Source organism: Amblyomma americanum, chromosome 10 (genome assembly GCF_052857255.1).
Source record: "Amblyomma americanum isolate KBUSLIRL-KWMA chromosome 10, ASM5285725v1, whole genome shotgun sequence".
In the NCBI taxonomy this organism is placed as follows: Eukaryota; Metazoa; Arthropoda; class Arachnida; order Ixodida; family Ixodidae; genus Amblyomma; species Amblyomma americanum.
The window spans coordinates 43,768,121-43,895,816 of NC_135506.1; the positions used below are offsets into that span (position 1 = coordinate 43,768,121).

Genomic DNA, 127,696 nt, shown 5'->3' on the forward strand with positions numbered 1-127,696 from the left:
TTAATGGCACCAGGTATGAGTTTTCAAGGCGTAGTGAGCCGTTGCTGCTTTCAGAAGCAGCCTCTGTTCGTGTACGATAACATGCATAGACCAGCCCACAGATGGCTAAATGGCATCGTTGCTAGTGGGGGGCTGCATTCGAAAGTGACAGGTTTTTTGCTGAAGACGAAATTCCGAGGTTTTATTTCCATGTAAAACTCAATGAAACAGCCACAAAGGAGGAAGTTTATGCGTAAACGTAACATTTATTTATTTATTTATTACATACTGTTGGCCTCAGTCTCAGGTCGTAACAGGATCGGTTTCACATACATATGAAAAAAGTGCAAAACAGTAGGACGTCAGTGAACGTGAATAATGCGAACAGTTTCGTTGCTGTCACTGGAACCTTATTTCGCGTAACTGTATCGTTTTTGTTTTCGATGATGGTACATGTACCGATGATTACAGCGTTGCGAAATCGAAGCTTGTCTACATAGAGTATCTAATAGGAGGCTATGCGAATATCAATCGGTCACATAGTAAGCTGTTTACCGCTGTCTTCGTTACCTTGATGTGCCGCCTAAGCCACAACTTTAACTAACGGCCAACAGATATTTCACCGCAGCGGAAGGAAATCACGCAGTCGGAAAAACTCTAAAGATGGAGGTAAACTGGTAGAAACCTAAATTGCCGATAAGTCAAGAAAAAGTCTGAGTAAGCTGATGTCCTCCCGCCTCAGATGATGAGGATAAAGTTTCTGCGTAGCAGTTTTTGTGCTACAGTGTGTTGAAACAGGCTTAATGAGCACATTGATTCACACTGATTATAAAATCAAACTTATTAATGTCACCTATAACAGTTGGCCTATGAGAGCTTAAGGAAGCCATGTACCGCAAAGTAAGCGGGGGACCTTGTGGTTTTGAATTTTGCCAACGGCTTTTATGCCAATAGGACGGCGACGTTTGCGAGTCACAAGTGAAGGGCTTCACGGACACCACGACGCACTCATTTGGTCGTGTTGACTCTGCGTACACAATAAGGAAATCGGTACGGTAAGAATGCTCGCACATCAGGTTAAGACGAGCGCACGTACCATCAAGTGCTACCTGAGAGCACGCGAAACAGTTTTCCCGATAATGGTAGTTGGAGGAGTGTGGGAATAATACGGTCCAGACAATATGCTGCTCATTGGCAGCACTGGTGTTGCCCCCACGAGATTCCACCAAAGTACTCCCTTCGAGTGATGCAGCTGCCACAGGCGCACTGGCATGGACACTTTGCGCAGCTCTAAGTGAACTGCAATGTGTCCCCAGCAGTGTCTCTATTCTACTCAGCTCAACGGAGGTCTCAGTCACAGCCGACACCGTTTCGCGCAGTGACGCAGAGATGACACCCCATTCCGACAGCACTTCTTGCCTGAACTCGGTGCTGAGGCCTCTCAGTGCCTCGGCTAGTTCATTAGCACGGCTCTGTACTGATGCCAGGACGTCGTGGCAACAGTCGACTGGCAAGTCCAGCCGCCTTGAAGCCGACTGCTGAGCCGCCGCAGGCTCCTGGAGATTCGCCTCTGGCGAAGCGACTGCAATGCATCCAGCGCTGTAGTGTCTCGGCAGGTCCTTCCGAGGCATGGTGTCCCTGCACCTGGGGCACGAGGCTGCGTGGAAGTCGCACCGTTGTTCGAAGTGCTCCAGCAGCTTTCCAAGGGGACCCACGAAGTCACAGCCGTGCTCACTGTTCCAGCAGCTCACCTTCATTTTTTTTATCGGAAAGATACAAAGAGACTTCGTCAAGTGCTTTCAGCGCTTAAATATGCATTCAAGATCGACGACTAAGACCCACCACACGTAAGGTCACCACACATGAAGCCACTGGACCCGGGGATGCAGTACAAGCCCCCACTGTCCCATGCTAACAAGTACAAGACCTCGTCTTTGCTAGACAGTATGCATGCGCGTTTCACACTGCTGTTGATAGCAGTATGGACATATCTGTGGACGATTACCATTTTAAGCTCGTTGACATCATTTAAGGTCATGTTTTTAGATTAACGACTCGCGGACAAAGAAGACAGGCAGAAGAGAGAGCAGAAAGGACCAGACAGCGCCACAAGCATAAAACTATATTGTAGCATAATTACACTAAGCGCCATGCGCTACACTGTCATCACCTTGACGCAGTTAATAAATGGGGGTCAGACTGGCTAATGGCAGTGCATTGCTTTAGAATTTGTCATGTTGTTCACGCGTGCCATATTTTTGAAATCATGGGTGTTAATACCTATATAGTTAGGCCTATTGGCACCTAACCCATACAGCCACTAGCAAAAAAATTACCGCACTGTTCCCTTTTATACACTATAGTCGGGCTTTCAGAAACCCATCACAATCCTAAGCTAGAATGATGTTGGTTATCGCCTTCGAGATACTTGGTGTTCCGTAAGTAAAAAGGACGCAGGGCTTGGCCCACAATCAAACGCATTGACTGTGCATTTTAATGTAGATTCATTTTCTGTCTGACATAATTTAAAGAGTGCTCACTAGCACCGCACCCATCAGTAGAGGCGAATGTGGCAGTTGATTTTTTAACAGAGACAGCGGTTAAAGGACCATTCCCTGGGCTTCGCGTCTTACTTGACCAGAAGGTGGCTGCCACGGGAACGACACGGAGGGTGCCTACCATGGGAAGAGGAGGGTATGGCGACAGCGGTGCAATGTCTAACTAGAGGTATAGTTACTTGCAAGTAGGACGGCATGGCAAGTGGGAGGAATTCGTCACCGGAGGGGGGCGAATTCGCACACCCTTTTACAAAAGGGTGAGGATGACGTTGGCCCTTGCCTTCGAGAGACTTGGTGTTCCACAATAGTGTGTGCGATAGAGGACAGCTTAATGCTTTTTTTTTCAGGGTTTCTACCAAGTTGACGTTTCCAAATTCCCCGAGTTTTCCAGGTTTTCCCTGATTGCATTTGTAAAATTCCCTGAGTGACACATTACTTTGTTTTATGCAAGAACAAGCTGACACAAAGCCGCTAACCCCGTGTGCTGTGCGATGTCAGTGCACGTTAAAGATCCCCAGGTGGTCGAAATTATTCCGGAGCCCTCCACTACGGCACTTCCCTCTTCCTTTCTTCTTTCACTCCCTCCTTTATCCCTTCCCTTAAGGCGCCGTTCAGGTGTCCAACGATATATGAGACAGATACTGCGCCATTTCCTTTCCCCAAAAACCAATTATTTATTAAGCCGCCTGATGGTATCACTCTCCAGTAAGCATGTTAAAAAATAAAAACAACGATTTAATCCTATTTGAATAGCAAGGAGCAATGTTTATTTCATTAAAAAAGGGAAGAGATTAGAAAAATGCATAAGAAATCGAATATCTTCGAAAAAATGCTGAAACAAACTGGCAGTCGAATTGAATATTTTCAAATACGAACTAAAAGGAAGATGCGTGCGGAAACAAATATTTTCAAATGTGAGATATTTCTATGTACTGATAGTAAATGCGATAGTGTGGTACCTGAACTTTAGCGTCACAAGTGCGATTCTCTCTCAGCAAGTCTATTCAGACAAACTGCAGATTATAGAAACCTTAGTTTGTAGAAGTGAAAGAGCTACGAAGGGAGAAACTTCATTGGGTAAATGCTGCTCCCGGTTATGCGTGAGTATTCACCGTCACGCTTGATACGTCGCACACGTCTTGCCTGCGGCACCACAGTAGTCAATAAAACTAAGTCGGTTCAAAATGGCGCAACAAAGTACGGACAGAATTCGTCGCTTTGCTAGCGTAGGCAGATCACGAAAAGGCGCGAAACTATTTCCCTTTCTCCCAAAGCTGCGCCGCCTGCATCGCGCGCATGCACCCCCTGCGGGCAGAAATGGACGCTTCCATCAAGGAGATGCGCAGGGAGGACGAGTTCATTTGGGGCCATCGCAAGTTCTCACAACGTTTACTGCCGTCTTGTTGGAGCTGTCCACTCGGAAACACAGGGAAACAAGGGGAGGCCGCTGGCCGTCGAAGAGCGCACGTGCGAACCGTAGGAAGCGCGCGCTCTGCCGTTGGCCACAGCGTCGGGGAAGCGCGGGAAAGTGTCCGCTTTCGACGTAGTACGCTTCGAAATTGCAAGCGCCGCCGGCGCGGCAAAGATTTTAAAAGCGCTAGCTCTTACTCGTCACGTTTCTCGATTTCTTGGGGTCTGGTACCACATCCCTTCGGCGTGCAATTTTCCAAGCCCGAGGAATTCAAGATTGTGGCCCCCAAAGTAAATCGATATAGCAACCCAATTGGCGATTAACTGGTGACGTCATTAGTATATAGAATTTTGGTTGATTGGTGGCATCACTTATAAACCCAATATGTCAAATTGGTATTACCTCACTTTAATCTCATTCATATCAATTCTAGTAAACAGACAGCTAACGCTCGTTGCTTCAACGTCTTCCAGATGGCGGCGGCATCTCTTCTGCCGCCTTGCTGGGATGCTTCACTTGACAGCACAACGTTGGAGGCCAGCGGTCGCACTGGACAATCCGTGCAACGCCAGTCCGCTTTGTTTACACGAGGCAGCATTATCGCGGTTATAGTTCCTTTTATGTAGAACTGCAGCTAATTTCCCTGAGTTTTCTCTGTGTTTTTCCAGATTATCCACATTCCCTGAGAATTCCCGGTTTTCACGCTTTTTCCCATTCGTAGACACCCTGTTTTCACTCTCACATAGGCGTATTTTTGTTTAGAGCATGGTATGTGCGTTGTGGTAACTAAGCAATCGTCGATTTCAGTTCACTGCTGCCAAAGCTACACTCGATCCCTAGTTTCATTCGCTGTAACTTGTCACTTACTCCCTACAGTCGCCGATATCGCACGCAAACCCCATGTACTCGCTAAGCCTACTCGGCGAGGAAAGGGACTGGCATCGACTAAAATTTAATGATTCTGCTGGTAAGGGTTCACCACTAATGAGGATCTACGTGCGAACGCTGGAGATAAAGTTCCTCGTTTGGCTTAACTGGCATTGGGATAAGGCAGAGGTATACGCAGCTATCCAGGTTGTCTCATTGGTGTGAATTTTCGCTCGCCAGCCGATATTCTGAGGTGTGGTTGGGTGACCGTCCAGTCCACCGAGTATTTCATCGGCGCAGATCGCTAAAAAGCCTTTCACAGTGCGGGAATAATTGGCCAGCTATAGTGCTCTGTGTGACCACGGTGATCTCTGTGTGACAAACCGGTGGGGGCTAGTTGATGCGGCATTGTTTAAGCATAAAAGTACACAACGAACGGGACACAGAAAAGAAACACACTGGGCGAGCGCAGCCTGACAACTGGCTGACTGTGCCATTGTCTCCTTTCTTCGTCAACAAAGCGTATGCGCTCCAAACCAAAAACGCCATCAAACGCAAAACCACCTTCTCAAACCAAGAAAATCAAGTTCCTTGCTGTACCAGTGGATGGAAGCCTCATTGACATATTTGTCAGGGGCATATCTCGCTATGTGCCAGGCTTCAAGAATATCTCGCTCCTTTCGTTCCTAAAACATAAAACGTACATAAAGAATCTAGGACAGAGGATCTTTGGGAGACTCTAATGCACAGCTCAGTCTCTGAGACTCAGCTGAGAATCGTCCGACTGGCCGAAAACGCCTCCGGGGTCCAAGGACTCCAAGCCGTCGTCTAGGAGTATACGGGCTAAAGCCAATCCTGTATCTGTCGGAAAAATATAGTGTCCTACTACTTCTATTACTATTACTACTACTGCTACTACTACTACTACTACTACTACTCCTCTTCCTTTCGTTCCCTCGCATCGCAGATAATCTATATTTGGCCGAAAAGCGGCGTGCATTCTTCATCGTCATGCCTGCAGGACTTGCATTGTTTAGGTAGATGCTGTACACGTGCCGCATCTAAGGTGTTGGCATGCTTTAGTAATAGTTTGCTTATGCAGCGGCCCGTCTGGCCTACATACACCTTGCCACAGGTGATTGGTTTATGGGGGTTTAATGTCCCAAAGCTACTCAGGCTATGAGGAACGCCGTAGTGAAGGGCTCCGGAAATTTCGACCACATGTGGTTATTTAACGTGCACTGACATCGCACAGTACACGGGCCTCTAAAATTTCGCCTCCATCGAAACACGACTGCCCCGGCCGGGATCGAACCCGCATTTTTCGTCGGGTCAGCAGCCGAGCGCTTTAACTACTGAGCCACAGTGACGGCTGCCACAGGTGAGCGGCTGCCACAGGTGAGCGGGAGCTTAAGGTGAGGTTCGTTCTGCAAGGAATGAATTTGTTTCTGTGGTTGGCGCCAAACCCAACCTTTTTTTTTTGCCTATGTTTCTTGGTTAATGAGCACAAACGGGACAGCTTGAAAGGAGCAGAAAAAGGGACCTGAACACCCAATTTTCCGGAAACCCCCTTCAGGTTGAGCGAGACCTTTTGAGCATAAGGTGTCACCTCGAACTTAAGCCTCTCGCACATGTCATCCCTTAGAGCCTTAGAGTTTGGGCGTAAGGCTAGACAAGGCTTTCAACAAGGTCTTAGCGACAGCCTGAAGAAGAGCATGCGGTAAACAGGCAGGCTGTAGGAGACCGACTTGAGCAGCAAAACTAACCTGAACTTTATGGGAACAGCAGGGGCGTAGCAAGGGCGGGAGGGGGTTATGGGGCTTCAAGACCCCCCCTCCCCCCCCCCCCCCCCCAACGGAAATTTTTTAGAACTGTCACGCACCTCTGACCAAAAACAACCACCGGCGCCGGAAGTCATTCTGATTTTGTCACCTACAGTGTCTTTTTCAGACTAGAAAAGTCATTTTGGCGCGAACATTGTTAACTCAGGTTGGATTTCGTGGCAACGCCCATGCACCTGGAGTCATGTAACTCAAGAGGCCCCGTCCTAGAACCAACGTTCAAGGGCCTACCGATGGCTCGCTGTTGCGACTAAACTTTCGGTGCAATTCCTCGCAATACATGACCGGTGACAGCTGCTGCTGCGCAGTACACTGGAACGAAGGACAGCGTCATTGAGATTTTTCCCTGCCGGCTGCAAATGTACAGAAATGTAAATGTTCTTGAACGACAAACATTCGTTAAAATATTTGTCCTCTGCTTGGTAATTTCATGGCCTTTACGTTTTTCATATCAGCGGCATGCACTGTTTTGATGGTTCTGGACCGACATAGTTCTAGACAGCGCTGTGGTGTCTTGTCTCGTTTCGTCCCCGTCTTTATTCGCGCTGTATCGCATTATGGAAAATTACCAACTAGCCCGATCTGCCACTCTTGATAGTTCTAGACTTCGTGTGAAACTTTCTTTACTTATTAAATACGCAAAAAACATGGAAGCATTGGTATCAGTTATGTCTGCCACGAGTGAACGATAAGGGGATAGTTGGTATGACATGATTACAAGACATAAAACTGAGCAGGGGACAAGACACAGAAGAGAATCAAACAGGACGAGCTGTTCCTGTTTGCTTCTCTCCTGTGTCTTGTCCCCTGCTCAGTATTATGTTTTGTAATCATGTATGCCACGATTTTTAAGACATACGAATACATTATTTTATTTAAAAAAATACATATTTCACTTCTATAGAGAGTGCGTAGCGTTATCTAATACACAATGGCGTTGTCAATGGCAATGGAAATGCAGTTATTGTTGCGTTTGAACCTTCCACAAATTCTATCACGAAGACGCGCCGCAACATGAGCCCCCCCCCCCCCCCCCACCCCAAACAAAATTTCCGGCTACGCCACTGGCGAACAGGATTACAAGTGAATACCTAAATAACAAAACTCTTCCATTTCTGCTGGCAGCCACCGTAGCTTGGCATGAAGGTGAATGGGGTATTGTTACTAGCGGTGAGCCTGCCTTCTAGCATATTCTGTCACCGAGTTTGCAGAAGGCAAACATATATTCCGTCTCTCTGGCAAACAACGAACGTAGGAAGAAAGACGACTGACCGGGCTAAGGGCATTGGCATCGTCTCCCCCTATTTCTTCCCTTTGTTCATTGCGCTACCACCTGAGCCAGCGCTGGCGGCCCAAAGTCTGACTCACAGCATCCTCGAGATCTGCGGCACACTTTTTTTTTTACTATCCAGGGACTTTAAAATACAGTACGCATTAAAATGTGTGTATTGGTACCGACAGTCCCATAGTTTCGTTCTGTCAAGCTATGCCTAATACCGATACACAAAATGTACAGAAGAATAGTATCCAAGACACATGTATCTTCGATACTGCCAATGGCTGATGTCAGCCCTCATGCTCACACATACCTGCAGTTTGTCGAAATGGCCGCGAGGATCCGGAATCCAGCATATATCCACATCCATTGAAAACGTTTTCTTGTCCAGAGGACAGATAGAGCGGCCGTCGTCTGTGATGCACTCATTGAGGCAAGCCGAGCACAAAACGCTCCCACAGTGCAGGATGGCCAATTTCATGCTAACGTAGGCGCACAGGTCGCACACCCACACCGACGGAAGTGACTCTTTGAAGGTGACGGGCTTCCAGTCGATGCCGGTAGCGAAGCCGCAGAGGCGATACGTTCTGTCCGCCATGTTTGGTTGAGTGTAAGGCGTGATGCGCCGAACAGAAGGAAGGAAATTGCTTTCACGCCTGGTTAATTCGCTGACGCTAGAAACAGCGGACACCTGCCGATGCGCCGTGGTCTCACAGAGCACGACAGAACATCAACGGTGGTGTGCGCGCTTACGACCTGAAAAGAACGGTGAACTAACGAGCGCCCGAAGCACCTGCAAGCCACAACCAGTACGTCCCACTCCTACGCACACCCCTCGTGCATATGGACTCGTCCGTCTGCTGTCATTCGAGCCCCTGTCTGTGCGAGTTTCGAAACTCTCCGCCGCGCCCATTGGCAGGAGCCGGCCCGCCGCGGTTCCTGCCACCGTGGCGCTGCGGTCGAAGGTTGCACTATGGAAGCAAGCGTTGTCTGCTAGCGCCCAATGTTTTGCCTGTGCAGGGCGCTCCTAGATCGCTTGTACAACTGACTTTTATTCGCTAACAATTTCGGTTTGCGGAAATTTTATCATGCGGCGAAAAGTTCGAACTTTTCTGTCTTTCACATTCACGCGTTCCAGCCTTCGTCGTAGTGGAGCGCGCTCGGTGCGTTTGCCAGCGCGGTGGCTATTGAAAGAGCGGTTATGTACGAACATGTGACAGTACGAATAGTCGCCTGTTGCAGAACAACTGTCCTGTGACTTCAAAGCCGCGGTAGGTTACAGTTTCATCGTCGCTAAAAGCCGTGCCGCTCATTGAGCGCGTCGCGCCAGCGTAGGATGGCGGACTTGACTGCGTCCGTTTTCTTTCCTACAATCTTTAAAGTTACGCTCTTGTGGCTAGTAGTGAGCCTCAAATTATTGTCTTTCCAAATGCAGCGCTTGTTGCATCCATTCCCGCTTACCTGAAGAAATGCGCAATGAAAATTTCATACTGATACCGAGCACCATTCGCCTTCCCTTTGCACTGACCGCAAGCGCGCGCAACTTCAAGGCGCTCAAGGCGAGGTGCAAGTCGGCGAAATGGAATGTTTTGCAGCTGACGACCTCCGCAGCCCACCTTCGTGCTGTAGTCTATACTGTGCAGCCTTATCCACAGTTTACAACACCCATGTACATAATGTACGCAATGTACCAAGAAACACGACAACAAGAACTGGGTGAATGACATTAAAAAAAAAACACTTTATTAACACATTTGCTGAAAAGAACAGGCTTTGAGCATTCTTAGACAAGCTTTGCCTTTTTCCTCTCCCTTCGTGCCTTCACTGCAGAGTCATTCTCTTGGCACTTGCAAAGAAGTGCATACGAGTGGCTAAATAAAAATGGATCACTTCAGCAGTAAATTCGTCACAGTGCTGTGAGCAGCCAACCGTGTTGGTGCCATTTTTCATTGAGGCTGTCTAAAACCTTCCAAAAAAGGTCGCCAAATGCAGCTAGTTTGCTGGCTTTGTTTATAGCGTTCTCTACAGTGCTTACACACGAAATATTTTTTTGATGGGTACACCAGACAACCTGACACGTGTGCACGCTCAATTACTAGGAGTGCTTCAGGAGGAAGGCAATCCTGTGAGCACACATCATCTTTTTTGCAGTCCATACAACGTGCAGTTTTGTTTACCTTGAAAGCAACATAACCAGATAAATAGTACAGTGCTGTCGTTTCTGGTGCTGGCACACAGTAGACATGATCGTTGGGCAGATCGCACAAGTCCTTAAACGGTATGGATGTGAGTCGCTTCCACACCTCTTCTTTAACCAAGCTTTTTTGAGTAAGCGCCTCACGACGCTTTGCGCTAAGGCTTGCAAATGCACTTAGCAAAACACGATCATCGCCTCCTTCACAGTTACCCTTTACAGCCAACTTCCCCGGAGTGTACAGAGAAAGCAGGCGGAACAGTTGACCGAAGTTCGTTACTGTCGGGTGATCCTCGTCACCCCCAAACGACCTCACGAGCCCAAAGAACCTCTGAAAAAAAATAAATAAACAGGTGTCAACACTGCCCAGAAAGAACACTGGAAATAGTTCAATTACCTCAAGTGGATCTTGGTTTAAGCTTGCTGTAAGGACATAGCTGACACCACGGCTGTGCAAGAACTCGATCAAGGACAGAACCGACATTAATGTGACACGCAAAGACTCCATGGTCTGGTTGGATGCAAAAAGCCTCAAATTTGGGATTGATTCCGAGTAATTCATCATTTTCAGGAAGTCTTTCAAGACCTGCAAGCATACAAAACATCATGGCAAAACGGTTCATGAGACAACTTGCAATATTACATTTGCAGTGCATAAAAAGAAAATAGAAGCATTTTTTTTCACACCTTACTCCACACACAAAGGTTCAGAAAGCTTACCTTAATTTTGCTGCAGGAATTTTAGCGTTCAAAATGTCAAAAATATCATTCAGAAGTTTTGTCAATGTCTCTGTTCCAGCACTGTCACTGAAGCCAGGAACTTTCAGTTGCCTGTATACCTTAAGGCCAACAGCAACACTTCGGCTGAAAAGAAGGCATAACCAAGAAATGAATAACTCAATGAAAACTGAATTTAACAATGATGAATCAAGCTGAAAAACAATAGGACATCTTTCACTGTCAGAGTTGTCGACCCTGATAACTTCGCAAAAGTAAGCGACTGCAGAAAAATACTTTGGGCAGAGCTTTCAATGGAAAGTCAGTGACATGGAACTAACGTTATTTTTGCCACGTTGGCGAAGGGAGGAGATAGGCAAGTGATAGGAAAATTTGTAAACGATCTACATGCAGGAGGACTACTTATAAATGAAAAAAGTTTTCCTTTGCAGGAGATTAGGCTGCATGGATGAAAAAAAAAAAACGCTGCTCAAAACTGAGTACCTGAGTGGCCAGACGAACGTTCATTTTCTGAAGTGCCTGTGGGTTCACGTGGTATGCAGTCAGTTCTGGAACTACTTTTATGAACACTTTCTTTTCAGCCTCGAACAGCCGCACATAGTACTCATAATTTACTTTGTAGTCTCCTATCTGAAATTAAATAATTGCATAGTGCCTTAGAAAACAAAGTACAGCAACATAGTGCAGTTTTAAGAAGACCGAGATGCTGAGCAAAAAGCTTTGTACCTGACCATATTTGTGTTTCATCAGATGATTCCTAATGGATTTCATTATGTGAGGAACATCACATATGAAGTGAAGTGATGCATCTGGAAGGCAAGGATGCTCCATTTTGCTGCTGGCACCCGTCAGTTTGCCACTTACTCCAAGATGTGTCCACATGGATTTGTTGCTTCCCGCACCATCACTGATAACTGCCAACACATTGGCGCCATACTGAAATAGCTGTAAAACTGAGCTCACCACTATCTTCGCCAAAATCCATCCTGGCCCGGCCCCTTTCGTTGCATATGTTGCTATTGGTTGAATCCAGGGCTCAAACATAGGGTTAAACATCAACACCAATGCATGGTCTGCTAGCACGTTGGAGTCTTCATTGCAAATGTCCCCATAGTTGACGAAGCCATCAAAATTGTAAGAAGCTCTGTTGAACTCTATCGTTTCCCTTAACTTGATTTCGTCGATGATAATTGAGCCATACGTATGATGCTCCAGCTTTCCATTCATTTGCAGCTTAGTGCTTTCCAATGCAAATTTATTCATACCATACTCGCATGGCAGACCCTTGAGCGATTGGCGCTGGGCAGGGGTAGAATCTTCATATCAGAGTGAGTCCTATAACATTTCGGGCTTGTTAGCCTCAGGAGCAGGCACACCATGAGCCACTCTGTTATGTACCTGCGTCCACGAGGCGACTTCGCTGCTTGCTGCATTACAGCGGCACGAATGGCCACCTTCTGTGGCCCAGGCAAATCTTTTACAATGTCGTCTATGGCTGTCGTGAAAGCGTTTTTTAGCTTAGCACTCAGCCGACTTCTGCCTTTTTGCACTCTCTTGCAGCAGTGGCACGGATCAGACGCTTCCTAAGCACACTGGCTGCCACAGGCACTTTCTTCCTAGGCTGTTTTGATGCAGCCTTTCTCTTCAACATTTTTGCCATGCTAACACACATGGCACACACACACCTCTGTCTGCATCTGTTAGAACTGTACAATCCTTGTGGTACACAGTTCCAGTTTTGTTTGAAGAGTTTTCGGAGCCACTCACAGCACTGTGGCTACATCCAAGGCAGAATTTCATGTTGTGCACAATTGGCACTATCGCTTCCACGTCTTTTAGCGAGCGCATCTGCACATCGACAAGCGATCTTTGTAGTAGTTTTCCATTCCCTGAAATAATGTATGTAAGATCCTCCCTTACCACAAGGCTTTTGAGGATGGAGAACACACCTGTTTTCATTCCTGCTTCGTAGAAAACTGCTTGCTGACGATCACCAGGCTCCTCCACCACAACTGAAAATTGCCAGTTTCGAGGCAGTTGCAGCGACGCACCATTCTCGATGATGTTTGCAATGTCAGTGCTATCGAAATCACCCGGCAGCTCTTGTGATTCTTTGTGAGTGACATGACAAGCCAGCTGTGCACTCCGAGCAGTTCCGCCTCTCTTCTTCGGTGATCGCGCCTTTTGGTTGCAGAAGACAGGTAACTGGGCAAATTGGGAAACAGCGTGGGAATGGCACCATTTTTCAGTGCCCACGAACCCCGTTCTATCTCCACAACTTCACCGTTGATGTTGTGCTCGAATGTTTTGACGATGTCTGACGGCTGGAATTGAACGTCGTACACTTTGCATGTTTTGCTGAGTAGCTTGTCAGCGCGGGGGATCGCTCTAACCCACCTCTCACGAAGCAGCGGGTCCGATGGTGGAGCAAAAAAGTGCCTCTTTTCTGGGTTGTTTCGGTACCCGCTCGTGCAACCAGGCACGAAGCAGGTCGGCATGCTGGCTGAATTTCAACGCAGTTGAAGTTAAAAGGCAAAACAGGTCGATGAGTGCAGCTCTTGGTGGAAAAACACGGCTGGCCGGCAGCAGCAGGCCGTGGAAATCGACGACTTCTTGCAGCGTCCAAATCACTCGCTTCTCACTCCGTTACGGCAAACGGCTGACTTTTAACGAAATTCACGAAGCAGTCGTACATTCACAAACACGAAACCAAATTAAATGAAAACTAAAGCCACACAAACACGCAAAAAAAAACACGTGGCAACAGGAAAAAACAGCCAGCGACGCACACGCCGCAAGCCAAACGTTGGCGCAACTAGCGACCGCAGCGCCCTCACACTCCCTAGGGGCAAGTCGCGCCCGGCTCCAGCAGGGGAGTTTCGAAACTCAAGTGTATCTATAAACGTTGGTCTGTGCCGTATCGGCGCACCGCGCCGTCGTCGGTATGGTAGCCTGCTTGCGACGGTTGTTCGGATGCTCATACCAGAGCGAATGCTGCTTCGAGGGAGAGCAGTCATATCTTTCGCGAGGCTACCTTTCGACCCAGCCGTTTAAAGCGAATCCCGCTCAAAAGAATTCTACTTGCGTTTAGAGTTCCGCGAAACGCAGAGGAAGCGTTTATGATATGACACCGACAAAAAAATATACGTTTGTACTATCGCGCCGAAATTGAACGCGGACGGCACTTGTAGCTTATGGTGTAAAACACTCTCTAGCGGCTCAAGAGCTGGGGGCATTGTTTTCGAATGTTCTGATTCTACTCTGACGCGTTAACTGCTGAAGGTCAGAAATACTCTGGTTTCTCAAAAGCGACCAATTTACGTGCCGCCGTAATGTGGAGGAGGAGGAGGAGGAAAAACTTTTATTACGTATTATATGCTTGTCCTCATGAGTGAAGCCCTCAGTCCACGGCTCAATGTGCCGCCGCGATCTTGCAGGCCCGCTAGAGGAGCTGTCGCTAGTCTGGCGGATTTGTGCTGGTCAGAGCGGTCTCAAGAAGAAGGGTTCTTAGTCCATAGCTCCGTTGGCCACCGCTATCGTCCCGGCACGCTCGATGAGCCGGCGCTGGTCGGTCGGCTTCGTGCTTGACAGGGCATCTTCCCAAGAAGAAGGGAAGGGGACGGTTATAGGTGGGATGTCGCCGGGTGTTGTTGTGCAGGCCCAAACGGAATGGTACAGTGTAGGTCGGTGGTGTCCGCAGCTCGAGCAATTGTCCGGGTAGAGAGTGGGGAGGAACAAGTGTTTGTGATATAGGTTAGGATACGCGTGAGTCTCAAGGTGACGTCATGCCACAGCTTCGGCCTTCGTCAGTTTTGGAAGGAGGTAAAAGATGGGACCACTCTCGCGCTGTGTATTTATTGCACGCTGTCGTCTTCATCAACGTCATCTACGCCGTGAACAGATCAGATCAGGTTAACCTCGATCAGAGCTTAAGCTTAGTCTAATATCGTCGCCAGACGTGCCGACGAACGAGTCAAGCAAAACCGTGAGCCAACGAGACTAAACACATGCTTTCACACGTCTACTAGGTTTAACTACGTTAGAGCCTTTCCAATTGTTTTTATGCATATATGTATGATACGAGCCTAGCGGCAAATAACAGTCCTCAACATGTTCATGCAATAAGCATCAGTCTTTGGAGATTCTAGCAGTATCAAACACGATAGAAGATGAAAAGGAAGAAGCCGTGGCTATTTTCGAGCGACGTCTCTGTGGTCGTGTCTTCGTATTTCCGCGGTTGTGTCGCGGCCCGCATACCTGCCATGATACTCATCGTCATGGTCACTGCCACCTGGATCAACTCCTGTGTGTGCGTGGTCCCGCGGACCGGTGAAGGTGACAACGCCGGTGGCTTGGACATCGGCCACCCTAACTTACAAGAGCAGAGTTCTGCAGAGGTGGTCCAAACATCCGTTCCGGCTGGAGTCCAGGAGACAAACGTTGTAGATGTGAGTGTGCAGGGAGAAGGAATTCGTTAATTACCAGGGCAGTCGAAAAAGAGCAAAGGGAAGGACCCATGGGTGGCCGGGGGCGGGGGGGGGGGTCACTATAGACTCCTGCACCTTTCTCAAGCCTGCATGCTTAGATCTTTTTGTGTACTTCTATTTACGTTCTCTTATTGATGACGTAGTTCTTAGTTGGTCTACACCATGACGCTTTCAGTTCCCCTCTAACAAATCACGCGATGAAAGGGGCAAATACTTGTCGCTCTTTTCCAGGCTCAATATTCGACTACGTTAAGCATCCTGCTGGCAGTTGTGAGCGCTCTCTGCCTAACCATATGCGCCGCACCACGGCGGAGACGACCTCAGCACGCTGTCTTCGCGGCAGACGACGGCGCTGACGTACCCCGAATCGGCATGCCTAAAGCGAATTCTTCTGAAAACGGCGTTCAATTACACTCTTCAGAGCCTGTCGAGGACAAGAAGCACATATCATCCAGCGCAGCCTACACCCGATTGTTCTACGCGGATGCCGGAGACGCCGGATTTCTCGCAGGTAAGTGCTGACGCCAGTTGCGTGACCACGTTCCGAACGCACCTAGGCTTGTGGGCGAGTTGGTTGACGGCGGTCCTGGGGTTAGTTCACGGATGTCGTTTCAAGAACCTAGAAAACTAGTGACGCTGCAACGGAATGACGCCTGCCTCACTGCTGTCGTCTGTGCCGCCTCGTTCATTTTCTTCTACCTCTGAACACTGCGGCAGGCTCTGCAGCAGCAGTGAAAGGAAGTTTCTGCGAGTCGGCGTTAAAACTGGGAATCATTACCGCATGTGCGTTCAACTGAGAAAAATAAACCATTCCTGCAACAACCTCGCACTGCATAAAACGCACGGCCCAGTTAACTACAAGCAACTCTTGCTAGGCCTATATTGTAAGTGCCAGGCACTGTTGTGCGTTCGGCTACAAGAAAACTCCAAGAGCTGTGCTTAGCTGTGCAGCGCCACCGCAGCAACAAGTTTTATGGTAGCATTCCACCAGGACTGTGAAGCAGTGGTTCGTGCTATTGGCTTAACCATGGGCACTGAAATTCCATTAGGCGTACGCAGGACGTCGAAAACGTCCACAGGACGTCTTAGGGAGTTGCAGTGCCCACTGGGATAATATAAGGCAAACTGAAGGTTTGCCGGGCTCGTGGTATGCCTCCGCTGTTACGACGAGGCGCACCATAAAGGTCGACACAGGATGGTTTTTTTAATATCTGGGTCCGACTAACGCCACCACTACCTTAGCTCTTTGCGTGAACGCGTGGTTCTTTCTCCAGGCGGCAAAATGTGGGACTCTGAAGACGTAACCTCTGCTGCCGAAAGGAGTTCGAGTTGCACTCGGGATGCGCCATCTGTGGCCATAGGGTCGGTGAGTGTAGAAAAGGGTTTTTAACTGTGAGCATCGCTCTCTCTATAGCGGGATCAGTTTCTCTGCTAAGGAATTAATCGTGAACATAGACCTTGCAGCCGCACCGCACCGCAAGAAAAGGGATTTCTTTTAGACGTCACATTCTGCTATTGATTTCCGCTTTCGTTTTCTTTCGTTTGCCGTGTTCTGTTTTCTGGTATATTCCAAAATGTTCGATTCATATTGAAACACAAGGTACGAAGGTTGAACGCATTCCGTTGTAAAGAACGCAGCCTACGAGGACAAGTTCTATCCTGTGCCAGAATTAGAAGACCTCGGTCGTCTCTGGGGAGCAGCATTCAGATGGCTTTTGTTCGCGATTTAGGCTTTTTTGTCCTGCTTGGGGTGTCTTACTATTTGAACAACGTTGCGCGACTTACGTTAAGAGATCGGAAGCGGGCAGAGTGGGTGAGGGAACAAACGCGGGTTAATGACATCCTAGTTGAAATCAAGAGGAAGAAATCGACTTGGGCAGGGCATGTAATGCTTAGGCAAGATAACCGCTGGTGCTTAAGGGTAACGGAATGGATTCTAAGAGAAGGCAAGTGCAGCAGGAGGCGGCAGAAAGTCTGCTGCACGGATGAGATTAAGAAGTTTGCGGGGATACGGTGGTCGTAGCTGGCAAAAGACAGGGTTGATTGGGAGATGCCTTTGCCCTGAAGTGGGCGTAGTAAGCTGATTACGACGATGACGCGATTTACACTTTGTTTTTTCAGGTCGTTCGTCCAATCAAATTAAAGAACAGTGAGAGGCACTATTCATTAGGAGGGGATCACTGTGGTACAAATGTTTTTGTTTCTTTGTCCCCTTCAAAGAATTCAGGTACCAGCAACTGCATAGACAATTTCGGTGTGAGGAACAAGCTCGCCTATTAAAAGGCCACAGAGATATGCCTCTAAACTGAAGAAATGTCGTATATGTTTTTTAATGCTAATACAAAGTCTTTGTAGGGTAGTGCACCTCTCAAAAGGGGCCATAGTAACATAACACTTCCCTTTTGATTTCATTCTTTAAATTTTTTCTTCTCTCCTTGTGACTGACCCATCGCATGCTACTCCTTTCGTTCTGCATTCGTCATTGGCTCAAGAGCAGCCATGGCAGAGGGCGGGGCGTCGCTTGAGCCAACCCCGAGGAGCAAGAAACAAATTAAATTGGAATCAACGTGGAATTGTTATGAATCACTGGCCTTCCTTCGGATGGAATTGTTCTCAGGTCATGCGAGAAAGGGAACTGCAAGGATATATCTACCGTACTTCAAGAGCGCGAGCTCCTGGGCGCATGTTCCGCCGGTTCCAAGGTCCCAGAGCCAAACTATTATTCTATTGTCCCGGCCTGCGTTCGTTTCCTGCGCAGAGCATTCACCTCGCACAGCTACTCCGACACGTGCCGGTGGAGGCCGCCACTGTCTTCTCACCCACGTACTCGACACCAGGTGGAGGGACAGTGTTCGGCGACCTCCTCACTGCCTGCCACCAACGCCTGCCAACCACGTTCGCCCAGCTCTTCGACCACATGTGCGTTACTGGCGTGACGACGTACTCGTCTTTGCGAGAGCAGAGGACGAATATACGACAAATCGCAGCTCAGCTCGTATTCTTGGTTGGTTTGACCAGCCATCCTGTCACCCAAAGGGGCCCAATGGCTTATAAAGCTGGTGGAGTCAATGTGTGAAAGACTCACACACCTGGGTGTTTCAAGCAAAGCACTATTGAAACACAGGCTTGAAATTACATTTAGGCCAGGATAGCGAGCTGTAGAAGGAAGAATGATAGGGGCAACGTCAAAACACGAGAAGTGGGCAGTGTCTGTTTACATTCAAAGACGAGCTAATGATACCCTAGCTGAAGCAAACAAGGAAATACACGTGGGCACAACATGTAACGCCGAAAGGAAGTAAAGAATGGTAGCTTAGAGCAACAGAATGGATTCCAAGAGAAGGAAGGGATAGTAGTAGTTGGTAGAGACTAAGGCGGGAGAATTAAATTTTAAAGTTTTCAAGACGATGTGGCTCTAGCTGTCGCAGGACAGAACTGATAGTAGGTGCATGGAAGAAGGCTTTCTCTTCTAGGGGGCTTAATTAGTATAATCATAATAAGATGAGTTAACAGAAGAGTGTTCAGCGAAATGTGGAACAGAGGAGCATTGCTCTTTGTAAACACATAAGAAGTTGCAGGGAAAAGCGCATGTCACCAGCGAGGACCACAGCAACCGCCTCTGCAAGCCACCGTCGGGAGTTTGTAGCAACAGGACAAAGGCTGCGACTGCTGTCTTCCAGTTCTGGGTGCATCAGTATAGATGCTCGACACTGTTACGACTTTAACGAGGGCGGCATTCGCAGTGGCGACTAACTCAGACATCGATATCCATTGACGCCTGCAACGGACCTTTATCCGGTTGTTGCTTTTCAGTGTACGTTAGAGGGTAACTCGAAATGAGCCGTGCTTTCGATGAAGCCAAGGGCTGTGTGATTCGTTCTGAAGCAGTCATTTCAAATATCAACTGGAAGTTTTATTACCAACCAAGAAACTGCTCCCATGTGGTCACTATCAACTCGTTAATTGGCAGCTTAAGAGATCTCTTAACTCAGAAATAAGCAAAACTGGCGCTGAAACATCATGGAGCACTGCGAGGATGAAACAATGGAAACAGTTATCCAGTTACCCGTTGGCTACCCACCAGTGATGCAATGGGTAAAAGCTTTCCCTTTGCCTGGTGGTTGGCTTCGCCGAAATGCTTGGAAAATGGGTCTATGACCCCGTCTGAGTATTCAAGGCATTGTTGAAGAATAAGGGGCTGGCCGTGACCTAAGCAGAAACTTTATATATAAGTCTAAACATCGCTCACTTAGTACCCAGGAGTCAACTCAGGCGTGTCGCACTAGCAAGAGCGGAAATAACAAGCGAGTAGCCCACCTAGTACCACGAAGAGTAGCAACTTTAGGGACGAGTCGCGTATTATATTGGGAGCGCAGAACTTTGGAGAATCCATCTATTTTCTTCTTCTTTTTGGGTTCAAAGGAAAGCGGATCGCTTCACCAAGATCGCCCACGGAAAGCATTCGGAAACTTTTCGCGTGCACAGCTATGAGGGCGACAGCGCATTCAAGGTGGTGAAGATTGACTCTGTGATCAAGTCTTGGGATGCTGTCTTCAGAAAAATGCTGATAGCATCGTAAGTAGCGTTTGCTTCACTTCATTAGGCCTTCACAGGATTTCGCAGTTGATGCAATCCATAATTAATCACGACAAAAATGCAGTAGACCTGCAGGCAAAAAGCCCCTTCAAATGACGGCATACATTTATCCCACCAAGAAGCGAATATCTCTAGCTTTCCTTACGTATTTCCTGGCATAAGTAAATTTTCTTTCTTATTTATTTACGCTAAAGGCCTATGTGGTCATTACATGGGGGAAGGATATCACGCAAAAAATACAATCAACAATATACATAGCACTCTAACGAGACTTAAAGGACATCGAGGAACATATAACAAAGGTTTAAGCAGCCAACAATAAGAAATGCAATATGCCTGAATTTAAACATGCAAAAATAGAATACAACTTACTCAAAGACTTTTGAAGTAAAAAAACCACAAAAGCGCCTAGAATGCAAAATAAACCGGTCAACAGATCAATCTTGCACACCTACTCTATCGGACTTTCTTTGACTACTGAAATTTATCGCAATCAACAGTGCTAACTAACTCTCCTTCAAAAGAAAGAGACGCAATTTCTTGCCTGCTACTGAAGCCGACTCCTAAAATCGTGATTCATGAATGAGAGAAATCGGTTGCGTACACCTGAAACCAATTTCGCTCTAACAACTCCGCTCCGTTCCTTCCAATACTTCCCAGTTCTTGATTGAGCGCGTTTAAAGATCTTTAATTACAAGAATACCACAGTCTATGCAGTGGGTGTACACATGGGTGAGGGTGTTTAATTCGCCTGAAAACAAGGATCTAAATACTTATCACAATCTCTTCACACATGCTGGCAACCACAAACGTAGTGTGGCCTTAGTTTTTGCTGTGCCGTTACATTTCAGTCCGACTTCTGATTCTGGCATTTCTACCCTAACATTACACTCAAACTGAATGCTAACTACTGATTTTTACAGACATTCTTTTTTCCTTCATGTGTGTGCAGGAAACTTTCTGGATTTAGATCGGCGTCGGAGAAGTACACAGCGGGTTTCGTGGCAATCAAGAGGTAAGCAAGGCGCCAAAACTTCCTCGCTTTGAGCGGTCTACCTCACGCTATACGTGCTCAGAAATCTACAACAGTCTACGACTGGCAGCATCTACTTTGTCCTGTGGTGGTACTAATTTTTACAACATTAATAATTGTAATATTTTATTCGTATTAAATGACAATTTTCTTTTTCTGCCACCTAAACTACTCTCCATCCCTTATCCACAAATCATTTGTCGCCTCTTACTTGCTTCTACTTTTTAAAAGTTCACCATGGCCTGGCTGTTCCTAAACCCCAGTGCTTCCCTGATCTCTGTGGCAGTCGCGTGCACCGAGGGTTGTAAACTGAATAGTTGTTGTTGTTGTTGACCTCACACAATGGCACGTTCTATCGCTTCTTTCTCTTCCATGCAGCAACAACAAATTTCAATCGTGCTGTAAATTTATCTCGGTGACACTTCGTCCTCAAGTACCCAGCCCTATAGACTCTAAAGATAAAGCGATTCCTGTGGAACTGTCGCAAACTTTTTCCCTTTTAAATTTTACTTAACCGTCCTATACCACTTCAACGTCCTCTTGTCCCGCGTATTGTTTTTCCTGACCGCATTGTCAGAGATTTGCATTTTCTCTTTCACTATTGTCTACAATGTTTTCCTTCCCATCGCCCTTGGTGTTTATTTGCAAGCTATCGAGTTGTTCTCCATGTAGTATCGATACTGCTGAGGTATCATCATTAGCCTGACTACACCCACTGCTGGACAAAAGCCTGCTGCTGTATAAGTACCTGAAAACGTTTTCCACCCATCTATTGTCCTCTCATTTGCCTCAGATTTTCTTCATATTCACTTTTTCTTTCCATCTCATACGCTTCGAATGTTCACCACCTCATACCTCCTTCTACTGCTTTTCCAGTTGTATTCGAATGTGCATCCAATGCCAGCCTACGGACTGACATCTGCTTTATTTCATGTACCTAATTGGTGCCAGACCCCAAGCACACAACAGTGTTGCTCAACACCGCCAACTGGAGCTCCCTATAGTTGTAGCCCCTGTGAAACTCTCAGAGAAACTTAGTTCATAATTTTGAAACAAAATACTGTTAAATTCGCTCGAGATACGAATTTTACAATTTGTCGCAGTGGCCGTAGCTTCCTCTGCGCAAGATCTCAAAAGGATGTATTGGCTGTGATGTGGTACATGGGAGGCCTCAAGCAGGTTCATGTACCAGGGAACTAGAATGCATTTGTAGTGTTTCGGTTTCACGGCGTTTATTTTTACTAAATGCTTAATACAGTCGGCTTAATACATGAAGCTTTGCAGCACATTTTGATTCATTTTAGCTTCTTGAGGCATATGGTTAAAGTGGTCAGAAATAAATCATTTACCCAGTGTTCTCCACGTCGGCTAGTTGGTTAGCAGAACGGCTCGTACTATAACGTGTTCGTCACAAGAACATCGTTTGAAAATGGATTCATTCCAAGTGCCGACGGTTACCCACTGCTTTCCAGTGGGTACAAGTTCCCGTGTCCTGGCTTTTTTAGCCTGCAACACTTAGAAAATGGGTCTCCGACCCCACTTGTGTCGAAGAAAACACCCCGTGCTTCATGGCGTTAATTAGCCAAGCTACCCTTGTGCCATTAAAGTTCATCACACTGGTGAAAATATATCGATTACAGTGAAACGAATCGAACAAAACTTATGTTACGATGCTGATGACGACGAAGGCGAAATCAGTTTGTAGTAGTCTAAGGCGCGGAGATGCTGTGGTACCGCGTTCCCGGAACACCATGGGTAATTGTCGCTACTCCCTGGGGAAGTTTACAGCGACAACATTTACAGACCGCCCTGGGGTACGCAGCCATGTTGTCGCGAAAAAAGATAAACCTGGCTGGTTGAAACTGTGTGGGCGCCATTTTTTAAATCTCGTTTCTGCAAGGACAGCTATGTCAGTAACAACTTCCGACGTTTGTGGAGTTGGGGTCATCACATGATGTCGTCGTAGGTCCCACCCGAAAGGAGAGTGCCGTGACCAGTCTAGCCTGATGTTATTGAGGCGCGCCTGAGCCGTCATGGGGGACAATTCTACCACTGATGTGTTGCTTCGTCAAAAGTTCCATCTTTAAGACTAGCCGCCATCGAGATGTTCGAGTGAAATCGAAAAAAACTACCTGGCCCCTTTCCGGAAAGAGTTGAAATCGGGAACCTGCGCACAGAACTTTTTCTGCCACACGTCTGACCATCTAGGAAGAATAAGAAATCTTTTTTCCATGAATACAAATTTCCCTCGCTCATTTCGCAGCGTCACGTGTGTCTTCGGCTCCTACCCTGAAGAACTTGGAGGTCACCGGAGCGACCCTACCTCTAACCATCAAACCGCCAAGCGTTTTGATGAAGGTAACTAGCAGTACTTTCTCTTGTTTTATATTCCATTTTTTCCCTCTTTCTTAGCCTGCTTGCAAAACACTGCTCATATTCATTAGTGTGTATCCTTTCATGCTAATATTTTGCTTGGCGGCTTTATTTTATTTAATGCCCCTACGACGTTGATGCAGCCGAATTGCGCTACAAAAAAGTGATTGTAGTGGTATTTAGCGCAAAATTTGTGTGCTTTTTAGGCTAACAAATTCTATCATATTATTATTCTTATTGACACGAAATGTGTTCCAAAAACAAACGTCAATAATGGAGGTTTCGGAACTGCAATTATCGTGAGATGCAACTAAGCGTCCTTAAATACTGAATTTGACCACCCCAAACGGCTTGCAGTCAATCACCCTTCATTAGTAGACCTCGCCAGTGTCGAATGAGAACGATAGATTGGGCATCCAGTGACAGGCGCTCTTACACTGTTTATTTCGCAGCCAATCCTGAACGCGCCTACCTGGCCGTGCACATGACGTACGCTGGTGTGCCGCTATACCGCGTTGAAGTGAGTCAGTAGCTTGAATTTGAATTTATACCCAGGAAGGAAAAGAACATGGGGTAGCAGTTTTATTCGTTCCTAACCACTTCCCTGAACGTTAGTTAAGTTAAACAATTGGCCTTCTTTATTTGTTCGCAACGAAAGACATAGGCTGGTGTAAAAGAACTGAAAACTGCATTTGCAGTTAACACGCAACAGGAAAAGAACATGAGGTGGTAGCTTTCTTCATTCCTAACGACTTCCTTCAACAATAGTTAAGCTCTGCGCTCCTTGATTTTTTGATGCCAAACTAATTGTCTAATGACAGCTGGCTGTCGTCATAGGCGACCGTATTTTTTTAGAGGTGTAAGTCACATCGGACTTTCATTTGTAGATTAAACATGTACAAGGAGTTAAACAATCCTCCTACTTTATTTGTTCACAAGGGAAGACACAGTCTAGTGAAATAGAACTGAAAAGTGCATCTGGAGAGAGAAATTCAGCCGGTTTGTTTTCGTTGCCTCAATATACAGAGTGTTGAAGAAATAAATGGTTCATGCCGTTTTTCGTCTGCACCTTATGGCTATCATTTAAAATAAGGTTTTGTGGTGTAAAAAGTTTCGACACAATATTGTAAGAAAGCAGCTGAGCCGTGTCAGTAAGCTATTTCAATAAATGTAATAATGCGTTACTAACAAAGCTTGATACCCTAATCGTAATTACAAATTTCAGCTTTCGGTTGTAGTAATCTCTATGTGCAATGTTAATATTTATATATTAATTTCCTCTGTGCTACCACATAAACACATGCCTTTGTGGGCATGAAATAATAGTCGAGCGATATAAGAAGCCTTCATTGTTCGCTAGGCCCGGCTAACGCCCATAACATAAAAATTATGCCTTTGTACTAATGGGAAATGATTTTTAATATCATCTCTAACCTCAGCTGCAGCAAATACATTGCTTAGAGCGATAGCTATTCCTAATACATTTTATTTATAAAATAGTGCCAACTTAAACAACGAACAGGATGAACAGTCTTTTTCAATTGAGGTGCGCATGCCGTTTGCATCAGGTAGGGTTATGGGTGAAATAAATTATTCATTGCCTCAAAGACAGAATTTTGGCTTAGTGGCGAAAGTGGTAGAGTAGCGTACAAGAAGGCTCTAAATCAACATTAGGGTTAACCCGGATACAGAATTTACAACTTGAATTTGTCACCTACTACTATAGAACTACAAAAAGCGCATCCTGAATCTTCACCTTCTTGTTACGCGTAGAACGTTTGCTCGGTTGTTATTTTTCCACACGTTATACCATAGCGACGAACCATTCTCCCGAAATCATATGTTTTATGCGCTCCATCACTCAGCTCGCCTGGATCATGCGCATAAAGTCCGCCCGATCTTCGCTCGCACACTAATATATCAGAAGTCACCGCTGGTATTGGAAATAAATGAATGGAACGCACTGCCATCCAGCATAGTCAGCCATACCGAATCATCGTCTTTTCAAGTAGCTCTACTAACACCTTTGAACGCAGAAAATGCGTCACACAGTGCTTAATTACTGTGTGTGTTATGAATGCCGTTTTGCCGGTACCATTTTGCTTTGCTTATGTTCTGTTATTCCTGTGCTCTGCTGAAGAATGCCTGAGCTTTTTTCGCGTACCAACGCGTTTTCACCAGTTCTTGAATCTTCTCTTATGCCAAAGTGTCAGCTCAGCTTTGCCTTGTGTACATTTTCTATCATTTGTTATCGGTTGCTGCTTTCTTTGACACATTCACCCATATGTAATGTCCAGTTCTGGGCTTTTACGGTAAATAAATAAATAAATAAATAAATAAATAAATAAATTGAAATTATCTATCACAGCACCAATATATGTCCAATGAACGCCACAGCCCGCTGGGCCATTTCAAGTAGCAAGGACTCGTGTCTTTCTCTCGTGCTCGTAAAACTACGCCGGTGCAGACGCCAGCTGTGGCCCCTGGTTCTTGCTTTCTGAGCCCTCCCACGTCCGATGTAGGCGGGTGGCATCGAAGTGCTCACGCAGTAACTACGTGCTTTTTGCTCGTCGCCAGAAGCACCCTTGCAAAATGCCAATGTCTATGCCGTGGAAATGAAACGCGGTACGGCTCCGCGGCACGGTGGGAATCTGTTTCTTTTCCTTCCGCGTTGAGAAAAGTTCTTCGATCCAATAACTTTACGCAGGCTTCGTCATACAAATATCATACAATTTGCATGGCCTTGTATGACATTCGTATGACAAATGTATGATTTTGCAAAAATAAATGACATCTGTATGACATCTGCATGATAATTGTATGACGTGAACTACAAACCGTATGAGGTTATTGCTTCATACAACTTTTTTCAGTACGGTTGCCTGTCATGATGGGCAAACTTTTTTCGATGCGTTATTTGTACGATCGCTCATTCAAGACAAGCGCCCCGCGGCGGTGGCTCAGTGCGTGGTTATGGCCCTCGGCTACTGACCCTAAAGACGTGGGTTCGATCCCAGCCGCGGTGGTTGAATTTCGATGGAGGCGAAATTCTAGAGGCCCATGTACTGTGCGATATCAGTGCACGTTAAATTAGAACCCCAGGTGGTGGAAATTTCTGGAGACCTTCACTACGGCGTCTCTCATAGCCTGAGTCACTTTGGGACGTTAAACCCGCACAAACCAAACCAAACCGTTCAAGACAGGCGAGTGATTTTCAGTCTCCAGCCTGAATCTTCTGGCGCGCTCTGTCGCTTTCAGCTAGACAGCGTGCTTCAGCTCTGGAGCATCCTGCAGCAGATGGCGCTGTCGTTGGCCGTTGCCGAGGAAGCGCTGGAGTTCGAGCATCGCGACCTGCACCTCGGTCACGTCCTGGTCAAGAGGACGACCGAAGAAATGTTCTGGTTCCGCGTCGGTGGCCGCAGCTTCGTCATCAAGACGTGCGGCCTTGAGGCGAACGTGTCGGGCTACTCCTGGGCTCGCATCACCGACGGTGAGCTTTCGTCATGGCCACTCTTTTTGCCTGACAATAGACATGTGCCTGTTTTTCTGGTAACGAAAGTACAGTCACGCTTAGTATGACCTGCAACACCAAAGATATTCTTGGGACCTCCTTTAGCAACGGTAGACCAGTCTTAGCGAACCGTTATGCACCTTGTTGCCAAACTAAAGGGTATGGTTTCTGGCTACATATGCTATAAAAAGCTCCGATATATCATATCCTTCGTGAAAAATTTCAGCCTTCCTGCGTACATTACACACCTGGACTCCAACTTTCCCTTCACTAAGTTCCTTTTCATTTCTCTTCCTAACGCTTTCTACGTTCGCAGGTGGCAAGTCTGTGTTTACGGCACCGACAAACTTGTACGGGACATCGAGGGACCACAATCTCCTATTCGTGTACAAGAAAATGGCGGCCATAGTGAGGTGCTGTCTCGCTGCTTTACGGCGCTTCATTTGTAGAAGAGACGCCTATTCAGTTCATGGAAGGCTGAGTTTGAGCAATGTCATCATTCTGTCTTAGCCTTCGGTCTTAGTTCTTGAAGAATGATAGTGCGTCTTACTAGGACACTTTTGCCAGTACTGAAAACAATCATAGCGATGGTTAATTCAATGCAAATTATGCAAAATTATTCTTTGTCCTCGATTCTTCAATGAGTGAATGGTTGGTTGTACAACAATACTTTCTGGTGCATATTCGCACCGTTCTGGGGAATACGTTACCTCTTATTATAAAAGGTGAACCGCTGACGCTGGGAAGTTAATTTCAAAGTGACACTGCGGAAAATTGCACGCAATTTATTTTATGAGTAAAAATTGGCCGTTCTTTGCTTCTGGCTAAGATTATGTTTGTTCGGCAACAAGAGCGTATTTAATCTTTAAAAATGTGTGTATGGAAACGAGACGTTTTCTTCCTCCGCTTGGTTCAGACTCGCGAGTGAATGGCGCTGTGTTCTGTCCGTAGTTATGCCTAGCCAGAAAACCGTGGTGACAAAGATTTTAATTATTAAAAAGGCCGATGGCGACGTAACCCATGTTTAATTTTTTAGCCACTTCTTGCTTAAAAAGTATCCGGTTTAAGTGAAACCTTCTCGTTATTAAAATGCGATAATCTGTTCCTACAGGCCAACTTAACTGGGTCTCAGTGTGCCCAGTTGGTGGGAGCGCTTTGAAAGAGTGTCACATAAGAGAATTAGATAGGCCCCGGTTACCCAACGTAAACTTCTTAACTTTCTTAACCTCCCACGAAATCGCTCTGCTGGGTCTGAATAGGTAAAGAGGTTTTGTTGCACTTTTATTTCTATTCATCTTTCCCAAAGACCTCAGGAACTGCCACGCTGTCGATTCTGTGACCGGTATCAGCCAGTCGGTGTTGCGGATGTCAACAGGGAAATAGAACTGAGCAGAAAATTTTTTTTGCCTCATACCGACACTGACACTTATGACACTGAAACAGCAATTTTAATAAAGACCTTAAACGTTGCTCATTCGGTTCTTGCTAGCCCGTTTGAGAATAATATTGCGATATTTTTGGAGCGTTTCAATTCTTGGAACCGCTGTAACAGATTAGTTTATCAACCAAAACTGGGGTAGAAGAAACATCCACATAGGTAACGGTGAATTCCTCTTATGAAGCAGTGATTAGGTTTGTGGGCACAGAGCGGATGGCAGAGAGAGCCTGTTATGACACTATGGTCATCACTGTTGCGAATTCATCGCAGTCATTACTTCTGTGCGTCTGAGCTTTCAGCAGTTTGCCTCGACCCTTCTACACAGGGTATGGCAGCCAGAGATAGATAAATGCTGAGTAAACGAGAGCAGTTTCATGTACACTTTTTACTGCAGCGTAGTACAAGAGTTTGGCGTGAGGCCGATAACATTGCGCTTCCTTCTCGAGTCGACATTAGGCTGTCTTGAGACGAGGATCGCTCGGCGACGGTTGGCGACCGCCCATTCATGGCGTCTCTTTTGCGTCACCGTGCCTAGCTACCGCTGCAGTTCGTTTTCTGGAAGGCTGACTCAGCGGCTCTTTCGGACTGCGTCACCTGCATCTACGCAGGTTCGCGCCTTGTGGCACCGCTAGGCGTCTTTTCCACGCTCGTAGGGTGGCGAGATGAGAGGCGCTGCGCTGGTTACCACGGCGCTTGCCTTCAACAGGCGACAAGACGAGGAAAATTTCTTTGCAGACCTTGTGGCTCAATAAGCCCTGTATAGCTTTGTGCAGCAGCGCCGCGCATGCCAGTTGACCCTGCATACAAACGTTCAAAAATTGGTCGCAAATATTTTACTATTAAGGCTACAGCAGCCATTAAAAACGCAATAACCATGGTCCACGTATTCCTGACCGTCAAGGTACAGCAACATAACTTTCTACCATTATCCACCAGAATCCGTGTGTTTGCTCATTTCTTTTACATCATGTCTGAACAGATACCGCAAAAAAATTCTTTGTAACTTCACGCCTTTCGAGTCGTGTAAACCATTAGGCGTCTCTTGGCGATATTTCGGTCTAACAAGTTCTTCACTGGCCTCTGAACCACAGGCGTTTATATACCGACTAGCCCACCAAAACTATTTTTGTTCGTCTCTGCCCGGTATCATAAGTTACCCGTTGCTGTGCTACGCTAATCTTTCAAATTTCATCTGATCTTTTTTTTTTTGCATTTTGTCGCAGAGATAACTGGCACGCCTTTTATCCTCTGACCAACCTCCTCTTCTTGAGGCACGTGACGAAGGAACTGCACCGTCGTTACAAGCACAAGTTTCAACGCCAGACAGACCGTTACGAGGCTTCGGTTTGGAGCAAGATAGGAAGCTGGAGGGACTGCCTCCTTGACTACGAATCGCTTGGGGACTTTGTGCAGGATAACATCAAGGACTTACCCTGAAACCTCGGGATTATGCGAACTGATCAAGGGCAGAGCTATTAGCATACTTGGCATACTCGTATGTAGTGGGCCTGAACTGTTCAATAAATGTTGAAAACTTGGCGTTACAAATACTTGCATAGTAGGCTATCTGACCACCTATATTGTTCGGCTACTGTTAAATTCTACTGATACATTTCTGACGCTTGTCGGTCCCCGAGCGACCTAGCAATCCAATCATGTCTCCCGTAGTTGCTGTCCTGTTGTGCCTTTACTTGCATTTGTGCCCAAATAGCTTGGAATCAAATGTACTTCAAAGCAGGTGGGCTTCATACCAGCTGTAATTGCTTGCTGTGCGACTCTTACGTGGAATTAACTTTATGGTTTATGGTGTTTAACGTCTCAAAGCGACTCAGGCTATGAGCGACGCCGCAGTGAAGGGCTCCGGAAATTCAGACCACCTGGGGTTCTTTAACGTGCACCGAGATCGCACACTGCGCGGACCTTTAAAATTTCGCCTGCATCAAAATTCGACCGCCGCGGCCGGGTTCGAACCCTCGTCTTTCGGGTCAGCAGCCGAGCGCCATAACCACTGTGCCACCGCGGCGGCTGGAATTAACTTTAGATTATATAAACTACACTTCATGTTGAGTGTGATCATTCTTTACCCGGGACGGCGCAGCATCCAGTTGCGGCCACATTAACGTCACATTCATTGCGTATGATTTTGGTACGTACAGGTACGAGCAAGCTAAAAATAAACATTTATTTTTCACTGTAAAAGACCACATTTTTCCTTACTAACGAACTCTTTCCAAAGGTATTCTTTTCAAACTATTCCTGTAACTGTTAACCGCACCATCGCAGATTTTCTCGTTAGTTCTTCGCCTATAGGCAGAAATTAGTGAAGGGGACTATGTTCCTAATGCGTTTGTAGGGTCTCGTGAGATTCTGAATCACGTGTCATAGAATAAGTTCACCGGAATTTCTTTATTTGCGCGAACATCTATGCATGTGAATTTTTAATGTACCCAGCTGAAGCAAGTTTTACACATTGTCCTGTTTGAGAGGTCATTTTGAAGACACTATTTGAAAAGAGAACTGCTTTGCTGCTCGCAATAAAACTGTCAGACAACAACCAATATAAAAACCTTACATGCTTCTTGTACGGTGCGCAATCTCATATTCAATGGCCTTTTATGGTTCTCTTTCTGGCCACAGGACAAAAGCTCTTACTTGTCAATGGCACTCTTTAGCTTCCAAGGAACTATGTTTATCTTTTGCAGCCCCTAAAGAGTATTTTGCGCATTTTAACATTTTTATTTTGTATCCTTTGTGCATCGTATATATATATATATATATATATAAATATATATATATATATATATATATATATATATATATATATATATATATATATATATATATATATATATATATATATATATATATTTATTTATTTATTTATTTTATGTATGCTATCTCTTACGCTACACCCTAGTTGACAGCCTCAGTCGCCGCCATGACGAGTGTCAGCAGTATCGGCCGCGTTTACGCAACCGCCCCTCAGAGTTGTGATTCACAAGTGGGACAAAAATTATTGTGGGAATATAAAGAAATGAAAAATAAAGTGTCCCTGCCATTGTCATCACAGCTGAGACAGCCTCCGCCTCCGAAATCAGTGAAGTGAAGAGTCAATACAATCTTTTCATGCATCCAGGCGTCCTCTGCCGACTGCGAACTCTACGCCGAGACTAACCCAATCTGCGACTCGAGAAACACCGCAACGTCATTCGTCCACAAGAGACCGGCCTACAAGCAGGCGCAGGATCCATGGTTTTAAAGACGATGTCCAGTGATTTGCGGCAAAGCTAGATGTGGTAAGGCCATATTCCTGGAAACTGTCCGAGGACCGCACAACTCTTATTTATGTTATACATATTTTTTTTTTCACACGTACAAGCGCATTTTTAAGGTTAAGTTCTCTGTATGCAATGCTAGGGTAATATCTAAGAATCTTCAGCATGTGCAGGTGGAAGCAATGACGCACATAGCAGTTATCCCCCCCCCCCCCCCACATTGCATATTCGCATATTTGTTGAATACATTCCCCCTCCTTAGAAGTTGACTTGCTCTTTTACTTAAGGGGTAACCACCTATTGAGATCTTGCTGACCTGAGTTGAGGTTTAGGTGTTGAATGCTACAGGTGGGGTTAGCCTTGCTTTGTCTGCCGGCAATTGCTCCACCGCAGCGTCCCTTCGATATTAACAATGCCGCATCTACCCCGCTAAGCGCACAGTCTCTTATAATAGCACACATTCTCTCCCGCAGTCACCATCTATGCACACAATCAATCCACACAGTTCACATCACAGTCCACTCCAGAAGTCACCATCTATGCACATATTCAGTCACAGTAGAACATAGGTCATTGTAGTGCCACACTCCATACACACATTCACTCACAGTATAAAGTAGTCCACTCCGGAAGACACCATCTACGCACACATTCAATCACAGTAGGCCATAGCCCGTTCCTGCTGTCACCATTTAAAAACAAGATCCGTGTTCTCCAGAAATGTTAAAAGAAGGCGTGCAGCCTCCCTGGGCACACTAGTCCAAGCCAAGGTAACATTGGGTATTGTAGTTGAGGAAATTGTTTGAAATATTTACAGAAAAAATGGCTTCAAGGTATGTCTTTGAGAAATATCATTCGATGTTCTTCTGGCTTTTGTAGCGTGAGGACGCATACGAACAAGTGTCTTGATTCATCACTGTTCTGGGGCGCCGAGAAACAGCATCCTGGTAGATGCCCTGGGGGATCAAAAAGTGTGCGCGTTCGTGTGTACCTTATTTTCCTATGTGCCGTTACAACTCATGTTACGGCGTAGCTAATTTCTTTTGTAACGCGCTTTTCAGTTCATCTTGCCATAGGCACGATTGTGTATATTCAGTTTTGAATGTCATGCATGTATGTGTGTCCATGTTACTTGTTCATGTGTTGGTCATTCGGTTTCATGCATGGTTTCGTCTTTCCCAAGGAAGGAAGTGTGTGTTGCATTGCAGATTTTGGTTTCTGTTTCAGTTATTGGACTCTCTTGTATATGGGTACTTCATAACTGGCAGTTCAGTGTCACATGATTCAAGGTTATAAATAACAGTGTCCACGTCCAATAAAAAGGTTGTTCTTCACCACCACTCGACCAGTGAGCTGCGATTTCCTTCTCTGAGGTCCGTTCTGGGCCCCACACTACAAATTGGAATTTAATAAAGAGCGTACTTGAATCAATCACAGATGGCACATTCCCGACAGCTGTTAATCTTCACACTACATGCATAATATTCTCAGAGAGCACGAGCATGACGTGCAAATTTCCGATGGTGGCGTAACGCGATGCTGACACCAGATTCCGTAAACCGAGGAGAAGGCCGCTCATGCAACTACACTTATGAGGAGGAAGATTGTCCGTTATATCAGCCAGATTACGTGATTCCTTACTGAATACCACTGATTATCAGCACTTAGCATATAATTGGAATGTCCGTTCACGTAAAACCGGGCTGTGTGAGGTATCAATGACGCGGTTGCGGTGCAGGATTCCCGGTTTGAATTTATATCTACGCATCTACGCAGATGTGGGTGGACACCGACAAACCTATGTGACTCACGCGGGAAAGCTGCATGTCTAAAGTTCCTCTCCTGTCCTCTACTGTCCAAAGTTCGCCCTTCAGTGAAAAATTTACGTGGAGGTCCCTCTCTCCAGGTTTGGGCTCCCGTTATCTCTGCCAGTTTTACTATCGTTCGGTGCGAGCGCCAAAGGATCGGCATTGGGTTCAGTTTGTGGGATTCTCTATGATTAGATGTTTGCAACTGGTAGGTTGATTTGCTGTCTCTTTTAAAATTCTTCGAGCTCTTCTTTTTTCACCGAAATGCTGTTTGCTATTTTACTTTGTATATTCTTCTGTCGTTTTTTCATCGATGCATTTTTCAGAATTCACGCTTGGCGCTAATATTTTGTCGTAATCGCCTATTGAAATTTCCATGTTTATGCCACTTTACCTTGGCCAATCCCCCCACGTGGTTATGTGCCATGTTTTAAGAGGAAGAAAAGAAGTAGAATTCGAAATTCACGTTCTGAAAAAGAAGCAGAAGAAGCAATGCACGTTCCTCGCGCACCACGTTCCTACTCCGTTCGTGGCTGAGATCGCTTCCTCTGGTAAGCGCACTTTGTTTCATCACAAACTGGGCTTAATTCCCCGGCTCTACAGCTAGCAGGGGGCGGAGTCGGCGTCTCGAAACACGTTTAAAGGTTGCTCAGGGCTCGGTATCGACCAGCTCGGTTTCGTTCGAGGGGACGGCGCCATCTTGGGTACGCTTGGCTTCTCATAAATATGTTGCACAGGGTGACCTTCAAAACGAGTTTTCTTCAGGCACTGTAATGTTTATTGTCGACATTGCCAGGGAGACATGCCAACCTAAGCTACACTCACAAAAACCTTACTGTTTGACAGCGAGTGTCTTAGAGTGGACGCCGTAGAAAACGTGCTCTTTCTTACCGCGTAATTCATTTAGGCGTTGTAGAAGGCGCCTTCGTGGTGGCTATAAGCCGTGTTTCTATGGGCGGTTTCGATACGAGCATCTGCGGCTGTGCAGCAGAAGGTTTGAGCACGATGCGGTAGGCTCCTGCTGAGCTGCCTATCTCGTTTTAGATGTCGTTTGGTTAGGTTTTTTGCGCTCACGCCTTCGGCTGTATAGGGCCGCAAAGCTAACGAAAATTGTTGAGGTCAGGATCTTTCAGCTAGTACAGAAGGCAGATTATCTGTGTCGCCTGATAAAGTATGTCCTTTGTCTCTGTGAAGGCAGTGCCATCTTTTGCACAATGGCCGGACAAGTACGGCCGTGTTCTACGGAATGGCAATCTTCTCACGGTTCTTTTGAGCCCATATCACATTTTTTTTTGTTGGTAACTTTTGGCCACTGGCTGTCTCTTCCCTTGATTCATTCTATCTTCAAAAGAGCTCTTTTTCTTCACTTAACCTGGGCAAACAAACGTTCTATTCTTTCTTTTACAGTAATAAGTGCATCACTTCTCGTTCCTGCATGACTGTACACCTGCCTTTAACCTACCTAAATGCATTTGCATTGCGACAAAGTGTGCGGAATTCCTAACCTTTCTGCCGGAATGCAAAACGTAATGTACGAGGAATTGAAAAAAAAACATAGTTTTAGAGCTTGTTAATGAGCCGTTATCATTTCCTAACTTTCGGGCAATGCATTAATAAATTCGCTGGTTGCATTGTGATCACTAGGTGCCCGCACCACAACCGGTCGGGAATGCCATTTTTACCCGCTCCGCCAGACTGAGAAACGGTTCAATCACGTGATCAGAAACGTGGAGTGAGGGCAAGAGCCTGTGTCTCAATTCGTGATCGCGAGGTGGGGTTTAAAGTACCCGTGGAGTAATAATAATAATTGTTTGTTGGGGAAGGGAAGTGGCGCAGTATCTGTCTAACATCTCGGTGGACACCCGAACCGCGCCGTAAGGGAAGGGATAAAGGAGGGAGTGAAAGAGGGAAGGAAGAGGTGCCGTAGTGGAGGGCTCCGGAATAATTTCGGCCACCTGGGGATCTTTAACGTGCACTGACATTGCACAGCACACGGGCGCCTTAGCGTTTCGCCTCCATCGAAATGCGACCACCGCATTTGGGTTCGAACCGGGGTACTCCGGATCAGTAGCCGAGCGCCCTAATCACTGAGCCCCCCCCCCCCCCCCCCGGGGGGGGGGGGGGGGTTACTCCGCCATTTAATGGATATAACATCAGACTTCACGCTTTACAATTAAGAGTCATTCCTGTGCTGTTTGTTTGCTGTTGCTTTTTCCTGACAGTCCGCAATTCCCGCGTCCTTCCCGTGACCGAGGCTACCTCCGCTGGACAAGGGCACTGACCAAAAGTCGATAGGCTGCAGCGCCATGGCCGCCGTAGAGGCGCAACGCTTTGCAGCCGCACCAAAAGCACCAGAGGCTGGTGAGGGCGACCAGGAGGACAACGAGGGAGACGCAAAAGCAGCAGCGGCGGCAGCACGGGAGACGCGCGCCACATGGGGTACCCAGGCGCAGCTGTTCCTCGCCTGCCTTGGCCTGTCCATGGGACTGGCCAACTTCTGGCGAATCCCAACACTCCTGTACGACAACGGAGGCAGTGAGTACTAGCAGCGGTGCATGCCTTCATCGCACAGTTTCAGCCTCCGTCAATGTTTCCAAAAGAGCAGTTACGACTGGAATGCACCTCGTCGCTCAAGTCTAGGAAATGGCTCTGTGCCGAAACAGCTGTACCCATCTGGTGAACCTCGATGGATTTCCGCGAGTTTCGGCATTCGGCAAAGTGAGCAATTTCTGCGACAATAAAGACTCCGTAGTACCTAATACTTGCTACTGATGCATGGTCAGCATGTGTCTTCTTGGTACAATTTTTTTCCAGTTGGTAAACTGCCTGTCACATCGTATCTCTAGAGCAGCATAACCAGTCATGTCAATGAACATAACAGCAAAGTTGCATAGCTTTAGCTTTTCATGTCCAATATTTTCGGAGAAAAATTGTACAATTGTAAGAAACTATTATGGAAATATTGAAGGTAATGGTGCATCCTTCTGATGTGTAGCAAAATCTTTCTTTTACACTGTTTCCATCGATCGAATTAAACAGTTAAGACTGCCATAGACAACCAATGGGGAATGCTTTTGACGATAGCAAAAACACTACTCGAAAAAGAATACAAAACTGCCGTCGGCTGATCTGCGAATAGATTGATTGTTATAGTGAAATTTTGCATTATGAAATAAATGCGCTCATAAACGGGTTTTCTCTCGAAAATGCTTTTGTCCAGAATTGTTGGATATCATTAGTCCCAATACCATCCCCTTAGGAAACCTTCGATTGTCTTCCCTAATCTAGCATTCTACCATCAGTCATCTGTCACTTTGCAGAACCACTTATGCTATTAAGACTTTCTCTCGACGTTTCCTAGCTGCGGCGTGCAGGTGTATTGCCTACGTAGGGTCACCCGGCGTCTTGTATTATCGTCTCTGCACAGTCGCCTTCCTGGTGCCTTACGTGCTGTTCTCCCTCACCGTGGCCAAGCCGGTGCTCTTCATGGAGCTTTTCCTGGGTCAGTTCTCCAGCCAGGGGTCCGTTGGCATCTGGCGCTGTGTGCCAATAGGCAAAGGTATGCAAGTACTCGCCTCATCCGGGCTGCCCGCATATCAGCTTGGTCGTGCCATCGAACTATGTTCCTTTCGACCGCCGAACACAAGCCGCGTCGGCAACCATAGATTTATCGCAGACTGTTAAACCACCGAGCGTAAAGTAAAGCAGTGACAGCTTTCCAAAGCCTTTCTTGGATAAGGCTTTGGCTTATTTGAACAATGAATGCGCCGTTAGTGCGATAAGAATTGCACTGGTTACGTCATCAAATTGTACCTCACACTAAGCCATGCATAGATGTAGCGCAGGCTTGGTAGTCGCCACGAAGTATATGGTACAAGGTGTTATGGGGAATCTGCGCTGCCAAGGTGGCACTGCAACTGTTCCATCCGGTGACTCAAAACTGCTTTTGTCAGCCGCTTGGGCCGCTGCAAACGCAATAACACATTTTGCGCGATTAGGTACCCGCGTTTGGCTGACAGCATCCATTGCCTAGCTTCTCTCGGCGTAGCCCAGATAGCTGACGCACGGCACGTGCTCCTTCGACAGAGCGTGGAGGCTCACTTCAATAAGCGCCTGAAGGCGGCGCGGAAAAGTACTAATAGTACTACCCAAAACTGCTTACTCTTCTCGCTAGGCAGTGTGTTATGGCGCTGCAATCGGCACCGAAAACTTCAGCTCAAGTTCCCCATTGGTAGCCCTTGGTGCAATTGTGTCAGTCGCATCACCTTTCATGCCCAAACTGAAGACGCCGTGATGAATAGGTGCGGGGTCCAGGGTAAATCACTTCAACTATCTTAAATGAATTCCAGTTCTAAGTATAGGCCTTTTAAACTCGATTTCACATTTATGGCAAGTAGTTAGGACCATATTGCTAACGTGCTTGGACCCCTACTACTAATCGGACTGATACGGATGTCGTTTGCTTCTCGGTTGGCTTCGTGCTGTCTAGTCGCTTCCTGCAGCCGGCTCCTGGCGCACGACTCTGTGTCCCGCAGGCATCGGCTTGTGCATGTGCATCGTCAGTGTGCTGATGAGCGTGTACTTCATGTGCTTCATGGCGCACGCGATGATGTTCGCCTGGAACTCGCTCACCACGGAACTTCCCTGGGCCGTGTGCAGCGATCGCTGGGGCGCCGACGCGGGATGCTACATTCCCCGACCAGGAGTGGTCAGTACACCGCGGTCCTCCATTCATAGAGTAAGGGCAAGTGCACACAGACAGCCACAGATATGGCAAAGGTATCACGAGCGCCAGCACTGGATTGTATTTCCTACATCTGCCCTTGCCTGCGTGCACGTCTTGATGGTCTGAAAGAAAGCAACACCAACTACCCGAACATTCAGCGCTGCTGTGTGAAAGTTTAACACGCGATAATGCTTACATGTATTTTTGACCAGGACAGAGTGCATTAAATGAAAACTGCAGCAGAATCAGCGTGAGTTCGTAGGAACTCAAGGGGATCAACATAAATTGTGTTGTTTTGACGGCTGCTTTATGAATGCATCAGCTTTAGGTTCTTTAAACTAGTTCACATAAATACGAAAAGCCTTTGTCCAGGGTACAGTAGAGAGGCGCATCTTGTTTTCACAAACTCGAGTAGAATAATGTATTTAAAGCCTATTTCACTTCACTCAATAGGTTATTGGTAAACGTAGGATGTAGAACAGCTTCTTCAAACGGAGGACAGGAAGAAACGGTTTTGAAGGATTATACTTATATGTCCGCAATTCGGACACCGCCTTATGCCTCGCCGACAAGGGCTACACTGGAGACAGTATAGGAGGACGGCAGGCCATCAACTTTGTAGAATCTGAGTACCGCAATATGCAGTGATTAAGGGCCAAGAATGTAAGATCAGGTAGCTTGTTGCCGTGCCAGTCGCCAAGTTATTACGCAGCATAGCTCTGGGTGTCAAAATATATCGAGCGCCGGCTAGTATTTAATACCCCAGAACCAAGAGGATTCTCTTCAGCTCCTAAGCTATGTACGCCTTTGCAGCAGTGTGGATATACGCACAAGTGAGTACTAATGACTAAGTTGCGCTTTGGTTAAACTTTACTCTGGCAGGTAGACTTACCCAGGACACATACGGGCATCATTAGTAATCGTTAAGAGTTCGGTGGATACGGCGTGTTCTCGGCTTATAAATCTTGACTCGCGCTGCGCTCAGCTGAGTGCGTTGACTTTTGCCTCGTTTAAGTTTGGCGCCCAGTTCACCGCTCCGAACCGCTACTCCGCTGATGCAGCGTCCTCGCCCGTTAACCGCAGAGGAGTTCCTGCTTGAGATAACAATGGGAGAGTGAAAAACGTGATAACTCATATGCTATTTATTATATCTTGAAAATAATACATACAGCGGGCCAGCCAGCTAAGAGAAACGCTAAGCAATTCTTTAGAAGCTGATGATGACCGTGGTCGGCCGCGTCGAAACGAAAGGTCAAAAACGTTGTCTACAAAGCGATTCTTAGAGTTTGCGGGTTCCGCGAGTGCTGAGTCGTCTCCTGCCTAACCCAGTTGCCGTGCAAAGACGTCACCCAGTGGCTTGCAGAGCATTATGGGCGTGCCAACCTGACGAAGGGCCGTGAGGTGTCGTACGAAGGGCGCATCTTTTACGTGCCGGCACGCGTCTTTGACAACGTCACCGACAACTGCCAGCACGGGACCTACACCGCCGCCGAGCTCTTCTATTTGTGAGTTGGCCTCCAGTTTTTTTTTTCATTCTTTGACACTTCAGTCATTCGCCTGATAGAATGCGTACTTAGCTGCCCGCCCTGCGACTTCCGGCATGCAGCATAGATTTATCTATCACTTCTATTCACCTAGGAATGGAATATGTTAGGGAGCTTCTTGACAACCAAGCTCGCTTCTCCCACCTAGTTAAGCAGACCCGATACGCCACACTTTGACGGGCGACATGTGACTGCTATCCATCATGCCTTTTCTACAAAAGCTACCTGAGGAAATCGGCTGCCAAGTGGCGGTTTGCGCTCATACAGATCAACCGGTGGTAAAACGCCGTCGCACATAAAATTAGTCTGCTCCTATAACTAACGTTATTGATTTAAGAGGCACGATTTGAGAAACACATCTGCACATTTCTAAGCAACTGTAAAAAAATCTCAAGCATGTTGACAAGGTCGAAACAACCTCCGCACATTTCCCCCTCTTTGCAGCAGGCACGTTCTGGCGTTGAGTGACGATGTCACTGCGACTGGAAACTTCCGCATCGATGTCCTGGTGTGCATCGGCGTCTGCTGGGTCCTCCTCTATCCACTGGCCTCTAAGGGCGTCCGGCTGGCTGGAAGAGTATGGTTATTTCTGTTGCATTCTCCAGATATTCCCCAGGAATAATAATAGCTTTCCCAGGAATAAGTATAGCATTCCCCAGGAATAGGTGCAGCAGTCCCCAGGAATAAGCGGGCTATAAACACCGGACGTACAATGTTCCGCATCTTCTTCACTGTAATCTGTTGAATTCTCGATAACTGCTAGGAAATCGCGTTTTAAATTATGGTCATCACAGCGCACAGTTATGGTAGCGGCAGAATCTTTGATGCAAGTGTCCGTCCTCTCGACATATAGGTCTCGTGGCCGTCACCGGCGAGAAATAATGCTTTAAAATAACAAGGCCACGTGACCTGTGATCATTCACTGCATGGGTCATGTTTTGCATTAGTCATATTAATGGGTTGTGTTACCCATCGTCATGTGATCCGTTGATATAATAAACCCCCAAACTCATTCCATTCTCCAATTCTCTTGCTCATCACCCTTAAGAATATAGTGGAGGCAAAAGCGGGTGTCATATTACGTGAACGATTTTTTCAAATTTTATTCCCCTTGCTCGACTCTCTTTCGCTAAACCAGGCGCCAGCAAACCTGTAAATGAACCAGATACGACACACCCTCCACGCACCGTTTGGAAGGCGAAGTTCGAACTGTTAAAGGCAGAGAATTTGTAGCAGCCCAATGAGAGCTGTATCTAAAGAAGATATGCCAAATTTTTTATCGATTCGTTACCAAGGTGGAAGTTTAAGAACAGTCTTAGGGTGCGAAGTGGTCAACTCTCAAGTAATTCGCAGAAATAATGTTAAAGAAAACGCTACTGTTAACCTGTCTTTATACAGCATGCTATTCCTGTAGAGCTATGGAATACATAAACCTCCCGGGAAATGAACAATCGCTTGTGTTTTCACGAACTAAAACGGAAGACCCGACTATAAGACGCGCCCTTTTGTGAGGCTGTGGGTTCTTTCCAACCACCTCAGATTTTACATATGCATAGGAGTTTCAGTAAATGAGTAAATTAAAATTGTGCATTTGTCCCTCATGATTCGGCCGCTACTTCCGGAAATGGAACCAATAACCTCGTCCTCAGTAGCATATCCGATGTCGTGTTTAATGTTTGTAACAATTATTGTAGCGCAGAAAGATGACTTCGTTCCGCGACTTGTGCACTCAAGAAATAGCAACAGGGATCGGTAAACGATCTCGAGTGAACTGTACTGTTGAATATCAGAAGACGGGTGCTTTGTTCTTGGCGTACAGAGGAGTTTGCTTAATAGCAGTGTTGTGGACGCGCTACCTTCCAATGGCCAAATTCTCTTCTGAAAAAGTGTACCGAGGAATCGGGAAGTAAGAAGAACGAAACTACACGGAAGCCGTTTTCTTTTGTGAACAGGTCTTGTACGTGACTTCCGGGGTGCCTTATACTCTCCTGACTTTGCTGCTGATGCATGGAATGAGCATGCGCAACGCTGATGTAGGCATCCTGCGCCTGCTGTCGCCCAACTGGCAGAAGCTACTGGACTACAGGGTAAGCGCTCATCACGCCTCTTAGAGTTCGCCGCACTTATTTTGAACAGCATTTAATAGGCCTCTATTACCAAGAAGTTTTCTGAACCTCCTCGTTTAGAATAGTAACCCAGTAGCACGAAAGAAGTCTACTGTACACCCATTTGTAGTATTTAAATAGCGCTTATATTAATGAACGCCAAATGCTGCCAGTGCTTTCAGCCTCATAAAATAACTCATTATTCGCTTCAAACCTGCCGCAGGTGGCAGAGCGTAGAGGTAATCTGAAAACATCGGCAGCAGAATTTTATGTTTAAATATTCAACACAAATGCAATAACGTTTATGCAGAAAATATATGTCAACATAGTCAATATTACCTGGACGTCCATTTTCTGCTCATCCTACAATAGCCTCTTACTGGCAAGTAAGTGTAGCAGTAGAGAAAGGCGCACTTGCGAACGAAGGTAACAGACACGCAGAAGAGTGCACCAGGCGCCACTGACTACTTTCATGAGACGTGTAATGCGAGGCTTGGGAAAGAAAAGAACTGATGTAATGTGTCCTAAGCCAGCAGTTCATTGTAGCGCTTGGAGACCAGATATCCGCGCAACTATACGTAAACGTGTTCAGTGCAATACTCGCCTGTACTACAATTCATGTCCAACCTCACCTCCATAATGGTCGCCCATGTCTTCGTAAGCCGTATACATGTTCACGTTCAGCGTACACTGTGCACATGGCCTCGCTGGTGAGAGGAGGGAGATAGTTAACATTTTACAGAGGAGATTACAGAAATAGGGAGAATAAGGCGAGACGCTACCAGCCTTGCAACAAGAGAAGCCTCGATGGAATACGGGGTCTTATTTGAGCAACAGGTGAGAACACACCTCTGTAGTACCTTCAACCAACGTTTACTGTGCCGATCTGCAACACCTTTACTTTGAACGACGTTGAGGCCAAAGCCAAATAGTGTATGAGAAGGACACAAGGCGCTCCACATATTTTATTGTCAACATTAATTTGGCCGGAGGCCTGTCTTCTCGAATTTACAGCACGCAGTTAGGCTTGCTATATTGGCTGATATAATTAGCCATAGATCTTTCAGTCAGGTGAGGTGGCTTCATGTTCTTGCTTCATGTGCGTCCCTTGCGGGAAAGCTTTCCCCCTCCGAGATGAAACACATGTGGTCTTCGCGCCTAATGCTGTGCTTCTGGTTACGCTCGAAACAACACAAAGACCTTGCCTACTTCGAAGCAGTGTTTGATTCAGAAAGAAGAAACAGTCGTAAGAATGCCCAAAAGAATACATGATCGCTGGTTCTGCCCTCGTTTCCTATCTATTCAGCGGTAGTGTGTTCACTTTGATCCACTGACAGCACTAACTTGTGAGGAACCTCCGGTTTGTAAAGATTACCCCTGAAAAAAACTTTGTGGTGGTCCCGCAGGTGTGGTTCGAGGCCATGCAGTTGAGCCTGCTGAGTGCTGGAATATCCACGGGGGTCGCAATCAACATGGGCAGCTTCAACCAGTTCTCCGATGACAACTACTTGTGAGCGCGCACTGCTAATCCGTGTGGAGGGTATTCTGTTTATTTTTGTTTTTTGGTTTTTCACGAGGAGCTGCGCACAATGCACGTGTAATGTGTAAGATGCATTACAGTGTCCTTGCATTGCACAAGGCCATTTGCAAGACCGACGGAGACTTTTCACATGAACAGCCATAGAGTATGTCCTGGCGGACCTTGATATCGATAACAGTGGAAAGACTGCACAGGCGCTCTTTGGCATAGCGCACGCTAGCCGCTGGGTTTCATCGTCGAAAAGCCCTTTAATCGTTCTTCGTGAGACGTGTCAGCCTCTTCCGCAAACCTTTGCTTATGACAAACACTCTGAAAAGTGCCCTCTCATTTCCTGTGAGACTGAAACAACTTCGAAAGCAGCTGATGTTGTATTTAAGATACATCGTGCAAAATATATAATGCGGGCGCCTTCCACACGGTGCTAGATTTAATACTGTAGAAGCTTGGGCAAGTTGATGTGACATGGTTTTTCAGCAGCGCAAGGGATAAAGGACGCGACATGTGCTGTCACATAATAGAACAAAAATCACTCGAGAAATCATTGAAGCTCATGAAATCCATAAATTCAAAGATGAATGCGTAAGCGTTGCCTCAATAGCTCTGTCTGATAAAGAACTACGTTTCCTTGATGAGAATAGAAAAACGTGCGCAGCTGGTCTTGTGCCACTATAGACCTGTGCTCAGGAATTGTCATTTTCGTCAATCTGTTTTGTGTATCTGTCTTTTCATTTGAGATTGGTTGCCATTGTGTTTAGGTAGTGAAAATCACCTCAATAAACCAGTTGTAAGTTCAGCGCCGTGTCTGTGCACTTGTCACGTCCTTTGTCCCCTGCGCTGCTGAAAAACCTAGATTTAACTAATGGCGCCTCCAGCTATCCTGTTAGAAAAAGCACTATTTCGGTGCGAAGGAAACATCGGCCCCGATTTTTTGTAGAGAGAAGTTCCAGAAACGCATAGCGGAAAGAAAACGTCGCCTTCAAAAGCCTGCTGAAATGCGGTCTATATAGGCATCCCTGATTTCGTGACTTTAATAGACTCTATTCTGTGGGTTCCCATCAAAACACAGGAACCAATAGGGAGACTGAACACAATGCTGCATTTGTGTATCAATGGCTTAACGATATTTTATCCCTCTTTGTGCATGCATCAATAAATTTGTATCCAAACGACTCCCATTCCCTCTTGACAAACTTTCTTCAAATACTATTGTTCATAAAATGTGTCCTGTCAACATCTGCAGTGCTATTGCAAGGAAACAAAGAAGTAACGGCATGAAGAGGAAATTAAATTTTTCCGACCATAGGGCCTGTCACCAAGATGCTGCGTTATCGATGTTTCGCGCGACCCTCCCGCATAAAGTTGGCTGTATCTTAAAGAACAGTCTTCACTTATCCGCTATGGTTAACAATTTCTTGGGGCTACTGAGCCGTGTTTTTAAATACTACTGACCACATTACGTTAAGGTTGATCTTAAAGTGTGAAATATTTAAAACTTGATGCTTAACAGAAAATGTTTTGTAAAATGTTGAGGCCCCCTCAACCCCATTCTTAAAGAAGAACATGCGATTGCATTTCGAAGTCGGCCCATCCCTAAATATTCCAATGGACCCCCAAATTTCGTAAGTAGGCCCGCCTCAGAAAATGGATTAATGGGGATTAGTGGGTGGATAAAGGTGTGTTACTGTGCATTAGTCGGTCGATTGAAGTGCTTAATTAGGAATTAACTGGGATTTGAAGAGGGATGAGGATTAATGCTCTATGAATGTGGAAGACTCAGTCGGGTTGTACAATTTTACAAGATAATTTAATGGAAGGTACTCGAGCATTATGGTCCTCATTTTTTTTTTCAAATCTCACGACCCGTGCCGACCAATCAAGGAACTTTTTTACAGAGAAACCCGCTGGCTTTTGCAACGCGACAACCTAAAGGCTGACTAATTAATACCACCAACCACTGCCCCACTTTAAAGATCACGTCCTTACCACCCATCTATTTTAAGCACGCACGTTTGCTGTGGAGGCACTTAAAAGAGCCTCCTCTTCGGCCTTCCTTGCTTTTTATTCAGTCACTATGTCATGGCTTGGCTTTTAACCTAAAGGCTCTAGTGACGCTGTAAAAAAAAAAAATAAACGTGCGATTTCTTCCCACGTTCAGGGTGGTGATAGGTGTGGCTTTCGGTGAGCTGTTCTTCGGCCTGGCCGGTGCAGTCGGCGTCTTTTCCATTATCGGCTACCAGTCCAGGCGGCTGGGCCTTTTGATGGAGGATCTCGTGAGACCCGGTCAGTATTGCACGGTGCTTTAAAATTCTTGAAGTGAAGAAATGGTCACCCTTATAATTGTCACTCGCAGAGCAACATGGTGGGATAAAGGCTGCACTGATTTTGTGGCTGGTTGTTTATTTCGAAAAAAGAAGAGGTAGTACAGTCGGCTCAAGATAGCTGAAATTTGAAGCTGACTGAGAATGTGTTCGAATATCCTGGCGTTTGAAATCAAGATGGTCAAACCGGCTACTGTTAAAGGAAATCTTTACTAAATTTACGCTGTCTTCGTCCTCGTTTCTGTGTAAGAGAATGTTGTGCATGAATCGCCATGTAAAACTTGCCCATTTCCCGTTAATAATGCACAATATGTTTCATCCCCATTTTCATTTAGTTTCACCCAGACGGTGGCGTTTTCGTTCAAGACCAGTTGAGGCCGCGTGAGGCCTACAAAAAAGCGCGGTAAAACATCTGGTTGTTCCTTTGTTTTTACTCTCGATCCCCCTATTGAAACACTCCATATGAGCCGCTCATGTGGAGTTATGGGAATACGTGTCCATATGATATAGAATATTTAGAGATTGTATGTTCTCTGTATGTTCTCCATATGGTGTTTTAAACCTCTCCATATAATGTCTATAAAAGTTCTATATGGCGACCACGACGTCATATAGAGTCCGTAATTTCTTCCCAAATAGTTGATACTAGGTCCACACCTCCATATAGACTCCATGTTATCTATTTGGAAAAATATGGAGTTATCGGACTCCTCATATGAAAACTTCCAGTAGTATCCTGTGGAATGTGGTCTTGGAGAAGGATAATGTAGGATTAGTCACAGCCACTCTTCGTTTTTTGTGACCGAAACAAGAAAACCGGTGCAAAAGAATTGACAGACGATTGCGATAGTTGGTAATGGAAAATGTAAGCGCAGCACGTCACGTGTTTTAGATTTGCGATAGACTGAGGTAAACAATTTCAGAGCGCCAGTTGTCCATTCCTCTGCTCTCGCCCTGGCAGGTGCCGCTTCACTTTGCTAGTACCTGCCGCAGCCGGCAGATGGCGTGTTAGGCCGTCTACGACGCGGAATCCAGGAACGGTAGCCTTAGAGCTTCGCTCTAAAAACAAAAAAATCTTATAATTTGTTCACCGACCGAAGGTGCATTCCACCTGGTGGTCTTTCTTTACTAATGCCCTGTGCGTGATACTAAACAAATATCACGCGATCAAGATTTCGTATCCGTATTTGTTTCGTTCTCGTGATGTCGCGGGTCGTCAGGTCAAGTAAACTACATTTTCGTTTAAGGCAACTGTTATCGAGACTGTATAGTCAAACTATTAAAATTGGTACCCCTACCAATTAGTTAACGTAGTTAACCCCAATAATTAGTTAACGTAGTTAAACCGAGTGACATGCGAAAGCAGGTGTTATTTCTTGAATTGGAGGGGGTACTTCAGCTCCTCCTTAAGGGTGTGACGAGATATTTTTATTTACTTATTATTTATTTATACAAGTACCTACAGCACCATAAGGGCGATATTGCAGGGGGGGGGGACAATTGGCGGAAAATGAACATGTGACAAAAACTTAAATCAGCTAAGCACAGTAGGTAAAAACAAGAAACAAAATACCTAGCATCGATAAATCATCTCGACGGCAAACAAAAGGTCTTCATTGTACCGCGGTGCAAAAATCATAACCCAGAAATGGTAACGGTACACTATCGCCTGAAGCGTAATGCAAGCGAAAATATATGAAATAAACTGGATGATATTAATCTACTGGTTTATTGTCTATACCTGCAGAATTGGTCATTCTCTACTTAACTTTCATAGATGGCGGCGAGTCCTCATACCACAACCAGGGCAGTGGTGCAGCGGTTAAGAGATGCGCCACTGCGCCACTGTGCTGTTCCTATCACAGCCTCCGGCCGGGATTGTGCGATCCATTTTGCTCTTCTCGAGCAACCTCGCGCATCTGGCGCGACGCTCCTCTGAACTAACCCGAACTTACCGGAGCTCCTATACAAGCCTACTCGAGTAACTCTGCTAAGTTCGGATAGTAAGTCGGGTTGCTAGACAACAGCATAAGATCGTGCGTCCGGTGACAAGATTCTTGGTTGGTGTTGGTATAAGTGATATTCTGCTATTAGTGCCCTCGCACTAATATCATAAGTGGTCATAAGGTTGACGTGCGAACGCATGGAGATGTTTGTACTTGTTTGCGATTTAATGGTCAGCAGTTACTGGCTTCGTATGCCTTCACACCAATGTCGACGTTTTATCTTTGACATCCCTCTCAGTGTTACTCGATCGCTAATTTTTTTCCTTGAAGTACAATGCTTTGCGTGAAGGTAACCTGTGCCTGGCTCTGTTTCGTATGCATCAATAAGCCATTTCTGCTGCGTTGCGAGTTTAAACCTTCCGCATATGGATAGCGACTGCTATTATGTCTTTCTTTGAGTTGCTTAGAGTGCAACAGCTCTTTGTCGGCAACACTAACACATTCCCGAAACAAAGCCCCTTGGGCTCTCCTTCTCTGATTCCTCTTATTCCTCTTTGTGTCCTCGTGCTTTTCTGTCCCAATCAGGGCTTGGACTTTACTATCTGTCCTTCACTGGGGCCATCGGCGACGTGGAATACGCGAACGTCTCGAGTGCAGCGCTGTTCACGGCGCTTCTTCTCTGCACATTGAATTCGAACGTGAGTAAGATACCCAGCCCTCTTGAACATTGCTCTTTAAGAGCCACCCTGCTTGCCTAAGTAGATTCGTACTGTACGCAAGTCGGAACGTGCCGTCTTTGCCAGGAGTAACCAGGCAACTGGGTATGCTTGTTAGCCTTACAGTACAGCCCTAACGTCACCCCTAAGGACAAAAAAGTCTCGAAAGGTGAGGGCAGTTCATATCTTTATCTTGGAGAGATTTAGATCTCAAGCGGTGACATAAGTGCTCTACTGCACGGCTAAGAAACAAGCCTCGTTTCTTGGCAGCTTTGGCAGAGACGGTAAGTCAGTACATACGCAAGTTGTAACTATCACACTCAAATAGCAACTACGTAATCGCAGTGTGCGCTGCTGTAGGACTGAACATTTGTTTCCACCAGGCTGTTCTTATCATGCGCCCAATTAGGCCATTGAGTTGTGTCCATAAGGTCTGTGCCCTCTTGTGTTGATTTTGTTGAGCCTTGCACCAGAATATTTGCCCCAAATGTTCTGCGTACGTTCATAGTAACCCGCCGCAGTGGTTGAGTGCTTAAGACGTTCAGCTGCAGAGCCACAGGTCGCGGGATTCGCGATCACTGCCCCGGCACCCGCGTTTCACTCGCGATGCAGGCGAAGTGCAAAACCGCCCATGTGCTACGCAATGCCAACGCATCTTTAAGAACCCAAGATGGTCGCAATTAATCCACACCTTTCCTCCATGGCATCGCTCAAACCCATGTGCAGCTTATGGACATAAATTCCCATTCACCCCACCACACCACACACCCCGCATTGCACACTGCAAACCACACACCACACACCACACATCGCGCGTCACACGCCCGTGTTTTGCCATGCCGTGCCGTGCCGTACCATACCATACCTTACCACACTACAACATACCGTACCGCACCGCAGCGTGCCGTACCATACCATGCCATACCATGTCATACCATGCCATACCGCACCATACCATGCCATACCATACCATACCATACCATACCATACCATACCATACCATACCATCTAGGAAGCGAACCTGTAACTTGTGAATGCTCTCTGAGATCTCCAAGTTGTTCGGGAAAGGAAATGGGGCAGTATTTGTCTCACATCTAGGCGGACACCTGAACCGCGCCGTAAGGGAGGGGATCAAGGAGGGACTGAGAGAAGAAAGGAAGAAAGGGGTGCCGTAGTAGAGGGCCTCGGAGTGATTTCGACCACCTAGGTATCTTTAACGTGCACTGACATCGCACAGCACACGGGTGCTTTTGCGTTTCGCCTCCATCCAAACGCGGCCGCCGCGTTCGGGTTCGAACCCGTGTACTCCGGATCGGTAGCCGAGCGCCCTAACCACTGAGCCACCGCGGCGGGTCTCGAAGCTGTCCCCTTTCAAGCGCCTAAGGTATAGTGTGAAGATAGATACTATACTCGCGTCATCGATGACTGCGTGACGGAACTTGCAGGCAATCTTGACACACGCAAAGAACCTTGCAATATTCTAGTTGTCTGCAGGGATAGCACGTGTCCAATGCTTTCTCGCCTCTGTTTGGCACCGCAGTACCTGCTGCTAGAGTCCGTGCTGACGCCGCTGAATGATGAGTTTCCCTGGCTTCGCGGCCAGAGGCCCCGGGTAGCGTTCATCGTCTGCTTGACTGCTTTCGTCGCCTCCATGCCAATGGCCACGCAGGCAAGAACCGGTCACCTGTATGTATACGACGTTAAAGAGCTGCATTAGTGCCCAGGAGGGCAGAGACTGAGAGCTAAAGGCTGCTGCTACTGGCGGTGAAGCAGCTGCTGCAATTTTAATTGGCTACGTTTCGCAATGGCTCATCATGCCCGACTTGATTAGGGGGAGGGGTAGTATTCTGCACTACACTGGCGCTATTGAATGTGTTTCACTTTGGCTTGTAATGGTGCGTGTGTTACCTAAAGAGTATGCGAGATCGGTGCATTTTTACACAAGATGAGGGATCATTATGGGCACAGTTACGAACTTGACACATTAAATCCTCGATTAATAAAATACAGCGAGGCTAAAAAAAACTACAATTTTATACTCTCTACGAAATAGACTGACAACACTTGATGTGGCCTCGAAACAAATTGCGGTCAGCCCACAGCTGAGGCAGGCACGCGAACCATCACACTCTTTGGGTGATTCTGAGTTATGTAATGGTTCCCCCTCGCGAGCCTCGTGCAGAACCTTTTTACATAATTATGTTATCTGGCTACAACTTTGATAAACCAGGTTTTTCGTGAGCTCTAGCAAAATTAGTGGTCGCAAACGAACAAATATTTTCTTGACGTGTGGGTCATCGTTCGTGGCATAAATCACTCCATCCAAAATTGCTTTAGTTTCATTGCACGAAAGTGAGACATCAGTCTTAATTTTTCGTGGCCCGGGAGTAGTACTCGCGCATGAATGTTTTCGGTGTGTTTAGCGTTAATATTATGGTAACATTTCTACAGGAATGACAGAAGATGAAAGAGAAAGCTACTACAATAAGGCAACATCCTGCGCGCAAGCTGCCCCGCATTACATGGTGACTTTGCATCTTTGTTAACTTGTTTTCCCTTCATTTATATGCAGAGCGGAATGTACGTGGCGTTCCTGCTGGACTCCTACGTGTTGGGAACGCTGGTACCCATAGTCGCCTTCGTCGAAGTCGCATTTGTTGTGGGATTTTACGGTACGCACAAGTATTCAGTACCCGCGATGAACGTGCTTTGCAACATTTCCCACTTCGTCTTCAGTCTGAACAAACTTGCAAGTATACCTAATTCTCATTTTAGTTAGCATCACTACAACTAATATAATTTCATCATCACTACAACTAATTGTGCATATTTCTGTTCAGGAATAAACAGTTTTTAACAGTTTAGACGTTTTGTGCGTGTTGCTGTCGGGGCTATTTATTACAGCCAAGATCAATATCCACTTTACTGAGCCCTCAGTTTCACCAACATTTTTTTTAGGTTTCCTGGAAAAGTACGGTGTGCTACACGCACTAACGGCTACAAAGAAGCAATTCCCCCCCCCCCCCCCCCCCCTCCTCCTCTTAAAAAATAGATCGCTCTCGAGCAGAAACAAATCAGAGAAGAGTGGGGTTTATGGGTGATTCGAAACATGTTTGTGTACCGGTTATCAGATATAAGGTTTGGGTTCAGTCCAGCATTTTGGCAAAGTCCCAGACGGAATCTTGGAATTGTTTTGTGTAACAAAGACAGGTTTTTGTGAAAGTGCATACCAATTGGAAGCCTTATTTTTCATTTTTTGCAGTATATCTTTATAGGCTTTGCATGTATATTATTGGTTTCTCTATGTAATTTATTCTTTATTATCACCACTGTCTGTGCGTTCACGTGCCAACGAGATTTTGTGATTCCTTTTTTTTTCCAACTGAAAATGCACGTGATATCTACCGTTAGGGGTCGCATCTGTCTTCTTTTTCGTCACTTGCCTTTCATAAGCACCACAAAGAAAGCGTTTTCAGTGTGCTGCTTTTGCCTCCACATTGAAAAGATGCGAACATAAATATGCAATCTCCTGCTTTAAGAAAAATATCTATTGTGTACGCTCTTTTACCTTTCTTTTCCTTTCGTAGGTGTGACAAGACTGGGGCTGGACTTCAAGTTCGCAACACACCAGCGGCTGAACCCGTACATTCAACTGTGCCTCCGGGTCGTGGCGCCTTGCGCACTTAGCGTGCGTTCACCATCTCTTGCCTTTCTCCTCGAAAAAAGTCTAGTAGAAAATGTGCATGGCGCATAACTTTCACATGCCTGCTTGTCATCTGTTCGCGCTAACGCCTTTATTTTGCTCAGACTGAATTGCCTTCTTTTTATGTTGGTCACTGCTGCGCTGTTAGTAGTCTTTACAGAACGAATCGGCATCCCAGCCGATCAGATCGCGACGTTACAAGTGAAAATCACGGACAAAAAACATTGCCTTCAGAACCTTCTTGCCACAAAAGGTGATAGCTAGCCACATGCACACCTTTGGCCAATAAGTAATCTTCCTTTTCAATCATAATGAAGTTTCTTAATGGGTTTTCACAACGTACAGAGTCGGTCAAAAGTTCCCAGGCCAAAGGGTCTGCTTTCGAGCGCTAGGGTCGGGCAGTTCCGACACCCCCGAAGCACAAAGCCTATATGGAGGATAGAGGAAGTATCATTGTCACCTCTGAGAAACTTGATGCCTTTATTCCTGCAATAAGTGGCAGAATGTGCCGCTGAAAAGCAGAACCTGTGACCTGGGAACTTTTGACCAACCCTGTACGTGTGTCACTGACTGGCGCTTATTGAAGAATTGAAAATTGGTTGTTAGGGAAAGAAAATGGCGCAATGATCTGTGTCATATCTCTGCGGACACCTGAACCCTTATGCCATCGCTAGATTCAGAAATTATTTTTGAGGAAAGGAAACCAGCATTAACTGTCACTTCTCTATACACCCTCAACCGCACCGCGCATGCCCAGAAATCTGGGACGTCGGCAGTTTGCTCTAGCTTTCCGGCGCTTGCATATGATGGCATCGCATTTCAGTAGACGTTAAAGATCCCCAGGTGGTCGAAGTTATTCCGGAGCCATCCACTACGGCACCTCTTTCTTCCTTCCTTCTTTCACTCCTTCCTTTATCCCTTCCCTTACGGCGCGGTTCAGGTGTCCAACGATATATACAACAAAGCTTAATTAAAGCTTAATATACTACAAAGCTTTAATTCGTCCACTTTTGGAGTATGGGTCAATAATCTGGAATCCTCATAAACAGTCCGATATCAGTAAGCTGGAATCCGTCCAAAGGAAAGCAGTACGGTTTCTTTGCCGACGGTATGACAGAACTTTTTCACCTTCATCCACTCTTCCTGCCATAGGCCTTTCCCTCCTTTGTACCCGCCGCGACAATGAGTGTTTAAATTATTTTCATGGTATTGTTAATTCATCCCTCTTTGCTTCACTGTCTGAGTATTTGCATTTTTCAGCATCTTCATCTACAAGGAGCTACCACCCATTGAATGTAACACCCATTCACGCGCGCACTGATGTGTTCAAATTTAGTTTTTTTCCTCGTGTTATCGAACGATGGAATTCTTTACCCGGTGATATACGCTCCCTGGAACCAAACCTATTTTTCAATGTTGTTTCAAATCTGTGATTAGTCTGTTGCACTTCTGTTCTGTATTTTAATGGTGTTCACTTCTGAATATGTTGTCCCTCTCTGCCTTTTTTTTTCTCTCCTCTTCCTCCCACTCCATCGGGGCTGCAGTATATGTAAATAAATAAATAAATAAATATGAGAGACAGATACTGCGCCATTTCCTTTCCCCAAAAACAAATTATTATTATTATTTTAATGTACTAGCTAATCTTAAGAGGGTCTTGAAGGCAAACACTGTCTGGCAGCGTTGGCGTCTGTGTGAAGTCTCCAGCTGGAAACCATGGCCCGACCAGCCCACTTCTGCGCGTGCGCAGCTGACGCTCTTGTTGGACGCTTTGGGCAACCAGCCGGATCTCTACTTCGAGAGCTACCGGTACCCGGCAGTGAGCAAGCTCATCGGCTGGTGCTTCGCTGCGTTCGGCCTGCTCCAGATACCGCTGTTTGCCTACGCCGAGCTGTACGGCGCGGAATTTGTGAGCCCCATCTTCCCTCTCTCTCAGCGCGCACCGTTTCTCTAATACTCTCCAAAACAGCGTGGCTATGCAAACGCTGTCGCTGTCTACAGATCGACACAAAGTTCAGCCGGGAGGCTATTCTGGTCTGAGAAATGCTGACTCCTAGTGCGGTGCCTGATCCTAGTGAGTGAACTTGGCGAATGTCGATACACTTGCGCTTCTCACGCGCCGTACCGGTTCTCGAACATCGCGGTGGGTCAAACCCAGTTTCGTGCCTCCACCTGCAGTGCATAGTGTATGCATAGTGTATTATTTTCTCCCGTTAGTACTATTTATACTGTAGCAAACAATGCAGGCTTCACGCATAAGGCTATCGCACAATCGCCGTTGCAAAATGCGCCCGAAAAGTTTAGACGATAAAAACAACAGCACAAACAACTCACGCCTATTCGTAATGCAACAGAGATAGGCGTGTCTAGTAGTGTTACATAAGTGAGAAGTAATGTTTAATGTAACAGCTGCTCAATCACCACTGCAGCTATTGTTCAAAACGTGTTCAGGTGAGACACTCTTAGCTTCTTGTATGCTGTTCTTGGTATTTACTACAGAAATGAGAAAACGCTTTCATACGCCTTCCCGGGCACTATATTCAGGTTTCTGCGACTTTTGTATTCATATTCTATGAGCCTGCAGCAATTATTCTGCCATTGTTGCTATAACGACTGTTGGTATGACGAGGTTCTGCTTCCCTAATAAGAACAGCTCATAAGTCTCACTCTTCTTTGCAAAATGACCCAGAAGATTCGCATTTAAAATACGTTACTGCTTAGTCCTGGAAATAAACTTTCAGATTCACTCGCCAATTCATGGGTGCAACTGCTCCAGGAATACATTACGCTCATTCTTAAGTTACACGTACGGTGTCGCCGCCACACGGCCGCCTCTGGTACCACCCGAGAGGTGATATTGGCGCACGGCGTCTGATTTGGTCTGGTGCTTCCTGCTGCAGCTACGGTTAGTCAATTTAGTCGCACTGTGCATTTGGCGGAGAATTGGCTGCTCTTTGCACATTGCCACTCGGCAGCACACAGTTTGGACAAAAAAAAACAAAAACAACAGCCGCATTTTCTATCCATTGCAAGATTCCAACTGCCCTGCAAAAGGCGAGATGAACCAGCACGCTTTCTCTCTCCGTTTTAAGCTCAAGAAGAAATGAGTGAGCAAAAGTGGCCTCAGTACCGAGATTTGTTTCCTCGGCCAGGGTGTCCGATATGCAAACACGAGGACATTGAAGCCGACATTCATCACTTACTGTGGGACTGCCCAGCTCTTAAGCCTACAAGGATCCGCCACCCGAACGTAGCGGGTCTTTCACCAAGCAACCCTGCTTCATACATTGCCTGCACGCAGGGACCGTACCATCGTTCTCTACTGGACTTCATCAAATCAGCTAGCCTTTTTCCATTCATTTAATCACTGGCACATATTTCATCACACCTTCACCCATTATTGATGCCCTGCGGCAATAAATTTCGCTTAAAAAATATGGTGATTTGCAGTGTGCATTTTAGCCCTGGTGTTTTCAACTACAGCATTACCTGTGAGCAATTATTTTGACTGTAGTAACGTCCTGTTGAAACCTGGACGGAAACATTTTCAGCAAGAAAACTTGACCGTACAGGTACTTTTTCAAGGAAGAACATCCTCCAGGATTAAATGTTTGAAACTCTTGCAGTCAGTAGTTGCCGGATGTGGACTAAATTCCGAGTGTGGACAGCCCTTTAAGGAAACATGCAGGTGGCGCCGTGGGCGATACCAACATTTACAATCACTTGTGCCCCTGTAGCAGTAATTTTCAAGCTGCAGCGCCATTTTGTTTCACAAGCGATAGCTGGTAAACAGTGCTTCCGCTGGGACTTGTCCCGATTTCTGTCAGTCAAGATCGCTGCCCATCGGTGGTAGCCTTTAGATAAAATTGGAGCTGAACCGCTCAATGCAGACTGTGTTGCCGTTTTTATACCCACATGTGCTTCGTTTTTGTGCCCAGGCGTATGTGTTGAAGTAAGGTACAAAACGGGGCCAATGGCTGTTAGCCCGCCGTATACACGTACTACGTGCGTGAATACCCATTCTGGAACATCTTGAAATGCTTTAGTTTGCGAGCACTGGAGGATAGGACGGCTGTTAAAAAATTTCTCGGTATCTCTGTTCGCCCTCTGGAGATCCATGTAAAAAAAAAAGCAGACCATATCTAATGTTTTTCTGCTCCGGTCTTCGTATGTGCGCTGTTTGCCTTTCAGGAATCCTTTAACTCGGATCGCGAAACGAATCAGTCACGTCAGCGCTCATTTACTACAATCCTGCACTGTCCGTTATGGCTAGTTTTCCGAACCACAATTTTTACCGGCTGCTCGTCGTGAAAACACCGTGGCAGACTTGTTCATGCTCGCACGCCAAAGGCCGTGGCCTAGCTGCAGTAATTTTTGCCTCTCTAAATTTGTTTCGCACAGGTGTCGAGTGTATTCACACGGTCATTGTTCTCGCGATTAGAGACACCTGGATAGGCGTCGCACCTATTGCACTACGCTGCCAGAAGCCGAATGTTTTTCCCACCATATCTGTCATATATGTGTAGAGCGGTTTTCATTTCAGCTGTGATGTCTGCACTGAGGGCTTTTGTCATCAGAGACGATAATAAACATATTCACACCACAACATACCATAGAACAATGCAAAGATTCCTTGCTTTTAGCAACGCGGTATACTCTCATCTCATTTGCACCGACAGGGACACCCATGGTAGGGCAACCAAATGGATCCCTCATTTTAATGCAACATTAGGTGGCGCAGCACAGCAATGTATTCCGCGACAACTTTCCCTGGCAATGGAGCGGAATCTACGCAGCCGAAACACGCGTTATCTAATAATGCAGCGGAACATAATCCACGCTCGCATTAAAGTTTTCACTTAGGACATCTTATCTTTCAAACATTCGTTTGTTTAAAGCAAATTCCTAACACAATTCTGGAAAATTTCTGTGATAAATTGCCGAAGAAAAAAAGATTTTCTTGATTACAACTAATTTTCTTGGCGCTACTTGTTACGAGAAGCTTCCATAGGTGGCGCCAGGTCCGCTATTGACGGAAGGAACGTATCGTACACAGGGCAACACGCCAGGTGGTCAGGCGCACCGTAGTTCGGCCGACCTGTTTGGCAGGTTGACAGAGTTACGGGCGTTCCGCCCTGTATCCTTCCCTTCACTGCCAAGAAAATCTGTCGCCAAGTATACGCTAGCGTGGCTCCCAGATTACAGCCAACTAAAGGTTAAGAGTATCGGAAAAAGAGAAAGCTGCAACGTGAAGCCTAAAGTTCGGCTGCGGGCGGGTTCACTAGCATAGATTTAATGGCGCCTTTGTGCTCTTCCCGAACTGCGCAAAGCGTAATATGAAATTTTCAAATTCTTAGTGTGGTGCGACGTTTAGGGCGAGCGTTTATTTCATGTTCAATCCCTTGAGTTGTTTGCCAGGTACAGCCTCGCTCGCAAGTCTTCAGCTCACATGAATAGCGTTTCAGCAGCGTTGCAGATGCTTATGCCATGCCGGATAGTTCAGAACATCTTTAAAAATGTGGACCCAGGTTTTTCTCGTTATTTGGAGCTGGAAGGCTTTGCGTGAGCACTCCAGTACACGGCTGAAAGCAAACTAAAACATTTGACCTGAAGAGTTTCCACCGAAGCTGTATTTCGCCAGGCCAACGTCAGCAGCTTTCATTAACGAGCGTCTCCTGCTCTCTGTTCGTGCTCTCGTACGCAGAAATTCGCCGAAGTCTGTCATCCGAAACCGATATGGGGCCCAGACGATCCCGAAAAATTCGTAAAGTACCTGAACATTCTCGAGAAACACGGCATCAACTCTCCAGCTCAGTTGTCCCCACTCAACGCAGCGGCCAAGGTGAGCACGACGGATTTATTTTGACTCCATAGCATAACATTCACTATTCCCCATTAGCTCCCGCCTGCCAGCCTCCTTCATCCGAAAGTAGTAACGCTTTGTGTCGTAAGTCCGAAGGACAGAGCGATAGCTCGAGGGTCGAGTTCTAAGCAGCTACTTTTGCTTGTGCACGACCAACCTACAACCACATGGCTAGCAGTGATTACAGTCGTATTTGTACCCACATTTTAACACATGGTACAAAGAAGACAGGAACAAGTATCCAGGGGGAGCCTCAGTACACTTGCCAGCATTTCGACATTCGCACAGGTCCTCGTGTTAAAACGTTCGCTAGCGGACAAACACTCCCCAAAAGGCTCCTTGTTCGCTATCTTAAATAGCTATTTGATTGACCCGTCCGTGAATTTTAAACGGCGCCGTACGGGATCGTATAGAATGGTAGCGCATAGTATGGTTGGCATGGCAGGGTGTTATGCTGCCTGCTGTGGTACGGTATGATATGATGTGCGTTATTTGGCACGTGATGTTTAGCGCCTCGAACCTACGCGTAGGCAATGAGGCCGCTGTAGTGGAGGCATCTGAATGAATGTCGGTCACCTGGTGTTGTTAGTGCATAGAAAGCTGCAAAAATAGAAAAAGAAATGCATAATACGCATCTAACCATTGATTCCTTTAAATATGCGTGGCAAGCAAAATTTGGCCTCTTGCATGTAGCTTTCCTCCGGTCGTTTCATGGTAGCGAAGCATTTTCAGCTTGGTAGCAAAACAACAGCAGCAGGCGTTTCAGTGTGCAAACAGACACTTGAGTGGATGCTCCTATCCAAATTTGAGCTTACTGTACACCAATAACCTCGCAAGCACACAGGTATATTTGCATACACTCTCCTAACGCCATAACAGCTGATTAACGGCGTCGTCTCTCTGATTTTTTTAAAATTTACAAAACGAATTTGTATTACTTCATTAATGTTTCGTGCCAAACCTATGCAGATTCTATGAGGGATGTTTCGCACAAATTGCTGGGAAAATCTTGGGCCACGATGGATTACCCAACGAGTACTGAACCGTACGGTGGTAGGTTCCTGAAGTTGAACTCAAGAACTCCTGCTTAGCAGCAGACCGCAGTATAGACACTCGACCAGCTCTTTAAGGGAAAAGAAGGGCAACAATGAGATGGCTGCTCCATTTACACTGAAGTTTGAGCTATAACGGCTCATTGGCAGTGTACCGCTTACTGTCGGCAAGGCACTGATATAGCAGTTAACGGTCACAGGGTGGCTCGAGACACAACAGTTAAAGCAGGGCCTCCGCCGATGGCTGGGGCCTACGAGTTAATCAGCATTACCTAGGCGCAATAAAGTCGACACCGTCCATTCGAGGTTCGTAAAACGACCTTATCCCACTGCGGGAAAGCCGGCCAGTTCAAATATCTTGCTTTGATTGCAAAGTGTTCGGCCCGGAAATGCAGATTCAGAAATAATAACACATCACTGATTTGCCACCTTCTGCGCGAAAAATACATTTTTTACTGCCGCAATGAATTCATTGGAAAGAAATGTTTCATAAATCACGTGCGCAAAATATCAATAAATCATAAAGGTTTGCCTAGAGAATATCTTATGCTTTATTCGGACAATTACTAACCAAACTAAAGCCATTTTCTTGCCATCAGACATGCATTTAATGGCTCAACTACCACGGTGCATTTTTCCTCCTGTAAGCAATTTCGAATAAGTATGCCTGTGGCCCCATGGATCAACTCGCTGTGTCGCGGACTGTGCTTTACGGCGTGTAGACAGCCAGCACCAAAAATGGATAAATCTGGCTGCAGCACAAGGTGTCTCCGTGGTTTACACGATAGTGAGGCAGAAGCTCACGATCGCTATATCGTTCACCTGTTAGAGATTAATTCTGGTTTATTGAGGTATTGATGGTTATGGAAATGCCGTTACTTCAGAAAAAAACTAGTCCCTGCACCCCGTTGCCTTTTACGGTTTAGAGTGGAAAGGATGAAAGATGCTGGGCAATCCGAACGCAGACGGGAGTATGTTGTTGCCCCTTTTGCAACCGCCCTGTCTCGTTACACCAGGGAATGCCGGAACTTTTAAATGGTTCGGGGAGTGAACATTTAGGTGAGAGGACACTTTCCCGAGGGCGCCACGCTGTGAACAGCGCAAAGGCACTGCGAGTGCTTTACAGACTGCAAACCGCGAGGCGTCGATGCAATTTGAGCGCTAGTGGATCATGAGCTCTGATTATCAACATAATGACCACGCATTAAATTGTGCACTTTATTTGGCCTCGACATTATAGCCAGCTTCAAAAGGCTAGCGAGATGACCAGGTGCAAGCCAGCGCCATTTATCAGGAGGCATGTCGAGCTCTGTAATTTTCTTTATCACACGACTGAGCACAGTAACCACAGACAAGTCTTCTCTCAAAAGAGACATTGGCCCAGATAAAACCAAGTGCCAACTCAGTTTTGTCTTCTCCTAATTTACACTTCACAGATGAGCGTAGCCGGAGGCACGGCAGCCACCACGGGCGCAGGAGACACAGCCGCAGGAGCCTCGCCGAAGCCAGCTGCCGCCAACGGGGCTCATGAAGCGGTGCTTACGGCAGGAGCGCCAACCGTCGGAGCCACTGCTGTAGAGTCACAACCAGTCAATGAAGACGTCATACGGCGCTTGTCCTCCACGCTCGGCCGCACGCCCAACGAGCTGAGGCGCATGGAAGCGGTCCTGAACCGACGAATGTCGACAGTGCCGGTCACTGAGCAAGGAATGGCGGCGGCAGCCTCCGTCCCACGGGAAGCAGCAAAACTCGAGAAAGAAGCGTCAACTAAGAAGGTTTCGCCACCATCAACACCGCCTAAACTCGAAATAGAGCACCTCCCACCGGAGGGCTACGAAGTTCCCGTGATGGGAAATTTCGGTCCTGCCTGGATGCCCGTCAACGCCCTGACATCACCGGCGAGTTACACGCAAGGGGCACAAGGCCCGATGCCGGCATGGGGACCTACGCAGGCCCTGCCTGCAGAATTCGCCGGCCTCGAAGGGCAATTTGCGTCGGCAGCAGGTGCAAATCAGCCTTATGCTCCCCAGATTTCTGTGGCTCCAGCAGGAAAGCCTTCTGTAGTCGTTGGCCAACCTATGTTGCCTGCAGGCATGCTCCCTGTAGGTCTTCCACAACAAGCGTCAGCGTCGCTGCCACCTACAGGCGCTGTTCCTCTGCCTGGCCATCGTGACGACACCGGTACCATGTCACCCCTTAAAAGCGCACTGCGCAGTAATGAGCGTCCCATCAGCAGGGGGCACATCGTCATAAACGCGCCAGCTGCTCCGACAGGGCCAGTGGGCAGTGGCACTTTCGGCGATTTTGCCCGCCGTCAGAGCACTATACAAGGTCCACCCGTGGTGTCGTACAGCGAGTTTCTGCGCCGACCAAGCGTCAAGCTCACACTGCTTGAGCCCATCGACAGCGCTGGGCCTGAACAGGAACAACAAGTGCAGGAGCAGGTAAAACGCGCCATCACTGACTTTCGGCGCAAATCAGTGGCTGCTATGAGGAGAATGAGCGCGGCGCCGCCGCAGTTTGGCGGTGGCCCCCTCCCACCTCCCGGAGCCATGGGTGTAGTGCCAGTCTTGCCGAGGCAGTCGATCAGCGGGCCCGGTTTTCAACCGGACCTTATATCGTCTCGAAAGTCAATCAGCGTGGGTGCCCTCTCACCCCCTGGAGCCATAGGTGTAGTGCCAGTCTTGCCGAGGCTGTCTACCAGCGGGCCCGGTTTTCAACCGGACCTTATATCGGCACGAAAGTCAATCAGCGCGGGAAGCCTTCCACCGTACATTGTAGCTCCCCGACGGTCCAGTAGTGCAGCGGGCTTCAATGCGAACCTGGCCGCAGCACGGCGCTCCATTAGCGGGGGCCCTGTCCCTTTGATTTTGTCAGCTCCGCCTGGTGCCAGCACCGGTCTCAGCTTTTCTCCAAACATGGCAGCACCACGACGTTCCATTAGTGCGGACTCTTTTCTTCCCAATTTGGCAGTCGCGCGACGTTCCATTAGCGCAGGAAGCTTCCCTCCAGGCGTTCTCGGGCCCCGGGATTCATTAAGTGTGGGAGGCATGCCTCCAGGAGTCCTTGGCCCGCGCCGTTCCCTCAGCGCTGGCCCTGACTTTCGGCCGCGTCAATCAATAGGCGGCGGATATAATCCGTACCTGTTAGCGCCGCGACGTTCTATCAGCGCCGGACCCTTCCTTGGTCCCGACGCTCTAAGGCGCTCCAGCAGCAGGGGTGACCGAGACACGTCTCCTGATTCTTCTCGCGTCACGACAGCAGGGAAGGCATCTGCTGATAAAGACACCGCAGATGACGACGATAGTGACGATGACGACGAGGATGATGATGATGACGACGACAGCTCTTCTGGTAGCACGTCGTCCGCGGCATCTGCACCTGCTCGGTCAACATAAAAAGATCCGTCCGCTACACTGATGACGTAGTTTAAATACCCGCATAATGTACCATAGCCAGAGCTCTCACTTATAGAGAAGGACACGTTATTTTTGTCGCATGTTTTATACTTAGGCATTTTTCTATTCCGTGTTGGTTTTGTTATGCAGCACGACCCACCATTTCGTCGTGCGCTGCACTTGTTCATCACCTCTTGCTTGAACTGTGTTTGTTCTTCGTGGAATTTGTTTAGAGTGTCGCGAAGCTCGTTGATGTGACTACCGTTTCACGGTGCTGGCCCCTGGTGTTCAGGGTGACTATTATTGAGCGAGAAAGATTTCCAGTGTTAGCTTTGTTTGTTTCTTGAGTGCAATGCTTCACTGTCTGCTTCAATGAACTGAAATGCATCTGAGAGGCAATGGACTGAGAGACGCTTGTTATCGTGAACTTGGTGAGATTCTTTCTGCAAAAAGACTCAGGGTAATCTACAATTTTATTATCTCTGATGTACTGCAGTGTTTATTTGTGCACGCTCTGGACCGTATGACCCATAAGAGATATTTCTGACTACCCTTTAAGTCTTTGTTCGGGTGCTACAACCATGAGAGTAACGCTTTGCAGCTTAGAGTGTGCTCCGAGTCTAGTGGCTCAGTACAAATATGTAATTAGAAAGTAGGCTTTCTTCGGTGCTCACCCTGTCACGGCACCAGCTTCGGTTCTACGAATCAAGTATTTTTCCCGTCTCGCTGGTCGTTCTCATTTCTTTGACCACTTCATTGCAATGCTGACTAGGGGGCATTTGGGAGCGTGGCCGAAGGGCGAATTCGGTAGAAGGTAATTGCTCACTAACGTAAGCTGAACAGTGCTCAGGAGGGCAAGAAAGTAAGCGTAATTTCTGTTTGTGTGCTCTGGAGAGAACGCTGTGGGAAAGCTGGAATGAGATCGGTTGATTCGATTCAAAATACTACAAAATGCTCCCTATATATCACAAAGGGAAATAAATTGTTTCAATGAAAATATCCAAAGACCATGGGGGCGACGTTTTGTACTCATGGATCGTAAGATTTCGCATATAATACCGACAAGTATAGCATAGAATGTCGTGAACCACGTTTGACTTCTTAACACATGAATAGCCGGCGTTTTCTGCAGGGAAACCGAATGTACATAGCCATGATAATACAACCCTCATGTCCGTCTTGACAGTGTGCGAGCAGTGACATTGCCTTCTGTCTTGTCATGCCCTCTGTGACCTCAACACAAATGCGCTGCCGTGACACACAGTGTGTTTCACGTAACATTGTCTGTCTCGTGGCACAACTCTGAGGAACGTGATTTCGCTGAATGTTTTTTGTTAAGTTAAACGCGTTTCGTTAACCGATGCTGTTTTTAAAAGCAACGTGCACTCTTTGCTAGCACTAACCAGGCAACTGGATTTGCATCCCTTCATACAGTGGAGACACCGCGGCACCCCAGAACAGGATTATCCTTGCATTACATTAGTTTACTGAAAGGATTTCATAGGTGCTCTACTACAAAGCCAAGGAACAGACTCCGTTATTCGGTTACCTTGGGAAAAGGCGGCAACCGTGTTTTCCCTGCAGTGTGCAAGGGAACGTCGCAAAGTAATCGGCAGCCCTTCTCTTGGGCGGGCAGCACAGCGACAGAAAAATTAAGAAGACCGCTTTGATCTATAGGACTTCACTACTTCCGCTTTCTTCTATATTTTGCCTGTTAGATGATGGAATGAAAACTTCGCTTCAGTGGGTTTTTGGCAGTGTGCTTATCTAGAGACTTCTGTGAGCGTTGCCTTGCTCCATAGAAAGATTTTTACTCATGTCGTGGACTTGTGGCCGATGTTCACGGTTCCACACTGATAGCGTGTGCGCATCGTTCCTCCAAAGCATGGTCGAGGCCTAGAATACTGTGGTGGGAAAGCACAGTCATGTCTTTTCGAAATTTCGCGACATTTTATTTTAAATCGCGGGTCATCATCATCAGCCTGACTACGCCCACTGCAGGGCAGGGGCCTCTGCCATGTCTCTCCAATTAACCCTGTCTTTTGCCAGCTGCGCCCACCGTAATCTCAACCATGCACCAAACTTTCTGCCACCCCTGCTTCGCTTGCCTTTTCTTGGAATCCAGTCAGTCACCCTTTAGGACGAGCGGTTATCTTGCCTTCGCAGTACATGCCCTGCCGAAGCCCAGTTCTTCCTCTTGATTTCGACTAGGATATCATTAAGCTGCGTTTGTTCCTTCCCCCACTCTGCCCGCTTCCGGTCTCTTATAGTTACCCGAAGACCACAGTGGCGGTACATTGCTACAAAAACTGCATCAGCTGATTCTCGACCCCTGATACAACATTACAAAATGTGCTTCGGCCTTAGCTTCGTGTCTGCAGTGCGCTGTTTTTATTTTAATGTCGTGACTCAAGTTGTGTGAAATGTCCCGGATTACGTACAACACCCGTTTGCATATCCTCCCAGATTTAGTGCCCGGTAATCAAGGCACAATATAAAAATAAAGCGCCAAAGTTCTTACTCGTAACTAAAACACCAGCTTCCGTTTACCCTTACAGGAAATTTTAGCTACGAGGAAGAACGCGTTATGCATCGCAGGAGAAGAGGCTGTAAACTACGGCACTCCTGCCGAGTTCCCACTCTCACACCTTATATCTAGCCAGATGCGAATCTACAACTTGTATTCGCCCCTGATATATGCAGCTTGGTTGCCGCAATACTATACTGCCCTCCGTACTTCCTTTCCTGAGGTGGCTCAGTAGCTAGGGCACTCGGCACGCGGGTTCGGTCCCGGCCGCAGCGGTCGAATTTCGATGGAGGCGAAATTCTATAGGCGCGTGTACTGTGCGATGTCAGTGCACGTTACGTTAAAGAACCCCAGGTGGTCGGAATTATCCTGACCCCTCCACTACAGCGTCTCTCATAGCCTTAGTCGCTTTGGGACGTTAAACATGCATAAACCCAACCTTCATTGAATGGAAATGACAAATAATGTAATGACATAACATAGAAATGCAACGTAGGTGCGTAATCGCAAAGTATTGTTGAAAAAGGACAATAAACAAGTGGAACAACAGGGGCCACCTACTGAGGCTGAGAACTTTGGAAGACAGACTTTATGCACAAAAACAGTGCTCGTCTCAAGAAGCGACTGAGAAGCGATCGTGACAAATCTAGTGCGAAGCCTAAATACAAGTTCAAGTAATATTATTAAATGCAGATATCTTACGCTACCTTTCTTGGCTGGTTTCGTGCAGTTTAGATACTAGCTATTCTTCGGCAGATTCTCGGCAAGCTGTAAAATACAAAATATAAAATCTGACATTCATGTTCCTTCTCAGCAAATTGTTACAAAGCCGATGACTGTTCCCTTTATATTCAGTGAACAGACTTGCAGAAATGAATGAAGTACTCAAATACAACCTGATAGTTACTGGGAATGCGTCAAATAGGCTGCTTACACGGCTTCAAGTTACCCGTCTGCCTTCACCACCACACACAAATTCGGAAGACATAACAATACAGTACGTACATAAATAGTCACACAGCAAACAATCACTAGCTGGTTGGCCTTATTCGATATTCGGCTGTTTTCCCTGCCGCATACATTGGTCAAAAACAAGCTTTGCATTGGTTTACGCCACACTGTATGTCAACCTTGGTTTGCAGCTAAGTTACAGAAGTTATTTACCTAGTCATATTCTTAGGATAGTGCAGGTACAGCCTATACGCATTGCTGTATATGCGTGGGTTGTCGCCACCTATTCTGAAAGCAAAATGAAGCGTCTGTATTCGATTGCCTACCAGAGACTTGTACACTGCGAATACAGCGGATGCATTTCCTTTCACAAAATTCGGTTCACCAGGTGTCATCTGTGGCTCTGTGGTCTAACTGTGCTTGAGAGTAAGTGCATTCAGGTAGCAAGGCGTATGCAAAGCAGTGGCCGAAGGTTTCATTCATTGCAGAATGTGACACACTGTGACTTGTTTTGTTTCCGCATTCATTTGCCAGCTAAGGTAAACAACAAGTGTGGTTACCAAAGTATACTTGGTTTCGGGGTTCGCAGTTGCTAACCATACATCGCTAGACTCGCCCATGATTATGTCTTCTTGAACTTGAGTACGCCCATCAGCTCCCAGAGAATGGGCTTATATAACTGTGAGCCCGCGTAGTCCAGAAACAACTTAGAGTGTCCTCGTAAGGCCAGTAGGCAGTGAACACAGTTCGACTGATGAGCCAAGATTAGCGCGCAATACTGAGATCTCGTGTGAACGCTAATGCATTTACAGCTAAAACATTTCGGGGTTAATGCAGCTTAAGGCCTTACACCATGATCGCATGAACATGTGTGCCAGCCTATGAGTCCAGGGGCCGAATTACGGAATGCTCTCAATCTGAGCACAGTCTCAAAACAGACTGGAGGCCTCGCTCCTGTTGGTCGGCCTTGACCACGATCAAGGCGTGGCCAGAGCCGATGGGTAGGAGCGCGGTTTTGAGACTCTCTTTACAATGAAGGCCTTTCGTAATTCACCACAGGATAGTTCAGCTCAGCAGCTGAGTTCCGTCGGACTTAATGTCGGACATAATGCCCTACGCGTTCCATCATGTTCGGCGTGGCACTTGCGATGTTACAGAACGTTCCACGTTCTCAACATTGGTCGAGGGTGGAACTGGTGAACACTATCGAGGGTAGGTTGCACGCAAGATAAGTGCACTCGAAAGGGGAATGTTCTACCACCCCCGCTGCGTTTCAGTTGGATAAGCACCGTACGTGACACGGGGAGGTGTCTAGATGCAACCTACGGCATGGGTTTTATTCTACTTCCTAGTCAATTTTATTCAAGTCGAAAACGATTACTCCGAGGATTTACTATTCGTCAACAGCACAAAATAAAGAAAAGCTGTCCTATGTTTTATTTTGTTTCAATGACTGCCGGCTTCCTTCATATGTATTTCATAACGAGCCTCCTAAATTCTCAACGGCCTAGTTAAAAATTTAAAGTATTGGCGCTCGGGCAGCAGGGTTAAGAAAGAGGCCGAAACGCAAAATGTAGGAACGACCAGCCATTTATAAAAGAAAGAAAAATGCAGTAAGGCAACACCCGTAAACGTCAGCGAGAACAGAGCGGTGAAAAGGGCGTCGCGCGAGCGTCCTTTTACACAAAGCTGGGACGAGTGTGCCAAAAAGAAATGAGGAATTAAAATAAAAAAGAATAACAGTTGCGTGTAATCACTATGTAAGGGCGTGAAGATGAGCGCTGGAGCCGGACATATTTCTTCTATTTTTCCGGGGTTGGCGTTTTGGCTGCGATTGCATGTTGCGAGAGCCGCATTCTTAGGGCTAGTGTAACGCGGCTTTTGAACTTTCAGCGCAGGACATCTGTTACTTAAATTTTTTTGCTTGGATAGGGCTAGTTTATTCGCAATAACGGGACAGCTTTTCATCGGTTACGAAAAGGACAAGTGGTGCGAATCTAATCTAACGAAAAAGCCGCAAAGCCATAAAGATCACAGTAAGAAGCAGAAGAGGAAGAGAAAGATGAGCTGGCCCACTCCGGCCTTGAATAGTGCTCCAGCCAACTCCTTCAAGGTCGAAGACGCTACCTTTGTCAACGGCGACGGATACAAGATCTTTACCAGGGCCTGGATACCTCGAGAGCGTTCCAGGTTAGGCACAGCTGATTTTAACACCGATTGATTCATGTCGCTCTTTCTTTAGGGCAAGCAGCTGCGACTGCATTTCGAATCGTAACCCTAAACCCCCGCCTTACCCTGTGGCCAAAAGAGAGTGTTCCCCAGGTCCACTTTAACTTTCAAGGTTATAATGGCTGGTGCTTCGGTGCTCTCTAGGATGTGCGAGTGTCCAGAGGGCGGTCCACAGAGATTTAAGTACCACTACTATGCAAAGCCGTCAGGCTACGGGATTCGCTTTCTTCCATGGCTGTGGCTAGAGTTCCGTTCAGACGGAACTCCAATTTGAGCTAGAGTTCCGTCCAGACGGAACCTAACCTAACCCAACCCAACCCAACCTAATCTAGCCCATCCCAAACCAACCTAACCTAACCCAAGCCAACGTAACCTAACCCAACCTACACCAACCCAACCCAACCTAACCTACCGTAACCCAGCCCAAACAACCCAACCTAACCCAACCCAACTCAATCTAACCCAACCTTACCTTACCTAACCCAACCCAACCTATCCCATCCCATCCCAACCCAACCTGACCTAACTTAACCTAACCTAAGCCAACCCAACCCAACCCAACATAGCCACCACCACCACTGGAAGGAACGCTAGACACTCCGTTCTAACCATGTTGTAGGCCATTTAAGCACCCGTCAACGTCTGTAACACTGGAAGAACTCTTCTGCCAGCTGTTAAAGGTGAGTTGCTCTTTAGTGATGCTGCGAGTGCTCCACTATAGTCCTAAAAAAAGGCACTGTGTCCCGAGGACTCTCAACGAGACTAGACTTGCCAGAAGGTGTGAACGGGCTGGCGGATTCAAAAGAATCTACCTGTAATAGTCTTAGTTATGTGCCACGTATGGTTTTGCAGTCCGAGCTACAGGTGTGCCCCCCCCCCCTCTGCCTGACCGCGATGGGTAAACCTCATTGTGATGTGCGACCTTCAGCCTTGCTTCCATCGAAAGTCTCGAAGTGGCTGTACTGATGACAATGAGTCTGGACAACTTCTATTATAATATATTCAGCCATATATAAAGGGGAACAAACTGGGCCCATTTTTCCGCAGTAGGAGCGCGGTTTACGGATCGTAAGTTCATGTTCCCACTACAGCACAGGTATGTTACTACCGACACATTTAAACAGAAAAGTATGGGCGCATACCGATGCTTTGTTTTGAACAGGGCTAAAAGTACCACAGTCATGGAGGATAGATAAACGTCATGAACATCCAACGTCATAAGTGAGCATACGCTTTACAGAACGCCTCGCAGGTTCTAGCGCGAGTAGCAAGAGAGCTTGTACTCTTTGTCAGTTTACGACAACACTGTCCGGAGATTAATCACGGTTTCTGAGAATTAAATCGTGTGGTACAAAACACAAAGACAAACCTTCTAACAACGTTGCATACCTCTGTCTCGTGTCAGCATTACATACTAGGATATCATGGTTTTTAAGTGTTGCACTTTTTCGCGCAGTGTATTGAAGACACCAAAAGAGAATGCGCAAAAAAGATAACATTGATTATGATACGCCAACGTTCCCTGGAAGGAAACTTTAACCCGCTCGTGGGCGCATCTTCAGGGTGTACAGGTTACGATTTCGTGTTCATTTTTGTAAATCAAGTGTGCAAATCGTACTTTTCCATTAAAGGCACTCTAACGTCAATTGCTGAATATTTCTTCCTTAACGTGTCCAAGTACCTAGAGCTCTGGCAGTTATAGCCAATTCGTCAGGCGCAGATGCATGTAAACCATGGAAGCACATGAGGTAACTCGACGCATAAAAAAATCACAATAATGCGCCTGTCTCGAACCTTGCATCAGTAATGCATCGCTGGTTTAATCCTACCTGGAAACTAACTCATGAGGCCCGAGAGTTGGTAATTTTGATTTTACACACTCGAAGGTGGCGAAAGAAATTAAGAAAAAGTTACCATTGAATGAACAGCTTTGTATTTGGTGTCGCACCAGCTACTTCATTACGTCACGGCCTCTCAATCGGCGTCTACTGATAGAACCGCGTCCGTGTGAACTCGAGGCTACGTTGCTCGCCGATTCCGTTCCCGCGCTTTTTTCTCCTTTGCGATCCAAATAAACCTTTCCAAACCAGAAGTGTCTTCTGTAATAACCGCAGTGTTTGTAGTCCTCCCCAATGGTAACCAAAGCGCACGACCTCCATTGTGGACACGAAAACTATAACTTGTGTCAGGAAAGGGGCTTGATATTTTATCTTATTAAAGGATTGTTTTCGCGGCATCGCTATATCAGGAATACGTCGACACATCAGCCGACACCTCGTTGCCCCCCCCCCCTCCCCCCTCTTTGGCGGGAATTCGTAACGACGACGAGGAGGACGTGGAAAAAGAAGACGTTGTACGTAGGTGACGTTTCGAGTCTATAAGAATGTAGACCAGTGCAGAAGAACAGTTTCCGTGTGCTTCACTAATGCCCATGGAACCTATTGTAATACAGGACACCTTTGACGGACTATCTATCGAGCTTAACATTTTGTCTGGGGGCGTGCCGACACTTAAGCATATATTTTCTTAGTATCCACGAGGAGAGTGCTATGTGCAGGATTCAAGGAAAACAAGGCGTGTGGTTAACTACTGTGGGTGCCAATATGGTCCAGCATTAAGTAGGCTTTGGTGTGAAGATATTCCTCAACTCTCTTATATCATTTCCTCTGGCCATTTTATCAGAAACGTTTTGGGCACTACCGCACAGAGCGAGATTGGGTTAACGCAGCAGAGCTGTAGATTCACGTTTGGTCGCCTCTAATGCCACCGGAAGGCAAACTGGCGCTAGCCGTCATGACGTACGACACTGACAGCCGCCGCCTTGGGCCGAACGTATTATGAAACAGTGTAGATGCATCGGGAAGCTACGACTATACGATGTGCCGCTGTTTTGTGCACATCACTTGGCGCACAGGTTTGCATTTACTTATTTCTACCTCAAGGGCCCGCAAGAGGGAATTTCATGAGGGTTGGGCTCACATATGTATTAAGTAATTAATTCTTTGATTCACGCCTAGAAGTGGTCAGGGGTGTCATGTAGAACACTTTCCATTGGCAAGTTGTTCTACTCACTGGCAGTCTGGCTGAAGAATGACTTGAGATTACCATGTTTTAGACTCAGTGTTGTTTTTATCCTTCCTTCCATGAGCAGCCATTTAACTCTGAGTTGGAACCGTCCAAGTGAGCACCACAGTCGTAGATGCCGCCTTTCTATAACACTGTTAATAGCAAGTATCTTAAAGTGGCGTGGTCGGTTAAGAGGTCTGCAGGCCCAGGAAAACCGCGACTGGTGCAGCGCTCGAGTAAGTGGGTGTTACTGTGGACGGCCTCTGAAAGACTGCAGACTATGTTCCGCTTTTGATGAAAAATACACGGCCGCCACGTGAGCATCGTGATCATTGAGAGGCGGAAGTTGTGCATTATATGAAAGCGTTTCACGCGTGCAGGGCTTGGAAGGCACTGGTGTTCATGTGCCACGGCTACCTGGAGCACTGCCACGTTCCCAATTACGACATCCTGGCCACCGTCTTTGTCGCCGAGGGCTGCTATGTCTTCACCCACGACTTGGGTAAGGTGGCGAGAAGAGCAGAGCATTTATCCTTGCTCCCTGGCTCTGAACCAACCCGCTGAATTTGTCCATTATAGTCAGGCATGAAAGCGCTATGATCCAGGCGCGCAAATTGGAAGTCGTTTTTTGTTTTTTTTTGACTGACTTTTTGTTCCGAAATGTCGGAAAAAAGAACCACTTAAAAGCTACCTGACCTCAGTTTTCAACAACGCACTTCAACTTTCTAAATTGCTGCAGTGCTCCGACATGTGTAATTTAGCTTGATTCGCTACCCACAAGGAATCTGATTGGCTGGTTAATTCGTGATACTGTCATCCGTTGACTCAGTCGACATCTAGGGACTTGCACTGTGCAAATATATGATTAATCATTTGTGCAGAGATGCAGGAAGTGGCGCGTGGTTCGTCGTGATCGTAGTTGTTTGCGATCCAATAATGCAAGCTCCAACATCCAATAACATCCAATAATGCAGGCTCATAACCGATGCATCGCTTATGATTACAACGTTGATATAAAAGAAGGAAAATCCCAGCCGCGGTTGGTGGAGAGCTACTTGGAAGTATGAAAGGTAAAATTGGGGCCTTTTCTTGGGCAGAGTAGTCGTGACACGCGTAAGAAAGTGTTAATTGTAGATGATTGTGGAGTCCGTTCTCCAGCATTGCATATAACGCGGCGGCTAATGACAACTGCGAAAAGATGCGGTGGTGGCGAAGCGACCTTCGCTGTGCACACAGCTTAGCTCAAGGATTCCGAATGCAGCATTAAAAGGAGCATCCAAGGATTTTGAAGTTTGCATTTAAATCCGTTATTATGAATGGCTTTGAAGATTCATATGAACTATGACTTCGGAACGGAGCCGGCTATATATTACCAGTTATTAAAAAACTAGCTTTTCAAAAACCACGCGGTTATTGTCCAGCGCGTGTAAAGTGAAGGCTTTTGGAAATACTCCTGCAATAATTTAACGATACGAGTACTGCTGACGTTATGGTTAGCGACAGGCAGCCAGGAGCTGCCATTTGCTGCATGAATGACGTCGTGTCACACTTCTGGTAGCTTGCACAGTCGTCTGCAGTCTCCACTGGAAACAAGGGTGCTCTAAGCGGGAGCGATGCGCACGCCGCCGCTTCTAGACGGATCGTGCTACGAGCGAGTTCCCGCGAGCCCTCTGGTGAATAGTTGCTGCCACAGCCGGCATTCAGCATCAGGGTTCTACTCAAAGCATACACTTGCATGGTTCGAAGCCCACCGTGGTGGTCACTTGAGAAGTCCTGCCTCGATCTCCGGGTCCTTGAAGCGCTCGCAATGAAAGCGGTGAAATGCCCACAAGTGATTACGCAGACTCATATGCAGGCGGGTGTGGACCCCGGCAGTAAATAAACCCAGTGTCAGCGCGTGACGTAGTCATGGCTTGGGTGCTGCCCAACCAGGTTTCATTTTTTTTGTTGCACGCGCCGAACTGTATGAACTGAGGCGGGAAAGTGAGAGCGTCAGTTTTAATCATTCTTACGTTACGTTTATAACGTAAATGCTTTTCGATGCTGCTCGGCTTCCTTCAAGGCTATCACTGGGACACTATCGTCCCGACAGCAATAACTGGCTAGCGAATTAGCAGTCTGAATTCGGGCTGTTGAAACTTCTCAACTGTCCTGTTTTCGCACCGCCCTAATGCCTTGTGAGTTGTTCGCATCAAGGCAAGAGCAGGAATTTTTTGACCAACGGTTCCGAGTCAGCGAACTCTTATCAAGGTGACTTGTGGCACACCGAGTAACAGAACACAGTGAAATCCGCAGTGGGCCACGGAAAGAGCGATGGTACCCGAGCTGCCGTCAAGTCCTTCGATAAATACGTGGACGGCATCCTGGAGCACGCTGACTCGACAAGGAAGAAGTTCTGGCGCAAGCCCGTCTACCTCTTTGGTCACTCCCTGGTCAGTCAGAGTTTCGCATCTTGTCGCTGAGAATGATCGTGTCCATGGCAACGTACTGCACTACTGTTTGTTTGCTTGCAAATCCACAAGGCGCAGTGAAAGTGCCACTACTTTGGGGATGACATATGACGTCGATGGAACGAGGCCTAGCGCTCCTACTTGGCTACAACCTATATTCGCTGCTTTAATGTAGAGAAGGACACCGGTGCACTTTTAACGCGTAATAAATTTGGAAGCAGGATATTTATTTCCTCGGAACTAGAGGGATCTATGGCGGTGCTTATTAAAACGTGTCTGTTCTCTGCCCTGGAAGTGACGAGTACCTACTGATCCTGCTGACGAGTACCTGCACAGTGCCGAGGGAAACCGCGTTTTATAAACTATAAAAATTGATGTAGATATTACTTACGGTGTGCTACAGGTCTCTCAATAATTAAGGAGCCTAAGAGTAAGAGTTAAAAAGTGAACTATTTAATATTAGTTAGCCGGCCTGCTAGTTACCGCGTCGTAGCTCTATACTGATGTATAACACCGCTCACAATACTATGCCGAAAAAAGAGCTCACCTTGCACAAAAAAAGCTTATTTTAGAAGAATTATGCAAGGCCTTAGGCGACACACCCTGTATATCGCGAAATCAAAATACTTAAACAGCTGAGCTGATAATTGCGCTAAGTGCTGTAATCATCGAGTGCGTTATTTGCAGATTTTAACTCGGCTTTAATTTATAAATAACGACAACACAGGCGTGCTGCAAGGAAGTGTCTTGGATTATGAATGTTGTGTCCAGGGCGGGTTGCTGGTCGCAATGGCTGTCCAAAGGAGGCCAGTTGACTTCGCTGGGATTGTCATGACGTCGCCGCTAATAGCACCTCACAAAGCCCTGACACCCTGGTACAAGGTGGGTTCACTGATGAGCAAAAAAAAAAAATCTTGAGACCTTCTCAACCGCTTTCTTAAAGAAGAAAATTCGAGAGCATTTGGAAGTTAGCACACCCCATTTATTCTATAAGGATTCCCATATTTCAGAAGTAGATCCAACCTCGAAGACGAATTAAGGAGGATTCGTGTGGATGAGTTGTCGAAGCAATACGGATTAATGGGTTGATTAAGACATATTAAACGGGATTAATTAGTGGATTAAGGTGGAAGAGTTGGTCGGGTTATTATAACCCGATGCGATAATGCAATGAGAAGTACTCGAAAAGTGTATACCTCATATTTTAAAATTAACTGGTGCTGATGATGTGGCAATCCTTTCGACGAAGAAAGGAATTTTCTTATGGAGAAATCCGCTCGTTTTTGGAAGACGACAACCTAACAGATGTTGCATTAAAATCCTTAGTGAACACATGCTGGTCACTCAAGTAGCTGCTGTTCACCTGGATATGTTTTCAGCGCTGGCAATCAAAGAAGATTTTTACATAGGAGGGGCGGAAGTTGTCACTATATTGAACGTAACTACCAAATCGGTACAAATTCTTAGCGAAATAAGTGTCTTTAGTGCTATGTGACGTGATAGGTGAGTGCGGTCGATTTGTAGATTTACTAAGAATAAATAAAATAATATTTTAAAGGTAGCACATGCGAACACTTAAGTTTACATGACTGACGACTGTGCATGCTTAACGGTATTTTACAACTGAATACGTTGTGCAAAAAAACAAAAACAAACTCAGAAATATTCTTTCGGACGACCAATAAGTAAGAAAAGCAACGCATTGCCCGCACCACCGCTGGTAAAGAAAAAGACGAATGATTTGGTGTGGTTAGCGTGGTTACATTTGATTAATTTAGTGTAATTAGATTTAGCGTATACTGATCAAGCTGCCCTTATGCAGCGTTTTTTTTTACAACTCCATCTGTAATGTAAGATGAGTAGCGCGATTGAGGTGTCCACTGACACAGGGAGCCAGTTTTCCGCGTCTTGAACTTGTTCATCGTCAATGCTAATTTACCCAATGCACGCCGGCAGCCTATGCTTCTGTGCGGCGTTTCTGCAGCAACATTGTCCACGCCAACGCATGTAGCGCACATCTCTGCCACTACTGCCATATAGCTCAAAGCGCGAATATTAGTTAGCAGTATTAGTTGGTGAAGTAGATGGTTTGCAGGCTTCACAGAAACTGTTGAACCGGTCTGACCTCGTAAATTAGCGCTTTCGCGCTAAAAGCTTCAGCATTTGAGACGAACGCTGAAACATTCATGGCAGCCATGGAGACCTAAATGACCGGAAAGGGAAAATCAATTTTTATAGCTATTTAAGAGAGTATTAGAGCGTCGTTGGTGCTGCCAGTGCAGCATTACACGGTTATCCATGTAGCTTGAAGGCTTTGTGCAAAAGGTGCGCAAAATAATCAAGAATTAGTTCACAAACACTGTCCAAAACAGTTCTCTACGTTGTATATGTAACGTAAAAACCCCACACTTGTGACACCACGCCGCAGTCGTACGAGCTGGCTACGTCTGTGAAAAATAAATAAGTAGGAATTCGCAATTTTTCCAGTTTTCCGATGCTGTCATACAAACATTCTGATTTACCGCAAAAGACAAAGCGAGAAAGCTAGTCCCTGCCCCGCCGCGGTGGCTCAGTGGTTAGGGCGCTCGACTACTGATCCGGAGTTCCCGGATTAGAACCCGGCCGCGGCGGCTGCGTTTTTATGGAGGAAAACCGCTAAGGCGCCCGTGTGCTGTGCGATGTCAGTGCACGTTAAAGATCCCCAGGTGGTCGAAATTATTCCGGAGCCCTCCAGTAAGGCACCTTTCTTGCTTCCTTCTTTCACCCCTTCCTTTATCCCTTCACTTGCGGCGCGGTTCAGGTGTCCAACGATATATGAGACAGATACTGCGCCATTTCCTTTCCCCCCAAAACCAATTATTATTATTATTAAGCTAGTCCAGGTCCAGCCCACATTCCAAAGAGTGTTCCGTGTCCATTCCCAGAGGATTGCGACGAAGATCCTAGGGCGAGTGCTTCCCAGTGCACCCGTCGCAGCCCTGGACTTGACGCTGTGCGCGAGAGATCCCCAGGTGGTCGCCTACATGCGCAACGACCCGCTGCGCTACCACGGCACCATTCCGCTCGGTTGGGTGGCTTCCTTGTACAGGGCGCAAGACGTGAGCTCAACTCGCATTTTTCTTTTCTAAACCGTGGGCCTCCGTTGGCTTGGCTAGCAGCAACCGAACATTGCCAATGTCATGGCAGACACAGAACGTATCCTGTAAAGGCGTAACGCGGACATTACTTCTCCCTGCCATTACCCACTTCTGCCTTGAAGGTGCTCTAAAGAGAATTCTGAGCTCATCTTTTTACAGATGGAACTCGACCTGCACGCTACGAGCATTCTTAGACACTTCGAATTACTGTCGTGTGCGGCCGATTTCCCTCTTAAATCTAAATAAACGTCCAGGTTCCCGCCATTTTTTTAAAGCTCACCTCCGAAAGTAGGAGAAGCCAACCAACGCGTGGAATGCCTTTAAGCCAATGTGGCGGCCTGCCGCTGTGCCATCGGCGGAGTGATCTGCGAAAGCAAAGAATGCACGCGTATTTTTATTTCCGTGGGCCTAATTTGCGGATATGCTGTCTGCGGCTGTAACTATTTAATCACGGGAACAAAAAAAGACAAAATAAAAGCGAAAGATACTGGCTGAAAGGCACTCCATGCGTTGACTCCTATTTTCGAGGTGAGTTAAAGAAAAAGGCGGCAGCTGGGGCGTTTAAATGTATTTAATATGGAAATCGGCCGCAGAGGACAATAGTTCCAGGTTTCTAAGAATGCTTGGAGCGTATAGATAGAGTTCCCGTGGTAAAATGACGAGCTCAGAATCCTCTTTAGTGCACGTCTAAGTGTTTGGCCACTTTCCGGCTCGTCGCATCGCCAACGGCGCTTAACAGAGACAGCGCTCTTTTTTGACGCCGTCCTGGCGCCGGACGTCAACAAAGCTATTCTCCTTGTCATTTCTATATGCATGAAGCCCTGACTCACACTTGGTATAATCCCGCCCATTTCTTCAAGTATTTGAAACAGAGAAGATGCCGCCACGAGCGGCGCATAAAGTAAACAAATGAAACTCACGAACAAACACAAACTTAATTGCTATGGGCATGCGCCTCAATTTTGATGAAGTGGTATGAGAGGCCGCTGCGTTATCTCGTTTTTTTTCCAGGTGTTCCAGTCATGGAGTGATTCTATTCAGTGCCCCCTATGAACTACAACTACCTGTTTTATTGGTGTCAGCAGTGGCCTGCTGAAGTTCGCGCTGTTGAAATTATTGTTAAGAAAAATAAAACGGTGGAACAAAAAAACGACCACGATATGGATATTACTGATATTGAAATTTCTTACGTTGGGCTGCACGCATCTCACTAAATAAGGAGATCGAACAGTGATAGTTAAAAGGTTAACTACTCAGCATTAAGTAACCAGCCTATTATTTAGCACGTCTTTGCTGTTTTCCGGTGCACTGCAGAGCTGATGATGCTTTGCCGAAAAAGCGGTCTTCTAACTCAATAAGCCTATATTTTTAAAAATAGCAGAACATCTTAGGTTTAAAACTCATAAAATCCATACAAGGAAGTAGCATCAAATGACCAAACGCAGATGACTCAAAGCCTTAAAATTCATTTAGCAGCAACCAAAACACTCCTACGATCACAGGAAACCACGTGAAAAACGCGCGCACATGGCAGATCATCGATACATAAGGAGCCGGTGGGAACGTCGGCAAAGTGCCTATGGGGCAGCTCTGAAAGTTTAAACGCTACCGGCATCGTCATATATGACGCCATATATGAAGACCAAAGTAAAAGTTTTCTTTCAGTAGCTTGACAAAGCCACGGCGCCTATTATCTGGCTTCAGCGTACACAGTGACGCCACCAAAAAGAAAAAAAAAATGTACTCACAAAAAAACGTGCAAAGGGCTGACTACATTGCCTTATCAACATCACAACTGAAAAGCAAACAACAATATAAATATATTATTGACTAGCACCGTGTTCAAATAGGGGGTGTTCGCGGATGCCGAATGCAGCCGAGGTATTGCCAGAGCATTTGCCTGCTACGGTGCGATGTTTGCTTTCGTTCGCTTATTATACCGCTTGAGAATTGTTCTTCATGTAGAGCTTTCAAGACTGTCTAGCTTGAGCGACTGAATCAGCGAAGAAATGTAGTGCACGCGCCAACATGTCGGACTCCACAAGAAGCTTGTATGATTCGGAGAAACACAGAGTGCACCCCTTATAAAAATGGTCTATAGACAGTCTATAGACTTCTGATTGACTCTATTGTCTTCCTACAGATATACCTTTTTGTCTATTCATAGTATATAGACTGTCTATAGACAAATGCCTATTAAAAGTGTATGGCCATAAATCTATAGATTATCTATAGACTGTCTATAGGATTTGTATTCTCTGTAGACTATTCTTTAGGGTTTGTCTATAGAGAGTCTATAGACTTTATAGACAGAAGTCTATGGGCAGTCTATAGACTGTCTAAATAAATTTTTGAATGGCTGGTTATTGCGCCCGTTGGAGGTGTTGGCGGCACCACAACAGACATTTATCGGGAGGTTTTAAAAACTTATCAGTTTGTAAGTGACGTTGCGCGCTTTTTTATGCACGTCTCAAAAGCACTCGCTAGCAGTTATTGAACGGCCGCTGCCTTCATAGGTATACAATGCGAAGGGAGAAAAATATTTCGAAACGTTATAAAGTTATAAACTTATATGTTTGTATGTATTTCTTACGATCACGCTCCGTCTCAGAACCCTAGCCCGAGGCTGACTACAAGGCACCCGTATCGCGGTGTTTAAAAAATGCATCGCCTCTCACAATTTCACAAATGCATCACAATTTCGCAACCTATTGCAGGGTGTACTCGACGTTAGAAAACTGTTTTGGAAACTTTCTTTAGACGTAATCTTACGGGGTACAACTTTAGATTTAATCCCCCTGCTGGCAACAGCAGCGCCACCACACCTTGTTTACGTCACTGATTAGTGTTGATCTATGCACTGAAATACAGCCGTAATTATAGGCCAAAATAAATAAAATTATAAACACAATAGTTTGCACAATACAAATAATTGGCAACTGGGTTTCAATATGCGGCGCAATAACATAGAGTAATAACGAAATTCTGCAAAACGGTTGCTTTATCTTTGCCTCAAAAAAGGAGCAAGAAAATTATTTTCACCAAGAAAATAATGTTATTGTGCTCAAAAAGTGACACACTAAGTTTTATTTCGTCTCCACAGTTCACTACAAAGTCACGAAAGACTGTTCTCTTAAGTTTGCAGGCATGTTCAAAAACCTTTATATTTATCATATATCATATTCTTTGTTGCGTAGGTTTGTTCTGCACTCTTCAAGCCTGAATGATTTCGAAGAAAAAGGTGTTTCAATCAAAAGTTCTTGTTAAAATGTTCGGCAGAGACGGTAGGTGTAGTTTGGTCACCGCGATAATTTTGTGCTGTGAAAATATTTCCCCACGTAATTTCTTAATAATTTCAATTTTTTTTGTGCATTAAAAGTCTTTTCTAGGGACTTCCAAGTTCTGTACTTCCCCATGTATGCTGCAGTAGCCAGGGCGAGAATGAAAAAAAAAAGAGCAATAAAAATACAACATAACACAAGATAGTAGATTTCGCGGTTATTTGGGATAACTTAGAATATGATATATGTTCTCATCCAAACTATTTTCTGAATAAACACAGTTCCCATGGTTTCATATTGTGGCACAATTTACACCTGACAAGGTGTAAATTATATATATTTTGTCAAAGTAACTTGTTTATTCATGGCTCGAAAGATAACTTTTTGTGCTCATTAATTTCGCAAGTATTACATGGTGAGCGTTTATCTAGTTGTACAACCATGCAATTTACAGTATCTCTAAATCCCTGGCATTTTCGCCAGTCAACAATATGCTCATAACGTCAACGTATATGGTAAACTTTGCAAGGAGAGATACATAGATGTTGTCTTTGATATCTACAATAAAAAGCAATGGTGAGAGCATAGAGCATAGGAAGAGTTTGTATTGTGAAGTTATGTATGACAACGACTTGATGGCGTTATTCTAGTCAAGACTTAAAAAGTCACTCTGCGTGGCTGCGGACACCATAGCATTCAGGTTTTCGGAGAAATAATAAAGAAATTTATAAGACCAAACGCCTTTGTGGAGTCAATAAATATGCCTATGACTATTTTGTTCTGTATAAACTGTTTTATACATATTCTTTCTGCTATAACAGTGAAAATTTTTGTTCAAAGGTGATTTTTAAACCCATATATTGTAAATCGGTAAAGATGTGCTGTTTGGACTAAAAGTTGATAAAGAAACGCTTGCGGAGCGCTTTTTCCAGTGTCTTCGAAAATATTGGAAGTGCAGATATTCGGTGGTAATTCTTTATTCAAATCACCTTTGTTGAAATGCACAGAACCAAGGGCAACTTCAGAGTGCGAGAAAAAGCACCATTAGCAATAGATTAATTTTACTGTGTAAGACATAGTTGAAAATATAAACAAATTCATCTTATAGGCCGTTTCATTAGTTCGTCTATGTCTTATGAAGTTTAGACCTCCGAAAGCCCTCAGTTATTCAGCTTCACTCAATAGAATAGGATATATGGTTTGTTCAGCAAGATTACAAGTCATTACCCATGTTTGTCAAAAGAACAACAAAGCATTTATTAAATCGTTCGCTAAGTTTTTATCCGACCAGTTCTCACCGTTTAATTTCAGGGTACAACTTTCTCTACGATTAGTATCATGCGTTATCAGGTTGCTTAGGTTTTTTCCTAATTAGACCCCTAATTAGTTTATTCGAATCGAAGTCATTCGAGACATGATTTCGAATATCTTTGTTAAGCATTTCACTGCTATCTCTGCCTTTTCTGTTGTTCCAGGGCAGATACAATCTTTTCCTTCGTCGCTTTGCGAGAAAAAGAATAATCATCGCCAGGCATGTGGCCCTTATTTTCGAGACCGTTACAAATAAAAATGAAGTGCATGTCTTGGCACAGTTAAGCATTAAAGTAAGAACTAAGCATGGTACAGACCACATTTGGAGTTGCAGATATTGTTAAACGTCAAAAGCTGACATTGCTTTCGAATACAACTTCTTGCGCGGCTCATACGCCGTTTCTGTTTTATGGTCAGAGCTGCGTATTTGCCCGCTCTGCAGCGGCCTTTGAAAGCAACATATTCTTTGGTTCATAAACTGATATGGCATCGTCTTGTACGTGGCTCGCAATTGGCAATAATAACTAGACATAGGTAACTAAAGTTTTAGTTAATAAATAATGTTATTTATTCATGCATATTTTCGTATTAACTCTCATCCGCCGCAACTTGTTTGAAAAAAAAAAAAGATTCTTTTTTGCATTTAGACCTTCCTTTTTTCAGCAATATCTCGAAGTGTTGACGGAAATAGTTAGCATACTTATTCTAGATGATTAATCGGTTTCTTTACCCGTTTCTTCCAGGACTTCATCGCCAAGCTGAACACGATTGAGGTGCCGATGTTCGTCCTAGTCGCCTCAGACGACAGGGTGTGCGACGTCGGTGCCATGAAGCAATTCTTTGATTCCGTTCCGAGCAAGCACAAGAAGATAAAGGTAATGTAAGGGGAGAGCGACGTTTTCAGCTTTACTTCTACAAAATATACTGGGCAATTAAATAGATGCAAATCGCAGTACAGAAAGAGGCCCCAGCTGTAGAGTATGTGTACTTTAGTCTGACCTCTTCAAATAAAATAGTATTGTTTACGGTTTACGGGGGTTTGCGTCCCACACCGACTTAGCCTATGAGGGACGCCGTAGTGAAAGGCTCCGGAAATTTTGACTACCGGGGGTTCTTTAACGTGCGCTCACATCGCACAGTACACGGACCTATAGAATTTCGCCGCCACCAAAATTCCATCGCCGCGGCCGGGATCGAACACGTGTATAAAAAATAGTTTATAAAGTAACTATCTTTACGATATGGCGAGTAAGTCCCGAAACTCGGAGACAGAGAGAGCAAGTGTTAACGTTGTCTGCTTTTAAAATATTTGCCACCAATACCTTTATCCATTCACTTTAGGGTTCAGCGTCAACGAACTCTAAGGCTACGTCCGCGCATATGCTTATACCTTCTTATGACCCTTACGCAGACAGTCACATAGGGCCTAAGAGGAGGCGTTTCAAGGAATTAACGATGTCTAATGACCGCGAGCCCTCCCCAATTAAGACGAAGGCAGTACATGGCGCGAGTCACGCGCTATGATCACGGCCTGCTTCGAGTGATCGGCTGAGGAAGGTGTTTCATAAGCATTTCCCCGAGTAAAACTGACGTCAGTACCACGCACCGCTTGTTACATCATCACTACTACCATCGAAACTACGTTTTGCCTTCTCTCATGCTCACTGGTGCATATATCGCTGCGTACTAGAGTAACTTTAAAATTCATTTAGTGACTGACTCTACTGCGGAATACCCTCCTACTGTAGCTCGTGGAACGCAGTACCTTTGCCAGCTTTCCGGAGCGCGTCTACAGAGCTAGAGAACAGGCCGCCGTGGAAGTGTTGTTTCTGTTCGCCGTGACATGTATCAGCCTGTCTTCGGTGCTCGCAGGGCAGAATTATGAGTCACATTGCGCATGTTGCCGCTCTTTCTGAATTCAGGAGGCTGCCAGCTCCAATAACGTTCTTTGTTTTGGATGCACAATGTGTTTTGGCACAACAGGGTTTGCTAGGGTGTGCTGACAGCCTTTTAAGCTGAGTGGCTAAAATGTGTCCATTTTAATATTGGTATTATACCAGTAAGGCATGTTGCTGGGCTAGTTGGTGTAGCATTTTTTGAAGCTTGGTAAAAAAAACCACCTTGGCGCAAATAAATTCACACAGACAAAAGATACAAGGAGACTTTTGTCTGTGTGTCTTTTGTCTCTGTGAATTTATTTGCGCCAAGGTGGTTTTTTTCAAGCTTCAAAAAGGGGTAATATCCATCTCGTTATTCCATTCATTACGCTTTAATGACTATAGAGGTTAGTGCAGTGTGCAATACCTTCCTAAGCTTCCTGTAAACTGAACTAGACTCTAACCAATACAACGTTCAAGACTGCAATCGTAACTCAACGACGTTAACATAAGGACGTTAAATTAGACAATTTTTTGGTACTAACTCCTGGAATCATAAACACTATGTGCTTGTGTTCTGCCTGCTGCGTGTGCACCGAAAGAGCAGTACAACGCTTAATGCGTTGTTAATGCATGCTGCTGTTCAGAAAACGCAAACAATAAAGGATAAGCTTGCTTAACACTTTAAGAACGCTAATACAAACAACGAACTGCTGTAAAATCACTTTAAAAAACGCAGCTCGTTTTATGCCCTTAATAGCAGTAAACACCTTTCGGATTAATGCGAAAAAACTCTTACGCTGACTCTTGGTTAATCTTGCAGGCGCAGGTTTGGCAGTTGAACAACAGTGCCGTTGAAAATGAATTTAGGCCTTTCAGATATTTGGATAATTCTTATTGCAGCCCAACTTGCAACACCTTCGACAATCTGATTCTCCTGTTGCCATCATCATCATCGGCCTGACTACGCCCACTGCAGGGCAAAGGCCTCTCCCATATCTCACTAATTAACACGGTCCTTTTCCAGCCGCGCCCACATTATCCCCGCAAACTTCCTAAACTCATCCGCCCAGCTAACTTTAAACTACTTTGTGGTCAAAAATATACATTTGACCTCTGGAAACAAACATCGATATGATGAATAAACCAATGTAGACATAAGCAAGGAATGCGTAATATTTTAAAATTATGTGTAGATGTATGCTACTAATTAAGCAACACGCAATGATGTTGGCTTAGCAGGAGGTTAAAACAGGAATGTTTACTGTGCAAAGAACTAAATGTCTATGTTACACTCGTGAACGCGTAAACGTTTATCGCATCACACTCAGTGCAGACGCTCACACTACTCCGTCGTCTTGCTCGAATTGCGCAAAATAAATCCAATAAATGAACGAAATCACTCGCTTACATGGTAATACTATGCACTATAATAACTGCGCAGTTTAACTCGCGACGACATGCAAATAAGCGTAGTGCGAAGCGACAGTATTGTATGGCTGGTGGGTTTCTCCTGAGAAGAGAAAACTGCGCGAGTTAAACAAAAAATAAACTCATAGTCTCGAAGTATCTATAGTCGGGTACAACTTTAGAAGACAGGAGAGGCCCCGCCCAGATGGCCGAAGCGCAGAAGCCAATTGCCTCCGCGACTAAAGAAATAGTCCCGCTCCAAAAATTGTCACTGCTTCTAAAACGCGTATTTCTCGGTATAAATAAGATTTGTGTATCTTGATGAGTGGTTTGGTAAAACTGTCATGATGGAAATGCTACAGCACATGCCGGATCGCGAGAGAACAATAACTCCGTGCCTTCTACAACGCTGTGCGTCGTCTGCTACGGAGCAACATCGACGGCAGCGAACGACACTCGAACGATGCCCTGCTAGACGCTCGGCTATCTTATACTGCTGCCAACGATCGATCGTTTGCGGGCTGCGGTGTTTCCTGGGATCCTGTTTCCAGACGAAGCGCAGCGCAGCGTCACCGATGTTCCCTGTTATATTTTCTCGTCGGCTCACGGCTCAGAACAAACGCACGCGGCGCAAATTGTGCATCGTAAGCTCGCAATAATATTTCCGGCATGACAGACGCTCACCAACAATTTCAATTCAATCTGAAGACGGGAGACGCACACCGCTGATGCGGCTCGGCCCAGTTCGAATCGAGGGCGGCCATGTTAGCCATGTTCTCCGTCGGCGGGGTCACCGGCCGTCCGGCTCATGACGTCACCTGACGTGCGCGCCTATTGGCGGAAACTCGTGTGCATCCGCCTTTGAGGGGCAAATGCCGCTGCCTTCTAAAGTTGTACCCGACTATATCAACCAGCATGCATTGGCGCCCATATCAACACAATAACGTGCCTACCCAAGCGTGGTCTGATGAACAGGCATACCCCTCCCATGTCGCACAGTCGAAATCGATCCTCGGCCATGCGTCCTTGAAACGCACGAAGGTGTTTGAGTCAACGTCGCAAGAATTGCTGCTTCGGAACCATGCACTACCATGTAGAATAATCGTCAGCACGTCTGTCTATAGCGCCCGAAAGGCCAGCATTCGGCTGCACGCGCGACGCCTACCGATAACATCTGGCTTGAGATAGCCTGCGTCTGAGCTTGCGCTGCCGTACCGATGACACTGCCTTGTGCTTATTCGCCGCGCCGGTCCACATCCGCGATCGCCAACGATCGCCGGCGAAGGCGCTGTAGGCCGCGGAACCAAAGCCGAGATAACACGTCTCGCGGCGGGCTGCAGCAAAAGTTTTCCAGGACTTCTTATCTTGGCTTTGGTCGCACGTACAGCCAAAAGCTAGCCTTTCGAGCGCTCTAGCTAAACTGGCTGACGGCTGTAGTTTCCAGAAACACCAGCATAATTATAAGAGTCGAAGGCACGAGGCATGGTGCAAAGCAAAGAACCCTCGCGCTGCGGCCGCTGAAAAATCAAACGCGAAAGGTGAAACATGGCAGCAGGCAGCAAAGAGCAGACCGGCTCCTCACATTATTGTCTATTGCTAGGCGCATCATGGTGGTAGTTGAGGGTGGTGCCGTAGCGCGTAGGTGGGCTTGGAAAGGAAAAAAAAACTATTTTTATTTCTTCATGGCGATGGGTTCGCCGAGCTGTTTGCAAGCTACTGTAAACGGAGCACCAGACTTCGCAAGATGCATTTCCTCGAAAATCAGTTTTCTGTACGAGATGCACTCCAGCTTTTCCGAAATAACGCTTAAATAGCCTTTCGGCAGACGTTGTAACCTTTATGCTGGCAAAGAATAATGAAAGCATTGGAACGATTATCGCTGTAACGTCGATTTTAGCGGCCATTACTGCTTGTAACTTTTATAGAGGTAGCTTTACACGTTACCGAAGTTAGAGTATATGTTTACTCTCTGTTCTCGTCGCACTCCACATTGCGATCACGAAAGCAGTATATTAGCTACTTGGCGATATGAGACACATTTTTCATATTGCCATGTCGCTAAAATAGTGACCACGCTGTCCTTGACCCCGATAGCAGAAGCCTGAGCGACGAAAGCGTTCTGCCTTTCTTTGTACCAGCTTTTCACGATGCCAAATTTTCGAAATTACTTTTTTTTTCCTTCGCTATAGATTTACGAAGGCTCCTACCACCAGATCTTGGCAGAACCGGAAGGCATCAAGGAGCAAGCCTTTATGGACATCGCTGAGTGGTTCAAGGAGAGCCTGTATCGCGCAAAAGTGCAGCATTCCTATTCCCAAAGCTCGTGGACCAGTGACCCCAGCTGCACAAGTCCCAGCGTTTTAAGCAACTAAACAGAGGCACCGGTGAAATGGGACATGCGCTGCTATGGTCCAATAGGCGACGCGTCTATGAGCATGCACTGTTTGGAATCGCGGTTTTGTGCAATATTATTTTCTACAGAAAGCACCGACAGTTATGCGTTCATGCCGGTATTAATTCAAGCCATTATTTCACTATACATTTCGTCGCATTTAATTCTCCACTTGTTCAAAGCAAATTGAGTGGATATGCTCTTTTGCGTTTTGTTCTTAAGAACCACCAGTTTTTTTCGTTCTTTCTTGAGTTTGCACGCTTTTATAATACCGCAATCAGTCAGGAAGTGTGTGCATGGGCCTCGTTAATCGTTGCACTTCTCGAAATGAGGCGAAGAAGGCATTCATTCGTTATCCGTGTCAATGCCGGCTGGTAAAGCAAACATGCACTGATTTTTCATCAGTGCTTGTACAGACTCTTCAAATGTATTTATTTGTATAATTTAGCTTTCAAAGGACGCTCCTTCGTAATTTATCATGTGCAAACTCTTACAAAAATATGCGATGAGTTTTAGATAAAAAGTCAATGATTTTGGACATCACGCTCATCAGGTATACCTGATGACTTCTGAGTTGAGTTTCTGATGAATTGCTCTTTAATACTGGCCACCGAGTTTCCGATTAAGACTCGATGTGCTTTTTTTCTTGTTCATGTCATTAATTCGTGATGTATTCACACTAAAATCATGATGCATTGCTGAATGCTGTAATATATATGTAAATATAATGTTTTCGCAAAAAAAAGGAGAAAAGCAGTGCCTTGAATGCCATTTTTTCTAACGCCTCTTTAACATCATACACAAACGGTGCGGCACTGCTCTCTTGAACCAGACATGGCAGTAATAAATTACTGTAATGAAAGTAAGTAACTATATTCTCTCGGTACTTTGTTATGCAATTCATTACTTTTATGGGTTGGTGATTTAGTAATGTAACGAATTACTTTGGAATCGTTATTTCAGGTAAAGGTAATTAATTACTAGTGAAATTACTTTTGCTGCGTGATGAGTCCGTGCTTCTTCTTGTATCGGCCATGCTTTGGCCTCACGTTTGCGGGGTCGAGCGTCTAGAAAGCAAGAAAAACGCGCAGCCTGCAGCAACCAGCACTCGACTCCAGCGAACACGGACGGGAGGTGACGGGCGTCAGCCCCGCCTTGGTTCACTGAAGACTCTATAGGAGTGCAATGCATCTTGCAGCACTGCGTACGGTCGTACATACAGATGCACCACGGGGCCACCAGGAGAACGCCACGACTATGGTATGCCGTGTTGCATACTGCACCTTCCCACAGACGCACTGCGAGTGCTTGAACGAGCACTTCCTTCTAGACTGCTTCATATATAACTGTCATGTTCCCGCACTTACATCAAGTCTGAACTCACAGGTAACGAACCTGGCTTTGGGTTTTCGGGAATATTGCCTTCTGTGGTCAGATTTCAGGCACTATTTTTAGCTCAAGGGCAATATAGCCGACAGCGTCACCGCGATATGCAATCTATATCCGTCGACATGTCTCAAAAACAAGTCAATTGAACCGCGGAATTTGCAGCTTTTCGGTGCCCCGGTGCATTTCCGTGACGATGAGCGTGAATACAAGCAGCGGATGCAGTCACGCTGTTTACGAGGACCACATATTCTTTGAAATCAAGAGGGTGGGACCATTGAACGATGAACTTCTGATCGAAGAGTGATGCGAGCAATTATACATGCTTTGCGATTAAGTTGACCTCATCTACGTCAGCAAAGCGGCTGTTCAATAGACTAGGGCTACCTTTCATCAAAGAAGGGCGAAATTTCCGGCACCTATTTTGAGTCAGCTGCAGGACAAACAAATAAATCAGAAAATTTTCAGGAAGTATAAAGAATTCGTCGAAACTAAAAAGTAATTTAAAAGTAATTCTCATTTTGGAAAGTAATGTAAAGTCATTACTTTGTGATAGCAGTAATTTGTATTTTAATTACTTTTGCGAGCTTTCTACGAAAGTAATTAGTAATGTAATTTAATTACATTTCAGAAGTCATTTTTCCATGCATGTCTTGAACATATCGTGAAGATCCACTCCTATACACATGCAAACTTCGCTGTAAAGCGCAAAAGACTGAGACGAGACCCACCAAACATTACAGCAAACAACTTCCATTGACTTTCTGAAAGGAGCAAGTAACAAGATCGAGAACAGGGCATCACAATGCTCTGGAAATACATGCCACGCCGATAAATTCCCTTAATGCGAACTACTTCATACCCCTAGGTTCACCCTTATACTATACTACAAATTAGAGTGGCCCAGCAAGTGTGAATATAGAGCACTTTTACAAAAATGGACATCGAATCTCTGCCGAGTTCTCATGGGGTTCGTACAGACTCCACAAAAATTGTTAGTATGCAGTCTTCTAACTGAATTTTGTCGTCACATATGCACTTTCTGGCAGGTGCAAATCATGAGAATTAAGTGCAACGTTCTTTTAGTTAAAAGGCATCATTACTGCACGAGATTGAAAAAAATGTGTCAGCGGTGCGTGAAAATGATAGTGCTCTGATGTGTTCATGAATCGCAAGTTCACACATCAGGAAAGTTAACGTAAAAATAAAGAATTTATTGCGCTTCTGACGAAAAGGGTTAATGCAAAAATTAAGGAAATTGTCTGTCTGACGCAAAGGCACCACAGGTGTTGCCTTCTTGGCCAGTTTGTAATGACTCATTATGATTAAAATGAGATAATAAATTCAACTTCCTTATTTAAGGGATAACGTCGCGTTCTTCATGGCTGCCTCTTTTTCTTGTCATTGTGAAGCCTGACACAGATTCACATCTATGCTTGTGCGAATAGTTATACGTGTCTGCAGTAGAACGTCAGTTGAAAGTCCATCGCTGGCGCTGCCTACATATGTTAGTGTGGGCAGAAAAAAAAAAGAAAAATAAGGTTGCCCAGCCCGCACCGCGTACAAAGAGAACTAACTTAGGTCCCGGAGTGCGCACTTCACTGCACTCAAGCGTTTATGTTCGTGTCTAGTTGTGTCGTGTTTACGCCAGCGTTGTTTTGCGCCGTATTTCGAAGAAATATATTCTATACGTTTCCGTGAAGTGGAACGAGCTGGAAAAATTGTTGGCGCAAGTTGGACGTGTGTGGTGAAAGTATCGCTGATCTTCAGCAGTAGCCAGGCGTCCGGTCGCCATGGCCTCCACCGTCGAGACAAGAGGTCACCCCAGTCGCGTTGCAGCGACCGTCATAAATTGTGTCACAGCTTGATTTTTAAGAGAGCAACCTAGAATACTACTGATGCCCAACGAAAGCGTGAATTAACTTTTATGAAAAAAAAAGGTGTGGGCACCTTTTATGTATTGTGTAAAGAAATTGGCGCGAAAAACTAAGACAAAAGACAACAGAGAAGACACGAGACTTAACCTGGCGTTTTTGTGAGGCAGATAACCTGCGAGTGCGGCTGTTTGTCATCAATCTGCCTTTTTCGCAAGGCCGCTCTGAGCACGCACGCTTCTCCTTCTCCACTGGGTGAAAACGAAAACCGCCAGTTCCTACTGCGCATGTGCAGTCAAGTTAGTGACAGGCGCATGCGACAGATGGCGGCAGCTCTCAAGCACGCCACTTCGCAGGCACAGATGGCTCGTCGTGGAACCAGATCGGGCCCGCGTCTTCCAAAAGCGCTTGCTTTCCACCAGTAGCAGACGAATTTTCGCCACTTACCAGAGGAAACCCATGTCTTGCGAAAAAAAGCTAATTGTTTCGTCAAATCCAAAGCCAGTTTTTTTTTTTGTGGAGTTGGTCCAGCGTTCACCCCTGAGTGAAAGGCTCGCGTTACGCTGAAGCAAGGTTTCCGGTATGTTTCGATGCTGCCATCGATGTTGAGTTCTGCCGTCTAAGGCAGCTTCGATGCTGCAGTTGAAAAGCAAGTCCGCCCGCCTAAGAAGTGTCCGTCCTCCTGGAGGTGAAAAGTGACCGGGGTATAGCCACCATGAGTATCATGAAGATGCTTGACCAAATAATCATATCGTCATCATGATGCTTACCCCACCCTGAATATCAAGGTTAAGGACGGCTGTCATCCGCGTCACACAGCTTTCTCGGCGAACTAGCATCCCGGCATGGCTCCCGATTCCACAGGAAGGTGACCTGGACTTCGAGAAAATGATGGGGGTCCTTTCTTCCGCTGTGACCTCGCTGCCTCCCATCCCCGAAGTTAACCAGAGGTCAATCCGGTCGTCCATAGGGCCGCTGGTTTGCTATGACGTTACGTGGAGTATTTGTGAGACCATGTCTTAGTGATATGGCTGAAATGGCAGGTCACAAAGAAACAGTTCTCCGCTAGTGTAGTAGTCGCTGCTAGCGTCAGGTGCACCGAGGATACGCAGTGCTTGTGTGTTTAGTATCCACATGTGAGAATAGCTGTAATGTGCAAGGTGAAACGTATGCATGCAAATACAAGCATCTTCTTGAAAAGGCATTGGAAACACGTATTGAGAAAAATCTTGCAGTTTAATATCGATATACGAGCGACGGATATTACAGCTTTATCAGAAAAAGGAGAGCATTTTAAGAACGCAGTCACGTAAAACATTCTCAAAACTGAATTCAACATAGGAGTATGATCGATCTGTTCCACTCGTGTGCTCTTGCTGCATCGCCGGCAGCGATTAACTGCGACCCGAAGGCCCAGCGACGTCGCCCTTGCCGGACTCGGGTGGAGGTGTGACTGGCCTAGCAGAAGACAGCCGGTCATTGAACCATTCGGCGATGTCCTTGAACCCTTGCTCTCTGATACCTTCGGGTTCCGTCAAGAGGTTGTGGTAGGCGCCTTTGTAGAGCTATCGGGAAGACGAAAAGTTCAAAGGTCATTAGCAGAAGTGAAGAACTAAAAGGCTCGGAAGAAGTACAGTTGAGCTCGGGACGAGCTTCCCATTTTCGCCATCTAATTCTTCAGAGGGGTCCAGAAATTTTTCGTCGTAGTTCAGACTGTCCATGAAATAGTCCTATACAACTGCTGTGCCACATGCAATTGCCCTGTATCGTTGCGTAGTGCAGATGGGTGGTGCAAAAAGTATCGCTGTTAGGCGGTCGGACTGGAAGGAAAAGGTCTGAAAGCTATTCATAATACTGATGAAAAAAGAAAGGTGGAAGAGGTTTTTGTTATCGACTGTATTAACTGCGGTTACCACAGTTCGTATCACGTGTGTTGCGCAGCAGCTGAAGTGGCGAAAATTTAACCTGGCAGTTTTTTTTGCCTTATATTAATTAAGAATATTTCCTGCCCACATAAGTGTTGTATATAGGGTGGGTGCACGAGTTTTGAGGAGTCTTTGCCAAGAGAAGAGGTATTTATTTCTTCAGTGTTTTAGATTACAAGCCACTCCCACGTGTCAAATAAAACAGCATATAAAGCAAAATCAGTTCTGTATAGAGCATAGGCTGCTCTTATAAGTGACCACCTTGTTTCCAGAAGACCAGACTACCCACAGAACAACTCTACTGTTGAATCCGTTCTAATCAACATTTACGAGGAAGTGTCCCGCTTGATTCTTCGGCTGGGTGACGTCTGTTACTAGGAGTGATGCTACCGCGGGGTAGTGCACAATTCTGAGTGGCAGGAGGTTTGGCGTTCTAAGCTCCACAGTTCCCGTTTCGAGCACAGGCACGTGAACAGCTGACCCCTCCGACGATTCGCTACGAGCATGTTAATTTTTTTGTTTCTTACTGCACCAATATATAAAAATGTTCATACTTGTGGGCCTTAGCTTGATTAACGCCCTTTGATCAATTCAATGCTACTGGGCCGGAAATGCTGTTATTTCCCCAAGGATATTAGTGACAATACATGAGTTTAAGCAGGAGCAAGTGAATTGCTCACACCAAAAGCGTTTGAAGTGGAACACCCCCCTTCCATTGTAAACGCAATTGGAGGCTATGTTCACAATTCAACACCAGTAACTGCGCTTAGCGCCACTTTTTCAATCGTCTGCAGTTACCGCAAGATGGTGCCAAGTATGGATCTGATGAACGTCGGCCATAACGCGCATAACCAGAAGAGTGAGACGACTTATAGTACCTGTATCTTCTTCTCCGTGCTCGGGACCGCTGCGAAGAACTCTTTCATCGCATCAATGTCGCATATCTTGTCGTCACCGGCGATTTGAAGGAATATCGGCACCTTAATCAGGTGGATGTTGGCACGAAAGTTCTGCGATAAACGGAATGCAGGAAAATTAGGGGAGTAGGAGGTTTGGTGCGCTTCGGCCAAACATCGGCTTAACGCTAGTGGAAAAAAAAAAGCCATGCGTCACCATTCAAATGCGAGCTAATATACAAGGAATACAGTCGCCGGTTTAGCGAATGGGCTGTGAATGAATCAGAGTGGTCGCACTGAAAATATTAGATTTAGCAAAGCCCGTACTACCATCGCTACCGCGCACCGCCACTGCGGATATACAGCTCTCAGGGCGCTAGGGCCTGCCCCTAGGGCAGAGTACGTGCCTGTCAGCTACGCTCAGGCCTGCCCCATGGGAAAAACCGAATGCTGTCAAATGAATTCTATTTGTCATTCGTGCTTCGTTTGCGTTCATGAGACTTCCTTTTAGCGCTGCAGGCGCACCGATGTCGTATACTGAACAACAGGTATCCCAACAGCGCTGCGCATTGCTGTACTGCGGCTACGTGTCAATCAAGAGATATAAAGGAAAAAGAATATCCACAGGCGATCATACAAGGTGATGTGACAAATGCGTTAGGAGTACTCGTTGTGCTGGTGCGAGCAAAAATGGTTAGCACAACTGACTTGGCACCGTAGAGGGAGAGGACAACGCTCAGCACTGAGGTTATGAGCATGTTGGTAACAGAAGTACCAGGCGTGTTCGCATTCCACGGCGCCGCTCTGCTAGCATAACTTATGCTAATAATTTTGCTCGCGCCTGTAGATTTGATTGCTGCACTTCGTAGTATTTAGATTCCAGTGCTGCTTTGGCTTCTCGTGAGTAGATGGGTGATACGTGCACTCTGCTTCATACATCGGGTGAAACTCTATGGAAGGTACGAAAGTAGTCCGCACGAAGAAGTAAAAGGGAGGCGTGTTACTCCGCGCTTGTTCAGAGGCCGAGTAGTCCAAGACACGAGGAGGGACAAGCGTATCGTCAGAACTAAGTGTGCATTTAATCAAGCTCATGACAAGTGTATGCTGCAGTAGACATACAGGCAAGTTATTACTTATTGCCCAGCACAAGGATCGCACTACTTTTTGATCGCGGATGTGGGAAGCGCAAACAATAGCGCTAGCTTTGACAGCGTTGCGCCTGATGTATGAAACAGTATAGGGACTTCTGGATGGTGGCGGTGAGTGGCTGCTTGTGGGTGCCTGCTTCTGGAGAGTTAAGGTGGATGCAGAGAAAAGGTGGGCAGGTAGCGGAGGTTACCTGCAAGGTGGGGGCGCCGCGCAACATCACACGCACAGTAACGGAAACGCATTAAAAAAGAGCATGGGATAGCATGTGGATGCGCATAATGTGAATGAACGCATGCAGTGTTGGACAAATAACAAGGAATTTGGGGCCGAGCTTACGTCTGCAGCGCGGAGCGATGCCGAAGCCCATCCGAGCGGCACGTCAGCTTGGTGCCGCAGCGGGTCATTGACCATATAGGCCACCACTGCGGGATCCCGGGAAATCAGCGACACGTCCAGGGCACCGATGGGTGCCGAGGGCAGCACACGCCCGAGCATTTTAGTCACAACCCTCTGCAAGTGGAGAGCCGGAGAGATCCGCACTGAGGGAACAACGTGCTTAATTTCCACGACCTGTTCACCCGGCCATTCAAACCACGTGGAAGCGGAAATTGACAATGGGTTGGTTTATGAGGGTTTAACGTCCCAAAGCGACTCAAGCTATGAGGGATGCCGTAGTGAAGGGATCCGGAAATATCGACCACCTGGGGGTTCTTTAACGTGCACTGACATCGCACAGTACACGGGCCTCTAGAATTTCGCCTCCATCGAAATTCGACCGCCGCGGACGGGATCGAATTCGCGTTTTTCGGGCCAGCAGCCGAGCGCCATAACCACTCAGCCACCGCGACGGCCCTGAAATTGACAATGAGCACCCACCGCAGGGGTTAGGGCGCTCGCCTACTGATCCGGAGCACCCGGGTTCGAACCCGACCGCGGCGGCAGCGATTCAATGGAGGCGAAACGTTAAGGCGCCCGTGTGCTGTCCGATGTCAGTGCACGTCAAAGATCCCCAGGTGGCCGAAATCACGCCGGAGCCCTCCATTACGACCCCTTTTTCTTACTTCGTTCACTCCCTCCTTTATCCCTTCCCTTACGGCGCGGTTCAGGTGTCCGCCGATATGCGAGGCAGATTCTGCGCCATTTCCTTTCCCCAAAACTAATTTTCATTTTAGCTCAAACTGGCTTAAAAATTGTTCACAAGCGTCATATAGTGGGATAGCACTTCACTTTTATTAAAATACGGCTGTCGCGGTTTAATGAATTCAGAGAAGACTTGCAGAAAAGAGCAGTTATGAGAAGCTCAGAATGACGCAGGTTCTCGATTCTTCATGACGTGGATTGTTCGTATTAAAAACGCTTAGTGACACACTGAAGCAAAAAAAAAATGACGCTTTACGTAACTTGAGCCGATCTCGCTCCGCAGAATGCTGCTCTCCGGAATGAAGGAAGAACACCATTGTTGGAATGATGCTAGGCTCAACTAAGTTTTTTTGGTGTCTGGTTAAATTACTAAAGCCAATGAATGATTGCAAGTACCCTTTGAGCTAGATAACATTGCGAGACGGGACATTTCAGTCCGTCAATAGCACCCCCGCCCCCCCCCCCCCTCCCATTATTGCGTCTTACGTTGTCGTTAGAGAGAGGCGAGACTATACAGTTCACTATGGCGTGAAAGTAAAGTGTCAAATAATGTAAACGTCATAGTAGCACTAATTTTGTTAGCACTGCTTCAGTAATCTTAGTGCCGTATTATGCAACTAATCATTTAGTTTTCATTTCGTTTGCCTGGCACTGGTCGTTGCTTCTAGAAGAGCGAAAATTATATGCAGAGCGCACCTAACATTGAAGAATCATTGGCGACGTTGATAAAGGACTGAGTAGCTTGACACTCCTGAAGGGACTTATCAGCACCAAACTCGTGTGATGACCCCCCATAATGCGCAGGTCCACACGGGACGGAGAGGCAAAGAGACACCGTATGGCTCAGTTTAAACAAACAGATATATTCAATAATTACACATGATTATGATTATACATCAGAGGCTGGGGCGTCCGAGCTTACGTGCCGACGACTTCATGGGGACGATGGAGGGGCTCCGGAGTTGAGCTCGAACGGTTGCTGGCAGAAGCTGCACGCCGTCGGGCTTCGGCGCTGAAGGCCCCCTTGGCGAACGATGTCGTCCTGAGCGTCCCTCTTCGGTACTCCTTGTCGATTTTTATATCCTCTTATCCCCACACTCCCTAGGGTGAGGATGCCCACGCCGGAGTGGGGGGGGGGGGGGGGGGGCTAGGGCTTTCACTTGGGCGCACAAACACCCCACCGCACTTATGGTCTCGCCCCCCTCACGTGTTGAGTCCGAGGGAAAGAAGGTTGTCGTCGAGGTAGCGTCGGCTGTGGTAGACGGTCTATGGCCCGCTGACGGTTCCCGCGGGTCACCGGCCTCCGTTCTCCATCAAATGACACTCGCCCCTTAAGGCCGGAACGCGAGGTCACTAAAAGGCCGGGAAAGTGGTCCCTTGTCCTGGGATGTGCTCGGGAGGGTTGATTGATGATGCCCGCCGTCTTGCCATGGGGCCAGGCCCGCCGAAACGAGGCCCCCTTGGAACGGCCACGGCAATTGGGGAAGATAACGCCCGTCTCCCCGCGGCGGCGGCGGCGTTCGACTCGTGCCGACACTATGGAAAGGGGGTCCGGTTGTGCTTAAACCCCTTAATTCTGGTCGTCTCCGTGCGGTCCACGGCGGCAGGCCCGAAAGCAATCCTACTCAAGTTGTTTGCAGCCATATACAGTAGAAACATGTCTGCTGGCTGCTTCCAAAGCTAGACCGGCTGTCGCCGTTCTCCTCTCTTCCAGCTGAATTGTTTTCCTTTGAGTGCTTTCGCCGCCACTGGGGGCTCCGTCTACGCCGCGCCGTCGAACGCGGACCCTCGTAGCACACACAAGGAACGTCACACTCGTCTCGATGAAGAAAATGTGCGGTTGTTGCGCCAAAAATTTCCGATGGTTATTAAAGCAGCACTAGGACCAAAATTATTTCTTTTTGGTTGTGCGTAATGATCATTGAGATAGATCCCCGCCGATTATGACGGGAGGACGAAAAAGCATTCACCTGTACTTATGTTGAAGCAAAAATCCGTCCGAGAACGATGTGTTCGCGTGCTTTGTAGCCGCTTTCGCTCCCCGAGTGCCAAAATCGTATTGAGTTCAGACTCACACACAGAAAGCCTGTTAAATAGATGTCTCATACCTACCGAAAGTCACCCATATCAGTGTCACAATTCCATTCGTTTCGATAAGAAATTTTATGGAGTCAGAATGGAACATATGGAGTCTGTATGGACTATATGGAAGCTTAGAGACTCCATACGGCGTCATGTACACTATGGAAACCGTTGGAAAATTATGCAGTATGCTTATAGACTCCGTACAGATTTCTGAATTTTTTTCCGTATTATATGAACTCCACAATCCCCCAATTCTATACGAGGGGCTCATATGAAACGTCTCAATAGAAATTACATGTGGATAGCGCATTGCACTCACCTTGTGCGTCGGTGCGACCTCCTTGTTCGGAGCAAAGAACGGCGACATCATGACGAGGCCGGCAAAATCCGCAGGTCTCCTCTGGACAGCCATCGCGACTAGCAAGCCGCCCTGAATAAAGAGTGCATAATCAAACTCACAGCTAAGCCGCCGAGTTCGGTAGTGCTTGATATCGGGAGATGCTATAACCATTTTATCCCTGACCATTAAGGTGTAGAAACAAGGCCTTTATCGTTCAGTAGCAAAGCGGTCATAAAGGGGAGATGGATTCAGAAAGGCACATGTTTTCGTGTGCCAGTATTCAGCGCAACGAAACTAGCCCAAATCAAAGTATTATACTTAAGTATATCCACTGAACATGGAAAGAGCTGCTTGGTGAGAAAATCAGTTCTTTCATCTGGGTAAATGATTACTACGTTGCACTTGCGCACAGCCAGACCACTGTAGCCCTTTTGAAAACTAAACACGAGACCGTAACGTGCAAAAGGAGATAACGGCGCAGCGATAATGGGGGTGACGGCTGCGCACAGCACGCACATCATTTGCACGAAATGACGCTGAGCTCCCTCAACACAAATGCGCACGCGCGGAAGCCATCTTTAGGCCCCGCTGAAGCGCGCCGATATGATAATGCCCGACGTCGGTGCGTTGAATATTAAATCTAATATAGAGGCTACTAAGCCGGAACCCGATGTGATTCAGGCGGTTTAAGGGCAGAGAACAAGCCCACGAGAAAGGCGATGTTCTGTAACTAGGTTTTCAACGGGCTGTCGGACCCGCGACGGCAGTGGGTCTGAGCCTGCCCGGATTCCGCTGTGTTTAGACATCGGTCGGACGGGGGCAACAGATAAATCGTTCATTTATTGGGCCGTCATTTTGGCTCCGGCATCAAAAGAATGGCATGCGATACCTGCCTGGCGAAAGCGCCCAAACAAGCCCCGTACGGTTGCATTCACGTCATGAACATGCTTGCTTTAAGTCGTGCTTTGAGAAATCATGCAGGCATACCCTGCTGTGAGAAGATCAACGTCAGCATGCCTTATTTTTCTAGTTTCCAAGGAATCGAATACTCATGCTCAACGGGTTAAGTTACAGGGGAAGCTTTCTCAGCGAGAAGGAGCTCAGCTACGACTGACCATTGAGTGGCCAAAGAGGTAGACAGGCTTGCCCGGGAACTTCTCCTTCGTCGAGTCCACGTGCTGCAAGATGTCGACAAGGTACTTGTCGAAGGTCTTGACGTTGGCTCGCTGACCAGCGCTTTCCCCATGGCCAACTGCGGAAGCCATAAGATCCAGTCACTGGAAGCGATAGGGCTGTTGGAAAAAGCCTCAGGCAAAATCTCAACAAGGGTGGTGTCTTTCAACTTAGCTTGGCAGATTGTGATCAAAGGCACCATAGGAAAGCAACAAAATAACCTTTCGTGAAGGAAGTTAGCGTGTGGTCCCAAAGCGACACAGGCTATGACGGACGCCGTAGTGGAGGACACGTGAACATTTCGACCCCCGGGGGTTGTTTAACGCACTCTGACATCGCAGAGTGCACGGGCCTCTAGCATTTCGCCTCTATAGAAATGCGACCACCGCGACCGGGGCCAAACCCGCGTCCAGGTCAGCAGCCGAGCACCATAACCACTGAGCCGTGAATGAAGTTGAGTTTACCAGCTAGTCAAAGCTAAAATCGGCAATAATACGTATGCAAACATTTTTCACCGTACGATAGAAACTTGAGAGCGGTGTCGAACAAGCAGAAGGACTAAAAACACCGCTCTGGAGTGAAGCTACACTGAAAAACTACCAGAATGTTCGTGTTTCATCGGTCGATAAATTTATACCATGGTGCACTTGAGATAAGCCCCACCGTTTCTTTGTGGCCCTATAGGAGGCTGCTTGGCAGCAACTACGAATACAACAAATTTTCCGCTTGTGGGTTGACAGCGTAGATTCGAAACAGGAATGGCGGCATACAACAGTATAGCTCACCCAAGTCCTGGGCGAACACGTAGCAGCCCTCTCCGACGAGCGAGCGGGCCAGGATGTCGTAGAAGGGAACGTGGCAGTGCTCCACGTAGCCGTGACACATGAACACCAGCGCCTTCCAGACACTGCATGAGGCAAATGCGCTTACTTACAACACGACTCTCACCTCAGAATAGATCGTGAGCACATCACATATTACACTGAGTGGGATAACGACTACGATCGATGAAAGGGCTTGGCTATAGTAATAAACCCCAAGCTGTGTCCGCCTTATAGGCACAAATTTATCATCATGAGGCCACTCGGTTATATTTAGCTTTAACGAACACACGTCGCAACAGTGTGATGTCAAGACGGAATTTGGGACTTTATCGAAGAGGCACCCAAAACGCAGCAACATTGTATACTAACGTTGGCGATACACGTGTGGAAATGTACACAACGTGTCGATACAACAGATGAGGCACCTGCTGTCGGTTAGGAATTTCGGTCAGCTCAAAGGGGCACCCGCTTCGTCAGCGGTCCCTCCGTGAGCCTGAGATAGAAACAGCATAAGAACAGCCTGTGTAAAAAAATGCAGCCTAAGGGACTACCTCCCGAGCCCGACTGTGCGGTTCGTTTCGCATCTTCAGCTACCCTACTAACTAGAAAGATACAGAACCTCGCGCATGAGCTGCACGCCGACATTGTGCACGGCATTGTGCAACAGTATAAGAGCCTTATCGCAGCGGAAAGCCGACAGCGTGCGGTGACCGCTGTGACAACTGGCGAAGAAACTAAAGAAATAAAAGTTAAAGTTCATAGCCAAGGGAGCAGGATTTTAACCCGCGGTGGCGCTAACAGATCAGTGTCGTCGGCCAGTGGTTCAGGCCCCTAGGCCATTGCCGCAGGTTTTTTTTTAATGTGTATTGAGTGGACATAATGCCAAAATTGCATTTTGTGACACAAGACATTGCCGCCCCTTTACATCTAGTGTTGTCCTCTGTTGGAGTGGCACATACCCACAGTGGGGGGATTGGCCAGGGTGCCTTGTACAGCCGAACAATAGTGAAACGTTGACTCATTTAAGGTAGTTAAGATTGAATTTCTGGCTCCAAAAATAGTGGATTACAATAAGTCCCTGTAGCAAATATTATGTTCTGCAGATATTAGCACACTGGCTTTAGATAACCCCAGGAACTTGTCCCCAAAGGACAGATAGATAGATAAAGAGGAGGAGGGAAAGACAGGGATGTTAACCAGAAAGGGGTTCCGGTTGGCTACCCTGCACTGGGGAAGAGGGATTAGGGGGCTAAAAGGAGGAAGAGAAGGGAAAAAAGGCATAACACACACACGCACAACGCTGTCACAATTTGTCAGTAAATCCAGTCGCTCTCAAGTAGGCAAAGTGTGCCTTGTATGCCTTGAGGGCAGTCGACTGCTGTGGCCACGGACCGAGGATCTTTTGCTCTGTTAATGGGCGAGGATCGAGGCGGTCCAGGGCACAGCTTGTACCCAAAGGACAGAACTGGCATAGATAGAGGCAGTGTCTCCAGTCTCTCGCGCTGCACTTGGAATGTCAATTAACCGCGCTCTCACGTGTTACACTCAACCTCATGCACTGTGGTTTGGAAGCAGTCGTCTTCACCTGCCATCCGTGCGTGCGGTAGCTCCATCAGACAAGGCAGTGAATTCAGCTAAAAGACTTCATTCTATCTCAATGCTATCGGGTAATGGTAATTATTGAGCGCAGTTTACCGGCACGGTGGGAAATCTACAACAATACGTTAACTGCGCCATCGAACATAACCCACATTTAGGGCAAGCATCTAAGGTGTCCCTATGCTAAGCACCACGCACGGGTCCCGAGCGCATTGAAGGGTGAGGGCGTTTCCGACATGCATATGAAAGCAACCGCTGCTCTGACTGGAACTCAAGCGAGAAGAAGGATTGTATGAACTGGGGTCAGGGAGATTTTGAAAAAATACGGTAGGTTTCATTGCACTGACAGCGTAACGAGCGGTTCGGGACAATATGACCCTCAGTACACATTGCTGGTTTTCGTCAACCTGGCCTGGCATGTCCGCTGTCCTATCGAGGCCTGCTACAGAGGGCAAAACGCTGGTCTAGAAAGCACCACGTACTCCAGGCCGCTCGGGACTACGCGTGCGACATCTAGCGACAACACCGGACTCGAGACGATCGGGCTGTGGGCCGTGTGTGAGCGGACGCAGCGAAACTGATAGCATCGCCCGCCTTTTATCGGCTTGCTGGCTGCTGCGGCCGTCGGAAGCTCTTCCTGCGGTGCCGACTGCAAAACAAACTAATGGGTTTTGCGCATTACGCTTGGCTTTTTTTTTTAGACCGAAAGCTACTCCAGGAGCAAAGCAACATAAGCAGATTTACCGCTGAAGCCTGACCTTGTGACCCTAAATAAGGGATATAAATAAATAAAATAAATATCGCCACGACAGTTTAGAACACGCAGCGGGGCGAACAGCAGAGCTTCGCTGGCCTGTACACGAGAGCCCTGCCATCGCCGCAGCCGATTACGCCTCGTGTTAAACTGCAACACTGGAAGGAAGGAAGGCCTCAGACGTTGCTGGCACATACCCACTACGGGGGAGTGGCGAAGACACAGGCGGTTAACACACTGGTGCTGGGCATTGAAGCCCATCACCTTCAATTATTACTACTATCGAACTAATGTCGTCGCCAGAGGTGCCGACGACCCAGCAAAGCGAAACCACGGGCCAACCTGCTAAGCACATGCTTTGGCACGTATACTTTGTTTAGCTACGTTAAAAGCCCACCACTTTTACTGTGAGCACGCTAGCGAGCTCCTTCCGACACTGCCGTGTTGAAATAAGGAGAAATTCAAAAGAGTTGTAATCAAGAAAAGATGCATTGCAGATTACGGGCACTGTACCAGGCGACGTGGTGAACGGGAAAGACGGACGCACCTGTGTTCACGGTAACCGTAAGCACCACGTAACTTGAAGCTTTGCCTTCTTGGAGAAGGGAAACTTTGACGCTCAATTAAATTACATCAAAAAGCTCTAGCAATGAGCATTAAAGCTGAAAAAGCTAGAATCAAAATGAAGAATTACCGCGATGCCTCTATCGGCTTTGGAACACATGGCAGGACATGAGAATAATGATAGTCACATGCAGCCGGTGATATTCATTGAAACAATTCGAACACACTTTAGCAACGCCCCCCGCCTGCTGTTCGCGAATTTCGCAAACTATTCCGTGAAATGTATAAAGCAGCTTACCTTTGAGGAACTTGAGGTACCCATGCCTTGGTGACGATCTGAAGGTTGTCGGCGTTGGTAAAGGAGCCGCGTTCAATGTCGAAGCCGTCGCGAGAAGCGATTTCGAGGGGTACGTCTGGCCAGCTCATCTTCGTTCGTCCTCGTAGGCAGCCTGCAGTGCTCAGGAGGCGATGCAACTGTTGCCCTGCGGGCCTAAAAACTGCAGCTCTGAACCACATGAGTCGCGACAAAAGCGAGGCGAATTTGTAAGCGATTAGAGGCTTGGGCGTGGCGAATTTGGAAGCGATTAGAGGCGCGGGCGTGGCTGATAAAGTTCCTGGCCATTCGTGGTAGCCCAGCTAAGTAGCTGACGCACGCCACCTGTGGCTTCGCCAGAGCGCGGAAGCTGATATCTATAAGCGCAGACAGGTGGCGCAGCGAAGCACCAAGGCCGCTACAGTCTTCCGATTCCCCTCAATCCGCCAAGTGGAAAGCGTGTGTAGCGTGTCTGGAAACTGTGGCTATCGGAATCCTGGACCCGCCTACGAGGACCGGTCCAATTTAATTAATTAATTAAGCGTTTTTCACCTCCACCACCAGCACTACCTGGTGTTTCAATGCCTGAAGTTGCTCCGTCGTCCAAGAGATGGCGTAACATTGCCTCAAGGTCTCGGATTCGATCTGTGTCTGTTAAGCACGACCCGACGCTGAGGCTACTTCAATTAGAAAGGCTCGGCTTCGAATCTGGTGGAAAGTTAACCGGCAGTGAATAACATTACTCTTTCTTTCAGGTGGAAAGTTAACCGGCAGTGAATAACATGACTTTTTCTTTCATTTTATTTTCTGATATGGCTTTCATGAATTTTTCTCGTCTGACTTTGTGTCATCATCATCATCATCATCATCATCAGTAGCCTGAAAAATCTTGCTCCTCCTGGGCTGCGTTCCAATACTCTAGACGTCTAACAAGACGTCTAGTGTGACGTCTAGGAAGCAGTCTATATGTCCATGTATTGGAACTTGTCTACTGCTCACGCCGCCTCGCGGCATAATAATGTAACTAAAGCTTATGAACAGTTGTACTACTATTTTTCACAAACTGAGCAATAACGATAATTAAAAACGTGTTTTCAACAAGTTTACACATTTCTTCTGCAATGACTTTGCGCGTAAACCGGACTGGTGTGCCTATCGGTCAGTCTACTTGTAGCAGACGGGGCCACTCTCGGAAGACGACGCTAATGAGATATGCGATTATTCTTATATTATTGATGCTAAACTGTACATGCTCCTCTAACGTGCTCGTTCAGACGGTCCTGTAAACATAAGAAAGAATGCGAAAGACTGTAATCAATATGGGCGAAATGCGATACGGCTAATATACACTGCAACAGGAAAACACATACGTGACATTAAACCTGGTGTCTGCTGTACGTGGCACTCGGAGACAGCGAGAGACCTAATTACAGCAGCGATCTTTAATCCTGCAAAGACTAAAATCAATTCGCAACATGCCGGTGTATTTGTTCTGAGTGTGTGGAGATAAAAAGGAATGCACGCGAAAGAGTTGATGCAACTAATACAGCAACAGAGGAAGACATTTGTTAACCGTCACGCCAGCCGTCTTAACGCCCGTCGAGGAAACCAACGACAGCGACGAGTATTCTCTAAAATCAAGGTGCTAATTAAGATCCGGCATCGTCAGATGCCGGATCACGTAAACAGACCTACAGCGTCCGCTGCTGTAGCAAAGCTCTCAACTGCACGATTTTCTCCTGCGTGATTCACTGCTAGAAATCGCACGTCCACGAAGATTAATTAGCCACTAGTTGAATGACTCACATTTTTCCTTTGCTATACTACGTGTACAGTCCGACGCCCGCAAGAGCACGACTCGCTCATCCGCGTACATCAGCTCCGCCATCTTTAGACAGCAAGTTAGCCTGCATCCATGTGGACTTCGGCGAAGCAGTCTTATGAGTCTTATGAGACTGCTTCGCCGAGAAATGAAACGCGTCCCAAGATGGCGGCTGTCCGGCTAGACGTCTAAGTAGCCGTCTACTTGGGGCTATTGGAACGCAGCCCCGATACACTGCGTGTTACGGCGCTGTGACCGGCATACGAAACTTGATTCTTGCCTATTGTAGCCTTTGACGCGTATTTATGGAAGATATGGTCTATGTGCAATAAAACATATTCGAAAATTGACGCTTGGCGTTTTGTCAGTTTTCAAAATGCTTATTTATTTCTTGTAGGCAGAAGGGTTCGTGTCTGTAAGAATGGCACAAGGTGAGGCGCATGGTAACCCCTATGCCAGCGCGAACAATGAATCAGAGTGGGGAAAACGAGCACTACAGGCGATTTCGGTGTGTCATTCCTCCGACCAGCAAAACTTTTTTCCCCTGAAAGCGCCCAAATAACAAACTTGACCCTGCTCTTGGCATGTAGATAAGCAATTATTTTTCTAGCCATAACTGCACTAACTGCGAATCTCTAGTTTCAGTCAACTGGTTAATCTGACATTGAAATGACCTTCGGACTATGCGATTTTATAGCAACAGCCGTATGTCAGATGCCGAAGCATACTTTGACTGGCTAATGCGATGGTGTTCCTTATCTGGCCGTGGTCGTTACCGACATTCCCACCCACCTCCCAAAATTTGGCCCATCCCAACCACCAAAATTTCACCTTTATCGATTTCGACTAAAATCGATATCGAGGCTAATTTGTCTATGGCCAATGCGATGGTGACCACGAAAATTTGCCCACTCCCACCTCAAAATTTAACTTTCTTAGATTTGGACCAAAATCGATGGCTAGACTAATTTGTCTATGGCCAGCACGAAGGTGACCTTTGGTCTTGGCCATTTCAAAATTTTGCCCAGCCAGACCACCCAAAACATGACCTCAGATTTGGACTACAATCGCTATTCAGGCTAGTTTGACTATGGGCAATACGATGATGACCAACAAATTTCGCCTTGGCTATTTCCAGATTTGGTCCATCCCACCCCCAAAATTTCACCTTGTCGGATTTGGACCAAAATCTATATCGGGGCTAATATGACTGTGGGCACTACCACAGTGACCACTAAATTTTGCCTCGCCCATTTCCAAACTTGACCTGCCCCCATCCTCAAAATAAGTCATCTGATATGGACCGACATCGAGGCTAAATTGACTACGGCCAACGCGATGGTGACCTCCTAATTTGACGCGCGCTAATTTAACCCGGGAGAAATGAACAAAACTTACAAATTAGTACTTAGTTCGAGTAAATATAGCAGCCACAAAGAACACGCCAAGCCAAGAGATAAGAAACAGCGAAATTACAGTAAAGCACGAAAAAAGCTATCGCTCGACCATCGCTGCAACGGTGTTAAACCGCTTTCGTGCTTTATTGTTGTTTTTAGCACACACGTGGTGAAGACCACAGCCGCTCCCGCTTTTCCCGCGAAAAGCATACGTTTCTCCACTTTGCTTTTGATCACTAAATGACATTTACATTTGCTCACAATTTGCTTTGTCGTTCACCAACATTGATCGCTTTCACACAGAGAGCAGCGGCCTAATGCGGAAACTCATGGAAACGGTAAAATTCGATGCCAGCAGCGGATTCTACAAATGCTGATAAAGGTCTCTCACGCAAGTACGCGCGTGAAAAGAAAAATTCGCACCAAAGCGCGTGCCACGTTTCTCAAAGAAGAAGATAAAAAGAGGAAGAACAGGACTCGTGCTCAAGGTATATTTGATCCACTCCGTGGTTCGGACTGCTATCTCGGGTAAGCATATTGGCTTTTTTTTTATTTACGCCGGAAGCAGAACAATATTTCTTTTTAATGACTTGACATGTGGTCGGTTAAGGAGAACTAAACCAGGTGGACTTTGTTCAGGTCGCCACAGTCATCTCGTGCATGTTCGGCTGCTCATACTAAATTTACAGGATGACTGTGCGACGAGCTTTCGCCAGTGGTTATTGCATTTCCCCTCGTCACCGCGGATGCTGTATGGCGCGAATGGAGGCCTATTTTTCTGCTAACTTGAGTGCAAAAATGAAGATCATACCGAAAGGAATGTTATCCGGGTAGCCTCTGTGGCTCGAAACGATTTCTTTCTAGCGCTTATGAAAGACCAGGGGAAAGAAAAACGACTGAATGAGCGCCAAACGTGAAGTAAAGTTTAATGGCAAAAGCAGGACTTATGTAGAGGAGCGGCGATTAGTGTTACGAGTTGACGGAAAATTGCCTGCAAACCGCAATTACAAGAGGAAGAGATGATATATATGCAAAGCGACTTTTGCTTGCAAGCCTGCGGAGGAATGACATCGGTGATCTGGCCTTCGTTAAGGTCAGTGCGTCCAGCGTTTCAGCAAGTGAGTGTGCGTTTTCGCAGACGTCAGAGGAAGGTCCGAGAGGGAATTATTATAAGCGCTCGTTTATGCAAGGCAGAAAGCAAGTGCAAGAGCAGTGGGTTGAAAGTATGTTGCACTGAGCATCTTTGTGAAAAGCGAATGTTTTTTTTTTTACTACAACCATGCACTTGGAATCTTTTAAATATAATGCTGATTACTGCTGTAGGCTGTTGGCGCAGTGGTGACATTTTCACTTCATTCTCGAACTCGTCTGGGAGCGCATGCGCTGATCATGCTGCGTATATGAGCCCTGTTTTTCAAACCATAATCGAGTGGATGCGTTGCCTGCTTCATTCTCTTCGATAAGGGCTGGAAAAACAATTCATTTCGAGCCTCCTCAACCAACAAGTCCAACTGAAAGGTTTAAAAGCCGTGTGGGCTGGGCATGAGAGTCAGTAGGGAATAAGTGAATCACGGCTACGTTACTTGGATACGCCTGTGAGTTAACGCACTAGTAAAGAGGTGGCTCAGTGGTTATGGCGCTCGGCTGCTGACCGAAAAAGACGCGGGTTCGATTCCGGCCGCGGCGGTCGAATTTCGATGGAGGCGAAATTCTAGAGTCGCAATCGTAGAGGCCCGTGTACTGTGCGAGGTCAGTGCACGTTGCAGAACCCCAGGCGGTAGAAATTTCCGAAGCCCTTCACTACGATGTCTCTCATAGCCTGAGTCTCTTTGGGACATTAAACCCCCATAAGCCATAAACCGAATAGCTGTGGCTTTGAAGCAGAAGGTACAGCCACTCGCCAGGCACTTCCAAAATTTTGTGCTGGCACGTGAGCCCAAAGAATTTGAAAAATGGTGAAAACTTTCGATTATCCCTTAAATCTTCTGTTGAGTCCGCGCTGTATAATTCACGTCTCAGCAGAAAGTTTTCCTTGAGTTTAGTTTCTATGATTCTAAGAGAAGTATAATAGAGAGAGACGGTCTAGTTGGCGACTATTCGTAGAATGCATCTTCCTGGTCCCTTGTCTTTTTTTGCGCGGTTTCAAGATGCATTCCAAGAGAAGGCAATCGTAGCGGAGGCGGCAGAAATTATGATGAAATCGGAAGTTTGGAAGGATATGCTGGCCGCAGCTGGCACAGAGCGGGGCTGACTGGCAGTGAGTGGGAGTGGCCTTTGTACAACAGTGGGCATAAATTGGGGTGTTGATAATGCTTTTTGTAGCGAAAGCCAACAACATGGGAGTTTTCATTGCATTCCTCGGCTGCCGAAACTGCAATGCCGTAAGGCTGTTCTGTTTTCTCTAACACGTGGCCGTAGCAGTTCGCCAGCGATTCTTCGATTAATATATTATGATCCTAATCAAAAATCACTACTGTCGCGTGGTGGTAACGAATGACGTGGCCGTAGACAGCAAGCATTGGGCGTAGCCATGAACCCAAGCAAGTTACCGAGCGAACTTGATCCCATAGATGACAATATCAAATCAACTCCCCGGCGCTGATAGCAGCAACTTCACACACCGGCACTTGAAAACAGGATGCCGGCCGATTTTTGCCGGCCTAATTCGTAAGTGGCGGCGAACTTTAGAGATAAGGCATCTAAAATATCCACAGCTATCTCTAAACCCACGAAGACCGTGCGTGGCAACAAAAGTTTGGGAGTGCTTTGGTCGGGGCTCGCGTTAGTACCAACGTGATAACGCTGTCGCCTGGCGCCGGTAAACAAATAACGTAGAAAAAGAATAGAAACACTTAAAAATCCACGCTTAAAAATCCAGCAACTAGCGCCTGCGTGAAGCTGGGTATGCCGGGATGCATACCCATCGGGATGCATAAGGAAATCGCCACCCTTTTTTGGTGCCATAATTTCCTTATTATAACAATTATGCATAAACGAGGCAGCGACTACAGCTAGCCATGGGACTCATTAACTGATTCACATGGTTTAGAATTTACTCCAAAATATGGCAAGTGCGTGCATCTACACGCTTCTCTACTTACTACTAAGAGAGAGGGAGACGTGCACTGCATTTTCTGAGGGCGTGGTAAACACTAATTTTTAACGCGTGAAACGCCATGTAAAAGAGATGCATTTAGTTATATGCAAGGGGTGCGTAAAGGAAGCTAGTTCAGGAATAGAGTCTCCTGACAACTGCACGAAATTTTTGCAGATGAGAACATTTCTAGAAGTCGCAGAATTATTCTTGAACTGTAATGCTACAGGGTTCGGTACGATTTGCTTTTCCAAGCCGGTCAGCAAAATGTGAGCAGCAAATACGCTTTACATTTGCTGTGCCCGCGAAGACACTTCGCACTCCCCTCTGACTTCCGTGATTCCAGAGCAGCGTTGTCGTTTCCGTGCAACCTAGCCCTCTTAGCTCTTCGTGGCCCACCTTCTCACACGAGAAAGCCGGCCCACTGGCCATATTGCTTCCGTCGCGTAAGTTCAGGAACGTGTAATTTTAGCCCGTAGACTCTCCCCTACTAATTAGCATATTCATTTTTTGCGCATAGTGCGGCCCTGTTGGGCTATTCCCTGAGAAAAATTTTTTGGCAGTCTATAGACTGTCCATAGACTTCGGTCTATATAGTCTAAATACTGTCTATAGACAAATCATAGAGAATAGTCTATAGGCATACAAATCCCATAGATAGGCTATAGACAATATATAGATTCGTGGCCATACACTTTTAGTAGACTTTTGTCTGTAGACAGTCTATAGACTATGAATAGAGAAAAAGAAAACTCTATAGGAAAGCAATAGATTTGATATGAAGTCTATAGACCCTCTATAGACCACTTTTATAAGGGTTGCAGGACTGGGTGCGAAAAAGCATTGTAATAACACCAAGGAACATAACAATCGCAAATAGAAACAAGATGAACAATACAAACCAAATGAAAATACAGGTCCAAGCTATTCGATAGCCGTTGAAAAGAAGTTTAAAGGAAGGGAACGAGCATCACCAGGCAAAATATTACAATATTCGATTACACGCAAAAAAAAAACACTTTTATTTAAAAAGTGCCCGTGCGGGCAAAATAATGCGCGATGTTTATGTGCAATGAAGGACACTGCGTGAAATAAGAAATAAGGTCTCAATCTGTTCATTTTGCAGATATTCCGCTTATCACCCATCGTCCGTGTGGCCCAAGTCTCGGCAGAAAACTAACACTGCCATTCAAGGTAGCACACTGCCGAATCCATGGCTTCAACAGCAGAAAAACCTCTAACTCGAGGAAGAGCAACTAGTGTTGAGGAGGATGAAGACCGGGAGAGCAGCGATGAAGAGGCCAAACTGCGACGAAAGTCAGCGGCGCCACATCAGGGAGTGGTTCTTGGCGCAGCGCGCCCCACCTGGGACAATGAGGCTGAACTGTTCCTCGCCTGTCTTGGCTTGTCCATGGGTCTGGGAACCTTCTGGAGAATTCCGACGCTACTGCGCGATAACGGCGGAGGTGAGCCCTTGTAAAGTTGCCTGGCCACATAACAATCGACACCACCTGCGTGATGACTCAAAAGGACAATTCAATCAGCGTGCAGCTATTCATGCACAAACGCATACAGTTGCATCGTATAGCCAAAAACTCTCTGCCTCTCCTCATTGTGAGCCTTCTATAGACTGATGGCTCCGAGGACAATGAAGAAACATCGTTCTTAGGTTTCTCATCTGTCCACCCTTTGCGCAATGTATTCTTCGCATCTCACTTACTTGGTTTCAGAGAAAACCTTAGCGATGTTTCGGATTCATATTCGAATGCCTTTATTTCTGAACAGAAGCACGCATGTGAAAAAGTAATTTTGGTAGTAGCTTGGCAGAGATGCACTTAAAGGGCACAGATGCCGCAGCGGTAACCAAAAGGTGCATGTACGTTGCATAATATTCAACTAAGGTACAAATGTACGAACACTTGAGAAGAAAGAAAGTAAAAGAAAGAAAATGTCAGGTATCAACATTTAGTCTAGTCTTTCTTCCCGTTTTAGATTGCCGACATCTAGCTTCATGGTTGTAGAGTCTCATCGCTTTTTCTATGAAACATGCTACATCATTGGGAATCTTTACTAACGCAACGGACTACCACCATCTGTTATCTGTCATGCTGCCGAGATAGTTGTACCGGTAAGACGTTGTGATGTCGTGCCTTAGCTGCGGTGTGTGCCTGCCATGCCTGTGTTAGGTCAGCCAGCGGCTTGTACTGGCGTGTCTCTGCCCAGTCGCCTTCCTGGTGCCTTACTTGCTGCTCTCCCTCACCGTGGCCAAGCCGGTGCTCTTCATGGAGCTCTTCCTGGGTCAGTTCTCCAGCCAGGGGTCCGTTGGCATCTGGCGATGTGTGCCAATAGGCAAAGGTAGGCGGGAACTTGCACCATGTCTGCTTCTCAAAAATAGGAGCACTCACACCATCGAGGGATGTCTGTCTACCTGGATAAAACCACGTCCAAGACTGTCTTAAATTACTAGCCCTCACTCGGATAAGACTTATAAAGAAGGCGATTTTGCGATCATTTGTGAGTGTAATGGTAAACATGAAGCAAATACTACAAAACTCTAGAAATCTATATGGGGAACATTCAATTCTGCCCAGACTGTGCGACAGGTTACACATACCAACTAAAGTCTTTGACTGTAAAGCAAAACAAACGCCGTTACGCGCCACTTGGACAACTACTTACAATCCCTATTGAGCGCGTTGCTGGTCAATACTGTGCTTTCCAATTTTTACTCTCAGTGTTCACGATGATGCCACAGGCGCTATGGGCTAAGACCGCCAATTTCCTAAAACCTGTTGCTTGATGGCGTTCGCACTTATAACGCCGGATGCAAAACAGAGGTTCAATTCCTGTGATGTTCCGGCAGAATGGTTTGCTTTATCCTTGTCGTGAGAGGACTTTGCTCTAAGTAGAATAAAATAAAGCGTTAGTATAATCTAGACAGAAAAGTTCCCAAGTTATAGAATACTGCGACACCTTGGCAGAACATTCGTACTCACTGCTAGGCGTGCACAAGATGGCTATTCTTTACAAATCTCTGAGGCAGAAGTACACTCTACTGGGTATAGACTTCCCTGTTTTGTACTGATCACGAAGGCACACTGTCTACAAGTAGGTGTTCTGATGGAGACATCTTAAGCGTGCTGAATGTTTGTAAATGTAGATAATATTCAGTTGACTACATGCACGACGGGTTGTCTCGTCAGATTTGCTATGCCACTAGTCCCTATGCCACTATGCCACTAAAAAATGGTTTATAACCATGTTTCTGTAAACCACCTTTGAAGACAGTTTTACAAGGCTCGGATGTAATGGTTTCCGAAACCTTGAATTTTGGCACTTAAAAAGCTAGCTAAGCCCTTAAACGGTCGAGAATTCAAAGAACTGGGAGGTAGATAAAATTACCTGGTAAATATGTAAATGCGGCTCTTCATCATAATACTAATTTTGAATGATGCAGAGAAGTAGGCACTTAACTGGAACCGTCATACAGTCCCTCGTACACAGAGCCGATGCATTTCTCTCTTCGGTCCCTAACGCGTGGTTTGGTCCTTCTTGCATTCAGTCTCGTGCATCGTATCTCGCAGGCATCGGCTTGTGCATGTGCTTCGTGAGCGTGCTGATGAGCGTGTACTTCGTGTGCTTCATGGCGCACACAATGCTGTTCGCCTGGAGCTCGCTCTCCACGGAACTTCCCTGGGCCGTGTGCAGTGATCGCTGGGACGCCGACGCCGGATGCTACATTCCCCGACCAGGAGTGGTCAGTACACCGCGACTCATCGCACAACGTCAAGATTTTGGAAGCGATAGTATTTATGTGCATGGTCGAAGGTGTTGACGAGGTGGCGAATTTGCGTGAACTGTACGGAAATCGCTTAATAAAAGAGATTGTGGGGCTAGTTGGTCATGCATTTTTATTTTCTTAAAATTAAACAGCGCTACATATTAGCGAATACGGAGAAAGACATGGCAGGACGGACTCCAACTATGAGCGTCCCTCGCCGCTCAACCCACGCGTTCTAAGAATTGCGCTCTAAAAAAAAACGCCCTAGTCCCTCGCCGTCACGTTGGCCTTGGCGTAACCGGCAGAAGGGCTGAGCGAACGAACAGCACAGCAGAGAATGAAAGAGAGCGAACTCAGCGGAGGATAAACGTCAGAAGCGTGAATTGCTGGGCGAGTTGGTACATATCCAAGAAAAAAAAAACTCCGAAAAAAAGGGCGCAGGGCCAGGAGAAGACACACAGCCTGTCGCCGGACTTTGAACTGATTTATTATTGGTTCCACCACATATTTAAAGCCACTATTTGCGCAAGCGCCCATACATGCCACATTCATCAAAGTGCGGGCGTTATTACAAGCCAGATAAAAAATTCCACTCTTTGTCAGTAACTTAGAAGGATGAGGGTTCGGGCTAGTGGGTAGTGAACATGAGGATCCATAGCGCACACAATTGAGGGGACACAACACGAGCGCTAAACTTCCACTGAATGAACCCTATTTGGCGCTGACAGCCTCGTTGCAGTTGGCTGTCGCTGAATCCTTGGGGGAAAAAAATGAAGACGCTTGCTGCCAATACCAAGCACCCTACAGAGAGGACATGGAACTGTGGGGTGATTCCATACTACCAGTGTATTTCGCATGGGCTGAAAAAAGTTCCCAGAAATGTGGAGTGAATTTGGTGTTTTCGCGCCCCCGAAAGCTTTCCAGTCTTTGCGTCCGCATCTCCGGCTCCAAGCGAGAACCTGCTTGCAAAACAAAGCACCAAACGAAGTTTACGAAGTGTGCTCTGGGGGTATTATATTCTATCCCTACTTCTTGTGGAAAATTTGACATTGGGCAGACGGGGCAGCGCTTGAACGAGCGACTCAGGGAACACGGCCGAACGCTGCGTTTGGTACAGGGAGCAACCTGGCCATACATGTGAAGGAGTGCCAAAACTGCTCAGCTTTGCTTAACGGCACTACCATTATCGGCCGCGGGAAGTGTAGGCACGAGCGCAAACTGTTAGAAACGTTTCTAATCAAACAGAACGAACGTGTTTGCATCAGCGACCCGTCTGCTATCCTCACTGACAAAGAGTGACATTTTTTATATGGTTTGTAGTGACGTCCAGACTTCGATGAATGTGGCATGTATGTGCGCTTGCGCAAGTAGTGGCTTTAAATACGTGGTGAAACCAATAATTATTCAGTTTTAAGTCCGGTGACAGTCTGTGCGTGTTTTCTCCTGGTCTTGCGTCTTTTCTTCATTGGTTTCATCTCTTGAGGATAAACGTAGGGCGGCAGCGAAGGGAGCGCGAGGAGGAAGGCGGAGGAGGAAGGCATGGTGACAGCCAGAAGACGGGCTTCGAGTCGGCGACCCGCTAAGAGATGGCGCCAGAGTAGCGCGCCTTCATCACTTCGCCCGAGTAGATAGAGGCTCAGCGGCGAATCACGGTACGTGCTGCCAAAGCCGAAACTCAGAGCCGCCTCCGGTCGGCAATGCGTGTTTCGTATGCGGTCGCCTACGGTTGGAATAGAGGTGCAGCTGCGCTAAAAATCGCATTATTGGGAGGCGCAATCGTCAGCCATTTTTTTTAATGTGTCCCTGTGCAACCTCTAGGTGCCGTACTAGTTAAAAGATTTTGGTGTTGTAGTCGCCTTTGGAACAGTTGCACGACGCACGCAGTTTCTCATTGCGAGGTGCAAAATCATTCATGTCCAAGCAATGGTGGCAGGGTGCAGTTTCAGAAAAGCGAATATGAACAACCTTCTGGTATATATGATCTCATGTACTCGCACAAGGTCTGTTGTCGGCCAGTTACGGCGCCATGCATGCGTGACCGACAAGGTTTGCCACAGAAAAAAGGAGGTGTATCCATAGCGGGATATAAGTATTACGTAGAAATCATGAACAATGAATATTGTAAGGTCACTGAGCGTCCCATCGTCGCGCATTTAAGCTAGGCGGTCTGATGTTACGCTCCCAGTTTGAGCAGGGAGAAGCAGCGGCCCGATTGCTGTCAGAGCCAATAGAATGACAGCAACAGTGCCACAGGGCCGCCATTGGTTCAGGTGACGGGCGAGGTTCACTTGGACCATCTGGTACGCTGAGTTAGACATCCCGAAGGCGCACGTTGGCTATGAGGGACATCGCAGTGGAGGGTTCGAAAATAATTTTGTCCGCCTCGGTTTTTTAACGTGCAGTAACACCAAAAAAGTGCGGATATGTCTGCACTGAGTCTTACTAGAAATTCCACGGCTGTGGTAGAAATGAAATATAATGACCTCGGCATCAGCAGGTGAATGTCATTGCTACTGAGCCGCTGCGGTGGGAAGAACTTGGATTTTCTAAAGAATACCGCAATGGGCTTTGATTTGAAGAATGGCCTAAGCGGAACCTGCGCTGAAGTTTGCCATGTTGACCTCAGCGCCGTAACACAAAGCCTATCGGAAGGAGCAATACGTTTTTGGCGCACTGATAGTGCGTTTTCACGCCACCTTTATGCGCTTATTGTCACGAACGTCAGCACTCTGTCGAAACGACACGTGGTGGGCGTCAGCTATCTGGTTTACGTCGACTCAAACTGGGCGAACATAATAGCTCAGAATATGCACTCGCGTTTGTACTTAGTTACCTAGTGGAACAGTTGCAGTGCCACCTGGGTAGCGCAGGTTCCCTAAAGAGATATTTTGATTGTTTTATTGGTACATCTTTTGCCACTGTCACTCAGCTGCCCTGCAAGGACGTTCCCCAGTGGCTGGCCGACCGATACGAGCGTGCCAACCTGACGCGGGGACGCCGGGTGTCATACGAAGGACGTGTCTTCCACGTACCGGAGCACGTCTTCAGTAACGTCTCCGACAACTGCCAGCCCGGAAGGCACACAGCCGCCGAGCTCTTTTATTTGTAAGTTCAACCCATTTTTAGAGAATAGTATAAACCGTGGCTTTACTTCAAACTCCCAAAAGAACACTGCCCAAGCTGCAAGATGCCGCGAAGATCTTCACTTCCCTAGGCCGATGTGTCGGTCACCATGTATCTCCGCAGATATTTGAGCAGCTAGACCAGATTGATTCAATGGCGCGGTTGTTCCGTTCAGCCCTATTTTCTTTTTGTACCACTGACTAATTAGAAGGCCTAGTCTGGGACACACTCTTAAGCTTCTTCGTTTGCGTATTTGCTACTAAAGCATCTCTATCTTTCTTCTTGACCAAGCAAAATCTAATCCAAATATGCATGACCAATCACGGCATGTGGGCGGAACTGTATGCGCTCTAGAGAAAATGCTACCTGTGGTCAAGCAAGGACGTGGAGTCCTTGCATGCACTGGGAGCACCTATAGAGGGTGTGCGGCAGGGTGCGAAAGAACTTTCGGGTCAGCAGCCGAGTACGATAACTACTGAGCCAACGCTGCGGCTCTTACAGGAATGTGTTTTTGTATTAAAACATCGCTTAGAATTTAACAGCATATACGACTGTACCGCCTTCACACGTTTTAACGTCTTTTTTTGCAGCAGGAATGTCCTGTCGCTAAGTGAAGACGTCACCACGACAGGCAACTTCCGCATGGAGGTGCTGGTGTGCATCGGCGTCTGCTGGGTACTATTATATCTGCTGGCCTCCAAGGAAGTTCGCCTAGTTGCAAAGGTGTGGTGTCGTTCAACGGGGGAAAAAGTCTCCAAATGGATGGAACAGTGTAAAGGCACACTGCAAACTCCAGGCATTTGTTCTCTTAGAAAAATTGGTAGTGTGGCCCTTTCTGGCTACGCCATTGTTTGTTACGACAGCGAAAGATTTTTATTTGTTGCTGAGAATATTGCCTTTAAAAATTTTCTTGTCACTCGTCTAGAACTCGCGATGTCTACATCAAAAAGAATTCCGTGATTATCATTTTCAACTGAACGCCAGCGTAGCTTTTCCCGCGGAATACGCCACTAGAAAATGGTCGGTGCATTATAGTTCACTGCCATGCACTATAGCATAGGTGATGGCGACACCTCTTTTGAATTTTTTTTTGACGTTTCTATAAAAGCTCCGTAACGAAAGTAGCGTCTTTGTCGTTAAAACGGTAGAATTTATGAATACAGGTCCACAATAATGTGAGATTTTCTTCGAAACTTGACTTTGAAACTGAAACTAAGTCAAGTTATACTTTAGTGGTAGACGAATACGCACATCTTCCTGTCGGAGAGGACTAACACCTAGAAAACCTGCACGCTAATCCTATTTGAGATGAAAAATGAGCCAGATCGTGATTATGTACAGATCAAACGCACTAAATCTACTTGTGAGAACCTTCTTTGTAAGCTTTAGCCTCATAGCTAGGATCGTTTCGAACGTCATGACTTCATTTATTTCGACTCCAGCGTTACTTCACAACTGACTGCGTAGGTTGTGAAGAAATTGAGGGAAGATCTGAACCCAGCGACCACGATAACGAAATAATCATTAGATCCGTCGCCGTAGAAGCAAGGATGCACCTACGCCACATGCTGCTTTAAAGTGCTTAGTTCGGTTAGTTAGTATTGGCTTCCTAAATTGCTTATTGCTAGCAGAATAGCAGTTTCAGACAGTAAACGGCTGCGCTAGAGGTTTTCGTGCGGTTTTGTGTCCTTTCCCCGTCTGTTATTTTGCTACTAATAATGAATTTACGATGGCACACTGAAGTAGAATAAATTCTAGATCCCATTCATTCTAGCTACTTGTACATAAGAAAACAAGGCTGTCACGCCACATTTGTTGATTTATTTTTAATCACATGTATTGCTTGCATTGCTGAAGCACTCCAACGCCCCTCATTGCACACAATGAATGGTCTAATTGCTCTGCTGCTCAATTCACAGCGTAAGCATTTGAAAGAATATTTCGATGAACAAAGCTTGAATTATTGAACTAGAATGAACTTTTTGGGCCAAAACTGTTTTAGATCTTGAGTTTCACATCGAATAGAGCCATGTTTGAAGTTTAGATGCTGATAGTGACCGAAATATTTCTGAAACTTTTCAGGAGATCGAGGTGTAGAGCTGCCAGCTTAACATGGAAAGTGTATCATATGAGAATTTGGACATCCATACAGTGTTTACGGATAAGAAACTTCCGCATATTTCTCTGTTCTTCTTTTAGTGGATTTGGCTTATTTCGAAAAAAATCTCATTTGTCTTCTTAGGAACTTTTATAGAATAACCGCAAAAAATTTGAATGTTTTTGTTTCTTTTGCGCTGGTTTCTTTTTGTAAAGTCTCGAAGCGTCTAGTCTAAGAAAAGTTGAATTGAAGAGATGCCGTGGTACCGTCTGGGATATTAATTTGCTGCATTTGAATGTAGTCTTGGCCGACGGCCTCATCGGCAAAGTTTGATTCTTGCCACAGAAACAGCATAGAGCAACATGGAGCCAACGGTGTCTCAACGGGACGCGAGGAGACTAATCCTACTTAGGCAGGGCAAGCTACTCTCCTTACTTCCTGGGTTTAGTGTCTTGTTTCGAGTTCTTGGAACAACCCCAAAAGAGATGGAAGATATATAACTGCAGCCATAACAGTAAATGATTACACAAGTGTTTAGGATTTCATTTTTCTAGAGAAATCAACAAGCTGAGTTTCTTGAAAATTTCTTGCCATTTTCTCCCTGGTTGGGAGCTGTTAAAGAAATCAAGAAACTGGCCGATTTATGCACGAATTTTGCGTTGTTAGGTACAATTTCAGAGGTTAAGTGTTTTGGCTTTGGGAGCTTCAAATAATTGTTGTTGCAATACCTTAAAAGGGCCCTTAAATGCATTTTTCTTTGTCCAGTATCTCTTCTTGCTTGTATTTATTCACACAGCTGAAAAAAAGGCATGGAGCCACACAGCATCTTTTTGTACCTTGCTCTTGTTATTGCTTAAATGCTATCACTTTAGGCAATAAAGTGTGTTTTTACTGGCTGCTATCTGTTGACATTTTGTTCCTGTTCCTTATAAAGGTCTTTTTTTCTAATACCAGCATTTCTGATATCTTTTGGAATTGAGCTGTCTATTAAAAAGCTCTCAAATTGAAGTTCTGCCTCCTTCAATAAGCAGCAGGTCAGACAGGCAGCAAACTTTGAACGGACGTTTTTTACAAGGAATAAACACGTGGTCTTCCTTGGCCGTGTTGACTGGTGACACAGGCAACCCGCACCCTATTAGGACATCAGAATGGATGGCAATATCGGTTTTAAGTGTATTCTGCACTAGCTTGGGATAATCTTGGGACCATCTTGAGCCATGAACTCGACGGTGCGAGGTACAGGTGTTCAGGCCAGTGAGCCGTAACAGCGGGTTGATGTCAATTTTTCTTGTTTTTACATGTCAAAGAAAATTGTTAGTGTAACTGAGAACCAGGAGACTATTAAAAGGTGTAGAATGTAAATAAAAAGATCTAATACCTCTCACACCCCACAATGTGTCAGTGACTGTGTTTATTGTTGGCAGTTTTGAGCCTAATAATTCGTCTCTAGAGGAGACTACGAGCAGCTTGCTGAAAGTATGGTGATGGTTGTCATAGTCCCCTCCACATCGTTCTTAGTGATCATTTCTTGCATGTTGGCCAGCGTCTGCGTCGATTGGGGAAAAAACTCCCTGTGCTGCCGGCAATCTATTCCTACAGGTTACAGCTTTGCTGTCATTCTTCAGTTCTGCCTGCTTTCATAAGTTCTGCAGTGTTCGTGCGTTTTAAGCGCCCAGTGTAGAGCAGAATTTCCAAGCAAGATGCAACGATAGCGACAGCCTATTATGATGCCGCTTTTTAAGTATTTCTTGCTAATATTCACATGGGCTGTAGCTTCTAACGCTGAGTAGGTGAAGAATGAATGATTATGCTTTCGCTTCAAAGAAAAAAAAAACACCCTGGAGTAAGTAGCTCTTCGCCTCACTGAATCGGAAGCAGGAGCTCTTCGGTGTCATTTGGGTAGATTAAAAAACTTAGTAATGCTGCTGGAATAATCGCGACAAGGCGTGAGGTCATTGACTGATAAAGTAATGATAAACCTTTGAGTGAATGTGTAGAGTGAAATGTAGCCAACCACATGGCACTCTCCACTTGGTGACAGGCTTTGTACCTTACTTCTGGTGTACCGTATTCGCTGCTGCTGCTGCTGCTGTTCCAAGGAATTCGCATGCCCAAAGCTGACGTCGGCATCGTGTACCTGCTTTGGCCCGACTGGCAGGTGCTGCTGGCTCCCAGGGTAAGAGTATTGTAGCCACCTCCTCGCCACATTTACCTTAAAGACCACATCGTCACGCAATGGCAAAAATTTCTCCAAACGGGACTGTCTTCATTGTTTGCGTAGTAAGCAAAAAAAAAATGGGCATGGTGGTTAGAACGACTAACTTTACCTGCAGTAAAGTATATGACACCAAAGAAAGAGCTCGGGTGGTCGACACTAGCTTGGACTCACTACATGAACAACGTCATTGGTTACGCGTGCAATCTTGGCTTATGATGAAGGGAATTGAAAAATATATGTGTACATTTTACTCTTCCTTGCAATGAATAAGATCGAAGGCGACACATAAACTGTAAATGTCAGCCTTAAAGGTTTGCGGGATCTGAAATGAGTGGCGCGCGGCAGTGCCGTGAGCCTCGACCCCACGCTCTGTGGCGGCAGATGACGCAGTAAAGCAGTTTTTCCTCGCTTCGCCACTCATTGCAGATCCCGCAAACTTTTAAGGCTGACAGTATATGATAAAGATTACACTTCACTCAACAGTATGCGCTCAAACTATAGACGCCACCTTCCCAGTGTACGGTGACCGAGTGAAGCTATTACCTCTAACGCTGGTTCCTTGCGTCCTCGAGCCATCCATGTGATAAAGACTTCATTGTTACTCCAGTTACGCGTCGTCCTAATACCGCCGACATGCCTTCCACTCCACCGCTCCTCTTCCGAACGGGGAGAGAAAATGAAGAGAGAGGTATAAGGGAGGAAGCTGATAACGGGAGCAAAAGAGAAAGGTGTCTAGGAGAGAGAACCTTTGCCATCTCTCGGGAAGAGAAGCTGCGCCCATAAACAGGTATCCACCAGAGGCTGCTCTCGCTTACTTACGTTGTAATGTGATTCGGCTGCGCAGTGCGTGGTGCGGTGCTGCACCCTGGCGTCCATGTGACCTGGGTAGCAATGATGAAATCGCCAGCAGCGAGTCGAATCTCTAACAACGAGGGCATGGTTAATTGTAGAGAAATAGCAGAGGTCTTTGCTCTGCAGTGAGTATAGTCAGGCTTATGAGGACGATGAGTCGAATTCGGGAAATGCAATGAATTTAGGCGATGCGGAGTGTTATGCACGCGGAAGTACTGTGCGCGTATGCGGGAGGACAGAGAGAGAAATGCGTGTACGATTGGAACGAATGCATAAAGCTCTTAGAACGCTGCTCGCAAACGCGGCACGTGAAAAGATGATAAAGTGCGAGCCCCTCCCCCCCGCCTTCTTTCATTTTGCACACCATAAAGCACTCAATGTGTCCCTCACATAGCATAAAAAATCGTCACACCACTTGCAACGTGTCACCAGTATGTAGCATTTTTGCCACGCAGCTACAGCCGATCACTTGTCGTGCTCTTCGGGTAAGCCAAAATGAAATGTAGAAGTAAGTGGTTTTATTAAAATAATAATAAAAAGGAAGGAAAACAGTTTTGCTAGCCCCGGCAGCTGTCATCGATACCGAAGCACCTGAGCTGGGACAGCGGAAATAATGGATAGCAGGCAGAATGGAGAAATGATGTGAAAACGGTGAGGGGACAGGAAGAGAGGTTAGGGGAAGAGGCATTATACACAAACTATTTACACAATATGAAATGTGTCCAGGTTGTGCGCGTGATTAGTTCATAATGAGGCACCAAAATGCAATGAAAATTGGTTTTTAAGGAAGGAAATGGCAAGCTGTCTCTTGTCTCTCGGTGGACACCCGAACCGCGCCGTAAGTAAGAAATAAGGGAGGGAGTGAAAGAAGAATGAAAGAAACAGGGGCCGTAGTGGAGGGCTCCGGAATAATTTCGACCACCTGGGGATCTTGAACGTGCACTGACATCGCACAGCCCAAGGGAGCCTTTTGTGTTTCGCCTCCATCGAAACGCGACCGCCGCGGTCTGGTCCGAAACCGGGTACTTCGGCTCAGTAGCCAAGCGCCCTAACCACTGAGCCACCGAGTCAGGTTCAGGTAAGCGGCTATTATGCGGCTCTTATTTGTTATTTGTTTTTTATGCGACAGCGTTAGAACCCCCCTGTTGAAGAAAATCTCCCCATTTTCTATGGGGAGGTTTCTTATTGGCGTTCTTACAGAATGACTAGCTGGCTTGATTGCCTGCGCAATTCGCAGCGCCGACCGTTGAGAATATTTGAGGTTGCTATGCGATCATTAGAAGACGAAATCTCATGTCAAAACGACGACCTAGGAAGTGAGTCTTGATTTGTCCGAACGCAGATAAGGCATGTGTAGGGCGTGGCATATCACCGCAGATGTACTCGGGCTACCATACCTTTGGGCTTCAATTGCTGAATGTCGATATTGGGTCCCAAAGAAACGCCGAGGCATGCCAGACAAACGTCTAAAGACGTCGAGACCTGTTAGGGCTTTTACCTCTTGTTGGTCTTCTGGTCGCGCTTATTGTTACTTTATAATCAGGAAAGAGATTTTAAGTACAAGTGGAAAAGCTTTAGCACTCGAAGTAAGCATTTGAAACCGTGAATAATTGCGCAATAACGCCACGTCCACGATGCTCCGGCTTCTTCGCAGCCCACAGCGTTGTCTATGGGCCGCAGTGATGACGTCATATACGGCGCCACTGTGTGTCCAGTGAAGAAACGGTTGATGGAAGGAAGAATACCAATGCCACGAGCGGTAAAGCCGACAATGCATTGTTGGATTACGTCAGACGGCGCACGACTGGATGCGGACGAAGGCGGTGAAAATCTGAAACCTTGGCAACATCAGAAAATTCTTGGCTGGTTCGCGGTCCTTAACGCATGGTCGTGAAGCCTGAATACTGTTGCACTTCTAATCTGCGATTTCGTCAACACTTTCGATGCTATTGCAAAAATACTTGGCATGCTTTACCTAGAGCCTTGGTATATTCGTGTACATGAACTTCATCTAACTCTAAACAGAGCATTTCAGAGTACTTTTGAAAAAAAAACAAATTGCATTAAGTCATGTTCACAGGCGTTAACATTCTCTATAAGAAACTGGCTTGTTAACACATTGTCCAAACACACATCCGTGGTGACCACGCAGGTATGGTACAAGGCGATGCAGATGAGCCTGCTGAATGCCGGAATCTCCACGGGTGTCGCCATCAACATCGGCAGCTTCAGCCGTTTCTCTAGGGACAACCACTTGTGAGTGCACTGTCCCAAGCGATGCAGGGAGTCTTATCTTCCTGGTATTTTTTTGTTCTATGGTGATTTGTGAAAGCTGGCGTCATATACGCCGTAAGTTGCAAGTTGTCAAGACACGTCCTGGGAAGTTGGTGTCCTGAAGGCGGCTTCGAGCCACAGCCGTGGGCAGCCATGGAGTGAACAGTATGCTTCCTGTCGTCGAGAATGGCGGAAAGCAACACTACCAAATTCTCATCCTGATGGTAGTTAGCGACTTCTTTTATTTGCGGGATAGGCTATATCGTTTCACTGTGTTACTGCTGGTGAGATGCGCCACTGTCCTGTACACGAAGCACGACAGGTAACGAAGTTTGGATACAGTATTCTTTACGTTTTCAGGGCCCTTCATCTCCTAAAAAAAGCGTCGAGATCTTGAGAAAACGCCGCACAGTTTGGGTCTATTCTTTGAAACAGAGATTACGAAATACTTTGCTATGTCGTCCTGTACGCCGCTACTATGAGGTACCCGCCTATTCGGTTTTCCGCGACCGGGTAGAAGGAAGCAGAGATAGGCACATAGCAATAGGCACACAGTACTTCCCGGCATTTTGTCATTCTGTATTCACGCTTCCAGTATGGTGTGAAATCCGAAGGGTTCTTATTCACGCTTAAATGCACTTTCTTCTAAGTATACAGTACCTAAAAAAGTAATTATCTTCTTCAGTAGGAATTGCAGTAATTACTGTTATAGAGTATGGGAGCAAGCCAGAGAGCTAGCAGTCTTAAGAGGCCCCTATACTTTCTCAGCCTAATTCCTCTTCAGGAACTTTCGTGGTCTTAGCGCCTATCCTACCATACCGGTAGCACTCAGTGGAAGTGCATGTGACCATGGTACAACCAGTGGATTCAGTAAGGATAGAACAGATCCCCCTGATAGGTTTTCTTGTGCAGTTCAAACCACACAGAAGCCTTTGATTCTTGTGGGCATGTTAAAAATAGCATCAAAGCGAAAGTGACCGCGGGATATTTCCCTTTTATTCAGGCTGGTGGCAGGCGTTGCTTTGGCTGAGGTGTTTCTCGGGGTAGCCAGCGGAGTCACTGTCTTTTGCGTACTGGGAAATCAATCCCAGCGGCTGGACCTTCCGATGGACGACCTCGTGCGATCTGGTAATTATTTGACGTTGCGCTGATTATTGTTACAAGAAACTAGTTACACTATTTAATGGCACTCTCAGGGACATTAATCTGGCGTAAACCTTTCATGGACAGGGCCTTTTGCGGTTACAGTTGTGAAAATAAAACGTTCTATTTTTAGGGTAATTTTTAAAACATTGGAAGCCTTATGTGCTACTGTCTGGAGCCATTGGGACAGGGCTTGGTCATGCATCTGACTTTTGAATGACAAATAAGTTTCGCATGAACTTGCTCAGGTTTAATTCAAGTTTAAGGTTACTGACGATGATATAATTTTCGGTGTCGCCTTGCCTTGGACGATATGAATTCTTTTCTTATAGCGTTTCCAGCAATCTTATGCACTTTAAAGCACTGCTAACTTCATGGTTATTCAGTTGTACTTTGCTAGGTGCCATAGCGTTCAAATAGACAGATGTTCTAGGTCCAGTCACTCCCTTTTTCTAGATACAAACCACTCCCCACTTTAATCCTTGCGCTTGTGCGTGAATGTTACGGTTAGCAGGCAACACTAACTTTTTCAATAACTGCTCTCTTTTTCATACGTTGTTTACATAGTTAACAAATTGCATACCAGCATGAGGCTTGAGATTCCCTAAGCACATGCGCATGAAAAAAATTACAAAATGTACATACGCAGAACAGGACTTTTACAGATAGACCAAATTCATTTGTTCCCACAAACATGACACCCTGTCTGACCAGTTTTCAAGCGACTACGAAGTTCAGTTTGGGGTTTCGAAACGATACCGGTCTCGCTCAATGTCAGTGACCATTGCTGCACGATGCCAATGCTTTTCTGGCTACTGGACTTGCAGCACAATCGAAATTACTTTTCTGTAAAATAAAGAAAAGTGTTTACGAACGGCAGGTTACCATTCTCAAGTAGCGCGCTCATGAATTGTAAAGAAAAGGAGGGATTACAGGCCATTCTTTCAGAAGCTCATTCGTCCAGCTCCCTTTTGTATTCAACATCCGACAATGCCACCTAGCCATCGAAGTACTGACACGCGTGCGTAAAAGTCCTCCTGTTATTGTTACCGGTTATAAAAGGAGTAATAAGACATTTTTTTTCTTAAAGGGGCTCTTAAAGGGGCTCTAATAAAGTTGCGGTATGCCTGGGATGTTAAAGCACGCCGCTTCACGAATATTGTCCAGCAAGAATTTTCTTAATGCGCTTTGTAAAATCCGAGTTATCTGCAGCGAAAATTTAAATTTCAGCGTCTTCGCGCCTCTCCATCTCCTCTCGTCGCTTTTTGCACGCTGGAAGGTCGGCGCTCCCCCGCCAGCCCCACCTCCGGGGGCGGAGCTTCCTGACCCGCCGGAGCTACGTGGATTATTGGCTGCGGCCGTTGTAGCGGCCTGACGTCTGAAAGAATCCAACCAATAGCCACCTCTCAACTTATGTACGCAGGTGCCAGCGATGAAGGACGGTGCGACAATGAAAAAGTAACCGCAAAGGGCTCGTCTGGTTGTTCGCGTGAATGTGGGTCCTCTGCTGTGTGTAGAGGTGTATTATTTGGCTCACGTTTTCATGACAATATACTGCACTGATTGAGCGAGTTGATGTCCTCTCCTCGGAAGTAGTTTTAGAGCCCCTTTAACTGCGCTGAGATGTATCAGCCAGTGCATAAGACTGCCGTTTGTTGTTAATTGTTCGATTGTGACAGATTGCCATCTACTTGAAGCAGATATTAAGAATGCGGAGAAATTGTTAAGGCAAGGCTAATTTTTCAGTTAGTTTTTTATGATACTAGATGCACTTTATGATGAGAGAAAGGTGCATTTCATGTCAGATTTATTTGGCTGTCCTTGTGGCATGCGTTTCTGTCCCAGTCTGAGACTTTATTTGAGTTTTACCTTCATAATGCAAGATCATCTAGCACCTCTCTTGTCTTGAAGGCGCAATCTTTTACTGTCCGGAACGTTTTCTCATTATCGAGATAATGAATCGTGCCTATGCCAGCGTTCCCAAGTTCATTTTATACCGTTGATTACGTTTTCATTCTTTGTTCTCTCCACCAGGACTCGGACTGTATTTCCTGTCCTTTACCGAGGCCACCGGCGACAAAGACTACGGACATGCCTTCAGTGTGGCGCTGTTTGCAACGCTTTTTCTCTGCATGCTGAATTCAAACGTGAGTGGCGATTTACTTTTGTTCGTTGGGGCACACAGAAGTCCAGCGTACATGCGCGGCCGTTTTGTGAACTTGTTGCTTCACAAAGTCCAGACTGGAACAAGTAGGCGGTGGCGAGTGCATGACTCCAGTGATAGAGTGTGTCCAGAGGCTTTCTGTATTCTCGTGACGGTTTGATTGAGCTGTGCGCTAAAAATATAACTTGCCTCGAATGAGCCTCGTATAATCAGCGTCAATCCCATTTATCCCTACCACTTACCCCCGCCCAACCTTGTAGATTTCAAAATGATTTCTGGCTTGAAGTTTGAAGATGGTCTAGGGATATTAAGTGTGTTCAAGTCCACCATGCTCATCTAAGCCCAGCATGAACATAGGCAGTAAACCCCACGATTTGGAGCTTTCTGACACATCGTTTCTTAAATATTCCAGAATTCTGTTTGTGTTTTTAGTGGAGTGGCATCCAGTAGAATCGAATTTGATCTTATTGTCTCAAAAGGTCATGTTTCCACGATCAGACACGAAGTTAAATTTTAGCCCTTTAAGAGGGCCTTCTTAACCATATTTTGGAAGCAGGCACGCCGAAAAAATGAATTGAGGTTATTAGTGAGTAGATTATTGTGATGTATTTGGTGGGTTAAAGTGGAGTAGTTGGCAGATTAGGGCTCATTAGCGTTGAGTAGTGGTAGACTAATTTGAATTATGAGGATTGATGAGTGGATTACGATATATTACTGGGGGTTAAGTGGGTAGCTTTAGGTAGAAGAGCGGATAGGGTTAACATAATCCCGATTTGATCAT

At 46.4% G+C, this 127,696-nt stretch overlaps 5 protein-coding genes and 1 pseudogene across 6 annotated transcripts; 3 read left to right on the forward strand and 3 right to left on the reverse strand.

Annotated features, from left to right (window-relative positions):
- Positions 1-227: 227 nt before the first annotated feature.
- On the reverse strand, positions 228-40,220 carry LOC144107938 (uncharacterized). 2 transcript variants are annotated; one of them, XM_077641178.1, is made up of 2 exons: positions 8,246-8,757; positions 228-1,730 (listed from the first exon to the last, which is right to left on the reverse strand). In XM_077641178.1, exons 1-2 carry the CDS (start codon positions 8,528-8,530, stop codon positions 780-782), a joined length of 1,236 nt encoding a protein of 411 aa, XP_077497304.1. In that variant the 5' UTR covers positions 8,531-8,757; the 3' UTR covers positions 228-779. The 2 variants fall into 2 exon arrangements, with proteins under 2 accessions (XP_077497304.1, XP_077497305.1); XM_077641179.1 differs by lacking the exon at positions 8,246-8,757 and adding an exon at positions 40,082-40,220 and having other exon boundaries at positions 234-1,730.
- LOC144106240 (uncharacterized) lies at positions 10,204-13,362 on the reverse strand (annotated as a pseudogene).
- Positions 18,117-29,739, forward strand: LOC144107230 (serine/threonine-protein kinase haspin-like). The gene is made up of 8 exons (XM_077640229.1): positions 18,117-18,270; positions 19,774-19,926; positions 20,900-20,962; positions 23,244-23,338; positions 23,806-23,873; positions 26,612-26,843; positions 27,181-27,277; positions 29,526-29,739. Coding segments are annotated over exons 1-8 (924 nt in total). The 5' UTR covers positions 18,117-18,268.
- Positions 40,221-41,662: 1,442 nt separating the features above from the next.
- Positions 41,663-62,365, forward strand: LOC144108225 (uncharacterized). Its single transcript, XM_077641504.1, has 10 exons — positions 41,663-41,742; positions 43,167-43,270; positions 45,456-45,580; positions 48,150-48,262; positions 49,821-49,949; positions 50,853-50,952; positions 51,868-51,968; positions 53,734-53,892; positions 57,688-57,825; positions 60,335-62,365. The coding sequence occupies exons 1-10, from the start codon at positions 41,668-41,670 to the stop codon at positions 62,294-62,296; spliced, it is 3,006 nt and encodes a 1,001-aa protein (XP_077497630.1). The 5' UTR covers positions 41,663-41,667; the 3' UTR covers positions 62,297-62,365.
- Positions 62,366-67,836: 5,471 nt separating this feature from the next.
- LOC144108226 (monoglyceride lipase-like) lies at positions 67,837-87,131 on the forward strand. Its single transcript, XM_077641505.1, has 7 exons — positions 67,837-67,964; positions 71,450-71,571; positions 73,365-73,501; positions 74,291-74,401; positions 76,444-76,617; positions 81,992-82,123; positions 86,725-87,131. The coding sequence occupies exons 1-7, from the start codon at positions 67,837-67,839 to the stop codon at positions 86,905-86,907; spliced, it is 987 nt and encodes a 328-aa protein (XP_077497631.1). The 3' UTR covers positions 86,908-87,131.
- Positions 87,132-91,493: 4,362 nt separating this feature from the next.
- Positions 91,494-103,258, reverse strand: LOC144107099 (monoglyceride lipase-like). The gene is made up of 7 exons (XM_077640088.1): positions 102,935-103,258; positions 99,681-99,802; positions 98,838-98,974; positions 97,702-97,812; positions 94,494-94,667; positions 92,991-93,122; positions 91,494-91,752 (listed from the first exon to the last, which is right to left on the reverse strand). Exons 1-7 carry the CDS (start codon positions 103,150-103,152, stop codon positions 91,582-91,584), a joined length of 1,065 nt encoding a protein of 354 aa, XP_077496214.1. The 5' UTR covers positions 103,153-103,258; the 3' UTR covers positions 91,494-91,581.
- Positions 103,259-127,696: the final 24,438 nt, after the last annotated feature.

Bases quoted from the DNA above. Each gene is read 5' to 3' on its own strand.
- LOC144107938 (XM_077641178.1), bottom strand. From the start codon at position 8,530: ATGGCGGACAGAACGTATCGCCTCTGCGGCTTCGCTACCGGCATCGAC. The intron at 1,731-8,245 runs GTATGTGTGAGC...AAAAAAATGAAG, and splicing joins GCCATTTCGACAAACTGCAG to GTGAGCTGCTGGAACAGTGA.
- LOC144107230 (XM_077640229.1), top strand. The intron at 26,844-27,180 runs GTGAGCTTTCGT...CTACGTTCGCAG, and splicing joins CTGGGCTCGCATCACCGACG to GTGGCAAGTCTGTGTTTACG. The intron at 27,278-29,525 runs GTGCTGTCTCGC...ATTTTGTCGCAG, and splicing joins AAAATGGCGGCCATAGTGAG to AGATAACTGGCACGCCTTTT.
- LOC144108226 (XM_077641505.1), top strand. From the start codon at position 67,837: ATGAGCTGGCCCACTCCGGCCTTGAATAGTGCTCCAGCCAACTCCTTC. The intron at 73,502-74,290 runs GTCAGTCAGAGT...TGTTGTGTCCAG, and splicing joins ACCTCTTTGGTCACTCCCTG to GGCGGGTTGCTGGTCGCAAT. The intron at 74,402-76,443 runs GTGGGTTCACTG...GTCCATTCCCAG, and splicing joins CCCTGACACCCTGGTACAAG to AGGATTGCGACGAAGATCCT.
- LOC144108225 (XM_077641504.1), top strand. From the start codon at position 41,668: ATGAGCATGCGCAACGCTGATGTAGGCATCCTGCGCCTGCTGTCGCCC. The intron at 51,969-53,733 runs GTGCGTTCACCA...GCGCGTGCGCAG, and splicing joins TGGCGCCTTGCGCACTTAGC to CTGACGCTCTTGTTGGACGC. The intron at 57,826-60,334 runs GTGAGCACGACG...TACACTTCACAG, and splicing joins CACTCAACGCAGCGGCCAAG to ATGAGCGTAGCCGGAGGCAC.
- LOC144107099 (XM_077640088.1), bottom strand. From the start codon at position 103,152: ATGTGGTTCAGAGCTGCAGTTTTTAGGCCCGCAGGGCAACAGTTGCAT. The intron at 93,123-94,493 runs GTAAGCTCGGCC...CGTTTATCGCAG, and splicing joins CATCGCTCCGCGCTGCAGAC to AACTTTCGTGCCAACATCCA. The intron at 91,753-92,990 runs GTACTATAAGTC...TCTTCCCGATAG, and splicing joins GCACGGAGAAGAAGATACAG to CTCTACAAAGGCGCCTACCA.